This window comes from Thamnophis elegans, chromosome 9, assembly GCF_009769535.1.
Source record: "Thamnophis elegans isolate rThaEle1 chromosome 9, rThaEle1.pri, whole genome shotgun sequence".
Classification (NCBI taxonomy): domain Eukaryota; kingdom Metazoa; phylum Chordata; class Lepidosauria; order Squamata; family Colubridae; genus Thamnophis; species Thamnophis elegans.
This window is the reverse complement of record NC_045549.1, coordinates 42,767,967-42,912,145: the sequence shown is the minus strand read 5'-3', so window position 1 is coordinate 42,912,145 and position 144,179 is coordinate 42,767,967. Positions and strand designations below refer to the sequence as shown.

Below are 144,179 nucleotides of genomic sequence, written 5' to 3'. Positions count from 1 at the left end.
TGAGTTGTACATATTTGAGATTGTACCAAAAGATTTTATAAAAAGCAAAAATATTTCTCCAAGTATTCGAATACTTTCTTGCTATTTGAAATATTTATATGCTTTATTTTATGTAAACATATTCAGCCAAGAACAACAGCAAGCTGTAACATAAGCTGTAATATTTTAAAATATTGTTTAAATTAGAAAATAATTTAATTTAACACCTAATAATGCATTGTAATATATGACTGTAATGCCAATATATATCTTTATGATCATAATTATAAAATATCAAAACATATTTTCAACATGTACATAAATTTCAACAGTAACTATGTTTGTTTACTTTCTTGGGTAAAACCCCATTCAAGGGATTTTCTTTGTTTACACTAATAATAGTGTATCCATCGATTGATACATGACAAAGAGTATCCATGGTAATTACAACATTGGGAAAGTCATAGATTAATCAACCTGTCTTAGTTACAAACTGTAGTCAATGCAACTATTTTAATATTGAAGTTAAAAAAACCTTAAGAGGCAAAGTTATATATGTTACTATTAGGTGCAAAGAATTATGTTTATTCCTAAAGTTGCACAACAGAAGATTTATTCAAGCCTATACACATCTAGTCAACTAAAGGTCAACACTAAATCGGTGCTAGATAGGGGTCAATGGAATTCTAGGGGAGGGAGTGAACTTGAATGTCTTGTGGGCTCTAAAGTGATGTTTAAATCCACCCCACAGCTCTGCCTGCTCTTCTCCTATAGTTACCAAGGCCAATACAGATGCAATAGTTGTGTTGCATTCCATTTCTCAATGTGTTATTCCTTAATAAGTTTTATACAAAACTTTTGGACCACAGAGGTTACTGTATATACTCGAGTATAAGCCTAGTTTTTCAGCCCACTTTTTGGGCTGAAAAAAGCCGCCTCGGCTTATACTCGAGTCAGTGAAAAATTTGCCCGAAATGGAGGAGAAAAAGGGGCGGGGCCATGCCGCTGGGTGACACTCGTGAATGGCCCAGTGCCCCTGTGAGTTTCCCCTCCCTCTGTGTCAGTTTGCCGCGCAGCGCGCACCGCACCATCCCCCCTCCTCACGTTCTAATGTAATGCAGGGCTGTCTTACGATTCCCCTTCCTCCCCCTCCTGCCGCTCTGCAACGATGTCCCACCTCCTCCTTGTTATGGCAAGCAGCCACATAGCGATGTCCCACCTCCTCTGGTACAGTGATCCAATGATAGGAATCACTGTGCCGTGTGTCATAGGAGGCGGGACATCGCTCCCGCGGCTGCACGGGACATCATCATCACAGCGGGACATCAGCATCATGAGGTGAGTGAAGTATTTCATTGAATACACCGCTAGTTTACTGTTTTTCTTTGAAATAAATATTCAAAAACATTATTGGTATCTATTTTATTTTTGAAATTTACCGGTAGCTGCTGCATTTCCCACCCTAGGCTTATACTCGAGTCAATAACTTTTCCAGTTTTTTTGTGGTAAAATTAGGTGCCTCGGCTTATATTCGGGTCGGCCTATACTCGAGTATATACGGTATATGATTTATTTTTCCGTTTATCACTGGTTACATTCAGGGCTCAAGCTACTCTAAGATTTTTCCATAGGTAAAGAAAGTTCCTCTCTTCAGAGTTTGCTCAACAATTCAGGGAAAGGTATAAAAGTAAAAAGAAGAACTTTCTGGAATTGTTTCCCAGTATTCTACTCCAATCAAGCACAGCAGAAGTAATTAAAGAGAAAAGTTTGTGGAGCACCACTGGTTAAAAATTTTTTTTGTTTCCTCACCGTACATCATCCTTGCATTGGCAGACACAGAGATCTATTCTGTTTTCCTGAAAGTGAATCTTAAAAGGAATTGAAATAGAATTAATATAATATAATTTAACTGATTATTATACATAGCATACATACATAGCATTTTTGCTGATAAATAAATGAAGGGAGACTAGTATAGATCTATTTCAATCTATTGAGCTCTCATCAGCTAGCCATACACTTGCTGGGATTCGAATTTGGGCTGTTTTTACATATTAGGCAGTTATATTAACCTCTAAGTCACAAGCTCTCCTCCCTTATCAGCTGAGCTAGGGGTATGATTAAGTGTTTTTCTTTTGCCAATTTATCAGCAAAAATGCGACACAAAATGGTTTGTCTGCCTTGAAGGAGTCGGGCTGAAAGGCAAAAGGGAAGCAGTATGCTCCCTCCCATATTGGACATACCAGCTGCTTTGATAAAAGAAATGTGTGTGTGTGTGTGTGTGTGTGTGTGTGTGTAAGGACTTGACCTTATTTTCGGGGAGGTCTTATTATTTTTGAGGTGCAGGAGGCTGCAGTATGGTCATCTCATGGCTGCTGCTGCTGGGAGGGCTTATATTGGGGGAGGGCTTATTTTGGGGGGAGGGATTATTTTAGCGCATATGCTGAAAAGCCCAATTGGGCTTATTATCAGGGGAGGTCTTATTTTGGGGGGAAAAGGGTACACACACAGACACACAAACAAACAAATTAGTTCTATTTTTTTAAAATAAAATCTATGCGGATATACATGTTTCAGAAAGCTCCTTGCCTGCTTGCTAATTTTTATCTGCATGCATGCATACAAAGCATGTGTGAAAATAAGATACTCTAATATAGTGAGGAGAACCAGCTGAACTATATAACAACTTGGCACTGGAAATAATTAAGCCTGTTGCTCAGTTGCAAGATCTGCAATCAGTTTAGAAATAATCACTGAGAAAACATACTATCTCTTTATATAATTTTCCCCACCATAAAGCTGAAGCTTACTCAGATGCAATAGCTGGCACCTCCAAAATCTTGGGGTTTTCCAGCCTCCAACTGTCTTGCAAAATTTACCCTTCCTTTGTTTAATGCACATCACATTAGTGCCTGTGGTTAAACTGAACTTCTACAATATGGCAAATTGTATTATAGCTTTAAATACTATAACAACAGGAGAATGGATTTTGCCTGCATGTTGTCACTGTAGTGTTCTTTGAAGTATTCTTCAAAGTGTGTATTTAAATGAAAGACAAATATCTTACTTCAAATAATAAATAGACAATAAAGTTAAGGTAATAAATTCCATATTAATCTTAATCTCATAAATGACTCAGAAGATTCCTTATTGCAAAATCCTGTCTCCCATCAGATTTCCGGTTCCTATTATTTGAAAAAAAAGTTTCCAGCATTTCCAAACTTTTCCAGTTTCATTGGAAAAACCCAGAAGTTCTTTTCAAATTATGCATTCTCAGTGCTTAAAACTGACCTAATTTAACCTCTGATGCAGAAATGATCTGAATGTCTTGACCAAAGATAACCTCTTACATGAGAAATATATAATTTCAGTCTTGTATGTTGATCTACTGCTGAATCCTTGCCCTAGTGTTCTCATGCAGCAGTGCAGAAGAAGAGTATCATATGTTTCCTTCTCTGATCTATTGCTTTGTAATTATTTCCAGAAAAGGAAAAGTTACAGAGGTGGATTCCTATGAGTAAAAGATCCATAAAAATCATATGGACTTGTGGTGTTTTGGCAGCTTCTGTCAAGAAAAGCTTCAGGAGGCCAGTTCTCTAAAAGGCTACTCAAGGTAAGCTTCAGAGAAGAAGTCTTTCAGGTCACTAGCATACAATCCAAACTGCAGTCATGATCTGGCATAAAGCAGAAGTAAAATATTTTTTTTACAACTTTCAAAAGGCTGGTCTCTGAAAAGGAAAGCTTGGTTACTTTTTATGTCTTGATTTATGTATGACACTTTAGATAAGAAATAATGTATTGATTATGATTTAATTGTGGAAGAAAGGAGCTATATCACTGGTGAAATTCATTTTTTTTTACTACTGGTTCTGTGGGGGTGGTTGGTGGGCATGGTGTGGCTTGGTGGGCATGGCTTGGTGGGCATGGCAGGGGAAGAATACTGCAAAATCTCCATTCCCACCCCACTCTGGGGCCAGTCAGAGATGGCAGAGATGTTAATGCTTTATTTTACTAAAACTATGTTATTCTAGTAGGGTACCCCAAGGCTCTGTCTTAGGCCTAGTACTTCTTTGATATCTTCATCAATGATTTAGACGAGGGATAGAAGGGGAACTCATCATGTTTTCAGACAACACCAAGCCAATGCTCCAGAAGACAGTCTCAAGTTACAGAAGGATCTTGACAGACTTGAACACTGGGCCCTATCTAAGAAAATGAAATTCAATGGCGAGAAAAGTAAGGTTCTACATTTAGGCATGAAAAACTAAATGCACAGGTATAGAATGGGTGTACCTGACTCAATAATAGTGACTGTGATAGGGATCTTGGGGTCCTAATGGACAATTACTTAAATGTGAGCCAGTGGTGTGCTGCAGCTGCCAAAAAAGCAAAAACACTCCCAGGCTGCATTAACAGAGGGATAGAATTCATATCATGTGAAGTGTTAATACCATTTTATAATGCTTTGGTAAGAACACACTTGACACACTGCATCAAGATTTTGTCATTACGATATAAAAAAGATGTTGAGTCTCTAATTGAGTGCAGAGAAGAGTAACAAAGATGATTAGGGGACTGAAAGCTAAAACATACGAAGAACAGTTGCAGGAATTGGATATATCTAGTTTAATGAAAAGAAGGACTAGGGGTGACATGATAGCAGTGTTCTAATATCAAAGGATCACAAACAAGAGAGGATCAACCTATTTTCCAAAGCACCTGAAGGCAAAACAAGAAGCAATGGATGATAACTATTTAAGGAGAGAACCAACCTAGAACTAAGGAGAAACTTCCTAAAGTTAGAACAATTAACCAGTGGAACTGCTTGCTTTCAGAAGTTGTGGCGGTTCCATCACTGGAGACTTTTAAGGAGAAATTAAACAATCATTTGTCTGAAATTGTACAGGGGTTCCTGCTTGAGCAGGGTGTTGAATTACAAGACCTCCAAGGTTCTTTTCAACTCTGTTATTCTATAATACTGTTATCATTATCTGCCACATAACTATTTGTTCTTGTTCATGCAAATTTCTTATTTCAGAAACCAACAAAAACCTTCATAAATTCAACTGATTCTAAATGTAACATGTAGTTTTCTTATTATTTGGTTCCGATTTCTTTCAACAATTTTGGGGGCTATATCAATATTTGTTGAAGCCTATGGGGCTGATAGGTATGTCCCAGGAAATTTTGGAAAAGCTCAAAAATCCCATAGTAATGCTGTAGCATTCTAAGCTTTCTGCTACAACTTCTGGGTTAGCCTTATAACATCTAGTGCCATATAAATCTATCAGGTCAAGCTGTGAAGTATGAAACTGTGTATCCATGCCACATGCAAGTTAGATTCCTATTAGTAGTATAAAAGCATATTGTTAGACGTGTAATTGTTACAAGCACGCTAAGATGGATCTACTGCACTTGTCTTACACAGGATATTTAGCTCTTGCTATATCTCCTACACAGAGAAGGGGGTGGTTTGAATGGGTATAATGATTATACCCATGAATATTCTATGTCTTAATTATTTTTGGTGAAAGCAGACTAGTATGGCTATTATCCCTTGAAACTATTATTTAAAGGAACAAGGATAAGCTACTCAATCTGCAAAATGTAAGATGTAATTTTAATTTAGATGTTAAGATATCACATTTTTAATTTATTAAATCTTTTTGCCACCCACTTCGCTTAGGGTCAACTGCATGTTAAACTGTAAGGACCTGTTTTAATAAATGGACTAAACAGCTGAATCAGATTCAGAAACCCTCCTAAAGAGACAGAATCTCTGGGTTATTCCATAAAATTAAGCATTCTTTGTAGAAAAGCGATATGGCACGCTCCCATTTCATGGACACGCTTGCTTATAAAAATCACTTGTTAAATAGCGTGCAAGAACACACCATATACATATGTACTGCCACGACAGAGAGAAGTTTCATACTTAAGTTCTGGCACCATATAAAAGTGTACAAGTTTTCTATTTATAGATAATATATTGTAATCGTTATAAAGCCAGTGGGTTCCTGTGTGTCATTGTTATAGCTTGAACAACATAGCTTGCAAGGTGGTATTTAACATCAGCAATTTCTCTTCAGGGCAAGTCCTTTGTCAGTTTTTATGTGTAGATTGACATGAAACTATTTAACACAGATGTTCTGCAATCTGCATGCATTAGCCTAGCAATCTACATTTTCAGTATTAATGTAAAACATACAGGAGAGAAGCCAGATGTCAAAATTATTAGAAAGTCTTTCTTGCATTTTCTTAAATGCCTACATTTCTGCAAGAGCTGCATTTATGGTTATATTGTTAATTCAGCCAATGTTACGAATGCAAAAGTGTTATTAGATATTTTTGGACATTTAGGATTTATGTCTAAAAGACTTAACATCACTGTCCTTGAACATTGAGACCAGCATAAAATGAGAGAGATATTTAGTATCTACAGATGGGTACCACATGCACAGGTGAAAAACGTGTCTGTGAAAATTTGCTGACACTTTTGTGTGGTTAATACTGTTCTTGAAGCTAGGTTACTCAGGGCAGCTGGTCTGCATCTGACTATTTTAAAATAGTGGTTATAAGGAAATTTTAGTGGGTGCAAGATGTTACATTTTACATTAAGGTCTCAAACACCTTTAATTTGTTTCTCAAATCTTTTATTTCAAGCTTTGGGTTTGACTGGCTCAACTTTCTCTCCCTTCAATCATTCCCTTTCTAGTTTTTGGTGCCATTTACGGATTGATTGGTAATGGAGGTGCTTATGATACTAATAGCTATCATTAAAAAAATCTTCCAAATGTTTTTCATGTTACAGTTTGAAACGTGTCTTACTAGATATTGACTGTAGCAGTTTGAAGTTTGGTCTAATGGTTAATGCACCATACTAGAATGCCAGAGACCATGAGCTCCGAAATGTGTTTGAATATTAGTAATTTGGGTTGCTAGTTAAACTGTTGGTTTAAGCTCCGAGCTTGGCAATTTGGTTGCAAACGTTTCATCATCGAGGAGACATTATCAGTGTGTTTTGAACTGTGCTCGTCTGTCAGGATACAGGTCTTTAAATACCTTTTTATGAGATGCAAATTAGAATGAATGTTGTTTGTTCAGATATTTCTGAGTCATGGCCTGATTTCGGATTGTTTGATTGGCAGGCTGTTGTTGCTGGGCTGTAGTTAAGTACCATCTATGTGGTGCAGATTATGATTAGAGTTGTTATCTGGGTATTTCTGAGTCATGACCTGATTTTGACTTGTTTGATAGTTTGAGTGGCTGACTGTTGTTATGAGATGTAGTCCGATTTCCTGTGAGCCGATGGGTTATAATTTTGTTACTGCATAGTGGGGTGCCTGTTTCTTTGTTTTAAATCATACCTTTGGGATCGTGGTTGATGCAGTTCTTTTATTCTCAGCAATTGGTAGACTGAATGTCAATGTGTCAATTTATTGACTTATTGGTGGAAAACCAGGCTTCAAGGAATTCTTTCTCCCCTTAATTTCACCTGGGTTACAACTGTGGTTCTGGTTAGATCACATTTGTGACCTTCTGAATCTTCATGTACTGACATGAAGGATAGTGGGTTACATCTTTTCATAGCCAGGAAGTGTCTATGCAGTCCGGTTGATAGTGTTCTTTCTGTTTGTCCAATATAGATCTTTTCACAGTTGCTGCCTGGATTCGGTATATGATGCCTGATCTTTGGTTTGTTTCTGTCTGCCCTTTCGGTTTTGACAGAGTCCGCCTGAGAGTTGAAGTTGGTTTGTGGGCTACTATGAGACCATGTTGGCATAGTAATCTTGCTGTCATTTCTGAGACATTCTGTACATAGTGGATTGTGATTCGTCTGGTCATTGCTGTTCCTGTTGTAGTTGTGGTATTACTTTGAGTGTTTTTATTGTTTGTATGTAAGCATCTCTGGATGATGTTTCATGGCTATCCGTTTCTCTCGAACACTTTATATAAGTGTTTTTGTTCTGCTGATCTGGCACAGGCTGAGGGATTTCAACTTACTGTCCTCAGAGTAGTCAATCAGATGTTTGTAGAAACACAAGCAGAACAATGAGTAGAAGTGCTACTATTGTACCCCAGTTTCTAACCTTTATAGGTATGACATCTCATCTAGTTCTGTTTTTCATGTCAAATCTTTCTCAGATGGGGGAAAATTTGAGGGGGAGTCAGAAATACATACACACACAAAAACTTATGAATGCCAGTGTATATTTCAATATTCATATAGGTGCATGACATGTGTGATGCAGATTTAGCAGAGGGATCTTAAAACGCATTTTGTTGTTTATGTGGAACCAATTTACAAAGCTGTGTTGGCACTAGTAGATTTCATTGTTGTTTGCCTGTTATGAATTGAATGTCATGGTATATGTTACCCTGTTATTAGTAATAATTACTTTAATGACTAGATATTTTCCTTTATGAATTGACTCCAAATTCTATCAGTATTGTGTGGAAGTATCTATTTATTTATTTATTTTATTAATCTCCTCTCATCTCAATTAGTTATGCATCTATTTTATTCCTGTTATATCGATATCCCATTTATTTATTTACATTTTTCCTCCCATTTTCCCCATCATAACCTATATTTCTTCTGTTATATTAGCTCCACTTTTTTTGGAAAAGAAATTAACTATTATTCATCTTGGAGAATGAAGGAAGTGGCTAGCCATCAGAAAATATAGTCTGCTGAGCAATGACTCTCGAACTCACCTTATTTTGTAAGTTCAGTCTTCTAATTTAATTGAATTCCTGTTTTTGAATATCAAAGAGAAGAATATTTAAACATAACAAAAAGTGTTGCTTAAAGACAAAGACTTACAATCTATCTCAAACAACCACAAATATGTGAGCTTTAGTGCTCCTCCAGTAAGATGTGAAAGAAATGGATGAAAATATCCAAAATGAGGTAGTGAAGATAAATTATTGTGATAAAAATATATAAGCTCTGACTTCAGAAATAACTTGATAAGAAAATTCGGATAAGAACTTATGGGAGAAGTCCATAACAGTGGTAACAAATAGCAATTACGTTTGAGTACATAAATAATGTTTGCCTTTTAAGGAAAAGCAAAGTGAATGTCTGTTATAGCTGAAACAGCCAGGAATAGAATTCTACCTTGTATCTAAGATAAGAAAAAAGTTCCAAAGATATTATAAAAATCAAGATGAACTTGATAGATTTCTAAGACTGAGATAGAGAACATGTTAGAGTTTTAGAAAAAATGTTGAGAACATTGATATAACTATTTATATGGTGGTTATGTGTGTTATTACTGATATAAAACTACTGGATAAAAATATTGAACATGCCCATACAGTGGTTATAGGTGGGCTCATAAAGATATAAAGATCAAGACACATAATAAACTTTAGGAAGGAGCTGATGTCGCGACGGTACGATGTGTGACCTCCGGGCGGCTTACAAAAGACAAGGGAAAGGAGGGAACAAGACAAAGACAACATATTAAAAACAAAACCAACATTCACAATTTCTATGGAGGTAGATGCTTCTCAGCTCCCCCCAGCCTGCTGGAACAGCCAGGACTTGGTGGCTTTGCGGAAGGCCGGGAGGGTAGTAAGGATCCGGATCTCAACAGGGAGCTCGTTCCAGAGGGCCGGAGCTGCAACAGAGAAGGCTCTCCCCCGGGGAGTCACCAGCCGACATTGGCTGGCAGATGGAATCCGGAGGAGACCCAACCTGTGCGATGTAATTGGTCTGAGAGAGGTAATCGGCAGGGGACGGTCTCTCAGGTACCCAGGTCCAATGCCATGTAGGGCTTTATAGGTAGCGACCAGCACCTTGAAGCGGATTCGGAGACTAATAGGTAGCCAGTGCAGCTCGTGGAGGATAGGTGTAATGTGGGTGTACCTTGGTGCACCCACAATCGCTCGGCGGCTGCATTCTGGACTAATTGGAGTCTTCGAACACTCTTCAAGGGCAGCCCATGTAGAGCGCATTACAATAATCCAGTCTTGAGGTCACAAGGGCGTGAGTGACTGTCTGAAGGGCCTCCCGATCCAGGTAGGGTCGCAATTGGTGCACCAGGCGAACCTGGGCAAAGGTCCCCCTGGTCACAGCCGACAGATGGTGTTCTAGAGAGCTGTGGGTCCAGGAAGACTCCCAAATTGCGAAGCCTCTCTGAGGGGCGTATAATTTCACCCCCCAGCCTGAGAGATGGAACAGTTGGACAATCTTTGGGAGGGAACATCAGAAGCCACTCGGTCTTGTCTGGATTGAGTGCAAGCTTGTTCATCCCCATCCAGACTCTAACAGCCTCCAGGCACTGGCACATCACTTCTACTGCTTTGCTGAGTTGGCACGGGGCAGACAGATACAGCTGCGTATCATCTGCATATTGGTGATACTTAATCCCATGCCTGTGTATGATCTCACCCAGCGGCTTCATGTAGATGTTAAATAGGAGGGGGGACAGGACCGAACCCTGCGGCACCCCATACTTGAGGGGCCTTGGGGTCGATCTCTGCCCTCCGACCAACACCGACTGTGACCTGTCCGAGAGGTAGGAGGAGAACCACCGCAAAATGGTGCCTCCCACCCCCACCTCTCGCAACTGTCGCAGAAGGATACCATGGTCGATGGTATCAAAGGCTGCTGAGAGGTCAAGAAGCACAAGGATAGAGGGGTGACCGCTATCCCTGGCCGGCCAGAGATCATCGATCAGCGCGACCAAAGCAGTTTCCGTGCTGTAATCAGGCCTGAAACCCGACTGAAAAGAGTCTAGATAATCGGCTTCATCCAAGGACCGTCAGAGTTGCGAGGCCACCACTTTCTCAGAGACTGGAGACTGGACGATAATTGCTCAAAATGGCTGGGTCCAAAGACGATTTCTTCAGGAGGGGTCTCACCACCGCATCCTTTAGGAGGGGTGGGAATATTCCCTCCCGGAGAGAGGTGTTCACAATCGTCTGGATCCAGCCGCGTGTCACCTCCCTGCTGGTCGAGACCAGCCAGGAGGGACACGGGTCCAGTATACAAGTGGAGGCACTCACCGCTCCCATGGCCTTGTCCACTTCATCAGGAGAAGCCCGTTGAAACTCAATCCATAAAGCATGCTCAAGACCCGCCCCCGGTACCTCGGCTGGTATCGTGCAATTGGAGTCCAGCTCTGTCCGAATCCGAGCGACTTTATCCATCAAATACTGAACAAATTCCTCAGCTCTACCCTGTAGAGGGTCATCCGCATCCCTCCCTTTCAAGAGGGAGCGGGTTATTCTAAACAAGGCAGCTGGGCGCGATTTGGCGGATGCAATAAGGGCGGCAAAATGCGAACATTTCGCCGCCCGTATTGCCACGAGATAGGCTCTAATAAAGGCTCTCATCAGTGCTCGGCCTGACTCAGATTTACTGGCCCTCCAGCGGCGCTCTAGGCGTCTCTTTTGGCGTTTCATCTCCCGGAGTTCCTCGGTGAACCAAGGAGCCCTCCTGGATCCGCCGCCTCAGAGAGGTCGCAAAGGCGCAATCCGGTTTAGAGCCCCCGCCGCCGCTGTATTCCAAGCAGCGACTAAGGACTCCACCGAATTGTAGACGATAGTGTCAGGTATTTCTCCAAGCGCCATCTGAAACCCCATTGGGTTCATCAGGCGCCTGGGGCGGAACCACCTAATCGGTTCCTCCTCCCTACAGTGGGGGATTGGCCTCCGAAAGTCAAGCCTCAGCAGGAAGTGATCAGACCATGACAAGGGCAAGGTTTTAATGCCCTTCAACTCTAGATCACATCTCCACTGCTCCAACAGAAATACGAGGTCAAATGTGTGACCCGCTGAATGAGTCGAACCTCATGTGGTTTTGTTTTAAATTTTGGAATGTTTCTTATAAAGGGACGTTAAAACACCTATATGAAGGATGAGGTATGATGATACCAATATATATAAATATATGTGATGTAAAATATATAACTTGATATGAATCATAGGTGATGACTGTGGAAGGGATACACAAAAGTTCTTTGTAAACAATTGACACACTTTCTACAATTTGTAATGGAGGATGGTTTTAAGGTGTTTGTTTGTGTTTATTCAAAAAATAAAAAAAATATAAAAAAGACACATAATACACTTTTGTAATATTTTTATGACAGTCAAAATTATTTTAAAAAAAAATAAACTCAAAAGAATAAATTGGGAAAGAGATAAAATGGTGGTGTAGTGGTTAGAATGCAGTACTGCAGACTAACTCTACCAACAGCCAGGAGTTCGATCCTGACTGGCTCAGGGTTGATTCAGCATTCCATCCTTTTGAGGATTTCAGTAAAATGAGGACCCAGATTGTTGGGGGCAATATGCTGACGTTGTAAACCACTCAGAGAGTGCTGTAAAGCACTATGTATATAAATCTAGGTCAGTGATGGCTAACCTTTTTGCCATCACATGTCAAAAGTGGGGGCAACAGGGGGGGTCCTGCGCATGCATGCCCACACTCATAATTCTATGCACCCTCCCCGCATATATGTGCACATGCCCCCCCTGCTCTCCCCCCACTTTTGACACGTGATGTCACAGTGGACCTGTTTTTCACTCATCCCAGGCTCCAGAGGCTTTCTAGGAGCCTGGGGAGGGCGAAAACAGCCTTTCCCACTCCTCTGGAAGCCTTCCAGAGGCCGCAAAGGGCCCGTTTTTCAACTTCCGGGTTGCCCATTGGGCTGTTTTTCTCCCTCCGGAAGCTTCAGGAGGCTTCCCTGAAGCCTCCGGAGAGCGAAAAATGGCCCAATGTACAAACCAGAAGTTTGGGATGGACTTTCGGTTTGCAGATTCAGGGAAGCCTCAGAAGGGCGAAAAACAGCTGAAAATCAGCTGGCCAGTGCACGCATGCATGCTGGAGCTGACAGGGCAATGCTCGTGTGACCTCAGAAATGGCTCCGCTTGACACCTGTGGCACACGTGGCATAGGTCCGCCATCATGGGTCTAGGTGCTACTGTTATTGCTCTTTTAGAATAACAGCCAGCCTACTTTAGTGAACATGAAAACATTCAAACCTGTCACTAAACAACTGATTAAATAAAAAATAAAATAATTGAAAATTTCCTATCAAATTAATTGTTTAAAATACAACAAAAAGAAATCATATCTATTATTCAAGAAATAGACAGAGTTTAGAATGACCTTAAGTAAACTATCTCTAACTTTAATGGAAAAGATGAGCTTCAAAAGGACAACTGTAGCTACAAGAAGATGAACAGAAGAGGTAGCAAAAAGAAGATTATGAACTGTATGAATTATATCATGATGCAATAACAACTTTAAGAGAAAAAGAACAAAGTTGCTGAATAATGAACTGGGAGGTTGGAGGAAAGTGCAGCAACACAAAATATGGTCATAGGAAACCTGGAGGATTTTTTTTAAAAAAGAAATTGACATATGCAGTACAAGATTCAAATAAATGCTTAGACTACAGTTTTTCTTCAAAAAGTTTATATAAAGTAAATAAAATAAAAATGATTTTTACAAGTTTATGGTCTAATGGTGGGATTCAATTTTTTTTATTACCAGTTCTGTTGAGCATGGCTTGGTGGGCGTGGCATGGCTTGGTTGGTGTGGCTTAGTGAGCGTGGTATGGCAAGAATACTGTAAAATCTCCATTCCCTCCCCACTCCAGGGGAAGGTTACTGCAAAATCCACATTTCCTCCCAATCAGATTTCTGCTACTAGTTCTCCAGAACTGGTCAGAACCTACTGAATACCAACTCTGTTATGGTCCAAGTGTGGGACAAGAGGTGTGCAACAATTTTACAGAATAGATCATCTTGGTATTTGGGATAAATATAAAACTGGCCAAATAAAAATGTGGAAAGACAATAGATGATACAAAAACAGTTTTTCTAAATAAAAACAACTTACAGCATAATAAAGAAGAGGTAGAATATAAATTTGGATTAAAAGTACAATGAATTTCATGGATTTAAAAACACTTATTTTTATATACTAGCAATGCAATGACATTTACAAATTACCCATCAACCAATTTTGAGAAATTAATATTAAATTCACATTTCAACTTACAGGCATAATGTTCTTTATGTTACTACTGGAAAAAGGTACAAGAAATATTTCCATAGACCTGAAAGAAACTTGGGAAACTGATCTGGAAAAACAAAAATTATACTTAAAAAACTATATCAGTAATGCTTAAATCCCCATATTAGCTGCAAAAATATCCTATATTTATCCAGCAAACTGTTGGAAGGATTGTAAGCAGAAAGGAACAGTGTTCTGTCTTCGATGGACATGCAAAAGGTTAACTAATAAAAGGTTAATTTTGGAAAAAATGTGAAAAAAATAACTAAAGAAATAATTAAATCAGTACTACTACATATATTTGATAAAGAAAATTAGTGCTACTATTACAGGAAATATATCCCATATTTAACAGCATCTGAAGGAACTATATGTGTTTTATAAAGCAAATAATAATAAATTCTGTCAATTTATAGGAAAGTGGAAATTAAATTATGACCTGTAATGTGAGTAGAAAATTGTGATATTAAACTGGTCAAATATCAAGCATTGTTATTGCTTAAAATAACTGGGAACTTAAAGAACTTAAAGAAAAGACGCTGAATGTGTATGAGATTATAAAATAATTGATTTAAAAATAGGAAAATTGAGGAAAGTGAAACCCATCATAAATACTGTTATCAAAGTTGGGAACTGAACCCTGTCAGGGATAATTTGCATTTGTAAAATGTTCCATGTAAGATTTGGCAAAACAACTAGGATATACTTTATGCAAATTACATTTTAAAATGCTAATAGATAAGCAAACTCAATTTCAGTAACTAAATTTAAAGATTCCTGTGAAATCAAATGAATGTAGACAGGAGGCCAGTTGATTAAATTAGTGATACATAATCTCCATGCTTCACTTATTTAAATGAACATTCATTATTTAATATAGATAACAGCCATAGAGCCAAACACATGCTCCTTTTGTCATCGTCATCATCATCATCAACATCATCACAACAACTATTATATATAATATATTTATATTATATTATAATAATATATAATAATACCGTGTTTTTCTGAAAATAAAACAGAGACTTATTTTCTTTTGACCACCAAAATAAGCACCTGGCCTTATTTGGGGGGAGGTCTTATTATTTTTGAGGTCCAGGAGGCGGCGAGTGTAGTCACCTCATGGCCGCTGCTGTGTTGCAATATTTTCGAGGAGGGCTTACTTTTAGGGGAGGGCTTATTTTAGCACATGCGCTCAAAAGCCCGAGGTCTTATTTTCGGGGAAACAGGGTAATATCACATTTTTATAATATAATACTAAATATATTATAATTATTATATTATATATTATATAATGACAAATAACAACAACAACAACAACAATAATAATAATAATAATAATAATAATAATAATAATAATAATAATAATAATAATAATAATAAACAAAAGAAGGAGCAGGGGCACAAAAGATCAGCTCCTAATTGATAAAATGATATTAGAAAATTGTAAGAACAGAAAAACGAACTTGAATATAGTCTGGATTGATTACAAAAAGGCATTTGACTCACTGCCACATAGTTGGATCATAAAATGCTTAGAAACAACTGGCATTAGCAAAAATATTACATCCTTTACTGAAAAGGCGATGAAACAATGGAGAACTGAGTTGGCAGTAGGGAATGAGATCTACGGAATGGTTAATATCAAGCGAGGAATTTTCCAGGGTGATTCACTTTCACCTCTTCTCTTCATCATCGCAATGATCCCACTATCAGTAATCTTAAAAAAAATGAAATTAGGCTACCAAACAGCCAAAGAAGCTGAAAAAATTTCGCATTTACTATATATGGATGATTTGAAACTCTATGGAAAGTCAGAAATAGAAATCCAATCATTGACAAACACAGTCCGAGTATTCAGCACCGATATTTCAATGCAGTTTGGCATGGAAAAATGCGCCACTGTATCCATAAAAAGGGGCAAAATCACTGCATGTGAGGGAATTGAAATGCCCAATGGCCAATTAATTAAATGCAACAAAAATGAAGCTTACAAATACTTAGGCATTCTGCAGTCGGATAACATCAAGCATGGAGAAGTAAAAACTGTTGTCAGGCGAGAGCACACCAACAGAGTTAAGAAAATTTTGAAATCTAAATTGAATGGTGGAAATACAATCAAGGCCATAAATACCTGGGCAATACCAGTTATAAGATACACAGCTGGTATAGTTAACTGGACACAAGCTGATTTGGACCTTTTGGACCGAAAAACCAGGAAACTAATGACAATGCACTACAGTTTACATCCACGTGGTGATACTGATAGACTATATCTGCCCCGAAAATCAGGTGGCAGAGGATTATTACAAGTGAAGCAAACAGTTGAATAAGAAAAACATGCACTGGCTGATTATTTAAAAGAAAGTCAAGAACATCTATTAATCGAAGTAAAGGACAAAAATCTACTGAAGGCCCAACAGACGAAACAAGAATACAGAAAAGATGTGATAAAATCAAGAATGGAGAGTTGGCAGAACAAAGCACTGCATGGCCAATTTCTGGAAAAAATAAAAGATAAAGTGGACAGTGAACAAACTTGGTTATGGTTAACAACAGGTACATTAAAGAAAGAAACAGAGTCACTAATCCTGGCTGCGCAAGAACAAGCTATCCACACAAATGCCATTAAGGCCAAAATCGAAAAATCCTCTGATGATGCCAAATGCAGACTTTGCAAAGAAGCTGATGAAACTGTTGATCACATACTCAGCTGCTGTAAAAAAATCACACAGACTGATTATAAATTGCGGCACAATTCAGTAGCACAAATGATCCATTGGAATTTGTGCAAAAATTTTAATATTAAAACAGCAACAAACTGGTGGGAACATCAGCCTGAAAAAGTCACCGAAAATCAGATGGTCAAGATCTTGTGGGATTTCCATATACAAACGGACAAAATACTGGCGCATAATACACCAGACATCACACTGGTTGAGAAAAACAAGGTTACAATCATAGATATTGCAATACCAGGTGATAGCAGGGTCGCCGAGAAGGAACATGAAAAAATCGCAAAATACCAGGACTTAAAAATCGAAATTCAACGACTATGGCACAAACCAGCAGTGGTAATTCCAGTGGTAATTGGCACACTGGGTGCTATTCCAAAAGCACTGGAATTACATTTAAAACAGTTAAAAATTGACAAAATCACCATCAAATGCAAAAAGCCGCACTGCTTGGATCTGCACGCATATTATGAAAATACGTTATGACGTCCTAGGCCCCTGGGTGGGGCCCGACTAGTAACCAATGCCAAATCCGGCGAAACAACTGGCCGCTGTGATACAATTGTATAATAAATTATAATAACTACTCAGAACATCATATATTTTAAGATGATACTTGGTTGATGCTTAGGACACTGCAGCAACCCATATCAGCCATCAGTATCAGTCAATGGTATTTGTGATGCATTTTTAAATGTTCAGTTGATGTAATTTCATGTTTAATGAATAAAAAAGATGATAACAACAGCAACAACAACAACAATAATAGTAATAATTTTCACTATGTAAAAAATATGCCCTATCTGTATCCGAAAAGCCATGGGAACATAAAGTGGAAAAAGTTACCGAAAATGAGATGGTGAAGATCCTGTGGGACTTTTGAATACAGACGGATCGTCATTTGGAACACAACACACCAGATATCACGGTTGTTGAGGGCCGAGCATACAGTTTATTGATATCACTGTAGCAGGAGATGCCAGAGTTGAAGAAAAAGAACTGGAAAAAAAATCATGAAATATCTAGACCTAGCCATCAAAACTACACGGCTATGGATGAAACATGGAACAGTGATACCCACTTGGTACCATGTCCAAGAATTTTACAAACTACATCAATAAATTGCAGCTTCCTGCAATAACACCAGTGGAACTGCAAAAAACTGTGTTACTTGGAACATCATATATTTTAAGAAGATAATTGGTTGATACCTAGGATGCTGGCAACAATCTGTATCAACCATTAGCACCAGTCAATGGTATTTGTGACACATCTTTAAATGTTCAGTTGACTGAGTTTCATGCTTAATGAATAAAAGAAATAATTACATTCTCAGTTATATGAGTACTTTGCATAAGCAAAGTAAGCAATGACATGTTTTAGCCTAAGGACCTTTCTTCACTGATAGTTATACTTTTTAACCTTGACTATATTTTATAGATTGAATTCCAATTCTTTTCAGTACAGGAAAAAATAATGTGTGTTTGGTGTATAATTCATTACAATCAATCTCATTATACATTCAATCAGCTACAATGGTTTATTGTTAGATATTTATGGAGTTTAAAAATGTCACAATCATTCTATGACCTTTAAAGAGAATTTGTTCTAGCATAATTATGCTTGCTAAAATGTATTACTTTGGAGACAAGCAATTTTCCATGTCTGATGGTAACCTATCTAGTGATATTCTGGCTAATGAACTTCTGCTGTATTTCTGGATCCCAAAACCCATACAAACGGCTGTTTATAACTATGGTTGAGAGTGATCACTGTATATTTTATAATTATATGTTGGGGATAGCAGTCCAATGTAGAGTGGATAGAGGGGTAGTGTGTAGGTGGGTAATTTCTACTTCATTTTTTAAATAAACAAATTAAAAGAAAAGATAGATCATATATTTAATACTTAGTCATATTAAAAATGACCCTGGTCTCTAAACTTTTCATGGCTTGCATATGGCCTGAAGTCTCTACTGGTACATCTATTACCCAATGCTAAACATTATTTAGAAGAGGAAGGTAGAAAGGTAGATAGGATAGGATAGGATAGGATAGGAAACATAGGATAGGATGGGATAATGATTTCCAAATTCATGCTTCTTTTGTTACTTCTTTATATATTATATATTTCTAGTTAATTCCTTGACTATGTATTTATATCCACCAACTGGAAAAGACCTAGAGAGTGGTTGGAGGCCAGCCGGTCCGAATCTGATCGAACACTAGTAAGAATTCACATTAAATCCTACTTAGTGGCGATAAAAACTGCAACATTTTTCCACTCTTATCGCGTCCACAGATAACTGCCCAGCCACCCTGTTTAGGGTGGCTTGCTCCTTACTTAACCAAGGAACTGGGAAAGACCCCTTGCAGGGTAGGGCTGAAGAATTTGTTCAGGATAAAATCACTCAGATCCGGACAGGCTTGGACTCTGGGTAGATTCAGGCGAGTCAACAGGGATGAATCTGGTGGAGACCATCTGGGATGAGTTTGACCCTGTGACCACCGAGGGCATGGCCAGGATTATGGGGAGACTCAGTGCTGCCACTTGTGTGCTGGACCCGTGTCCCTCTTGGTTAGTCTCGGCTTCCCGGGAGGTGACACGAGGCTGGCTCCAGGCGATTACCAACGCTTCGTTGAGAGAGGGGTTCTTTCCCACCGCCTTGAAGGAGGCGGTGGTGAGGCCCCTCCTTAAGAAGCCTTCCCTGGACCCAGCTTTTTTAGCCAACTATCGTCCGGTCTCCAACCTTCGCTTTGTAGTGAAGATTGTTGAGAGTGCGGTAGCACGTCAGCTTCCCCAGTTCCTGGATGAAGCTGTCTACCTGGATCTGTTTCAGTCGTGTTTCAGGCCTGGATACAGCATGGAGACGGCATTGGTCGCGTTGGTCAATGATCTCTGGCGGGCCCAGGACAGGGGCTGCTCCTCTGCCCTGGTCCTATTAGACCTCTCAGTGGCTTTCGATACCATTGACCATGGTATCCTACTGTGACGACTCGGGGGGTTGGGAGTGGGGGGCACCATTTTACATTTTCTCCTACCTATCGGACTGATCGCAGTTTGTGTTGACTGGAGGGCAGGGATCGACCCCGAGGCCCATCACTTGTGGGGTGCCCCAGGGGTCAGTTCTCTCACCCCTCCTGTTCAACATATATATGAAACTACTGGGTGAGATCATCCGTGGTTTTGGAGTACGGTATCATCAATATGCTGATGATACCCAACTTTTCATCTCTACCTCAAACCACCCAAACAATGCCCTCGATGTAATGTCCCGATGCCTGGAGGCTGTGCGGATCTGGATGGGGAGGAACAGGCTCAATCCCTCCAAGACTGAATGGCTGTGGTTTCTGTCATCCCGATTTGTGCATCTTGTTCCATCTTTGATGATAGGGGGAGAAATTCTAGCCCTCTCAGAGAGGGCCTGCAATCTGGGTGTCCTCCTGGATACATGGCTTAGTTTAGAAGAACACCTGACGGCCATGACCAGGGGGGCCTTTTACTAGGTTCACCTGGTACGTCAGTTGCGCCCTTCCTGGATCGGATGCTCTGTGCACAGTCACTCATGCCCTCTTCCTTTCTCGCCTGGACTACTGTAATGCTCTCTACATGGGGCTGCCCTTGAAGAGAACCTGGAGGCTTCAGCTGGTCCAGAATGTGGCTGCGCGGGTTATCATGGGGGCACCTAGATGCTTCCATGTTGCACCCCTTTTAGGCGGCCTGCACTGGTTGCCGGTTGTCTTCCGGGTGCAATTCAAGGTACTAATTATGACCTTTAAAGTGCTCCATGGCTTAGGCCCAGGATACCTGCCACCGGTAGCCTCGCACCGTCCAGTGTGATCCCACAGAGTAAGACAGTGTGGGCTAGCAACCCCCAGGGGGAGAGCCTTCTCTGTGGGAGCACCTTCCCTCTGGAATGAGCTGCCCCCGGAGGTTCGTATAATCCCCGACCTCCGGTCCTTCTGAAGCGCCCTAAAAAGTTGGCTTTTCCAGCAAGCCAGCCTGGCCTGAACAAAACAAAATAAATTATTGATCATTGTTAATTTTAATTTGATTTTTTTTAAAAAAAAGAGATTGTCAATTCTAATTGGGTTTGTTTGGGATATTCTATTTAATTTTTTAAAAACTTTTGTATTATGTGTTTCTTTTAATGTTGTAGGCCGCCCAGAGTCCTTGGGAGAAGGGCGGCATATAAATCTAATAAACCAAATCTAATAATAAACCAAACCAAGCCATTAATACAGTACATATTGAAGTACTTGCTGTGGTTTTACATTTTTTAAAATAATTGATTGCTGCATTGTTGACTGCTGTACTGACACTCATAATAATTCCACAATAAAGCAGAATATAAATGGTTAACCAGGAGACTGTTTCTCATCCTGCCTTTTATTAATGTGATTGCCTTGCAGATTCTCTCTTGACAAATGTATTCCCATTATGACTTTTCCACTAAGTTTGCTGTTCTGATATATAAAGTAACTAAATAATATAACTAACATTCTGAAGATTTTGGCAAAACATTAAAAACCTGAGACTGAATCAAAAGAAATTCTTGCATAGGAATTCTATTTCCTATGAAAGTCAAATCTGATATAAGAAACATATCTTTGTATCTGCACCAAAATTATTGTATTTCATATTATCTAATTACGTATTGAAAACATAGCTGCTTTTATATTGTGCTAAGGAGATGCCATAAATGTGTCTGTACATGCATGGATGTATATCTTGCATTTGGTGGGTCTCAGGAGACATGTATTTCTTGCCATGGCATTTACCTAATGGAGCTTTCTTTTTCCCCAAATTGGATTAACTCCATCTCTTTTGGCAATCAGAAAGGCCCTCAAGACCTGGTTTTAAAAAGTTAGAAAAAGAAAATTATCTCTGTCTTTATTCCAACTTGTTGGGCACTTAATACCTACCAACCAGTTTGTTTTATATCAGATTCCATTCCCTAGTTTGTTTATTTGTTTATTAAATTTGTTTGCCATCTATCTCACTATAAGGCAATTGATAATTCTTAGGACCTATCAGTGTTCAACCTGAGGCAATCCTGTCTCTACTTATAGGTAAAGGTAAAGGTTCTCTTCACACGTATGTGATAATTGTTCCCAACTCCAGGGGGCGGTCCTCAGCTCCATTTCAAAGCCAAAGAATCAGCGCTGTCCAAAGATATCTCCGTGGTCATGTGGCTGGCATGACTAAATGCCGAAGGTGCACAGAACGCTGTTACCTTCTCACCAAAGGTGGTTTCTATTTTTCTACTTGCATTTTTACTTGCTTTCGAACTGCTAGATTGGCAGAAGCTGGGACAAGTAACGGGAGCTCACTCCATTATGCGGCGCTAGGGATTCAAACCGCCGAACTGCCAAATTTTCTAATCGACAAGCTCAGCGTCTTAGCCACTGCATCCCTCCACTCATAAGTAAATGCCAATTAGAGCTGCGGAGAACAGAGATATTGGCAATAGACAATTGAAGAAATCAGGAGATTTACAACTATGACCATTTGTAAGATCATTCTTAATGATGTATTTGTTTTTTCTAATATGTATATTCATTATCATTTGTATATCCTTAGCTGTTAATTATCTTTATTTTCATCATGTATTTTGGCTATTACAGTTTGAAATAAGAAAATGGAAGTGAAAGGATGACTTTTTCAATCTATGTTCTAAGCAGAGAGAACTATAGGCAATCTTTCTTTTTCCATATATGAGCTATTATGACTTACCTTGCTTCAAAACACAGAGCCTGGTGCCATCAGTCAAAAGACCTTATGTAAATAGTTAAACTGTCATCTTTCCATTGGTGTGTGTATATGTTGTCTGTAAATGTGTTAAGAATGAAAAATGGGAGAAAATTGGATTCACGTGGGAAGCTTGCAAATTAACATGTCTGGAAATGCCTACAATTCTCAGCAGAAGGAAAACAACTGTATCGTGAAACTGAACACCCCACCCCTCTTAATCTCTTATGAAAAGAATTATCCCAGAGCTTTCTCATGCATACATATTATTAATTTAAAAGAGATAATTTAAAGTTAGGGTTTAATACTATTAAATTTATTCTACAAATCTAAATAACACTACTTTCTTTTGCTTATTAAATCCTGATCATGTAATCTACAAGAATTCACTCCTGAATATATTCAGTGGCAATTCCATATTAATTCCATGTTAGCCTTACAATGTTCTCAAATTAACAAGAGAAGTAGTAATGAAAAACTTGTCAGGAGGGAGGCTAGATACAATAAGGTCACATGCTAAGAGTTTCCTAAAACAGTGCAAAAATATCTGGGCTCATATGTCATACCAAATGAGAAAAATAAAGCTGTGAATCTAGAACAGGATTGCTCCATTCTGTGGTAGTTATGGAGCTAAAAATCAGCTTCCAACTATGTGAAGTTCTATAATTTCATAAATTTTGGGAACCTGAATCTTTCTGGCTCAGCAGGTTGTTATACAATTTAATAAAGACAGCAGCTTCATTTTTGTTCAACATTTCTATCCATTTTTCTACTCTTTTACTCTATTATGCTATCCATAATCTACTTGCCAGTTTTTTTTTTCAGGTGGAGAAAATTTGAACCTATAAAAGTCAACCATTACACTATTAAACAAAAAAGAAGAATGTATATTACCTAAGGCTGGCCATAACGTTTGCATAAATGTTATTTATACCAACTGTTTCCAGTTAATGGAAATCCAGACCTTATATATAAAAACGGTGCTTCAATTTTGCTGGAAGTAGGGGAAGGGTAATTGATGCCGCATGTTCTTTTATTGTTTCCCACATGGTAGAATCAAGCTGTTCACTGGATCATTGAAGTGTGCTCAGGCTTTGTGCCAGATCATCAGGAACCAAGGTCATATGTGATGAACATGCATTGCTTGAAATAGGAAGAGCATGGATCATGTCTTTGAAAAGGGCTTTCATTCCACTTCCCTCAGATTAAATCCAGAAATGGGATTTTTTCAGAGTGAGAAGAAGGAGGTTATCCCAAGCTTTAAAATGTGTACAAATCTCTCTAAGTTTGAAAATGGAGTGAAACAAGATTTATGAATATACATCATTAGATTACATGCTTGCTGCCTGGTATGGTTTCAAAGAGCTTTCACACCAGCATAAACCAAAAATTACTTCAACGACTATTTGAATTATTTCAAGCATTATTATACATGTGTACATTTTCACTGAATTAGTTAAAGACTATAGGAGAGATAATATCTTTTGCCCCTTAACTCCAATTTCTGTGGTATCATTTTTGTGGTCTTCATTTATTTTTCAGCTTTCAGAGACATCTCCTTTCCAAATCTAATGTTGAAAGATTTTGAAAAGGAGAAAAAAATGCAGTACACTAGACAAAAGAAAAAAAATGCCTTCATGGTTTTCTCCCCAACTCTCTTTTAATATATGTATAAATTGGATCAAACATCTGAAAACATTTGGTTTTAACATTTGAGATTTACTGTTATTTTTCTATGACTGCATGATATTTTAGAGGATATATAAGTTGTTGAATATCCACAGATATTAATTCTGCTCCTGATATCTAATACATTACAAAAATGGCCACCTATAGGTTAATAAACTATAATTGTTACCATAAGACTTTAATGAAATTGATTCTGAAAATAATTTAGGAATGCAGGTTTTTTTACTTGACCCCAATCTGTAAGAATTGCAGGCACATAGTTCAATTTAGGAAATTGAAGTTTCCTAAACATATAGAAATATAGTGAGATAAGAATTCTTTACTATTAAGTTGTGTGTATATCTCTACTCCACATATACATATATGTTCATGCCAATTAAACAAGTCCTCCACCCTGGAATCCAAACTTGTAAAAGTAAGAAACAACCTACCAACCCATCAATCTACGAAATGTTCGGAAGGGACAGTTCAGAAAACTAGTAGAAACTGAGTTGATTGTCATCCAGTAAAAGAAAGGATCATCCAGTATACATTTTATATCAAATGATAGGGAAAAGCTTTAAAACTTTTAAAAATATATTACATCATCTAAATTAATCTAGGTGTTCCTTCTAATTCAATAAATATTATAACTTACTCATATTTATTCTTATATTATTTAGATAATTACAGTTCATATAATCAAAAAATATAAAGTTCATATAAACAATAAAGCACCATTGTGGCACAGTGGTTAGAATGCAGTATTGCAGGCTAATTCTGCCAACTGCCAAGAGTTCGATTCTGACAGTAAATTGAGGACCTAGATTGTTGGGGGCAATATGATGAAGACACTGTAAACCGCTTAGAGAGGGCTGTAAAGCATTATGAAGTGGTATATAACTCTAACTGCAATTCCTCTTCAATATGGCCCAAAATTTAGGGTATTTAGAGAATTTGTACTCTTTTGACATTTAGAGGGTAACAGTTATGGCGGACAGCTATAACTCATAAAACACTAGAACAGTTTTCAAACTTGGAAGCTTTGAGATGAATGGAATTCAACTTTCCAAATTCCCAGATTTCTGACAACCCAGAAATGGAAGGATTCTATTTCAAAATGCATTATAATTATAATGAATCCAGTGAAGCTATCCATCCAAGTTAATACACTTAATATTTATTAGTGATGTTTTTTCATCCCATTCTGCAAAGGAGAAGGAGAAGAGAAAGGAGTAGGAGGAGAAGGAGGAGAATATCCATCATTGCAAATGCTTGAATCTTTTACTGAAGTCAGTTTTAAAATCAAATCATTCTGACCTAAATTGAATTGCTTTTAAATTATATTTTCTAATCCCACAAAATTACTTTCAAATCTAGAATTCAAAGGAATTCTTTTTTTAATATAATTTTTTATTTTTATTACATAGACAACACATTAGAATTCAAAGGAATTCTTAGTATATACACCCCTTCTTGCAAATATAGCACCAAATATTCCTACACATTCTGAATCTATTCCGCTTTGACTGTTGAAAAGTTCTGACACAGGGAGATAGGATATTTATACAGGTGCAAATTTTACAAATATGTGGCTTCTTCACTACAGAAGGAAGGAAGTCATTAGTATGTAGAAAGAAGAAAAGAATCCAGTTTTCCAAGCTAACTTCCAAATAAATTAGTATTTATATTTTTCAAAACTGCACTGGCAGAGTCCAGAAAATGTTAAACAAATCTATATTGTCAGTTCTATGAGAAAGTAAAGAAAGCTAGGCTCTCTTCTAGTGGAATAAATGGTAATACCTTCTGTAGTTTATATTTTAAGACTAAAAAAGAGAAATATGATTATATAATTCCTGGTAGAATTTTAAACTACTGTTTAAACCATTGTTTTACTTTTTTAACAATTCAAATTTATTCTTCACTTTGTATAGTGCTGACTTAGCAGATAATAAAGAACAGTGATGCTATCTCAATCATATTGCCAATTGACAAATATAGGTTAAAATGCACTATTAATACAAATAGTATATATTTGTTGTTGTTCAATAATGGAAAGAAAAGTAAATTGTCCACATTATGGAACACTATTAAGCAATTTGTTGTATTGTTCCACATCTCTGAATAGACCCACATTAATTAAAAAAATACCATGAATTACTACACCAGTTCTGAAAGCCTTGACATTAATCTGTACTTCATTGTAAATCTGGATAAAATTACCATATTCTCATGCAACCCTTTTTCATAAGCTTTTGACATCTTGACTTGTGGTTTCTTCACAGATGAAATCAAGTTCCTGAAACCTTCATCATCACTACCAAACAATAACATAAGTTGCTTTGGGTAATTTTATAGATGTTGAAACTGTCATGTGAAAAAGCTCTGGGAGCTTCCGGTTTGGGCGTTGTCTGTGGGAGCTGTTTCGTTTTTAGCAGCTCCGGACCCGAGGCTGCATTAAGCTGTCTAAACAGCATCCATCAGCTGTTTGACAGATAGATTACTAGAACAGTTTTCAAACTTGGAAGCTTTGAGATGAATGGAATTCAACTTTCCAAATTCCCAGATTTCTGACAGGCAAAGAAGGAGAGGTGAGAAGCTGAGTTTGGGAAGTGCTCCATTCAACCTCCCCCAGGAGATAAATCTGGGGCATGGAAGATGTGAGCCGCCCTATAACCCAGTGAATTCTCCATGCCAGGGATTTTTTTCTGCCTTTTTGCAGAACGAAGACATACGTCCACCCCCAGCTCAATGATTGATTTATACCTGACTCCAACATGGGCAGACAAATACCGGAGAACTTCTAATTGTATGTATTACAGACTTTAACTCCATTTTTCTAAAAATTCCTTCTGATAAACTACGTGGCAGAAAGACAAAGATGGCGCCGAAGAGTTTTGTAGGTGTGTGGTTGTGCTGTGATGTTACAGACTTTCACAGAGCTTAAGATCATTTAAAGATCATTAAATCAGTAGTGATTTATTAGTAAACTACGCAAGGTTGATGATGCAGAAAATGAAATTATAATGTTGCAGTATAGACAGATGGAATTTGCTTTAAGGATAAGGGGCCTTAAAGAGAAAAACCAAGAAAATCTGAAGGAGATCTTCTCAGAAGCTTTTGATCAACTGATGGGATGGCCAGGAGGGGACTATGACTGGCAAATTGACAAGATATATCATGTTAATTCATGGCTTGCCAGACAAAAACAACTCCCAAGGGACATTGTTGTATATTTTGCCACAAGGGATATGAGGAATTTGATATTACAAGAGTCTTATAAAACCAAGTTGCAAATTGGGGGTCAGGAGGTGACTGTTTTGAAGGAAATACCACCCAAAATGTTGAGATCAAGAAAAGACTATGCCTTTTTAGTGGATGAGCTCAAAAATCATCAGTTACAGTTCAGATCGGAAGCTCCAGCTGGTTTAACAGTTAACTACCAAGGACAAAGATATCGTCTTAACTCAGTATGGAAGGCTAAAGATTTTTATAGCAATATACTGAAGGCTGGACATCCCCCCCTCCAGGACCCAGAGAAAGAGAGCAAGAAGGACAGAACAGACAGCAAGATACCCAAGGATCACTACTGATGGACCAACTTCCTCTGCTGGAATTAGAAGGAGCAAAGGAGCAAAGGCAAACCTGTGTGGTCACTAGGCATATGGAACAAGAGTTTAAAAAGCAACAAGCTTTGCAACAAACATACGCAACGCTTAAAGAAGTCACAGATTTTAGTTCAGAAGCGGTGGGAGGAGCCAGGCCGAAAGTCAAACTACAGGATTTCCAGATGGCTCTTAAAAAGCTTCAGGGCGCTAAAGATGACAACTAAGTTCCTAACTTGGAACATTAATGTCTTAAATTCACCACAGAAAAGGAAGAAAATAAATCATTATTTGAAACAATTTAAAAATAATTTGCCTGCAAGAGACACATATTAGATTAATTGACCAGAAATATCTGATTAATGCAAGACTTTGAGAACATTTTGTTGCCTCTGCCTTGGAGAAGAAAAATGGTATAGTTATATACCTAAGAAAGGACATGAAAGCTGAATTAATTGAAGCAGATTCCCAAGGAAGATATATTGCAATAACTGGTATTAGAAGGGAAAAAGATGTTCTTAATGGGAATATATGCTCCCAATCAACAAGAAGACAAATTTTATAAAATGCTCCATAATAAGTTAATACAATGGGACTATTGACCCTGCATATTAATGGGTGACTGGAACTGAGTTCTGGATACCAAGAAAGACAAGAAGGGTCTCCTGCAAAACATCCAAACACGAGCGAAACTACCTAAGTATTTTTTCGATATGATGGATGATATGGAGCTAAGAGATATCTGGCGTGAAAGAAATGCAAGAGAACAGGACTTTACATTCTTTTCTGATAGACATCAATCTTTTTTCAGGATTGACTTCATATTACCAACAAATGATTTGCTTTCTAGAGTAAAGAAGACGAAGATATGTTCCAGAGCCTTCACAGATCATAACCCGGTTTGGATGGAATTGGAATTTGAGAAGGAATCTAGAAGGTCTTGGAGATTAAATGAAAATGTATTTAGATATGAGAAAAATGTTAATGAATGTAAAAAACTGTTGAGAGAATATTTTGTCTTTAATATGAATAAGGGTACATTTATGGAAATGGTTTGGGATGCAAGTAAAGCGTACATGTGAGGAGTCCTAATAAATTTAAATAGGTTACATAGACGTAGACAGGGGGAAAAAGAAACGAACTAGAGGAAGAGATTAGGAAGAGAGAACAGGAGTTAATACTAAACCCAGGAGATAAGAAGATTAAAGAAGCAATTACACTATTACGAGCGCAATTTAATATGCTGATGTCAGATCTGGTGGCTACTAATTTGTTATATGCAAAACATAATCCTTTCTGTAATGCAAATAAACCAGGACACAGATGGTCTGACAGCGCCTTATTACAAAAATTTACAATTAGAAATGGTAGAACCCCTTAAGGAATTATTTAATAAAATCCAAGTGGAAGGGAAGGTACCTCCATCTTGGAAGACAACTTTCATATCCCTGATACCTAAAGAAGATCAAGATCTTAGTCAACCAAAAAATTATAGACCTATATTGTTACTTAAAATAGATTATAAAATTTTTACAAAAATATTAGCGAATAGGTTAATGTTGGTTATTCAGCAACTGATTCATAATGATCAAACCGGTTTTATACAAGGGAGACAAATGAGAAGTAATGTAAGACAAATTGTTAATATACTGGAATATTTGGGAAAGAATAACCAAATCCCCACAGCGCTTATATTTTTAGATGCTGAGAAAGCCTTTGATCGAGTGAATTGGTAATTTTTAATGAAAACAATGCAAAAGATGCAAATAGGAGAGTATTTTCTACAATCAATTAAAGCAATATATCAGGAGCAAACAGCACAAATTATAGTCAATGGAAGCTTAACAGAACCATTTAAAATCGAGAAAGGTACAAGACAGGGTTGCCCCCTATCGCCATTATTGTTTATTATAACTCTGGAATTATTGTTGAATAAAATACGGGGATCAGATGATTTACAGGGAATCAAGATTAGGCAGCAAGAATATAGATTATGTGCATTTGGGGACAATTTGGTTATAACTTTAACTCAACCAGAGAAATCTATCAAGGTTTTAATGAATATGATTAATCAGTATGGACAAGTATCTGGGTTTAAAATAAACCTAGGGAAAACAAAGATGCTAGTTAAAAACATGAATACCAATCAAAGGGAAGACTTAGAAAAAAAATGACAGGATCTGAAATAGTTAAAAAGGTTAGATATCTAGGAGTTTACATCTCAACCTCAAACAGGAAACTATATAAGTATAATTACGAGTTACTATGGCATAGCATACAGGCAGAGATGAAAAATTGGGAAAAACTACAATTATCTTTGTTGGGAAGAATAGCAGCAGTGAAAATGAATGTCTTGCCTAAATTCCTATTTCTTTTTCAAATGATACCAATACTTAAGCAAATTTGCTTGAATGGCAGAAGGGTATTAACAAATTTGTTTGGGCAGGGAAGAAGCTGAGAATAAAACTTAAAATAATGCAAGATGTATGTGAGAGAGGAGGCTTGAAATTGCCAAATTTAAAATTATATTATGAAGCAATAGTTTTATCACTAATCAGTGATTGGATCAATTCAACAGACGATAGAACACTTAATATCGAAGGGCATGATTTGGTATATGGTTGTCATGCTTATCTGTTATATGACAAGAAGGTGGATAAGAATTTTAAAAGTCATATTTTAAGGAATGCTCTACTGCATGTCTGGAAAAAATATCAACATAAACTAAACAACAAGATACCTATATGGGCAATTCCCAGACATGCAATAGAGAACATAAGTATAGCACAAAAACAGGATGTAACTACATATGGACAGCTTCTTACTATAGAAAGAGGTGTATTACAGCTAAAACCCTTGAATGTACTAAAAGAGGAAAAGGTAATCCAAATATGGTTTCAGTATGGACAGTTACAGGCCAGATGGAAAAAAGATCAGAAAATTGGTATTATGCAAAATGAGGACAATTTACTAAAACAAATTAGGGATCAAAGCCAAATGCATATAAAAAGGTTATATAATGTATTAATAGAAATGAATTTGGAAACAGAACTAGTTAAAGATTGTATGATAAAGTGGGCACAAAATTTTGAAGAACCAATAATGTTGGATACATGGGAAAAGATATGGGTAAGGAATGTAAAATTCACGCAAGCCCAAAATCTGAGAGAGAATTTTTATAAGATGTTTTATAGATGGCATTTAGAGCCTAAAAAAACTGGCTTGTATGTATCCGAATTTACAACCTAAATGCTGGAGATGTGATTGTGTTGATGCTACATATTACCATATATGGTGGACTTGTAAGAAGGTTAAAGCATTCTGGATAAAAATATGGTGGATCACGCAAAATATTTTTAAAAAGAGGATAAAATTTACCCCGCAGTTATTCTTGTTAGGTATAACTACTGATTGTATCGCTATAGAGACTAATTTGATTTTGTACTTAATAATGGCAGCAAGACTGTTGGTGGCGCAATACTGGAAGAAGGAAGATTTGCCTACTATTCAAGAATGGACATTAAAAGTAACAAACTTAGCAGAGATGGCTAAAATATCAGCATATCTTAAGGATCATTCAGATGTGAAATATAAACTGGAATGGAGAAGATGGATTGACTATATTCAAAATAAATACGGGACTAAGAAATTCCAGATAGTTTATGACTGAAAAGGCGAGGAATGATATAATCTGTTTAGAGTTAGCCCAAAAAAGAGGAGTTAAAGCACAAATGAAAGAGGATACTAACTTTTTTTTAGTTTATTTTAAAATATGTTTTGTTAAAGATTTATACCCTGTATTTGCTCTGGGAAGTCGGGGGGGGGATATTGGGAGGGGGTTGGGTTTGGGTGGGGAGGGTGGGGGGTGGGAGGTAAATATTTGTAAAAGCTTTTTTAAAAATTCTCAATAAAAAAAGCTCTGAAATTTTAAAATTCATTTTACATTAATCAGGTACATGTAGAATCGGTCCGGGAGACGATAAATTATTTCAAGTCATTCATGCTAAAAAAATTGCGACAAACCAGGTTTCCTCAAATAAAAACTTTTCTCTAGCATCTGGCTTTTTCCTTCTGCTACATTTATTGATATTTTATTTTCTTATATTAAATACATTTATATGTCAATATAAAAAGATCATTTACATGTATAAATGTAATTCTTAAACTACAAGAAAACCTTTGATTGTGTTGATCATGGGAAGCTATGGATCATAGGAAGCTATCGATTGTGTTGATCATAGGAAGCCTTACAAGACCTGATATACTAGCACACCTGGTCAAGTAGTTGAAATCACTGTACAAAAATGAAGAAATCACTGTGCTAACAGTATATGGTGACATTGAATGGTTTAATACAGGGGTGGGTTTCTCGCCCCGTTCCAACCGTTTTGGTTGGAACGGGACCGGCGGCGTCCTCGTGCACGCGCACAGCGCACGCATGTGTACTAGCGTCTGTGCGATGCTCCAGCTGCTCCTGGAGGATCGCGCAGGCGCTGTATGCGTCCTGCGCATGCGTGGATGTGCAGAACTCGTCAAAACCGGGTAAGGAGCGTGGGCGGGCGGGTGGGACAGTTGCCGTTCCCGGAAGTTACTTACTTCCGGGTTCGCCGACCAACCGGTTCGCAGGGACCGCCGCGAACCGGTTGAAACCCACCCCTGGTTTAATATAAAGAAAGGAGTGTGACAAGGTTGCATTCGCTCCCATTTCTTATTCAACCTGCATGCCAAAATGATCATGAGGAAGCTACTATAGATCTTGAAGCATCAAAAATTGCGGTAAAGATTGGTGGAAGAAACATCAAGGTCTTTTATATGCTGATATAACTCTCCTCTCAGAAATGAAAGAAGATCTGGAAGATCTGATCAAGAAAATCAAGGAAGAACGTGAAAATTTTGGTCTCTTTCTGAACATCAAAAAGACCAAGTTCATGATCCTGCAAGGAACGGAAACATCAAAATAGAAATTAACAGTAAAGATAAGGTGACCCGATTTTCAGATTGGTAAAGAGGGACAGTTTTGACCGGAGGGGGGGGTTGATTAAAAATTTTATACGGAGCAACAAAAGTTTTCATACAACGCAAAAATAGTATTGTAATTTTTTTTTATTTCAACATAACTACAATTTACAAATATAAATTGTAACTGTTGCCAAACATCAAAATTTTGATCACATGACCATGAGGATGCTGCAATGGTCGCTAAGTGTGAAAATGGTAGCTAAGTGTGAAAAATGGTCATCAGTCACTTTTTTCAATGCCATTGTAACTTTGGTCACTATACCACCTTTCTGGCCACAGTTCTTAAGTGAATAACTGCAGCTGATAAGTTAGTAACATAAGTGAATCTGGTCTCCCCATTTGACTTTGTCAAAAGGTGATTATATGACCCCAGGACACTGAAACCATCATAAATACGAATTTGTTGCTAAACATCAAAATTTTGATAATGTGACCATGAGGATGCTCTAAGTGTGAAAATGGTCGCTAAGTGTGAAAAATGGTCATAAGTCACTTTTTTCAATGCCATTGTAACTTTGATCATTAAGCCCATTATACCATCTTTCTTGCCACAGTTCTTAAGTGAATAACTGCAGCTGGTATTTTGTATTTTGGATAGAATCTTTTTTTAAATAGCCTAAGACAATTTAAAAAAAGAATCCACACAGAATAAATTGAAGTAAAACATTTCAAACTATTCTTTCTATGCACAATATATTTCAAAGTATTGTGCATAGAATTTTTAAACATGGTTTCACTTCAATTTATTTTGGATAGAATCTTTTTTAAAATAGTCTAAGACAATTTAAAAAAAGAATCCACACAGAATTTTAAAAAATCCTATGCACAATAAATAAAATATTATTTTAAAATACATTAAAAAAAATAAAAGAAAAAACCCAGCTCACTTACCAACAGGCTTGCACTCCAAGTAAACCCAGAATGATGTAGATGTTAATACAAAGAACTGAGCAAATTGAAATGGTGAAATTAGTCAGGGAAATATTTTTCAAAGAAACTTTGCCACCATTTTGGAGCAGACCTCCAACCTCCGTGCCCCTCCCCTCTGGAAAATCCAGGAAGTAACAGTCGCTTCCCTCTCTAGCCACGTGTTTCCTGGAGCTCTATGGTACTTGGTCATTTTTTCTTATAAAAGTGAGTAAAAGGGGCGGGGGGTCCGTTTTGTTGCTTTAACGTTTTACTATTTTCAATGAAAGTACTGAGACAGAGACAGAGAGGGATTAGACAGGGTGTCTTTTGTCTTGCCCCGGTTAGGATTTCTTAAGCAAATCCACTGGGCTTTCAACATGAAGCCAGAAAATCGGGACTTTTTTAAAACGGGCCGGGACACGGGACAAATTGTTATAAAGCATGATTTTCGGGATGTCTGGTCACCTTACGTAAAGAGATAGAATGTATGGAAAAATTCACTTTCCTAAGATTGCAAATAGCTCAAAGCAGTGAATGCAGCACAGAAATAAAATGTTGGATTTCACTAGTTTGCACAACATTGATTAACATGAGCTGAATATGGAAAAGCAAGAACATCATCCTGGCAACCAAATGTAGGTTAGTTTGCTCTATTCCTTCCTGTCTTGCTTTTTTAAGGTTCAACTTTCACAACCATAGGTTGGACCTTAAAAAAGCAAGACAGGAAGAAAATTGACTCTTTTGAGCTGTAATGAAGGAGAAGGCTCCTATGAATTTTTTGAGCAACAAAAGTGGCTAACGAGCATTTACTAGAGTGTGTAACATGTCACTAGACATGTAACTAGAAGGCAAAATCACAAAACTGCATCTCAGTTACTTTGGCCATTTCATGGATAGAATAGAATAACAGAGCTGGAAGGTACCTGGGAGGTCTTCTAGTCCAATCCCCTGCTTAGGTAGGAAAGCCCTATGTCATTTCAGACAAATTGTTATCCAATCTGTTCTTAAAAACCTCCAGTGTTGGAGCATTTATAACTTCTGGAGGCAAGTTGTTCTACTGATTAATTGTCAGGAAATTTCTCCTTAGTTCTAAGTTGCTTCTCTCCTTGATTAGTTTCCACCCATTGCTTCTTGGCCTGGTCTCAGGTGCTTTGGAGAATAGTTTGACTCCTCTTCTTTGTGGCAGCCCCTGAGATATTGGAACCCTGCTATCATGTCACCCCAAGTCCTTCTTTTCTGTGAGGGGAATTCACTGAAGAAAGCAATTAGGTTTTGAAGAATTAGTGTTAAAGAAAACTAGACTACATTAGCCAGAACATAGAAAAGCACAAAGAAACAGGGTTTATCAAATGCTTACTGAAGTCCAAGTAAATTATATCAACGCATTCCTCTGGTCCACTAATTTTGTCACTTGGTATTGGTATTGGTATTGAGTTTATTTATATGCCGCTCTTTTCCCTGGGGGGACTCAGGGCGGCTCACAACTTAAAAAGGGAAGGGGGGAGAAAGACAAACTTTTAACATATAAGACAATACATAATTAAAAAACACAACATTCATACCATTCGGGCGGGTTACAATCTTAGTCCCAGGCCTGACGGGATAGCCAGATTCTGAGGGCTGTGCGGAAGGTCTGGAGGGTGGTGAGGGTCCAAATCTCCACGGGGAGATCGTTCCATAGGGTCGGAGCTGCTACCGAGAAGGCTCTCCTCCGCGTGGTTGCCAGTCGGCACTGACCGGCAGATGGAACTCGGAGGAGGCCTAATCGGTGAGATCTAATAGGTCGCGTGGAGGTAATTGGCAGTAGGCGGTCTCTCAAGTACCCAGATCCACTACCATGAAGGGCTTTATGGGTGACAAGTAGCACCTTGAAGCGTACCCGGAGATCGACAGGTAGCCAGTGCAGCTCGCGGAGGATAGGTGTTATGTGGGTGAAACGAGGTGCACCCACAATCGCTCGCGCGGCCGCATTCTGGACTAGCTGAAGTCGCCGAATACTCTTCAAGGGCAGCCCCATGTAGAGCACATTGCAGTATTCCAGCCTAGAGGTCACAAGGGCTCGAGTGACTGTTGTGAGAGCTTCCCGATTCAGGTAGGGCGCAACTGGTGTACCAGGTGAACCTGGGCAAATGCCCCCCTGGTCACAGCTGACAAATGATGTTCGAAAGTCAGCTGTGGGTCCAGGAGGACTCCCAAGTTGCGGACCCTATCTGAGGGGTGTAAAATTTGACCCCCCCAGCCTGAGAGATGGAATACTTGCCAAATTGGTGGGAGGGAAACACAACAGCCACTCGGTCTTATCTGGGTTGAGCACGAGTTTGTTAGCCCTCATCCAGTCCCTAACAGCTTCAAGTCCCTGGTTCATCACGTCCACCGCTTCATTGAGTTGGCACGGGGCGGACAGATACAACTGGGTATCGTCCGCATACTGGTGGTATTTTATCCCGTGCCGCCGAATGATCTCGCCCAGCGGTTTCATGTAGATGTTGAAAAGCAGGGGGGACAGGACCGAACCCTGCGGCACCCCATATGTTAGGGGCCTAGGGGTCGATCTCTGCCCTCCAACTAACACCGACTGCGACCTGTCCGAGAGGTAAGAGGAGAACCACTGCAAAACAGTGCCTCCCACCCCCACCTCCCGCAGTCGTCGCAGAAGGATACCATGGTCGATGGTATCGAAAGCCGCCGAGAGGTCAAGGAGAACCAGGATAGAGGTGTAGCCTCTGTCCCTGGCTCTCCAGAGGTCATCAGTCAATGCGACCAAAGCGGTTTCTGTGCTGTAGCCAGGCCTGAAGCCGGACTGGAATGGGTCAAGATAGCTGGCTTCCTCCAAGGAACTTTGTCAAAGAATGCAATAAGATTGGTGTGGCATGATCTGTTTTTGACAAACCCATGTTGGCTTTTGGCTATTACTTTGTTTGCTTCTAGGTGTTCGCTAATTCGTTGCTTGATTATCTTTTTCAGAATCTTTCCTGGTATTTAGGTCAGGCTAACAGGTCTTTTTATGCTTTATTAAAGGCCAGAAAGAGAACCCCTTTTCCACAAGAATCCTCTGAAGCAGGTAAGATGAACACTGTGCTAAATCAGATGATCCAGCACCATGTTACTACAACTGTTTCTGGAAAGCGGGTAATAGTCAAATACATATAATTAATTCAGATACAGATCTGTCTCTATCATTTCTTAACACAGCTTAGTTGGGAATTAATTAAACAAGGACGCGACACTACACTACACTAATAACTCAGCAATGTATATATCTCTCCTGGATTCAACACTTCCAGATTGCATCTCAAGAGGACCATCAATTACTGTCATTTCTTTGTCAGCTGTTTCACATGATAAATTGATAAGATCCACATTTCTATACCTCTTATATCATGCCCAGTCTTCTCCCATCTGTTTTTATTGGTGCTAGAGAACAAACTGTTCCACTTCAAGTATTTTGACAAGAGGGCTATATTAATATCTCATAAGAAACCTCTGTTCAATAATAGCAAAATCCTTTGGATTATCTCAATGTGATGAAAATGAAGACATAAAAAGAAGTTGCTGAAGGAATGATTTAGTGGAAATGCAAAGACAAAGGCAAACACGCCACATGTGAAGTATGTTGCAATTATGGAAGTCTTTTGGCATTAATACTGCTTGTACTGAAAGTTTGCCATCCTGTCTTCATACATAGGGATCATAAATTTCCACCTCCATGGACTATGGTGCATAGGGTGTGAAATGAGTCTAGAGAACTATTGGGAAAAGCTGGTATTTTGATCTTTTACAAAGTAGTTTGAAGTAAATTGAATTTTCCTATAATTCAGTAGTTGAGAAATGTGCTGCCTGAAAAATATTCTTATCCAATTTAAAACGGTTGACTGTATACAAATGTTCTGCATTCACCAAGCCACTATGCGTTTGCTCTTCTCTCAGGTTACTTAAAATTAACTGCTTCTATCTAAGTGGCTACATCGCTTAGCTTTGTTAGAAAAGGAAGTTAACACATTGCAGAATTCAACAAATAATTCTGATGACTTTGGTTAGAGATGTGCCTCCCTTTTAAAAAAAATCAAAGATTTCTGTGAACCATGTTCTTCCATTCTTTTTGCTCACCTAATGTATTTTTTAAAATTAACTATACTTATGGTCTCTTTACTCTATGCACCAATTCAATATATCCTGTTGTTTTTACTTTCACAGCACTCAACTTCAGTTCCACAAGTTATTTCTGTATCATATAGGTTCTTTTTTCTTATCTCATTCCCTTCTCAGTTGCTAGACATATCCATCTTTCATGTTTTTCTCTTTTTTCCTCCTAACAAACTGATTGTAACCACATTTTCATTGGGAATAAGTCCCTTTGAACTCAGTAGAAGTTACTTAAGTCTTCCAGCAGTCATGCACCCTTTGACTGATATAAATGAATTAAACTATATGGCTAACTGACTATAATAGTCAGGAATGAATAAACTTTATAATAAGTTCAAAATGCACCAATAGATCTGAAGACAAAAGCCAATGGAAATATAGCAGTGACGTGCGGTGAAGCTTCTGGCTGGTGAGGCAAAAAGAAAGAAAGGCCCCCCCCCCCGCAGCAGGCTGGAGCGAGAGCCGCGGAGGTGAAAGGCGAAGAGGGGTGGGGGGGATGTTTGCAGCCCTGGTTCCGTCTCCCAGCAGCCCCAGGAGGAAACGGCGAAGAGGGGTGGGGGTGTTCCAAGAGGCCCCCCTCCCCTTTTGGCACTCCGCAAGGCCTGCCGGAGCTCTGGAAAAAAGCGGCGGGAGCAGAATGCTGTCCGGGGAGGGAAGCGGGGCTCGTGGAGACTCGCTCACAGCCAGCTTCTCTGGAGCGGAGGGGGGGGCAATAGAAGCGGAGCGGATCCTCTTGCCACTTTTGGCACTCCGCAAGCCAGGCCCGTAGCTGCAAGAGGATCTGCTCCACTTCTATCGCCCCCCCCCTCTGCTCCAGAGAAGCCGGCTGCGAGCGAGTCTCCACGAGCCCCGCTTCCCTCTCCGGACTTTCCGGCAATAGAGGACAGCATTCCGCTCCCGCCGCTTTCTCCCAGAGCTCCGTCCATTTGCAAACCACTTAACTGCAAAAGAACTTGCTGGAGAACTTCTTAAAATGATTATAAGAAGCAGAAGAGAAAATGTAATCTCCCATTATATTCCAAAAATTATTGTCAGTGTAATTCTCAGAATCTCTATTGCCCCTCTCTTCTCAAAACCAACAAGGCTCCCCTTCCTGCGTCTGCTCCTTCCCTCTCTTCTCAAGCAAACTCTCTCTCAAATTGAGAGAGAGTTTGTTTGAGTGAAATTAAGAAACACACACACACACACACACACACAGAGAGAGAGAGAGAGAGAAAATAAAAACAAATGACAATTACTTAAATTACAAATAATTTGAATTCCTCCCCCTGCCCCCTCCCTCTGACCAACATACCTTCCAGCTACACCAAAATTCCAAATTCGGTCTAGCCAGGCTCCAGGGCCAGGCAGGCGAGGATAGTGGCTCCTAGAGCCACCACGTGTCCTCTGCAGGAGGAAGCCCTAGAACTATGGGCCTCATTTGCATACTAATTTGCTTTTTAACCCTTGGTTAACCCTTAAAAGGCAAAAAAATCCTTATGCAAAAGAGGCCCCGAGTTCTCTGGCCTCCTCCTATACTTAAACACTATGTACACTCCAAATCACTGTGAGTTGAAGTCTGGTAGCAACTAGCTTGGCCTTAATTATTTTAGAAAAAATCTTTAAAATTCCTTCCTTTTCCTGAGGAGACTGGTGAGGCCCCTGCCTCTAGTGAGTGCACGTCCCTGAAATATAGTGATTTACAGATTTCTCTTTCTTCCATCCTTACTTTAATTGGCCTTTTTAAAGTTTTTGATAGTCTTACAGATTTGGTAATATGTTCAAGAATAGAAACTGGAATTTGTCTAGAAGACAAATTATCTAGAAGCACATATTTTGTTTTGTTTTGTTTTAAAGGCATATCTTGGTGATGGGCACTATCAGCAAGTCTGAAGAGTACCAAAATAAAGTTTAATAGCACAAGAATCTTGATAGACAAAAAGAGATTAAAATATATTTTGCAAAGTGCAATGGTAATTAATTTTCAGACCAATTTTTATACTATTGATAAAATGCCTACAGTGTTGTCCTAAATAGTTGGGAAATGCAAGAATATATTTCTAATAAAATTAGAACAGGTTTGATGTCCTGGTTAAGGCACTGGATTAAAAGCCAGCAAGCTGTGAATTCTAGTTGTGCTTTAAGCACAATGATCTTGGGCCAGTCACTCTCTGTCATGCCTAGGAAGGAAACAATGGCAAATAATTATGAAAATCTTACCAAGAAAACTGAAGACAGTCCATTAAGTTACTATCAGTCAACAATGAGTCAAGGCACATAACAGAAAAGACAGTGAAAACAGCAAACCAGGGCAAAAAGAGTTTGCATATGTTTAGCAAAAAAGATTTGAATTGGAGAATATTCATGTTTTTATTTTCCACCTTTGAAGATAAATATTAGTTGCCTAAGATTATATAGAAACTTAGTTGATGGACACAAAATAGAATGAAACAATTCCCTTCACAAATGGATTTACTGGAAGTTCAGTATTAGGTGTTAACACACACACACACACACACACACACACACACACACACATATATAATGTATATATTTACAGTGTGCTGTCTTAATAGCACTGAAGATGTGCTTATCAATTTAGTTCCAAAATCAAGAGCAGCTGTGGATTTACCTATAACAAATCAGAAAGAGAATACACAAATCCTAAGAGCCATCTGCAATCAATTTTTATTTGGCTTTAAGGGGGAAAATGTGTATTTTTGTGACTCTGTTTCTCTTCAAATTGATGAAGGAGGGATTATGGGTGGAGAAAGAGTAGCCAAGGCCAGTTGCACTAGCTAGCTAGAACTGTTCAGTTTTTGGCAGCAAACAAAGTCTGTGTTTGTAGGCCATTTGGCGCAAGCAAAGAGCTGTCAGGGCCTGTTCTGAATTTTTCAGGAAAGCATGCCTAGCTGAAGAGCTGTTTACCCCTTTTCAATTATTTAGCAGAAAGCTTTTGAAGCACTGACATTCTGATGACAATATGAATGACAGCCTTGAAGTCCTGATTGTTGCCCTCATCTTGTCTGGCTAGAATAAATGTCTAATTCAAAACAACAAAAAGGGTGAAAAAACACAGCAGGTCTTGGCCTTGTTGTTATTGAAAAGGACTCTTTTTCATACATATCTGGATCTTATTGCTGAAGGTATCACTGGGGATTGTGAGGAAAACAAAAATGTGAATGTTCCTTTTTTTTGACCTGCAATCCAGATGAGATACTCATTCAAGTATGAATTGTATTAACCTTTCAGCTAGCTTTCACACACTTCAAATCATCACAGAGTAGTTTGTCTTGAACCTTTATTCTTGTTTCACTCTAATATGCTGAACTGTTCTCTGTCCCTGGCAGCAACTCAAGTGAAGAAATAATAGGCAATTTCCATCTTGTTCTCTGTTACTTTAATCTTAGCAAAAAACCTGATGTGTTCACGACAAAACTATATAATAAAATATTACTTTAATGATAAATGTTTTATTTCTGAAATCATGTGGGTCTATCATTGTGACTCGATGGTTTAAAATCTGTGAACTTTACCATTAAAATCCTATTATAAAGAGTTAGCATTTTGCATTAGTTTTATAGGTATGACTGTTTTGTGGGGAATAAAAGACAGATCTGAGTAATAGAACTACATATTGAACTACAATACTAACATCTTCCAGTGTTTTACTTTTTTCCTGTCACTAAAAGAATGGGCTCAAATTCAGGAATCACTCAGTTCAACTTTGACTCCATTCCCTACTCAGCCTGGACTGGTTTAAAGCCTTTAATCAGAAACCTTCCTGATTAGAAGATGTAAACTGTAACTTGATCCCTTAAAAGTACTTCATGTATATATTTACATATATTCGTTGTATTTGTGCTGATAAATAAATAAAGGGAGACTAGTATAGATCTATTTCAAGCTATTTAGCTAGCTGATGAGAGCTAAATAGCTTGAAATAGATCTATACTAGTCTCCCTTTATTTATTTATCAGCACAAATACAACAAATGTAACAAAAAGGCAACAGTAAAAATATTGGGTTTCTGTCTGAATGGTCTCTTGTGACGAGCCGAAGGACAGAGAATGGAAGTAGTGATCTTCCTCCCATATCTGGGCATACCGGGGATTGTAAAATCTAAATAGTTACATATATTCATATATACATATGAAGTACCTCTTCGCTTCTGTTCCTTCCTCCTCGCCACTTTGGAAGGTTCCTCCAGTGGATTGTCTTCCCCGCGCCGCCCTCACTCTGGGAAAGGAGCAGCGTTCCGGCGAGCCCCGAGAGATTCCCCCGTTCCCTCTCTCTCTCGCTCTCCCGGCCCTTCCAAGCTGAGGTGGCGGGGGCAGGAAGAGGAGTCCGAGGGGGAGGGAGGGAGGAAGGGGAGGCGGCAGCGGCGGCTGGGCGATGGCCAGCAGTGCTCCAGACCCGGCAAGGCTGCCCGACCAGCCTGGCGGAGCCACTGCAGGGAAGAGACGCGGCAGGGTTGGGTGTGGCGCACGCTGCTCTTTCCCTCCGCGCCTGGGTCCTCTCCGTTCCCAAGCAGCCCCGGCTGGGCGATGGCCAGCAGCGGCCGAAGCAGGTGGAGGGAGAGCGAGTGCAGGTTTTGGCGAAGCGGCCGTGGGAAGGACTGAGGGAGGAGGAGAGAGGTAACGTGGTGCCCAGCTCAGGTGCTCCGAGCAGAGGGGGAGCCGTCCCCTCTGCCAGCACTGGGCATCAAAGCTGAGATGTTAAGCTTTGCTGCCCAGCGCTGGCAGAGGGGGCGGCTCCCCTTCTGCTCAGAGCACCTGAGCTGGGCACCGCGTTACCCCTGCCCTGCCTACTCAGACCAGCTAAGCCTCCCTGGACGTCGCAGCAGCAGCAGCCTCAAGTGCGCCGATTTCGGCGTTTTTCGCATTGGGGCGTGCTGCAAGAAGAGGGAGTGAGTGAAGACCTTTTCTAGCCGGCGAAAATGGGACGAGCTGCAAGAGGGAGGGAGGGAGTCTGGATTGCTGCAAAGCAAGTTTTGGGAAGTCCTTTACGCCGGCTAGAAAAGGTCTTCACTCACTCCCTCTTCTTGCAGCACGCCCCGATGCGAAAAACGCCGAGATCGGCGCACTTGGGGCTGCTGCTGCTGCGATGTCCAGGGAGGCTCAGCTGGTCTGAGTAGGCAGGGCAGGGGTAACACGGTGCCCAGCTCAGGTGCTCCGAGCAGAGGGGGAGCCGCCCCCTCTGCCAGCGCTGGGCAGCAAAACTTAACATCTCAGCGCTGAGATGTTAAGCTTTGCTGCCCAGTGCTGGCAGAGGGGGCGGCTCCCCCTCTGCTCAGAGAACCTGAGCTGGGCACCGCGCTACCCTTGCCCTGCCCCCTCCTCCTCCGCCATGCTTTTGAGGAGCCATCGGGCCTTTTTTCCTGCTCCCGCCCCTCCGCTGCCTTCCTACTGGCTCCCGTGGCCTCAAGGCTCCTCAAAAGCACGGCGGGAGCTTTGCTGGATTCACCTCAGCCGCAGCGCCGGGCAGCAAATCCAGCGGTGCTGTTAGAGGAGGAGGAGGCAGCAGCAGTTAGTCCGGTGGTGGCGGGGGCTTACCGTCAGTCCAGTCGCCCTGTGCTCATCAAAACAAATCACTGCGGCTGCACGGGAGTTGAAAAGTGCTACGCGATGTTTTCTTGCCTTAGAGGGAAAAGTGGTCCTGCGGGGGAGTCTCCGGCCACTGCGCTCGCCTCGCTCGCCAGCCCCCAAAGATGCGGAGGCTTTCCCATGGCTTGTCCGGGTGGAAGTGGGGTTGGAAAGGCGAGCCGCTCCCCCGCCCATCCGCCCGCTCACTCGCTACACTACCCCGCCCATGCGAGCAGCAGCGGATGGGTGGGGGAGCGAGCGATCTAAGAAGGCGCCAAAATTAAAGCGGGATCTTTTGACAACCGCCTGGGACGCGGGAAAAATTATGAAGAAGAGTGCCTGTCCTGCCAAATGCGGGACATCTGGTCACCTTAATTATGAGACATGACTAGTGCAGCTCAACTCAAAATGTATTCATTCACTTTTGTGAATTGAGCTTTTAATATTTCCAAGATCATAAGTCTATGGGAAAATCAACTTTTTTAAAAAAGGGCAAAATTCATTTTTCAAGCTGCATTAAAACATCACCTATTCTTTGGTGTTCTTTACAAATTATAATCAAGCCTGGAGAACAAAAACACACCTTTAAAGACTATCTTCCTACTTCTAAAACTATCTTGTGCTATAGAATTGTTAATCTTATTTATTTACTTAATTTATAAGTGCGTCCATTTTATTAAGTTACTCTGGGCTGCAAATTTTTTGAAATGGAAACAATCATATTAATATAAACAAGCTTTTGTATCTGCACAAGGTTACCATAACACTTCACACAGAAAGTCTTTTTATGAGGCAAGCACAGTCCTTCCTACAATTTAACACTGAGCCAAACCGTTAACTTCATCTGATATCCAAGTATGTTATCAGTAGAGTCAAAGGTGGAAAACTCTTGTGTCCTGCGAATCATGTGTAGCTTGCCTTCAAAATGTTATGAGCACTTCACCACTGACTTCAGAATGGTTTAATCCCTGGAGAATTCATTGAGGATCAAAGCCATAAACTATAGCTGGCAAAAAAAATTCATTCCAGAGTTTTAAAATGTTTTTAATAGTATAAACATGATTGAGAAAATTAATAGTTCGGAATAGAAAAGTAAATGTTAAGGTGGTTGTGGGGCTTAAAAACACAAAGTTTTGGTTTATGTTTTCTTTTTTATTCTCTGAACAATGTTCTTTGGAAATAGCATGACTTCATTGTCTATTACTGCTCCACAGAATTCTTGGGAGTATCTTTTCATTGGGCTGTTTTAAAATATTTGATGATGCTCGCTCAAAACAACATGGACTCACAGTCTTCTTTAGGGGTATTTTTTTTAAATGTTACAGACCATAATTCCTTCCTTTCTGTTGCCTTATAATTGAACAATGCAGTTGGCTTTATTTGTTTCAAAGCACAAAGCCAAGTAATTGACTTATTATTGACACAATAACAGGTGATATCTACTAAATTCAAATGAAATTATTCAATCAAGTTGGTTGCTATCAGTTCTTCAAAGGAGTAATCCTATGTGTGCTAGTAAAAGCAACTACCAGTTGAATATTCATTCCTGAAGATCTAAAAGCTGAGCTGAAAAAGCAGGGAATCTCAAATTATTTCTATGTATAAATAGTAGCTTTAATATATATTTGGTCCATTTTATATTGGTGTACTTCACTTACAGAAAAAACTTGTTGTAGGCCACTTCAGCATGAGGTAACAACTCAACCCAATTATCTTGCTGATAATTAATAAAACACGGTAGGTACTGTTCCAAAACAGAATTAGTCCTTTCACAAGCTTGTTAGTCTGCAGATGGTGGGGGGAGCTTAGCCCCTGGGCAGAGCCAATCAACTTCAAAAACTCCTTCCAAAATAAGGAGGTGAATTGGACCCCCCTATCGGATATAATGCGGTCTGGTACACCATGCAGGCGATATACATGTGTAACAAACAATTTTGCCAAGGATTTAGCCAACGGGATTTTGGAACATGGAACAAAATGAACTTGTTTGGAAAACAAGTCAGTAACGACCCAAATCACAGTATTTCCTTGACTATCGGGTAATTCCACAATGAAATCCATAGATATTTCTTTCCACGGTGCCTCCGGATGGGCGATGCCCTGAAAGAGGCCCTGGGGTTTCCCTGGTGGGTGCTTCACAGCAGCACATGTGGGGCAACTGGCCACATAGGACTCAATGTCCTTCTTCAATGACCGCCACCAAAATTGCCTTTTAATGAGATGCAGAGTTTTCACAAATCCAAAATGGCCTGCCATGCATGAATCATGGGCCCGTTGTAGAACCAAAGTTCTAATGGCAGCAGGAACATACAATTTAGCCCCTATCCAAGGTAGACCGTCTTTCATGGTACACTCATTTGAATGATGTTTAAACCACTCATCGGACTCAAGGTTTTCCTTGAGTTTGGAGACGAGGTCCTTTGTGACCTCAAAATTAGAGCTGCTCTGGCTTCTGGTGACTACTGGAGCAGCGAGATTCTTCGCTGGGATGACTGGGTGAACCACGCTAAGCTTTGAGCTAAGTATTGAGGTAGTCTAGATAGAGCATCTGCTATAAAGTTCTTCCCCCCTGGGATATACTTTAAAGTGAAATCAAACCTGTTAAAGTGCTGTGCCCATCTCATCTGTTTGGGGGATAATTTCCGGGGATTTTTTAACGCCTTCAAGTTCTTATGGTCAGTCCACACCTCAAAAGGGTGTTTTGCTCCCTCTAAGAAATGTTGCCAGGTCATTAAAGCCCACCTGACTGCAAAAGCCTCTTTTTCCCCTATAGCCCATTGTCTCTCTGTCTCAGTCAGCTTTCGAGAGGTATAAGCACAAGGTTGTAGCTTTCCATCAGCATTGGCTTGTAGCAATACTGCCCCCACTGCAACATCACTTGCATCCGCCTGGACCACAAATGGTGAATCCATGTCTGGGTGTTTCAAAACAGGTTCAGCTGCAAATAGTCATTTAAGTTTTTCAAATGCGGCTTGACACTCCATAGTCCAATTTAAGGGCTTTCCTGGTCTAGGTTTAGCCTCCCCTTTTGATTTCAGCAGGTTCGTAATAGGAAGGGCGATGCTGGCGAATGAGGGAATAAATTGATGATAAAAATTCGCAAATCCCAAAAAACTTTACAACTGTTTGCGGGTGCAGTGGGGGTGCCCATTCAGTTACAGCTTGGACCTTTTCTGGGTCCATCTCGATACCATCACGGGAGATGCGATACCCAAGGTAGTCAATTTTCTCCTGATGAAATTCACACTTAGACAATTTCGCATATAGCTCTGCTGTCCGGAGTTTTTTTTAGCACTGAGCGGACCAGTTTCAGGTGTCCTTCACATGTTTCCGTGTAAATAAGGATATCATCAAGATAGACCATCACGCCTTTGTAAAGGTGGTCATGCAAAACCTCATTTATTAATTGCATGAAAACGGCTGGTGCCCCCTGTAGTCCAAATGGCATTACGCGGAATTGAAAACAACCAAGAGGGCAGTTGAACGCAGTTTTCCACTCATCCCTTCTTTAATTCTGACTTGGAAATAGGCCTCTCGTAGATCTAACTTTGTGAAAAAATTTTCCTTACCCAGCTGGGCCAACATGTCTTTCATTAACGGTAATGGGTAAAGTTCTTAAAATTAACACACAAACGAAAGGAGCCATCTTTCTTTTCTCTGAACAAGACCAGAACAGCAACTCAGGGCCTAGCGGGTTCAATGAATCCCCTTTCCAAATTTTTGTCAATAAATTTCCTTAATTGGTCCATTTCTCTAGGGGTCATTGAATAAATCTGAGGTTTAGGGAGTTTCACCCTGGGGAGAATATCAATGCTGCAGTCAGTGGCCCTGTGTGAGGATAATTTATCAGAAGACTTCTCACTGAAAATATCTTCTCTCTCCCAATATCCTCACTATAATCATCATGGTTAAATCACTTCCCATATCCACAGCCAGTCCATAGCAGAGCTGCAATTTGGGGGGGGGTGTCCCCCTGTTTACACAGTTCTTGTTCCCCTGGGTACAGGGGAATACAGGGATGTAAATTTAGCTTTTGTTCGTAGCTCCATGAGCGAATCATCAAAGTATTTATTCAAAGCAGCCATAAATCTTTTATAGACTCTCGGTAGGGGGGGGTCAGCATCATGCGGGGCCTCCATCCCAATGGCTGCCTTACTTCCTCAAGGCGTAGCAAGTTTTCTTACCTTGCCTTCTTCAATGAAAAATACATTTCCAAACTGTTGCACGAAATTCCACAGCTGCCTGAGGAAGGACCATAAATCTTTTGACTGTCCCCCGGCCTCTCTCAAGCAGAGAAATCTGTTTACAGAAACCTCCTCTGTTCCATGGAGGTCCGCTTCTTTTCCAGGGTCACAACTGGAATGTTTCTTTTTCCAAGCTTCTGCAAATTGTTTCACAAGGCTCTCCTCATTCTCCCCCTGGTCGCTGCCTTGCTGGTTCCGTGTCTGTGTGTAGGAATTGGGTGCACTCCCCTCGGAAGTTATCAGCTCCGGGATGAGTGCTTGTCTGAGACCTCGCTTAATGTCAAGGCTGCTTCACTCAGTAACCAAGAAAGAAACCACTCAACTCCATTTTGCAGAATTAAGAGTACTTTTACTGGTCATGAGTAGATAGTAGCTAAGCAAAGCGAGATCTGAGGCAAAAGCACGCGTAATCATAGATATCAATATGTGACCCAACCCCCTCCCTCTGGTAACCTTAGTCCATAGTCCAATCAGTACACCCCACAGGTGTCATGTGGGAGACATCTTCAAAATGCATCATCAGGCTGGTATGCTGGACAGTTGGTCTGGGCGGCAAATCTTTTATCTGCAGCATGCACAGTAGATGGTGAGAACACCTCCCTTTATTCAGTCTCTCCAGTGCTGACACTTCCCCACCCACAAACAATGCCCCCCCTCCCCATTTCAATGGCAGCCGAAAGCAAGCAGAAAAACAGAGGCTGACACTTCAGTTCACCTTATTGTCTTGGGTTCGCCTCATAATTAAGGTAATCTTGTAACTCTTGAAAATTCTGAGAAATTTAGAATATATGCATTATATAAAGTTAAATATATATCTATAAACAAGTCTATGTGAATTACTCATCTTAAAATAGACTCATTTTCTTTTCTTTCTCCTTCCAAAAATCCAAATTCCAGTTCATTTTCCAGATCAAATATTTTACTCAGACAGCCTAGATGACACATCAATGCCCATTTATGGAAAGCAAATTACCAATTACAACAATAACAACAGCAAAATGAGACTTAATGCTACAACCAATGCATCTAATGATTATTATGGAGATTAAATAGAGAATTGTTCAGTTTTCATTATAGTCCAGTTCTGGAAACGTTTATAGGAATTAGAAGATATGCATCAGAATTTGTGGGCAAATTGCTGTATTTCACTACTTTGGGGTATTTCAGATTAGGTTTTGAAGTAAGCCTTTAAGAAATGATTTAATATCTGTGTTGCAGGAGGCAGTTTGGAGTAGCAGCTCCATTCTGAAATAATTATTCAGAGTCAGAGAGAGCGAAATGTTTCAGAACAAGTATGGGGGGAAATGTTTATCCTGCATCAGATTAAATGTGGATGTTAACACAGATTTTTTTTGGTATGGAATTAAATCTAAGATTTGCTATAGCCAGACACAGGGGCTGTTAAGACATAAAATATACATACGGAAGAAAGCACATGGGTTATATTGTGTATTACTTAAAGAATTTAATTTTCCAAAAATAGGTTTTCTTTAGAGCAGGGGTGTCAAACTCACGTCATCACAGAATTGCCATGTGACATATCATGACTTCCACCCCCCTAAAAAAAACAACAGACATTGGCATGGCCAGCATATGACGCATCCAGCCCACGGGCCATGATTTTGACACTCCTGCTTTAGAGAATATAGTTGGTACCTTTTATTTTCAGTCATGAATCAGCTTTTCATGCAAACTCTACATTCTTATCCACAGATGAGTATTCAAGGAATTACTCTAATAATTAAGAGAAGCTGCTTGCTGAAAAAGTAATAAAGTTAACAAATTATTCTTAACTCACTTTTAATCTTCTTAATAGTAGGTGGTTTTTTTTACAGGTATGAGAGATTTATTTCAAAAGCCTTATTTAAAACTGCACAAATTCCTTTAGGCTAAAAAAAATCCTAGCAATATAATTCTATATTATTCTGAGATTAACTTTTCGTTTTGTTTAACATTTACAAATATTGTTAGTACTAATGCTATATTTTAACACCTTTAAACACTTTAGCAACAGATCATTCTTAGGACTGCTTCTGATTTGCCTTTTCCAGGAACAACCAATGCTGTAATTCCAATCACATTCAAACAGTGAAGATTGTAAGACTCCCTAGGAATGCTATGATGAGAGATGTTTGAAATAGATTCTAATTTTGATATAAATTCTGAGTTCATTAACATATTTTAAGTAATAGCAAGTGTTGCTTGAAAAATCATGCTGACTAGTTGAATAAAATCCTAGTCACAATTTTAATTTATTAAGCTTAAGAATTTCCTGCATTGTGAAACCAGTTCAACAAATGCACAGAATACAATATGTTCTCTATCAGAGCTACGCAATGCTTCAGCAACAGTACCAAAAAAAGTGCTTCACAGTGTTTGGTGGCACAAATGTTGTCTTCAACTATTTAAAGCAGCTGCATCTTTTTCCAGGATTGTATATCTATCCCTTTCCTGAAATATATGTGTCTGCTCTAAAGAATTTCACACAAATAGTACATTTGCACCGAATGCCCAAAGTAAACTTTTGAAAATTTGAAAATTTCAAATTTTATATAACAGCTCTAGTTTTTTATACTTCTGAAATGTCTGCAGAGTCAATCAGTCCAGGACATTTAAAAAGCCTTGCTGAACAGGAATAATTCTAATGAGGAAATGTTTTAGAAAAATCATTCTTAATCTGAATTTTCTGATGTATTAGGCTATAATTCCCAGCATTCATAGCCAAGAACATTACCTACTTTAATCATACAAGTTTGAGTGCCAAATTGAGAAAAACTAGTTTAGGGTTTTCCAGTGATTTTATACCAGAATCAGGACAAATAACTGAAATCTGTGTCCTGTGTCCTGGTTCCCTTAAACACACTAAAGCATGAACAAAAAAACCAGCAGCCAACCCTGGAGATACTGTATCTCAGTCTGGTTGATCATGATCAATCTTGTAATTTTAATCTTTGGCATGAATACTAAGTGGCCAAAGAGATAATAGTTTACAGGTGCTTCAAATGGGGCATCTATAAACACAGTTTCTGATTTTTGTTTATCACAATCTTCCCCTTCTAGGAAAGTAGCTGAGCAAACAGAGCAGTGCTAACAAATTTTCTAACAGGTATGAATTTGACCAGATCTGTCCTAACCTCAAGTTGTCTGTCTTCTTTTCAAAACCATGTCATGCTAAAAACTACAACTGAATTAAAGTTTTATTATATGGAAATAGAGAAAAAAATAGTAATTATGACAGGATTATAACATATTTTAGTAATAAACTTCCCAATTAAAAATAATGTTTTGATTCACCATGACATGAATTATTTTCATTCCCACATCACTGATCACATAACACTTTTACTTTGAATAGAAAACCCCAAAAAAGATTTGTCTATATAATTTTTTAAAAAAATATACATTCTATATTGTGTATTTACTCATCTGACTGAACTCTGGAGTTAGAAGCATTCAATGGAAACACTACACACTTTCTCCTTTAAGCCAAAATTAGCTGTCAGTTTCCCCATGGACATTTTCCATGTGTACTTTGAGGTAGTCATTTCTTGTAAACTTTTTGTGGCATAGCTGGCATTCAGCCATGGGCCGATTGGGATTGTGAGTCAGCTTGTGCCGGATCAGCATTTTCTTGAGGCTGAATGACAAATCGCAAACCTAAAATGCAGGGGCAAAAAAAAAAAAAAAAAAGCAAAGTCATTAATTGCCTAATTGCCTAAAACAACTCATATAAAGGTCTCTTAGCACCGAATATTATGAATAATCTTGAATAAACCAAACAACCATCTTCTATGTCATTTGTGAAATTGATATATTTTAAATTGTTTTCTTTCCCATAATAATCTAAGGATTGCTAGCTAAACTGATACAAACTGCAACTTTTACAAATACATTTGATTTAATTAATTACATTATACAAGACAATCAAACAAATATACATAAAATAAAAATGAACAATTCACCATTCAAAAAAAACCAAAACCACTGAAACACAACACAGAAAAAACAAAGAGTCTGTAATTACAAACATATTCTAAATTAATTTGGTTTTATAAATTTCTGGAAAAGGAAACCTGTTTTACTGAAGCCTTGCAGCTAGTAATTCACATGTTCATTTATGTTAACCAAGAATTTCATGGAAGGAACTGAAGATAGATGTCTGTTCCCATAAGGAAGGAAACATTTTTCTGACATGAAAATATAGACTATAAACATAACTTGATTTTGAAGTGGCCATCAAGATGTTGCCTTTCCATCTGAAGGTTTTCAGAGGCTGGATGAGAAAAAAAACAAGCTGTGGTTTAACCCCAGGAAGACCATATTCCTGTGGACTTGGGACGGGTAAGGTGACCAGATTTTCAGATTGGTAAAGAGGGACACCATTGACAGGGGGGGGGGGGGGCGTGATTAAAATTTTTATATTTTGTCAAAAGGTCACCCCAGGACACTGAAACCAGCATAAATACGAATCTGTTGCCAAACAAAATTTTGATCACGTGACCATGAGGATGCTGCAACGGTCGCTAAGTGTGAAAAATGGTCGCAATGGTCGCTGTGTGAAAAATGGTCATCAGTCACTTTTTTCAATGCCATTGTAATTTTGGTCACTAAATGTTTTCCCCCTCCTCGAGACACCTCACTTCTTCCTTCATTCCTCTTGCTTATCTACCTTCACCTTATCCATCTTCTGCTCTTTCCCTCTCTTCCTTCCTTTCTCCTTCCATCCTCTTCTTTCCTCACTCACTCCCTTCCTCCTTTTCTCTTCCTTCCTCCTTCCATTCTTTCAGCTTCATTTCTTTTGCCTATCTACCTTCTCTGTCTTTCTGCTCTTTCCATTTCTCTCTTCCTCTTCGCTTCTGTTCCTTCCTCCTTCTATCCTTTCACCTTCCCTCCTTTCTATTTCTTCCTTCTTCATTCCTTCTGCCTATCTACCTTCACCTTCTCTGTCTTTCTGCTCTTTCCCTGTCTTCCCCTTTCCTCCCTCCCTTCTTTCCTTTCCTGTGTTGTTTCTTTGTGCAACACTTAACACCACGTATGATTGAAGTGTATTCTTTTTTAATAAATGAATTTGAAAAAGGAATGTTTCTCTTTGGTCAAGGATGTCTGTATGTGTGCAACACACACACACACACACACACACACACACACACCAGGAGAGTGAAATGTTTGAGCCCAAAAGATTTCCCCGTCACTGCTGTAACAAGTGAAGCCAGCTTTCCCTATGAATGCCGTTCTCACAACCACCTTGGCAAAACTGACCCGCAATCAGCAACACGGCTGGGACTCAGCTTGGACTGGCAAGCCTGCAAGTTGGAGGCTGGTGTGGTTGCTACCTTAGACCCACAATAGCACACACAGAGAACCCCGCTGGCCCATGCCGGGGCTGGCAAGATAGGTGTGCCCGCACCCCCCCACCTGCCACCTGACGGGGGAGGTGGGAGGTTTTGTTGCACGGTGCCCGCCAGCCCAAAGTCCCACGTGCCTTCTCCGCTGGGGTGGGCACTGTGCAGCGGGTGTCCCTTTCTCTCTCTGAAGTGGGGAAGGCTGGGTTGGCACCAGCAGAGCTAGAGACGGCTCCTCCACCCCCCGCCTTCCCTTGCCTGGCGTCCCCCCCCAATCAGCACTTGGCTGCTCTGTGTCACCGCTTTGACAGGCAGGCACCAAGACGGGCGCGGGGCTGCGACGGGCGCAGCAACCTGGGCGCCTCCTCTTGCTCGCCTTCCTCCACTCCTCCCGCCTGCCCAGGCAGGGGAGGGGGCTGGATCCGATGTCTCCCTGCCTCGCCGCTCCGATGGTAAGTGGGGAGACCCCCCGAAGGGGAAGAGGGTGGGGGTCTTTTTTCCTCAGCTGGCTCCCTTCCCTCCTCTGACGTCGGCACTGCCTCGGCTGCGGGTCTCAAGCGCAGGCAAGGGAGACGCATTTGCAACCAGGCGCCCACGCTCCACTGCTGGGACGGGGGAAGCGGAGGACTCCTCGCCCCAAACCTTCCCCTTGCCAGGTGAGGAGGCTGCAGGGAGGTCGCCTAGTGGCCAGACTGGACGCGCGGCCAGAGAAGGGCCGGAGCAGCCGCCAGTGCCAGCGGGGCGACGCGCATGGTGGTAAGGCGGCCGTCCAGCCTGCTCTTTCCGGCGGCTACTCCTGCTCCTCCCTCCCTTCACGCGGCCTCCTGCCTCTCTCCTGGCCAGGGCAGCACTGTGCCCTGCCAAGAGCCACCGCCGGGCAGCTTCACGTGAGTGAGTAACTCCGGCGGTGGGAATCGGGAGGCTTCGGGTGGGCGGCGGCGCTTCTTGGATGGCCTTTGCACAGGCACCGCCATGGGCGGCAGAAGCTCCAGGACCGAGTAGAAGTTCTCTGCATGAGGTGAAACAGCCGCCGCCACAGGGGAGGGCGGCGGGAAGTGACCATGCCTCGCGGACTTGTGGCGTGGTCGCTTCCCACCGCAGCACAGGGGCCGGCAGAAGCTCCGGGACCGAGTGAAAGTTCTCTGCGTGAGGTGAAACAGCCACCACCGCAGGGGAGGGTGGCAGGAAGCGACCACGCCTCATGGACTCATGGCGTGGTCGCTTCCCACTGCAGCACAGGGGCTGGCAGAAGCTCCGGGACCGAGTGGAAGTTCTCTGTGCGAGGTGAAACTCTGCAAAGGGGGAGAAGGAGGAGAGGAGGGCAGTCTCCTCACCCCAGCGCCTCCCGATTCCCACCGGTACCATGACTCACCAGTTAAGCTAAGCAGCAAGCAAAACAAGACAAAATGAAATGGAGACTCACGCGGCGTGCTAAGCTAAGCGGAGTCCAGCCAATCAGTGAGCTGGCTGGGATGGAAAATTTTAAGCACGCCGCGTGCTTAAAATTTTCCATCCCAGCCAGCTCACTGATTGGCTGGAGTCCAGGCCAATCAGTGAGCGGCAGGCTGGGCTGGCTTATATTTTTAGTTTAGATAGAATGGAACGAGCCAGCGAGCTAGCAGCTGATGGGCGGGGGAGCGAGCGAGCTTCGAGCGCCAAAATAAAGCGGGTTTTTTAAGAACGGCCCGGGACGCGGGAAAAATTATGGGAAGGCGTGCCTGTCCCGCCAAATGCGGGACGTCTGGTCACCCTAGGGATGGGGCTCCTGGATAAAGCATTTTCTACTTTTTAGTTCTGGTTGGGAGAACACTTCTTTGGGAATGCATTTGGGGGATCTTCTTGGACTTTCAGTACCTGCTTAAATGAGCAGGCAGCAACCATGCTGAAGGACCTTCCCACAAATCCATCTTGTGTGTCAGTTGTGATCATTCTGGATAGTGAAGCCCCCATTCATGATCAAGCACTGATCTGGGAAACTTTCAAGCATGAAAATAATTAGTTCAATTAATCATGGCGATTCTATGGCTTAATGAGTTTAATTCCATACTTTATCCTACTATCTTTTGAGATTAAAAAGATTTTCACATGATATAGAAGTAGTGAGGTAGGAGCACTATTAACATATTGACTGAACCTAAAATTAAAAAAAAAACTTGTGCATAACTCTATATGCCAAGATATAGATTCTAGAAAATTATGCCCCCAAAGCTGTAAAAGAGAGGCATTTGTTCTAGCGCACAGGTAGTCCTCAATTTATAACTATTCATTCAGCGACTATTCAAAATTATAATGGTACTGAATGAAAGAAAACCTACATGTGTTTATGGTTATTGCAATGCCTCCACAATCACATGTTCACAATTCAAATGCCTGGCTGACCAGAGACACTGTAACTGGCCCCACTTGCCCCTCCAATCTACCCCTCTGGGTCTCTAGGGTTAGGGTTAGGCAATTCACGCCTGGATGGATCCTCACACGACTTAGGCCTTCTTCAATCCAGCTAAGATACATACCCTTGGACCTCTTCTCTCCCCTGTCATGCCTTGCTTCACTTACTTCTTTCAAAGATTGTTTTTATGAAAGAGAATCAGCCAATGGTGCTGCACAGTCTCCCTATACAAAATGGTGCCCACTTCCAGGATAGAAAGAAACAGCTTCTGTATAGAAAGGCCTCATGGTGCATTACCTGATATTTTTTTCAAAAAGGCAATTTTTGGAAGTCACCTTTCCAAAAGAAAATCAACCATTATGATGCATGGCCTTTTATAGAGGCTGCCTTGGGCCGTCGTGGAGGTGTATATCATTCTCACAATCTCTCTCTAAGAGATTGTGAGAATGGTGCCCACTTCCAGAATGGCTCAAGATGGCTTCTGTAGGAAGGCTGCGCGTTGCATTTTCTGGGTCCTCTTTTGAAAAAACAATTGTTGGAGTAGGCCAGTAGAACAAGGCATGAGTTTGGGGAGGAGACCCCAAAATGTGGGAACCAGTGAAAAACAAGCTATGCATAGGATGCCTCGGACATGTTGCAGTGAGCGCCTGAGCCTGTACCAGACTTCCCAGGACCTCCGGCATCCTCTGAGGCACCCCATGCTCAGCTTAATGATCCACATGATCACTTAATACTCAAACAAATAGAACCTGTGGTCATTGAGCAAGGCAATCATGTGGATGCCTTGCTTAATGACCACAATCACTTACAACCATAATTACGGGCCTAATTGTGGTTGTAAATGAAGGACTGCCTGTATAAAATAAATGTATAAATATTAAGGCCGTTCTGCAATGCATAATTAGCAATTTTGCATAATGTAATTTGCTGTTCTATGTCTGAAACATAAATACAAATACAGATGTGATTTCATTAGCCAAAAGCAATTATTGTATTCTTTAGTTCAATGGGATTTTTTGCTGATTCTGTAGCTCAGGGGTCCCCAACCCCAGGCCACAACCCACTACTTGGCCTTGAGCCTTTCGGAACTGGGCCATAGAAGTGCTCCAGAGGTCCATTTGTGTGAGCGGCAAGTGGGCATGCCTGCTGCTTGCACAAATGAAGCTCCATGCACATGCGTGCTTATCTGCCACACATACAGAACCATCCCCTCTCCCCAGCCGGTCCAAAAAGCCAAAATGTTTGAGGAAGTACAGGGACAGATTGATAGCCATGAATAAAATCTTATCCTCATCATCTACATCACTGAAACCTAGACTCCCATTTTCTTGCTTCTATAGTGATCCCAAAAGCCATTTAAACAGGGTCCCTGCAACGGAGCGAGATCCTGGGGAGCTGAATAAACAACCTTTCGGAGGGTCGACGCTCCCAAACGTCCTCTGTCCTACGCAGCAGCCCGGAGTGTGCTTTGCAGCGTTCGTTTAGGCTGGCGGAATGGCGGCGCTGCGCTAAAGGCTTTGCTTCGGCGTTTTAAGCCTTAGGCGTTTTAGTCACCCACAAGCAGCTTAGACCAGCGTTTTACGATCTTTTATGGTCCTAGCTTTAGCCCTATTTCCTTTGCTGATTGGGAGGACCCTGGTGCTTAGTTGTCTCCGGAGGACTATTGTTATTCAAAGGAGGTGGGTGATTCGAACGATGCTGGAGGAGGCAAGGCAGCTGGTTTTCTCCCGGCTGCTGTAGTCTCTTTAGGCACCCCCCCCCTCCCTTTCTACCCTGGTGGATTATATTACTGGATGTCTTTGGCGTTTTTCGACATCTTTGGCCCTGTTTTCTCTTGGAATCTCTTTAGACTCTGTTGCTGACTTTATAGAGGGGTAGTTGGTTTGATATGGGGCGGTATAAGACCTGGCAGCTGGCCTTGCGGCCATTACCACAACCCCTTAATCTACCCCCTAGGCCTTTTTTACAGCACGGCCTCTCCTTTTCTCCCTGGCCTTCAGTTCGCTCTTACTTATACGGGACTTTACCATATGGTTCCTTACTCACGGCTACTGGATATTGGACATTGGACTCACGATCTAGTCCTGGTTGGTACGATCATTGCCGCCCGTTGTTGTTAAGAGACTCCATCTTAGCCCCTTTGGAGCTTCTATCCCAATACCATCAACACCATCTTTACCATCTCCTCCAACGCTGCCTTTTCCATCAACATTGGTTTCAACGCTACTTTTTTTACCAACATTGGTTTCCTGCCATTCTGGACTTTGACTGTCTGACCTCCCTCACCCATATAGTTAGGGCCTGTGATCCTGTTTTTCTTAGCCCTGACTGTTACCATCACTATTATACTGGTTTTACCCCCAGAAGGAAATTTTGGACCTGGCTGCGAACATTAACTCCGAACATTAAGAGCCAACTTTGCCATCTGAACTCGCACCTTAAATTTTAATCAACTGCGCTGCTATTTTAGTTTCTTTCTTTTCTTTCATCTTTCTCTTCTCTCTTTGTATGGGATATGCATGAGATACGTATGAGATGAATGAATGTCCCACTTTTTATTATCATATTGTTGTAAATTTTTGTGTTTTTAATTTTTACGTGGGGACTGTTTGGGGGAGTGCATGGGTATGTATGATTCGGAGGACCTGCCGGGAGATGCGGGGGCCATGGGGGTGGTTGAGGGGACCAGAGACACGGGAGAGGGTCGGGGTATTACGGTCGTAACAGGGAGGGGCAGATACGGCGGGGACTTTAGGGCAGGCCATTACCGGGGAAGGAGGGTTCGCTACATCACAGAGATCCCTCCTTCCGGCCCTATGAGTCCCACTCCGAGACCAGATGGCGCAAGTGATCAGGACCCTGGACTCAGGCTGCTGTCGCTAAATGCCAGGTCTGTGGTACATAAAGCTCCTCTCGTCCGGGACTTAATTTTAGACGAGAGGGCTGACCTGGCATGTATTACTGAAACCTGGCTGGGCCCAGAGGGAGGAGTCCCCCTTGTAGAGCTGTGCCCAGAAGGATTTCAGGTGCTACACCAGCCGAGAGCCCAGGGAAGGGGTGGGGGTGTGGCCGTTGTTATCCGGGAGTCGTTAGTTCCTCGTAGGGTCCCTGCTCCGGAGCTTGTCGGGTGTGAGTCTCTGCTGATAAAGTTGGACCTCAAGGGTCAAGTGGGTCTGCTGTTAACGTACCTGCCTCCCAACAGCGTTGCAGCAGCCCTCCCCTCGCTCCTCGAGTCGGTAGCCGAGCTGGCAATTGAGTTCCCTAGGTTGATGGTCCTGGGGGACTTTAATTTGCCGTCGCTCGGTGAAAACTCTGACGGGGCGCAGGAGTTCATGGCTTCCATGACAGCCATGGGCTTGACCCAAGTAATTCGGGGCCCAACCCATTCGGCGGGGCACATGCTCGACCTCGTATTTCTTTCGGAGCAGTGGATTTGTGATCTTGGTCTGAGGGGTAACGACATCATACCCCTGTCGTGGTCAGACCACTGCCTACTGAGGCTCGACTTCCGGAGACCAAACCCCCACTGTAGGGAGGAGGAACCGACCAGGTGGTTCCGCCCCAGGCGACTTATGGAACCGTTAAGGTTCCAGACGGAGCTTGGGGTTATTCCTGATACTTTCGCCCACAGTCCGGTAGAGACTCTGGTTGCTGCTTGGCACTCGGCAGCATCGGAGGCCCTCGACCGGATTGCGCCACTACGGCCCCTCCGAGGCGGCGGATCCCGGAGACCTCCTTGGTTCACCGAGGAACTCCGGGAGATGAAGCGCCGGAGGAGATGCCTAGAGCACCGATGGAGGTCCGATAAGTCCGAATCGAGCCGAGCAATGGTAACCACCTGCACCAAGGAATACACCAGGGCACTTAGGGCAGCAAAAAGATCTCACATAGCCACCTTGGTTGCGTCCGCTGAGTCCCGCCCAGCCGCCCTGTTTAGGATAACCCGCTCCCTATTGAATAAAAGGGAAGCGGGGGAACCCTTGCAGGGCAGAGCTGAGGACTATGCCCAATTCTTAGCGGACAAAATTGCTCGGTTTCGGTCGGACTTGGACTCCATCCCCGCAGTTCCAGCCGAGGCACAGGAGGATCAAGTAGAACATCTCTGGGTTGAGTTTCAGGATGTTACCCCCGGGGATGTGGACAAGGCCATGAGGGCTGTAAGTGCCTCCACCTGTGTACTGGACCCGTGTCCCTCATGGCTGGTTACTAACAGCAGTGAGGTGACACGAGGCTGGATCCAGGCGGTTGTTACCGCCTCTCTTCGGGAGGGGAACTTCCCCGCCGCACTGAAAGCGGCGGTGGTGAGACCCCTCCTAAAGAAACCATCTCTGGATCCAGCTGTTCTTAATAACTATCGCCCAGTCTCCAACCTTCCCTTCCTTGGGAAGGTTGTTGAGAAGGTGGTGGCCTTCCAGCTCCAACGGTCCTTGGAGGAAGCAAACTATCTCGACCCCTTCCAGTCAGGCTTCAGACCCGGTTACAGCACAGAAACCGCTTTGGTCGCATTGACTGATGATCTTTGGAGAGCCAGAGATGGAGGACATTCCTCCATCCTGGTCCTCCTTGACCTCTCAGCGGCTTTCGATACCATCGACCATGGTATCCTTCTGCGACGACTGCGGGAGGTGGGAGTGGGAGGCACCGTGTTGCGGTGGTTCTCCTCCTACCTCTCGGACAGGTCGCAGTCGGTGTTAGTGGGGGGGCAGAGATCGTCCCCTAGGCCCCTAACATATGGGGTGCCTCAGGGCTCGGTCTTATCCCCCCTACTATTCAACATCTACATGAAACCGCTGGGAGAGATCATCCGCAGGCACGGGATCAGATACCATCAATATGCGGACGATACCCAGCTGTATCTGTCCGCCCCGTGCCAACTCAATGAAGCGGCAGACGTGATGAACCGAGGCCTTGAGGCCGTTATGGACTGGATGAGGGTTAACAAGCTTGTGCTCAACCCAGAAAAGACCGAGTGGCTGTTGTGCTTCCCTCCCAAAGATTCGATCAATATTCCATCACTCAGGCTGGGGGGTCAAATTCTATACCCCTCAGAGAGGGTTCGCAACTTGGGAGTCCTCCTGGATCCACAGCTATCGTTTGACCACCACTTGACGGCTGTGACCAGGGGGGCATTCGCCCAGGTTCGCCTGGTGCGCCAGTTGCGACCCTACCTGAATCGGGAGGCTCTCACAACAGTCACTCGGGCCCTTGTGACCTCTAGGCTGGAATACTGCAATGTGCTCTACATGGGGCTGCCCTTGAAGAGCATCTGGCGACTTCAGCTAGTACAGAACGCGGCCGCGCGAGTGATCGTGGGTGCACCTCGGTTCACCCACATAACACCTATCCTCCGCGAGCTGCGCTGGCTACCTGTCGATCTCCGGATGCGCTTCAAGGTGTTATTAGTCACCCATAAAGCCCTGCATGGTAGTGGATCTGGATACTTGAGAGACCGCCTTCTGCCAATTACCTCCCTGCGACCAATAAGATCTTATAGATTAGGCCTCCTCCGTATTCCATCGGCCAGCCAGTGCCGGCTGGCAACTACAAGGAGGAGGGCCTTCTCAGTAGTAGCCCCGACCCTTTGGAACGAGCTCCCCGTGGAGATTCGTACCCTCTCCACCGTCCAGGCCTTCCGCATAGCCCTTAAGAACTGGCTAGCCCGTCAGGCCTGGGGACAAGGATAGGCGCCCCTCCCGAATGATGAATGTATGTTGCTTGCTATTTTATTATATGTCTCTATGTCAATGTTTGTATTCCCCCTCCCTGATTTTATGTGAGCCGCCCCGAGTCCCCTCAGGGAAAAGGGCGGCCTACAAATATTAATAAAATCTAATAAAAAAATCTATAAAAATCTATACCAGTGAGACTTGGAAGAGACTTGATGTCTTCCAACGAAGATACCTTCACCAAATCCTAAAGTTCACTATTTTGTCCAAATTTCTAAGGAATAAGTTCTCCAAGAGTTTCTCCTGCAGATTACATAACATTGTCACATGCAGAAGACTCCAACTCACACATCATAATCTCTGCATGGAGAACAATCGAATCCCCAAGATGGCAATGACATGGAACCCCCAGATGCCAAAGGACCAAAAGGATGCCCTTAAAATACATGGTGAAGAACATTCATAGAAGACTTAAAAGACTCCAAACATCACATGGGAAGAGGCTGAAGTATCCGCTCAAAACCAAAAAGGTTGGAGATCCCTTAATGTAGAGATATGCTATATGGCATGGGAAAAATCTAAAGCTTAAAAAAATTAATTCAATAATAGATGACAGACCAATATATATTGCCTTCAGCTATGTATAGATTCAGGAACAAGGCATATATTAATCTGTCAAATATTAAGAATGTGTCATCTTCCCACTGTTGATATTCTTAATATAATCAAACGTACCATGTGAACCATACTGATTAAACACCTAAATGGAAACTCTTAAATTTCTCTTTCATTAAAATCATGAAATGTTAACTCCTACAATATACAATAAATATACATAAATATACAAACTTCAGTAAATATTACAGACAATCATTTTTGCATACACATGTATGCATGAACATCACAGATGCCTCATTTATTTTACTGGAAATCAGTTATAAGAGTGCAATTCAACAGATGGGCTATGTGGCAAATTCTGCTACAAGTAAGCAGTTTTTAATACTTTCAATCACTCAGTGATGACAGTTTAACAATAATGCATTATCTTTTCAAAACACAAAGAATAAACTCTTTGCAGGGGCACCTATTCCTTATTGAGTGATAAATTCTTCTTAATATATTATGATTGTAACATTTCAAAAGCTTGCAAATAAATAAACTTTGCCAAGGTTAAAACAAAACAAAAAAGCAGTATAAAGATTCCGTAAAATCTTTTTACTACTAAAACTCATGTTTTTAACCTTACATTGGGTGAAACAATGCATCACAGGCCAACAGTTTTGATGATACTGCTTCTTGCTCTAACAGCTCTCTGAAATGCTTTGTTATATTCATTCCTGAGATCTTTGTCATTTTGTCTTTTCTTTTCTTCTTTATAATTTCCACAGTTTCCACTCAATCAAGGAACTACCAATAAAGACAAACAAGCTAATCATTAAAAAAAGCCATCAAGGAACCACCAAGGACATTCCCACTCACACTGACAGGGCAAGACACTGGTATATAAAAATAAGAGCAAAACTTACCCCCTTCTAGCACTGATCATGTTACCTGGTTTGGTAATGAAATGTCTGCAAGAAAACCACCAAACTCCAAGAATACCAGGCATCTCTCAGAAAGTGATTCCTGATATTCTCATTGAAAACAGTGCATATATCCTCAAGATCATATTGCAAAAAATGGTTTGCTTTCTATTTTTGCTTTAGCTTAACTTGAAACCTTAACATGATCAGTCCCTGATCTGTTCCACAGCCAGTCTGTACGGAACCATAGAGAGAGGTCAGAGAAAACCTCAGAGAAGACATCTTGAAGCCAGTAGGGGGAAAAAACACAGATGCGGAAAATATATTAAATATAAACTGAAAAAATATGAGAAATGGACTGGCTTCCCCTGATTCCATGGGATATAAGAGGTGGGGAAGAGAACCAGGGATAAGTTTGCAAGATTCTACTACTATAGCCTCTCAATAAAATATAGTTCTGATCTTCTTGTGAAGCTAGTTTCCTGTTTTGGTCTATTTTGCAGGGCTGACATAGCCTTTGGCCATGTCTTTATTGTTATGACTGAAATCTTTCACTAATTCTACTGATAATTTAGTTAATTTGCTATCTGTGTACTCTTATCGGATTGTGTATCTGTATGGATATATTGTTTTGGTCAATGAATGATTGTTTAGAAATGAAGCAATCATTGGATTAGCAAAAAATAAGGGATTATTCTGCTTCATTTTGGTTCCCTAGACCATCCACTCCAACTATGTTTTCTTCTTTAATGTTTCCAACTTCAGCATTCTAATCTCCAAAAATAAGTAGCTCGTCTTCTTTACACGTAGACTTTATTTGAACTTCATCATAAAACTCATTAACCTTGTCTTTTCCTGCATCATTTTCAGTATATTTCAACTCATGAATAACTAAAATGTTGATTCCTTTACTCATTCATTGTATTGAGTTTGCCCACACTCACACTTTCTATGTTCCATGTATCCATTATAATTCTGTCTTTGCATCTTTGTATTTTATTTTCATGCAAGATAAAAACCAGCAAATAGATGTCCCTAAGGGTTTAATCTATTAATGTCATTAGTATTCCAAAAATTCCTCTGCTATTCCTGAGTAGCATGTTGAGTGTCAGCCAATATGAAGGACTCATAATTGAGCACCATATTATCAAGCTTCTTGTGTTGTCTATTCATGTGGTTTTCTTAATAAAATTCAGGTGCCTTTTCCTGGACAAAATAAAATGGCCAATGTCAATAAAATGGTCATACACTTCCAGTTTTTTCTTATATTGCTACAGATGTAACAAAGAATAGAAGTCACTTCTTTATATCTTATTTCTTTCTTTCCTATTTTCCTATTTTTATTCTACTTTTTGTTTTTCTTTCTATGTTATTTTAGTTTGTATTGACTTTTACTCTTCTTTTAAAAATGCTCAATAACATTATATATTTTTGAAAAGCTATTTGTAAGCATTGACTCTTGTATATGCATAACAAGCCTACCCCCCTTTAAAAAAACACTAGTTTGCTTCACTTTGGGTTTGTGTATGATACAATATTTACTTTGTCACTATTATTATTACTTCCACAAAATATCAAGCACATCATGGGCCTAAAAGATTGAGTAATCTAGTTAAATCCAATCCGTAATTGGATTGAAGAAATAATAGAATTACATTATCCTTAGACTATTCAAAGAAAGGGGGGGGGATGAATAACACAGTATGTTCAAATATCTTCTAAAATTCTGCTTTCTAGTAAAGGCCTTTTTACAAGGATTTTTCATGGACACAGCTTGACAGTAATTTCCTGCTCAACTAGAAGAAAACAAGGTTTTAAAAAACCAATACATGATGTAAACATTTTTCAAAATATATATCCTTGGCATGTTTACAGACTTCATACATGTAATTATGGACACTAACCTTTACAAAAATTGCTTAGGGGAAAAGACATAGGTTTTACAAATAATCCGAAAATGAAGGTTTATAAACCAGCTCATTTCAAAAGAGCAAACCAAATGCCTATTATATTTTATGGACTGGTATTTTATTGTCATTAAATAAGGTAACAGTGCAGTTGATAAATATTTCAATTGTAGTTTTCTTGCTGGGTGTCGGCTTCAATGAGAATGAAGTCTGGAAGGCACAAATTGTGACTGGTTGCTCTCTGAATTATTATTTATATTTGAAAGATTAAGTTCTGTGAAATATATTGATTCTTGGCCATTACCTTAAGGCGGGGGTGTCAAGCTCTATTTCACTGAAGGCCACATCAGGGTTGTGTTTGACCTCAGGGGGGCAGGGGGGTTGGGGTGAGCGTGGCCAGCTCGACATAATTAGTGTTGGGGGTGCCTGAGGTGGCGTTCTTCTAGTGAAAATGGGTTCCTGCAGCGTTTTTGACTGTGACGGCCTCTGCAACCCTCTGCCAGCGAAAACAGAGCTCGGGAGGGCTGCACAAAGTTCTCCTGAGCTCCATTTTCACTGGCAGAGGCACCACCAGCCAATCCTTTGCTGTTTCCAGAGCGGCCATGGGGGCCATATCTAAGCACCCCACAGTTCGGATCTGGGCCCCGGGCCTAGAGTTTGACACTCCTACATTAAGAATATCCTTCTGATCAGATAGACCATTTGCACTGATTTGGTCAGAAGCATCTCCTGGAGGGAGGGGGTTTAAGAGAATGTTGAACTTGAACCAAGAGATGGAGAGTATAAATTCCACTACTTCACATATGCATTGTGATGTCCTATGCAGATATAATGTAAAAGTAATAGATCATAATACTATTTCATTGTTTTGATAAAAGCAGGAGACTCTGCAGATGCCTCTTATTTGGAAAAAGGTTTATAAACCCCAGTCAGCCACTCCCTGAATGAAGTTAATTTAACTCTCTATGGGATTAGCCTCTTTAGATTAAAGCTAGTATTCTCAAAGTACCCAACTGAGCCCAATACCTCCTTGAAGTTTCTCTAAGATGCTTACCATCCCTTTCTTGACCCCCTTAAATATGTTATGGAATAAAGGTTCAAAATATTTTCTTTGATAGAGTATTTCATGGAGATTTATTTATAATGAATAACAATATTAGTAAAAGCATGTGTGCTACAGTGCTTTGCAGTGACTTTCTTTAACCCGTGTGCAAGATTCTGATAGACTTGAGACCCAGTTTTTCAGCTCTAATATAAAAAAGCAGAAAAGATAATAAGCCAAATTAATGCTATAAAATGTACGTACCTTTATGTACATTAAATTTCTGAGGACTCTGTCATGCTCTGAATAGTGCTTTTGAGGAAGGAAAAATGGTTTCCACAGGAAGTAAGAACTGAACAGGATGTATAAGGAAACCACCCAGAAGAAAATGTTGAAAATTGATTTATTTTTATAAATGCATACATATGTATTGGTGCTGGCTTGTACTCATTTTGTATTTTAAATAACACTAAGATTAAGAACTGTCTATTATCTATCTATCTATCTATCTATCTATCTATCTATCTATCTATCTATCTATCTATCTATCTATCTATCTATCACCTAGCTATTATCCTAATAAAGTGGTCGATCATAATAGCTGTAAAACATCAAAGAATACTGTTATTTTTTGTTACAAAAGATTAAAAATGCTCCAAGATAATAAAACAGTGCACGCATGCACATGCGCACACACACACAAAATATGGTAATATGAATTTTTATTTGAAAATGAAATAATTTTTATTCAAGTTTTAAAATATTTAAAAATCTCTGATAAAACAGCTGATAAGAGTAGAGTTAGATATAGCTGTTCAAGTTCTTTGAAATAAGTTATACAAGTCCAGCCCTGTGCACACTTACCTGGGAGCAAGATCAACAAGAACCAGTAAATGTTCTGAATGGGCAAACACAAGAATACTACTATATATTTCATATCTATTGCAAAATAATAACTTTCTGTTCAGATTCACCCAACTCTTATGCTGCAACTTATATTCAATACAAAGTGAGATCTGTTTCAAATAAACTAAACTATCCACTTTCCATTTACTATGGTGCAAACAATATTTTAGGGAAGATTGCCATAAAGTAAGTATACTGTATGTACAGACTGTCCACAGCATAACAAAAACAAACCTTGAGCTAACATAATTAACCTCTTAATGATCAAAAAAGGACTGCAAAATCAGTTTATGGAACAATAGCAAATGCTGCAGTTGCAGTGAAGTAATTAGCAGAAGAAAATCCTAATGCTTTACAACAGGGGTATGCAACCTTGGCAACTTTAAACCTGGAGGACTTCAACTCCCAGAATTATAGAAGTTGAAGTCCACCAGGCTTAAAGTTGCCAAGGTTGAAGACTCCTGCTTTACAACTAAGAAGTCAGTATGTTTAGGATCCCCAACTTAAAGGGAAATCTTTTTGGGTTTCAATTGTAAATTAAACATAAGTATGTCAAAAGGAAACTTAACCCACATCACATTGGAATGGCTTCTCTCCTGTGTGGGTCCTCATGTGTTCATCCAGGCCACGTTTCTGACTGAAAGCCTTGTTGCACTCAGAGCATTGATACGGCTTTTCCTGTAACACAGGAACAAGAGATGGAGTGGGAGTGAGCCAATGAAGAACACAAGCTGTTAACAGAGCAGGATTTCACACAGGATCATGCATCTTTATATCTCAGCTCCAAGAGACATATGTCAGAACAAAGCTAGTTAAAGTAATTCTTGAAAGATGAACTGAAATTGGGTGGGAAAATTGTGGGTTGGTATCTTCCGTTTTAACATAGAGGTATTATTTTTCCCAGCCTTTTAGAAGCAGTGTTTTTGAGGGGAAGGATCTTTGTAGGTTTTTCATAACCCCTGCTACAAAACAACTAAATAACATGATATCTTAGGAAGCTTGATTTACAACATATTACAGATACATTTTGATCAAAGCCATTTTTAATCTTCTTAGCCATAAGACTAAGAATCATAAATACCTTCCTCAAATACATATTAAAAAAGGAAATATCAGTGCTTGTACATAGTGAAAAAGAATTGTGGAAAGTCTTTCAGACTGCAGATAGCCTTATGCAAATAATAACATATAATATCAATAATATCATGGAGAAAAATCACTCCATGATGTCTAATGCTGGTTTAAATTCATCAAGTACATAATAAAAAGAATGATTCATACACAGAGCATGAAAATTACCCCCTGTGATCTCCAATGAGTCTTGTGAGTGGAACTCCTTTGCATGGTCAGCCTTCCTGTGAAATGTTTATCCACGTTTGTGTGTTTAAAGTATTTATTTCATTTTAATGAACAAACAAAATAGGGCTCTTAGTCAGGAAACTTGTGGCTCCTGCCTTTTAAATCTTTATGACAGTGAGTTCTTTTGTGTGTGACTATGAATTGAAAAAATATTCCATGTCAGCCTCCTGTAATTTTTACAGAAGTACTGTATATGTCTCAGCATATGAAAAACAGGAATTCACAACACACCCTTAATTTGTTTTACATTGTATTTTATGAAAACCACATTCTTTATAAGCTCTCCAAAAATCCATTTTACCATATGCATGTGATGTTCAGTGGAAAGTTGAAAATAAACCAAAATAATTCCATATCGGAAAATGAACAAATATAAATAATTGTATAAAAAATCATAACTATGCAATTGCTGATCATCACAAATACTTAACTTAAGGTTCTTGTGCTGTCATTCAAAGATGGTGTTAGGTTTATTCTCAATAATGATTTACCAGGTCAAAATAAATAACATTTGTAGGAGAAAGTCCTTGAATAAAATAATGACTGCAGAATGCATTATCAATAGCTTACTCTTGTAAATACAGGCTTGATGGCTTAGCAGTTAAAGACGCTGAGCTTGTCAGTTGGAAAAATGACAGCCTGGGTTCGACATCCAAGCCTTCTACCAAAAGTGTTCCTTTCCAACCCCTGCCCATTTGGCAGTCCCAAGGTAAAGGGATCTAAGAGTGATAAGCAATCTGGGATGGTTGATTGCTTGAGAACACTTCCTGCACCTCTTTAACTTCTCAACCTTTACATTTCTTTAAATTTCTTCTCTCTAATTTTAACTTTATTCTAACTCTGTTTTTAACTCTGTTTTTAATTTTTTTACATTGCCATATTTTTTTTTAATTTGTAAACCTCCCAGGGTCACTAAGGTGAGATGGGCAGTGTATAAATTTGATAAATATATTGACACGGACAGCTACCATAATCTAATATATTTTTATGTCTTTGCATTCAATAAATGTAGTTATTATTTTCTTTGGAAGATGAAAATTACTTCTCTATTTTGATAGATATATACCATAAACAAATTGTAATTTACAAGCCCAGGAGCCCTTCAATGCCTGTAAAATCTTTTTCCTTAATTTTCCAAATGACTGTTGATAATTAAATCATTTCCTCCCTTACATTAGTTTTTTATTTATTTTAATTCCTTCAGTATTTTGCCTATCAAAGTGGCAGTAACTGTATTTTCTCAAGCTGTTCCTATAGCTTTTATTTAAGTTTTGTGCATATTTACTATAGCAGAGAACATATAACAACCTTTTTATACTATGAATGTACATTTTCCTGACAGTATCCCCTAACTAATCATAGAAATAGCACTATTATTTTTATTTCCCTGCTTTTTTTCTTCTGTGGAATGGTTTAGGAAAAGTCAAGCCTAAAAGTAAAACTTATTCCTCTGTTCTTACTTTGAGAAAGTTACAATTTTTATTTTGCATAGTATATAAGCTTCTCAAGGAATCATTACAAATTTAAATCTTCCTGGGTTTACATGTACGTATCCCACATCAAAAGTGTCCTGTATGGAGAAAATATAGTTGAGATGCTTATGACAAATGAACTGTTCCTGAAGGAAGAGGGAAAGCTGGTTAAAGCAACAGGCAGATCTGACTTTGAAGAATCACACTCTAGAATCAGAACATGATAGGATCATACCTAACTGCTCCTATTTATTCACTTGTAGATTTTTTCCTGAGCTAGATCTTGACTGCGCATCCTCATAGAACATTTGGATTTGGATTTTTGGATTTTATTATATTTATATGCCACCGTTTTCCCCCGAAGGGGACTCAGGGCGGCTCAACAACATTGATGCTGTTGGATTGAAAGCAGAAGGCAGAGAAATAGACAAGCACCAAGTTATGTGGTAAGGTATTTTGCATAGCCATCAGCTTAGGTAGTATTGGTTTGAAACAGGTTAGCATCTGCAATCGGTGCTAAGAGCTTTCAGCTATGAAGGTCCACGTGAGTACTCTTAGCACTGAAACAATTACCCTGATGCCCAACATACAGCTTCTATGATCTGATACCACATTATGCTAGTCTGGGGATAAACTCCTTACAACATACTTTGCAGATTTCCAGGTTTAATCCCTAGAATATTTGGATTGAAACAATTTTATTTTTTGAAACCTAAAAAAACCACTGGCAGTCAGTATATATACTTAGCTAGATTAATAATATATGATTTGCTGTAAGGACTGCATTCTATTTCTATTTACCATCACATGGAAAATAGAAACTATATCAAATATGACTCTCTTTACACAATATGAAGATTATATTTATGAGATCACTGTTTTACCCCCCTTGTCAGTTAAAAAGTGAGCTACCAAAATGTTCAAAATATCCCTAAATTGTTCCTTCCTTGAACTTTAACATCTAATGGGAATGAAAGATGCAGAAAAAATCCTGGTGAGAGTTTCATTTTTAATGGGGAAGATGGGAAAGTCTAACGATTACTTTAGTAGATGTGGAAAAAAAGATTATAACCAACAGAATTTTTAATCTGTAAAATTAGACCTCAAAATATGTATCTGACTTAAACCCACAGCATTACTAAAAGCAGTGACCATAATCTATATTTCAGTCAGAAGATATTGTAAAATGTTATTTCTTGTAAAGGGATTGTTATTTAGCTATTAAACTAATGCACTCTGGATGACATATTTAATCTAATATCATTTGTCCGCTGGTGGTGGATGGACTGATCATTTTGATTTCTTCTGTCCAGCAGGCAAAGCATGCTGTAAACGCAAAGTTATGCTCTACATAACTTTGGCAATGGCCATTATGTGATAAATCAGTTTGTGCAGGGCTGCTTCTTGACTCAATATTGGAATAGCATCATGTAGAAGCTTAATTGCATACTGTGTTTTATCTTGGTTTGTAGAAAAACAAGTTTTCTGGAGGTTTTGACCATAATTCCTTTTCAAGTTGCTGCCCCAATTTTCAGTCAAGATTCAAATTTGATGTAGAAATGTAACCCATGGCAAATGGTACTAACAGGTATCATCCACCATCAAATTTCCTAGTATTATTGGCATTACACATAGTAAAAAACGCTGCATCTTGTGTGTAATGGCAAAGTAAGTATATTGCATGGTATATGAGACAGGGGAGTATGTGCACTTGTGAACGGGTGTATGAATATTTGAATATGTACATGTAGTAGATTGTGTAGGATACCAGGACAAATTGTTATTCATTTACAGTTTGCATATTGAGATGAATTTGATTTCCTAAATTTATACTTGTTCATTTACCACCAGAGTCTTCCAACAGCCAGCCCACAACCATACAGTGTAGTCCCAGAGTGGCCGCTGCTGGAAGACTCGGCAGCAGATCTCCAGAGCTTGGAAGCTGGTTATGCTTAGAGTATGGTGGTAGCGGTAGCACGGCGGAGGCAGCGCCCTGGCCCTGCAGGGAGAGCTGGGCCAGGGCATGGTGAGGCTGGGAGGCACGTGAGCTGGGGGCAGAAAGGTGCTCGCGCAACCTCTCTTTCCAGCCGTGCAGGGCGCCACGCGGCTTAGCACCTTTGGGATATTACTGGGTCGGTGAGTGGCTCTCTGCCTGGCTGGAAAGGGAGGTTGCCAGGCAGCTGCTCGTGAGAGCAGCTGCCCGGCAACCCTCTGCTCCATCTGGGCACAGCACCACTCACCAACCTAGCACTATCCCAAAAGAGGCAAACAATGTAAGCGCCTTTGCCCCCCTCCCCCCCAGTTCCTGCCGTTTGGCGTCTTCAGGATATCGCTAGGTTGGTGAATGGTGCTCTGCCTGGCTGGAGGGGAGGGTTGTCCAGGGGGCTTATTATCAGGGAAGGGTGTATATTTTTGCCCAGAGGAAAAATATGGCATGGCCTTATTATCAGGACATGTCGTAGTTTCGGGCAACACAGTAGATTTGAAAGGTTGACAACTGTTCAAAGGATTTATAAACAAATTATCCTGCTATCAGGAATTGAATTTATAACTCTATGGGTTTTTTTAATTGTTCATTTTTAAAAGGACTCCCACAAATCAACTGATTTGACATTCCACAGGAAATTTCCCATCACCTATCAATGCTACCACTACGAGCAGCACATTCAAATGTGGTGCAGACTACAGTACCGCAAGGCAACCTGCCTTTATGAATTATTGCATTGAGGAAGCCTTGTAGAGGCACATGGTGAAACATCTGCATAAAACATAGGTATTAGTGCTAAGTATTAAGCTCTCAAAACCTAAAGAACTCAACAGTAAGTTATTATGACTGTCTCTATTCCAAGAAATCCATAAAAACTATCTGCTTGTTCCTGCTTGGCCAAAGTAAAAAAAAAAAATCCTTTCATTTTTCCCAATGATTGGGAAATAGAAACAATGAACCAGTGAAAATATTGGGGAAAATAGATCACTTGTTCAGATGAAACACCAAATTATATGTATTCATTAACAAAATGACACACCTAATTGGTACATTTCATTTACAATTCAAGCACAACAGTACAATATTATAGTTATTCTACATTCAGGATAATAAAACTGAATTTTTAAAAAAATACATGCTGATATCTCAACAGTGTCGTATTTATATAAAACAAGGATCTCACATTTGCTCAATTAGAGCAGTTTTATGAATTCATCCTCAGTTTAAATGTTTGAGTTCTCTCACATCATTTTTTTTTCTTTCCCCCAGTTTTCTTTTAATGTGACAGATCAGGCAAAATAATTAAATGCTCCTACTTACTCTTGTATGGGTGCGGATGTGCATTTTTAATCCATCATTCTTGCTGAAAGCTTTGTCACAATAGGGACACTGATAAGGGCGTTCCCCTGAAAACAGTACAATCAGTCTGTTAATACCTTATGGCATACATAGGACTTTTCAGATGATTGCCCAAATAGGCAGTGATGAAGCCCTAAATTGCTTAGCTACAGCGTTATTGTTATGTTTTCAAACTGTTACTTGGGACTTACGTTGCCTAAAGAAAAAGAACATCAAAGTAGAACAGCATGTGCATTTTCCAAGAGACAGATCTTTCTGTGGGCCACTGTTCACACAAAGAAGGTCTTGTTAACAGTGGACTGCCAAATGCATGGGAAAGATCCAGCTGACTGCCACTATTTACATATGCATCTTGTGTTGCATAACTGCACCGTATTGAAATGGTTTTCATGGGACAGCTTTTGTATTGTGGGAGACCAGAGATGGAAGAATCCCAAGCTTTGAAGAAACTATCCAGGTAATCATGAGCAGCACTAAATATGTTCAGTTGCCCACAATTGTGTTTGTTGCAATAGCCCAATGCAGCTACTTCCCTGGAAAAATAAAACAAAAGGACAACAATTCTGTCTTAACAAATAATTACTCCCTATTCTAGCAACAAGTTTAAATGTCTTTTATTGTTCTAAATTTGTAGGGTTTTTTACACATGCTTTTGCTTTTTGATATGCAGTGTTTGCTGGGATGGTATATGGACACCCATTAAAAATATATAGATCTATATATAGATCTTAAGTAAACCTAAATGTTTTTGGTGAACTTACAGTGCATTACTAATGATCCGCTTAATGAAAATGCATATTATATGCAAGAAACATAACTAATGAAAAAGTCATGAAACAATGAATAAGATGATATTCCATCTCGGGCTAGCAGTATTGTGTCAAAGATTGGACAAATAAGACAAAGGTTACAATAACTAAACTACTTATTTGGGGGATGAAAGTATTATGGGAAGGCCAGTATCTGAAGATAATGTATCTTGAAAACAGTAAAAAAACTATTAGCCCCACTATTCATTTTCCCCAAAGGGTGTACTATTTTAATAATGCTGATTTTAACTGACTTCTGGTATAAATATATTGCTCTGCTTAATATTATAAATCATAATAATTAATTCAACCATAAGCCAGACGTTTCTCCAGAATTGTACCCTATCTCCTAACATCCTCACAGCTGCTTTTATTCTGAGAATGCTGCTGGCCATCTACATCTTACTCATTCACTAAAGGAGGTAAACCGGTAAAGCATTTTATAAACTCTATTTTAATTATTTTTATTAGAAATAATTAGGCAGGTTATAAATTTGATTTTTTCTTTATGTGTTGAACAATTGTTAAGTAATTGAAAGTAACTATTATAAATTTAGTCCTATGGTTCTGTGTGGTGAATGAGATTAGTAAATCAGAGATTGGGATAAGAGAGAGTGAATTACAGCCTACAAAGATGAATGAATACATGCAAACAAACAAACAAGCAAACACACCTCTAGACGGTGTGATCTAATGAGTAATTGGTCTTAATAAATTAAGTTGGGCTGATGTGAAGATGTGTTTCATGCCAGAAGATCTATCGCAACTTCTGCTCAGGTTCTGCAGCGTAATGATGCAAAGATAGGAACAGGTATTTGGGCCATTTATCCAGTGGAAAATTAAGTCAACTCAAATATTATGCGAGTAGCAACATCTGTGAAGAATTTTTAGCCACTATGCCACAAGCACAAGGGTGTTTATGTCAGTGTTTCTTAAAGTGTAGTTTTAGGAGCCCTGGAATCTCCCAAGGATCTCTTAGTGATCTCCAAATCAAAACAATTTACTAGCTTAGGTTGAAAAACAATATAGTAATTAAAACCCATCAAACAATCATGAGGAGCAGTATTGGTAGTGAATGTGTCAATTTGAATTTTTAATGTGGTAAATATCTGTAAATAGCCAATACAAGCAAAGGTCTTTTGGTGCAAGTTAGTATATTCTAGTATACTCTTGTCCAGCCCACAGACCAAATGTGACATTCAAAAGCTAGTAATGCAGTTCCATAATACAATAAAAATATAAATAAACAAAAGGATGTTTGCTATTAACTATATATAACAATTATATATGTGCCCCAACATAATTCCTCTTCATTCAAACCTCCTCAGAAAAGCCAACTCTAGAAAACCATTGTCTAGAGTCTAACATGATAGCTAACATTCTATTTTCCTCTTTCAAACCAGTTCAGAACTACATGTATTTAAGATATGCCAAGATACATACTGTATACTTCTGGCTGCTCAGTTTAATATCATTGCAATGATCTTGGTGTCCCTACATAATTTAATTACTTCAACAAATTGTATCCATGTGTCTCATTCAACTTAAAAAAATAAAATCAACTGAATTCTACTACTACTGAATAACATCTAATTTTTTTCTTTATAAATAAATGGAGTTAGTCTTACTATATCAAAGCTACAGAAATGTAGATGACCACAAGATGGGAACAAAAAAACTTGTGATGAAATGATGGAATATTTGCTTTGTACTAAAATAAGGGATTATATAAAGAGATGTGAGTTAAGAAGAGACAGGTTGAAGAGGAAGTCCATAAAAAGAAGGAAAGCCTATCTTTCTAAACAATATATTGTCACTTATAAATAAGTATAGACCTTTTTTGATGTATTTGTAACAGAAACAACTTTTCATATTGTTCACCAGATGTGATTGTTAATAAATGTTCCAACTGATTAAAAACAACTGGTTCTCTAAGTAAATACATTAGAATTTAATACTCCTTCTCCTGCCAGCCATCTAAAATGCTATGCTGTAAAGGAAAGAACTAATCAAGAGAGAAAACAATTACAAAACAGAAGCAATAAGATTTTAAATTCTATCTGTTTCTCTCCAAAATAAATTTACAGTAGAAGAAATTATTCTATCTCTGGTCAAATAAAGCTGGGTTTGCTGCAGTTTCTACGATAAAAAAAAAAACTAAAAAAAATAACACTGGAAAAAGACTGTTACTTTGAAAAGAACTATCAGACTTCTCCACAATTCACATTACAGCATATAGAGGTGAAGAAGGTCTCCGCCTGACATTCTTTGACCTCTAGAATTCCTCTGTAAGTTCTTACCCAAGAAACATTATTAAATAAATGAGAGAACAACCAGGCTAATTTAAAAAAAATACTTTAAATAAGAACAAATTTAGGGTTTTTTCCTGGTGCTATTGAGTTGAAGGTATATAACTCCTAACACATACTCCATTCAGATTTTGAACTAAAAAACAAGTTGTTCTCCTGATTTAATGTTATAAAGCATTTAATTCACACAGCAGTGACAGATGGGGCATACAGAAAATGGGGGGGGGGGGGGCGTGGTACTACAGTACTGCATGCTAACCAGTATTGAGTTACTGCCAGTAGTTCTATCCTGACCAGCTGAAGGCTGACTCAGCCTTAAATGCTTCCAAGGTCGGTAAAGAGGACCCAGTTTGTTGGGAGCAATATGCTGACTTTGTAAATCGTTCAGAGAAGGCTATAAAGCACTATGAAGTAGCTTATAAGTTTAAGTGCTATTGCCAATGCTATTGCTATTGCTATTTTGTAAAAGAAGAAGACAAAAAAGAAGAACTCTACCCTAATCCCATTCTTTCTTCTTGGACGTTTTGCTTTGTTTTACTTCAAGATAGCTTTGCACAAGTACAATCAAATCAAGAATAATATGGCCACACATAGAATAAGACAAAGCAATATAAAATAAAATTAGCCGATACAGTTAAGAGCTTAGGCCAAGGTTAGCAAAAAGAAGATTTTCTACTGTCCCTAAATGAATTAAATTTTAGAACTTTAGTTTTGATTGAGTTATTCTGGAGTATACACTATCTATTGGTATCCCTCAACCAGTGGTGGGTTCCGGATGCCGGTGCAATGGGGCTGGGCATCCACCACATCAACATGCACAGCACACATGCACACATGCGGAGCACGCACATGCGTACTTACTGCCCATGATGCTCCAACTGCTCGGTGGAGCATCACACAGGCGCCATATGCTCCTTGCATGTGCGCAGAAGCCCCGAACAGCTCAAATAAATGTAAGGAGCATGGGTGGGCCCTCTGGAGCACCGTACCGGTACGCACGTACTGGGACATACCGGTTGTATCCCACCACTACCCTCACCAAGGGGTCCTCTATCCAGAAATCTGCTGCAACAGAAAGTTCCAGCACAATTCTGAAAAAAGATACAGCTGCTTTACAGAGTTACCGACATTGCTATGTGAGCATGCTTTCCTTCGTTTCTTCACATTCAAAGTGCTAGAGGGGCCTGTTCTATCTCTCACTTGGAAAAAAATAGGGGGGGGGTCTTGTTATCTTGTTAAATCTTTTACAGTGGTATTCTTCTGGAATATTCGACAAATGTTTCAACGGTTTATCAAATTTCCCACTTATGTGTCCATTCCTCCTTCTCCTTTTCCTCCTCCTTTTCTGTCAATAGACTTTGACCTATCATCTTGCGCTTTATTATCTATAGACTGAAATACCAAAAAGTGACAAGGCTTCAAGTTGGCATGTTTTGTTTTAAGTATTTTTTTCCATATTCACTTTCTTTACTACTTTCCTTCTCTAGGAGTAGTTCTTAAAACTCAAATGTTCAGGTTTTATGTTAAACATCTTTCTGAAGAAGATGGCATTAAATTATTTTACTATATACCGTGTTTCCCTGAAAATAAGACAGGGTCTTATTTTATTTTGAGCCCTGAAATAAGCGGACTTATTTTTGGGAAGGTCTTATTATTTTTGAGGTGCAGGAGGCGGCAAGCATGGTCACATCATGGCTGCTGCTATGTTGCAATATTTTTGTGGAGGTCTTATTTTCGTGGAAACAGGGTAATTTACATACGGTGTATTTGTTACATCAGTTACTTATTTCAACCTAGACATAAATATACTGTAAACATGAAACAATTGCCAAATGGAGCTTCTCGGAAACATTTTAATACTTTGGGAATAGGGCCACTTGAAAAGACAAACATAATGGGGGAGGGAGAGCAAATAGCAATATGAATTGTTTCTTTCTTTCCTCCCACTGACTTAGCCCATTAGCTCTAAATGTAAAGGTTTAGCCAAGCATTTTAACAAGGTCTGCAAGTTGTTCCAAATGCTCTGATTTATTAATTCCACATCTGTTTGAAACATGACACTATCTCTCATGACCCCCAGTGTCACTAAACCATGCTGTCATCCTTTGGACACTGCAGGAGCTATTTGGACTCAAATATTTAATTAATCCAGTTGACATTTTTATGTTGTTTGGTTTTTGCACTTCAAGAAAAATGTTTATTTAGAAAGGTTTGGAAACAACGGAGTGCTGACAGCCTAATTCTGAGACCTTCCCCATTCTTTTATACTTTGTTGATAGATAAGAGCCTTGTTTTAAACAACTGACTTAGTCTATTTTTAGCTATTAAAGAATATAGACTGGATCACAAGGTATTTTTCTGTTTATTAAAGGAAGGACACTTCATACCATCACAAACTCTGCTTTTATCTCTCTGAATCAGTCTTATACAATTGAAAATAGCTTTACGTTTCCCAGAAGCAAATTTCCATAGGCTGCTTTGAAGAAAAGCAAGAAAGTCCCATCCCACTGATTTTATTTTACTCACAGAAGGGAAGTTTGTACCTACTGCAATATAGTTGTAGAGTTAAGAGACAGTGCTGGTAGCTAATTATAATAAATCTAAAGACTTGCTTTAGATTGTAAAACAGAAAGCTTCAACTATCAAAGTAGGTGGTTTTAATTAAATTTAAGTTCATTTGTCTGAGCAAAATAACTTAATCTTAATTGATGCATAGTTTGCATTTCAAGATTGCTATCTCATATTCTTGTATATTTTCCAGAATTGTAAGATTTGGACAATTCAGAAATTATATTTTAGAGTTAATTAATTAATTAATTAATCATATAGTGAGTGTATATATGTTTGTTTGTGTGTTTTTATATATTTCTTGAGTCATAATTATGTTTATTTTTAATCAACTTTGTTATTTTTTAAAAGTATGAAATATAAAAAGGGGAAATTTGGTGGGTAATGAATCAAAAGGGAGGGACATATGCATAAAAATATGATATACATGTTGTAGTATTTATGCACTATGTTTACAGGCCCCAGAAAATAGGGCCCAGATCAGAGGTGGTATTCAGCAGGTTCTGACTAGTTCTGGAGAACAGGCAGCGGAAATTTTGAGTAGTTTGGAGAACCGGTAAATACCATCTCTGACTGGCCCCACCCCCATCTATTCTCTGCCTCCTGAGTCCCAACTGATTGGGAGGAAATGGGAATTTTGCAGTAACCTTCCCCTGGAGTGGGGAGGGAATGGAGATTTTACAGTGTCCTCCTGCTGCCATGCCCACTAAGTCACATCACGCCCACCAAGCCAAACTCACAGAACCAGTAGTAAAAAATTTATTTAAGTTTATTTTAGTTTTAACAACTTTTAAAGTTAATTCTGAGCTGTTAAACATTTCGGCATCTTAGATTATGGCTTTACAACCAGATTGTGGATTTGAATATTTGTCTACTCTTTGAAAAACAGAAGAGTACGAAGACATTAATTTCAATAGATTATCTTTCCAAGTCAACATTTTGGATAATAACTTTAAGCTCATTTCCAATATTAACACCAAGATGGACCAAAGTGCTTTGCAAGCCTTCTAATCTTTTAAAGTTAAAATGTGTTCGATTGTTTCATTTCCTCTGAGATGATCCATGTTATAATTTTGATATATAATTAAATAATAGAGACAGTTAAATATATTTTCTATAGGGGACTGTTCCGATATTGCTTAATTTCATCATGCCCAATTAATATTATTGCTGAAAGAAAAGAGCTGTATAATAAAAATCCTCAAATATCCTAAATCAGATTAAGGCAAAAAGAAAATCTTTGGTACTTTGGTACTCTAGCAAAAAGTCAACAATTCCAATTCCAATTGTAAAATTCGCCTTATTTGCAAAATCAAGATAATTTTATTGGGCATGAGGTCATGAGAGGTGAGACTGACAAGAAGCCATCTGGATTGCACATTCAAAGCTTCCTGCCAGATGACCAATGCAGCAGTTCACAAAAGAAGTTGTAAGAGGGTTTTTCTAAGCAGAGATAGTGTGATCGATGACAACAGTGACTGGCAATCACAACAGGCAGCATGATTAAAGGAAAAGCAAATAACATTGTAAACTATGAAGATACATTCAAAGAGATTAGAAAAGTCAATTACGCTAATGGAGCTTCTGTGACAATCATGAAGAAATTTGCTAAATAACATATGGTATATTTTTTAAGAAAAAGAGAGAAAGAAAAATAAGAAACGAACAATATCCTCTTCAATTTAGAAGATTGAGCATTCGTCAAACTTAGTTATTTTCATAGTTAAGTTTTTAAAAAGCATAAAATTGTAAACAAATAATTACAACCTACTACTGTACTATATGTTGTGTGCATTTTAATTATACTATTGCTTAGCCCAGCTATCTAATAATTTCTTACATTTATTGTTTATCCTAGAAATAGCAAGATTATAGGTGATGTGGAATACAAAAAAAAAATGAGACATAACATTTGCTATTATAAAACAGGTCAGTGGAATAACATTCAAGTAAGGAATTTGTGATTATAAAATGACCAGTGCAAATTATAATAATGTTCAATTAATACAATATTTACATGCCCAATATCTGTATAAATAAAAATGTAAATGTTCGTTTGTTCAAAATCTTAAATCTCCGAAAGTTCTTCACCGATTGCTTTGAAATTTCGACACAACATTGCATTCAAATATGAACATGTTGTTATATACCTATATTATATAGATGTCACATCTGTGACAGGTAAAAACATGCTTTTTTGAAAACCAGCACCATCTGTTGGATGTAAAAGCAACACACGCTATACTAAATATTTCACAATTCCATTTCAATGTTTCCGATTGCATTGTTATATTGAATTTTCATAGATTTTGATTTAGTTTCATTTTGATTTAATTATTTCGTGTGACATTGCATTGGAATTAAGCTGTGTCGTTTACCATAGCGTTCATTTTGTGAGTATAGTATATTCGGAACAGTTTGGCCTCTCTCCAGCTTCGTCCCAACGGTCCCTTTATATGTGTGGCTGGGCTGCAGCCACACCCTTTCCCCTTTCCACCCCTCCTCCGATGAGTTTTGACCTTCCCCTCCCCTCTCTCCCCTCCCCTCCTGCCCGGCCTCTGCTATCTGCAGTGGGGCGGTGCCTACGCCATCCCTTAGCCACCGCCCCATGCCCTTAAGCCAGCCTCCCCCACCCAGCCCAGCGGAGCTCTAGAAGAGGCTGGCCGCATGCTCTCCACCACCCTCAAGTGAGCCAGCTACGGCCCCGCCAAGGGGGGCAGCGGTGGTGTCAGCCTAAGGCGCAGCAGGGCTGGGGCGGCCGCTGGGTGCCCCATGAGGAAGCTGCTACAGCAGCTGCTGCAGCAGTGGCAGCGTCTCTGGTTGGGACTGTGGCCCTGCAGGGACTGCCTCATGTCCGTGTCGCCAGGGGTGACTCCTTCCTCCTCCTCCTCCTTCTGCTCTTCAGGGGACTCCGGCCGCCTCCTCTCACCGCTGCCGCTGAGGGAAACTGGGTTGGGGGCAGCAGCCTCGTCCTCCTCCTCCTCAGCCCGGCCAGGCCGGCACCTGAGGGAGGCGTTGTCGTTGGTATCAGGCCTTCCTCCCACCAGCCCCAATGCAGCAGCAGCAGCCTGACTCAGCGGCGGAGGCGCAGGAGAGGAAGAAGATGGTGCAGCCCGTTATGCTGCCTCGGTGGGCCAGCAGCAGCAGCAGCAACAGCACTGGCTTGGAGGATTTCCTGCCTGGCCTGCTGACCCAGCCGGCTTCTGCCACCGCCTCCGTCTTGGTCTCCTCCTGCCCTCCTGGGGCACCTCCACCACAGAGCCTGCCGCTGCTCCCACAGGGAGGAGGAGGCGTTGGGGGCCGGCGGGCACCCAGTTGAAGAAGAAGAGTCTTCCAGATCACCAGCGTGACCCCGGCGCAGATCTCAGCCAGCCTCAGCTCCAACAACAGCATCGCCGAAGACACGGAGAGCTACGACGACCTGGATGAGTCGCACACCGAGGACTTCTCCTCCTCCAAGATCCTGGGCGTCTCGCTCTCCCGGGCCACTGACTTGGGGGAGCCTGAGCGCAGCTCCTCTGAGGAGATGCTCCTCTGAGGAGATGCTCAACAACTTCCTCCAACCAGCCTCACCCCGCCCAGCAGCCCCGAGGCCTGATAAACAGCAGTACCCACCGCCGCCCCACTACACCCACGGGGAACACCCCCAGCCTCCCTCCCACACTGGGGTTCCTCGCCCATGTCCGGAGGGCCCCCATCCAGCCCATCGTTCCAGAGGCTGTGCATCGCAGGGAGCTTGGAAGGCGCCAGGCCAGGGCCTGCGGGAGCGTTCTCCATGGCAGCTCTTGCAGTGGCCACCGTGGCTCACTTCCATTCGAGGGCCACCTCTGCCGGGAGAGCCGTGGCCGGGACAGTGAGTGGCAGGGCCCACCAGGTGGGCAAGACCCTCACGAACCTTGCCACTGCTGGAAACAGCATGACCCTGCCCGGAGGGAACCACCTTGGGAATGTTTCTTTCTTTGCATGCTTTTGGTAAATGTGCCTGGTCCAATGTATTTCCAGTAATTGAAAATTGTTTCTCACATGGACAATTATATGTTGCATGTTCTAGAGTCGGCAAACCAGACAATCTCTATATCTGCACAGGCAATGGAACAACAAAAAATATTGTATACCCACAAACATTGTGAAATTAAACATATTAGAAACTTGTGCTTTCTCTTTTCTTTCTTTTCCATTTAACCAGACTGGGCCACAGCAATGCGTGGCCGGGTACAACTAGTAAATAATATAAATCAATTCTAGCTAACTAATGAGTCTTAAATGATTTTTTTGGCTTAGAACACAGGTTTAGAAAGTGCAGGTATTAGAGCTCAAGAATTTGCAGAGTACTGGTGTTTAGATGCATTAAAAAGAGGCATCAAGCGTGGGGTGTAACACTGAAACCTGGGAGTACAGCAATAACGATATACTAAAATCAACTGTAAGGCAAACATGGTCCAGTGCAAGACTCACTAGTTACTATGGTATAAATCATATCGCTTGTTGAGAAAGACTTTAAAGAAATAAAGAGCAACGAAACTTGATGGGGCTAGGAATACACTTGAGACCCCAATCAAATGCATATTTATTTAAAAATCAAATATTTATTTTCATACTACCTGTTTAGATTAAGAAACAAAGTTGTATTTGAGATATAATCTAAAACAGTGTATGGTTACTCAAAACTATTAACAAAAGCATATTTCTATGTATATTTGAAAGAAAGAAATCAGTTGCACACATAAAGCATTAGAATATTTGATCCATATGAAGTGCAAGTTCTTTTTATAGTTTCTCCCAATCATCAACCTATTAGGTGTTGTTATTCATTTATCTAAAGAAGACACTGGTGATAAAGCAAGATTTTTTTTTGACAGTATGAATCTCTCCCATCACTAGTTGCAAACTAACAGGAAGCTGACAGTTTCCTGAAACTTTACAGACACTTTTGAAGATTTAACTGTCATGGAGTGATAAATTAGACAATGATAAATAACCTGAATAGGTTAGGAATGCAGAAGTCATAAAGTTCTCTGGTTTGTTACAATGACAGCATTTTTATAGATGACATACATTACTAAAAAAAATTGAGGTAATATTACCTTTGGGTTTTTACTAAAGTAATAAGATCAGAAAAATATTTTATAGTATATAAAATTGTACTGTGACTAACTGAACTCAGTAATTCAACATTTTAATATCTACTGATTTTTACAGTTTTATAATATTGACATAGATTAGCTTTATGTAGAACATATGACAATTGACAAAGTTTAGTTCAGATTAAATGAAATATTAACTTTTACTTATTTTAGTTTTATTTGTTGAAGCTCATTATCTTTCTGACAATATAACTGTTTTTATGTATATTAGATTAGATCATCATCTTCTTTTAACAACTCCATAATCCCTTGTGGAAAGGAATCTGGGCAACTGAATGGAGTTTTAATGGCTAGATGCCCTTCCTGTTGCCAATGTAGAGTTTTGATCACCAGATATATTCTCAGTGTGCCCAGAGACAGAAATATCTGCTTCTACCTAGGATCAAACTCACAGCCTCCTGATTGTGAGGCAAGAGCTTCACCTTTAGGCCACCACGCCACTCCAATTATTAGATTAGACCATTCCACCTTTATAAGTAATTCAAGGCAGCAAATATACATAATACTTCCCCCTCCTACATTCCCGTGAGGTGGGTTGGGCTAAAAGAGTGACTGCCCCCAGTCACACAGCCTTATTTCATGCCTAAACCTGACTAGAACTCATAATCTTCTGGTTTCTAAACCAGCACCTTAACCAGCACCAAACTGAATGAATGAGTGAGTGAGTGAGTGAGTGAGTGAGTGAGTGAGTGAGTGAGTGAATATATTCTTTTGTATATCCAATGAAACATCCTTTTCTAATTCATTCTTTTGGCCTGTTAATTGTAAATCCACTTTTGATACCATCTCTAGCTTTTGTTCTACTCTCCAACTATTTCATCTGTCATTGCTTCAATAACATCTTTTGGGCATGGTCTCTTTATTGAAGCATTATTATAGTTGATAATGTAGCTAATATTTTCACGTGTTTAGACAATAGAAGTCATTACTCAGGTTCTTTCTAGTGGAGATATTGCAGGAAATCCTAACCAATCATCTAGGATGCTTTAATTTTGAGTCATGCTCTAAGCAAGAGTTTGAATTCAATGGCTCCTCCCAAATATATGATTCTATAATTCTTTGAGTTTATGAAACTTCAAAGAGGGGAAAGAATGCTGACAAAGTTTGAAGCAGTAGGGCAGTTTTTGACTGACTGGAAAAGAATTGCTTTTACTTGAAGTAGAAGATCAGTTTACTTACAATGAGCTGTGGTGACACAATGGTTAAAATGCTGTTGCTATGTTAACATAGTGAATTATCTATTTGAAATGGATAGTAGCAAAATAAAGGCTACTACTAGTGCAATAGAGTGTTGTAAGCATGACAGATTGTACCAGCATAGTGTATGCAAATATTTCACATTTACTTCTCAGTAATGTGGATCTAGACAGAATTAAAAAAGGATCAAACAAATGAACAGCTTTAATCTTAACAAGTGGTCATGTGAGTTGAAACTGATTAAGACTTATCAAACATGTTATATCATTTTCCTGCAAGGCCCTGTGTGAAGTAGCCCCTGCTATTTCTCCAAAAATTGCTATTTTTCCTTCATTATTTTTGCGCACACCAAACTGGTAGTAATGCCTTGGACAAATATTTGTGCATGAAAGACAAATGTGAAAGACATGAATTAATAACACAAAAGTACAAACCTCAAGTATAGTCTGATACAAAATAAGGAATTGGCTCAGTTCATGCTAGAAGAAGGGTAGTAATTATGGAGCATGCTGTACCTGTGTGACTTCGAATATGGACTCTCAGAGTTCCATTACTTGCAAACTTCTGCCCACAATATGGACAAATTTTCTCTTTTTCACCTGTGTGAGTCTATAAAGGAGAAATATAAATATTTAATTTGTTTACAAAAAGAAGCAAAATTAATTCTTCATTTTTAAATTTTATTCTTCCCAAAAATTTTAATCGTTCATCTACATCACATGGTATGATATTAAAATTTGCTTTTAAAAGCTTTAAAAATTTAATAAGTTTCATCTTGCAACAACAATATAAAAATTCCTAAACCAATTTGACTTTTCCTTGAAAAATAAATTGTATCTATAATCCAACAAGTCTTTTATTGCATTTTGTTTCATAAAAATTAAATTAATGCTTACTGGGATATTAAAATATTTGCAGTATTTAAACATAAACCTTTACTTTAATAACTACTTCCTTGACATTTTTTCCAATTTCTAAAATACTCTTTATTACTATATGATAACCATAGATTCTATAAACTAGCAGCACTAGGGCTTCTATTAGGGTGTATTCTTAAATCAATTTGAATTGGAAAACATATTTGTTCTCATATTTTTCACATGGTTTCTATAATCTCTTTCTTATATCCTTTTTAAACACATAATAACAAAATTAAAAAGGGGTACCTTTGAAAAATAAGTTAGAACCAAGCTTAAGCAAAATATAAAGAAGGATCAATTCATAGTTCCATTTGAAGCATTCTATAACTGAACTGTGTATTAAATCCCATTCTGATCAAGAGCTTTAAGCAACTTTTATACAAAAGAAAACATTCAAAGCTTTTGCTAGATCTCTAGTGCAGCTGCTGCAACTCCATGTCAAACATCCAGTGGATGCTGATCTAGGGGTGGTGCTCATCTCTGTTTCAAAGCCGAAGAGCCAGCACTGTCCGAAGGCGTCTCCATGGTCATGTGGCCGGCATGACTAAATGCCAAACTTGCACGGAACGCTGTTACCTTCCCATCAAAGGTGGTTCCTATTTTTCTACTTGCATTTTTACATGCTGTCGAACTGCTAAATTGGCAGAAGCTGGATCAAGTAACGGGAGCTCACTCTGTTACACGGCACTAGGGATTCGAACTGCTGAACTGCCGACATTTCTGATCGATAAACTCAGTGTCTTAGCCACTACCACATTCCTTATGCTGACACACATATACATAGATTATTTCCACATGACTGGCCCCTATTAAAAGGGAAATATGCCAATTCACATGATCAGCAAAAGGAGTTGGTGTGTGACCATTTGGTAATATACAAATCAAGTTGTTTGAGCAAATAATAAAGGTTGCAAAAAGGTCCAAATTCAAGTAACTGGAGTTAAATCAGATTCAGTAAAGGAATTTGATTTGAAAGTGATAGATTCAAGAAGACAAAAAGAGATGTTGCTGTTACAGACTTAGAATTGACTGAGTAGATTACGATACCTTCCTGAAGTTCAGGCTTGGATTCCTTTACAACCACAGAAAACTGACTGAATGATAAGTAATGAATTGGTTTTCCCTAAGAAGATTGAGAGAGATTGGGGAATGGATTTATCATCCTCAACTCAAAAACAACTTAAATGGATCTTTTGGGGAAGACAGATCAGCTTTGGAGAATGGATCTATTATATTTAATCAGACAATAATTGATAACACATGATATTAAGGAACACTTGTGGCTATTTGATCCAGGATGAATCAGAATGAACAGTTGGGATAGATAACTTTCTACAAGTTGACCATAATAATAGTTTGTTAACAGAGGGCTTTGATACTCTACTCTTGCCTTTTTGTTTGTTTGTAGTTCTATATGTTAACTATTTTGCCATTAATATAGTAGACAGATGACAGGTTAATAATTTGTAAACAGAACTAGAAGTTTGAAATTTTTTCAGGCCTGTTTTGCAAGGGATGAGAAAGTAATATTTTGTAATATATTTATCAGTACTCATCTAGGGAGGATAATATATGTTATGTGTTTGTGTCTTTTTATGCATTTTTAAAAGTTTTGTTTTGTTTTGTTTCTAGTTTGTTTGTTTCTATGATTTTTTTCTTGCAGGATCCAATTTGGTTGGTCACTGGGACTAGAGGTTTTCTCCTCCGAGCTTTTAGACTTGTGCTGGAGCCTATCTTCAGGGAACTTCTCTTTAGCAGAGTGTGTGCTGTTCGTGCATGGTATTCATAATGCCTATTGTATGTGGAATTGCAAGTGGGAATACAAGGACAAATTATGAATTGTAAAGATTGCTTGGAGTTTGGAGATACTTTCAATGTAATCTACCGAATACCCTTCATTAATTGCCCCTATGACTATGTAGGACAGACCAGGAGGAAGCTAACCACCAGATTGCAAGAACACAAACAAGCGATCAGGAGAGGAGACCAGAACTCACCCTGAAATGAACAAGGACTCACATTCAATTTTGCAGCTACTAAGATTGTGGGATAAACTGGAACAAAAACAGCCAGGGAAATGATTGAAGCCTGGGAGTCAACAGTTACCACCAGCCCATCAAGTATTTAAAAGGTGAGGGCTGAGCAGCACCAGCAAATGACAATCAACAACTTAAAAGCCAGCCATCAACACACCCCAATCAACATCTAAAAAGCCACATACAACAGGCACTATAAAAACCACACAAAGAATAGTGCAAACCACACATTCTTCTAAAGAGAAGTTCCCTGAAGACGTGCTCCAGATTGAGTCTGAAAGCCTCTAGGCAGACAAAATCTCTGGTCCTAATGACCATCCCAGATCCTACAACATTATCCTAGGACACGTATGCCTTTATTTGTATTTTTTTTTCTTTTTCAGAGTTTTGTATTTTAACCTTTTGTGTGTGGGGGGAATCATTAGAAAAAAAGAAGTTGGTGTGTGGCCAACATACAGGTGCTTCTGGAAAATATTTCCAATTTTATGGAAAACTTTTTAGAGATGAAGCTGTAGTTCATGGGAAAGAGAACATCAATTAACATCAATTAACAATTTTCAATTTCTACCATCTTTAATTAGTAGCCAGTCAAAGTGAAGTGTATGTTATAGAAATGTTATGAACCTTTTTATTCATTTGAATGAATATACTCTTTATATTTATTTATTATTTATTTACTCTTTATAGTTCTTCCTAATTCTTTTTATTTATAATTACTGAAATAAAAAGTGAAAGCATTGTCTTCTTTGTACATTAATGTACATTTGTACATTAAATGTGAATCAGAGGTGGGTTCCCAATTTTTTTACTACCGGTTCGGGCGCACTCCCACATGTGCGCAACGCTTCTACGCATGTGCAGAAGGGTCCAGGTGGGTGGGTGGAGCCTTCCGACGCCACTACTACAAGTTTGGATAATCTGGACCGAACCTGGAGCACCCTACCTCTAATATAAATTATTAAAATAAACTTTGTGCAATAAATCCATTGTCATGTTTTTTATTACTTTTATGAAGTTATTTTTTCATTATACTTACTTTTTTATGGCTCTTTAAAACAGATGGTGTTACGAAGGCTTTGTCGCACAGATCACATTTATATTTCTTATGGCCATCATGAACAACTTGTATGTGAACATTCAAAGTATCCTTCCGTTTGAATGTAGCATCACAGTGATCACATTTAAATGTTCTTTCACCTAAGAGAAAGAAATATATGCTAATATTATCTATTGAATATTATAAATAAATCAATAAATTATTCTCACTCAATTCTTTGGCTGAAAGAAGCCAATCTCTTATTTCTTGGTTAAATAGCAGTTTGAATGTATTTACTGAAAGATTCGCCTCCCCCAATCTCACTAGGCTATAGAGTAATGGTAAACCTAAGAAACAGAAGTCCTGGTGATTGTCATGCAACATGGTTTCTTGTCTTCCATTGCAGCTACAATACTGCTAAAACTTATCACTGCAAGCTTCTTGTTCTACAAAGCAACTTGAGTGCCTTGTGTTGTTGAGGGAATATTTTTAATTGCTACAAGGTGATTTTTGAATTTTAATTCCAGGCTCAGTTACAGTTGTAGATTAATGATTATCTGTATAATATCTTGGAACTAGAGAAGCGATTACCAAGTAACTATCAATAGAAACTTACTGCAAGTAATGAATTTTATAGCAGAGAAATATAATCAGATATTTGCCAATAAAAAGTTATACTTTATATAAAATCAAAACTGAATGTGATGATAAAATATTTTACCATATTATGCAGTATTTTCATCATAAACATTTTCTTGGCAACAAAATTTTCTAGTATGTGTGTGCGCACATCACTATTCATTATATGAATCCCAGTTGTTTACAAACCTATGTGAGCAACTACCAATAATTTATAGTAAAGAAAAACCGCAATTCATTTCTTGAAAAGTTCTACATAATTGGTCAAAACAGGTATTTTTTACCTGGACTTCTTATTTTCAAGTCAACAACCTACCAATATGTTTATTGAGAGAAATTATAAAGGAACAAACTTCATCTTTCTAGGTTAAATAGCAATCCAAAGAGCTTACTATTCAAGCTAGATAATTTTGATCCCTAAAAAAATCATTAATAATTTCTGAAACTCACCTTATTTTATTTGTTTAATTAAATGTATGACACCCATCTCACTGTTGACTGACTGGGAAGCTTATAGCATCATTTAAAAAGCAATATAAAACAATCAGAACATTAAATATTAAAAACCTTGAATATTATATTTGTTGCAAAGCATCTTGAAAATACTTATATCTATTGTCTACATTATCTTCATCTATTAAAGACCATTTTCTACTTAACCAAATAGATGCAATGAATCCTTAACTTACAAGCTAAATGCAGATTTCATATTAATTGAATTTTACTATTTATATTTTATTTAGCATGTCCATAGATGCAATTCTGTGTGGATGTGTGTATATAAAGTCAGTATACATTTTATATAAAATTCTAATAAAGCTGTTTTGTTAGATCAGAAAGTTAAGAATGTATTATTCTCGCAAGTACTAAGACTTTGATGATCTATGAACCACTTTATCATCTATATTTCTACTCACTATTATGAATCAGAAGATGTCTTTGTAGAGAGAATGGTGTTCGGAATAGAGCTTTGCATTCCTCACACTGAAATGGTCTTTCTTCAGAATGTGTCTGTAGATAAAAAACATACTGTATATAACTATGACTATGTTTGCTTACTGCAGTCCAAATAGATAGTATTTTATTTTATCAAACAAAAACAGAAAGTTTTATTCTGCATGCTTAAAAAATGAAAAGTTAATGATTTGAGTAGATAAATCTAGTAAATAAATATAAGTAAATTATACATCGGACTGCATAAAAAGGCCATAAACTTCACCATAGGTTTTGTTTGGTGTTTCATAAGATGCCAAATCTCAAAGGTTTAAATATTATAGGTATGCACATAAAACAATTCTTTACTAATTTTTAGTTAGTTTAACCTGCCTTCTAAAATGTTGAATAATTTAGGATGAATTTCTTATCTCACAAATTAAATGTTATTTGGCACTAAAATTGGAATGTTTGGAGGAATGGATTCCCATGTGTGATAAATGTGTATGTCACAAAATACTCGTTTTCTTATTTTTTTAAAAACATTCAATGTATTAACAGAATACTTTAACATTAAAGGATTTAAAAGTTAAGGGAATCATGTTATCACAAGGCTATGCGCCTTTAGTATTTACTAAATTTACTTATATTGAAAAGCAATGTTAAAGATGAAAATATAAATAAACAAATAAGAAGAAAAACAGTTATTAAATAGAAGTGAGAAAAGAACATATTTTTGAAGGTCCTATCTATGACGTCAGCTTGCACCTTTAAAGTCCGCCTTTGCATTCTCAAAATAGCTTTCTATTATCTTTAAATTATTATCTGAAGTTCCCAAGCTAAATAAAGTACAAGACTTTGAGGCAAAAGCCTTTCCCTATTTGAATCATTCTTACAGACGTATCTACGGACATATCTTATTTATGTCTAACTAAAATGAGGAAAAATAAGTTCTGCTGGTTCAGTCCAATTTTTTTAAAAAGTTTAATAATATCAAACTGCTAAATCTTAATTACATTAAAATATCAGTAGACAATAGCAATAGCACTTAGACTTATATACTGCTCCATAATGCTTTTTAGCACTCTTTGAGCAGTTTACAACTTCAGCATATTGCCCCCAACAATCAACCTTAGAATGTTGAAAGGCTGAGTCAACCTGGAGCCGATCAGGATTGAACTCCTGGATGTGGGCTGAATTGAAATAGTGCATTCTAACCACTGCACCACCACAACTTCTCCTCAAATTTATGGAATCATAAGACAAAGAAATTCTCTTTATGAAATGATTTTTATCTACCATTTTTCTACTGGATTCTTCAATTAACAGATCTCAAGAGACGTTGACTAAATGGAAACTGTGCAAATATGGTCTCTATTATTAGTGAATTAATTTATATAGGAAATACCCCTTCCCAAAAAAATCTTTAAAACCTGATGATGCAATAATGCTTACCATCTCAGCTGAAGCTTAAGAGAGATGGAATCAAATAAAGCTCTCTAGAGGCATATTTTTGTAACATAAAGACTGAAAATGCCATGTCTTGAATCTTAGTCAGTCCTATTCCTACAAGTATTGAGAAGATTGCAAGTCTCCAATTCTGATTGCAGGCTTTAGGATTCCTAATACATTACAACTTTGTACAGAAAGAACAACCCTTGAACAGCATCAAAAAATGAATCATAACTACTCTCTTCATACTTAAGTAAAAGTTTAATGTTGCTTTTGATGTTCCAAAATTGGAATTCTTAATGAATGCACTGAAAGCAATAGCAATAGCACTTAGACTTATATACTGCTTCATAGTGGTTTTACAGACTTCTCTAGGCGGTTTACAGAGTCAGCCTATTGCCCCCAACAATCTGGGTCCCCATTTTACCCACCTCAGAAGGATGAAAGGCTGAGTCAACCTTGAGCCTGGTGGGATTTGAACTGCAGCTAGCAGTCAGCTGAAGTAGCCTGCAGTACTGCACTCTAACCACTGTGCCATCTTGGTTCTTTGCGCCACCTTGGCTCTTTTAAGGTCTTTTAAAAGGCAGCTCTGGCAGATCATTCCACCCCTCATATCTATCTGCCCATGGATTATACAATACATATCTTCCTATTATCAATTAATATTTATACAGATTAGTTTCAGGAAAACAGACTGTAAATATACACTGAACAAACATTTATATTTGAGTGAATCTAGAAGCCCTCCTCAGACCATTCTTCACAGTTGGAAGAGCAGGCTACTGAGAAAATTGCAGGCTCTTGTGCTGCCTTTCTGCCCTTCTATTTGACGCTTCTCCCCCTGTGCTAACACAACACAATTTCCTATAAAAGATGCAACCTCGAAACACACAGGGAGATGATGTGTGGATATTGGAAGATCTGCAACAATAGCAAGAGACAAAAAAGCTGCCAAATAAAAGGAGTTTTTTCTTCATAGAGACTGAGAGTGAGGATAAAAAAGAAGCAAAGCAAAGCCAAGTGTAATGTTGGGAAGGTGACAGTGAATATTAGAACATTTGTGAATTCTTCATAGGCTAGTAGGAATTTTTAGAGAATAAAAAAGGGTGGAATCCAGGCATTGTAAATCACCAGCACCAGAAAAGAAAAAGATCCACCAATAGCACTAAGATAGGGGTTGATTTGGTTATTATAAGAGGACTGGCAGTGTAGCAGGAAAACACTCTATTTATCTTTGGATTATATAAATTTCAATAATAAGCAAATAAAAGGCAGTATTTTGTTGCTGGCTTCATCCTTCATAATCATTTTGAGAATGAACACCCTCCCTCCAATAATTAATGTGCCATTAAAATGTCAGTTGTGCTCCTTATCTAAAACAGATTGAGGTCCCTGTTTTAAAAGAAGACAAGACCTTGCCACCTGCCCTCAACTGCAAATAATACTCTCTGTTCAGGCTGAAAAAACTCTAGACAAGATACACATGGATATACTTTCTCAAATTTCTTATTACTGCATTTTTATTCTATATGCGCAACTCCACTTCTATATTCATGTCTTATCAGAAAACTCTTTCTTTCTTCTCTTATTCCCCAATAAGCATGCATGATAAAGCCTCTGAGCATTGTATTAATATATCTGGAGAGTGCTCAGACCAAAAGATTAGTTTTAGTTTTTTAAAGGTTCCATGTTTCTCCAGAAGGGAGGGGGGAAAAGGGGGGGGGAACAGTACAGGTTTTCTGCTCAATTTTTTTTAAAAGAAAGCATGTCATTCTTAATTTACAGCCAGTCAGGAATCAGCCATGATCCTGATAGCCCATCTGCAATGAGAAGAATTGTGAGATTTATAGTTTTCTCAGCCTTCTGGATTGAATCAGGAGACCAGAGAAAACAGATATCCCATTTTTCTCGCTGATATTTTCTGTTAGTGCTTGGAAAATGACTTCTGATGCATTGTGATGTGTTTCCAAGTTGTCCCTCAATTACATAGGCAAACATTATGTCAACAGTGATGTTAGAGCTTTTTCTGGAAACAGTTTGTAAAAAAGCCCGGGATGCTTTTATGCAAAGTCTGCATCAATAATAGGGTTGCTGCTAAGAAAAGCCAAATAATGTCTCAGTAGAAAGAGACTGAGCTACCTTCTCACCTCAACTGATGTATCCTCCAGAACGGGGCTGAGACATTTGGATGAGACTTTGCTGTGGGGAAGCTTGCACTGCTGCTGATTGTGCTGTACCTGTTCTGTGGATAAATATAAGGGTTCAGTCTGTAGGGCTGTACATCTGGCACATGCATGAGTGAAAAATCCCCCCCCACTTAATAAAACACTTAGGATTTTACTTAGGTGAATAGCTATCCTGAGTTTGGAACTCTTTAACAACTTCTGGATTATTATTTTTTTAAAAAATGCTTATTTAATATAATGGTAAGTATGCTAAGTACAGAACATTCATTTAGTTAATTAAGAATCTCTGGTTTGACTCTTATGTCAAGAAATGATTGAAATAGCAACACAAACATTACCTAAGATGTAGTTTGCTGAAATATGTACAAGAAAACATAGATTTCAAAATGGAATATATAGGTTCGGCTATCTTTTTTGCATTCAAAACTTTTAATTTAGCATATCAACTTTAAAAAAAACCAGCTTTAGTTTACTCTGTTTATTTATGTATTTATTTATTCTACTTAGTTGCTAATATTCCCTTTGCTTTACCATTTAGCAAATGTTGCTAGCCTTTTTAATTCTAAACTACTGACCTAAGCATTGTAAAAATAACAGAAGGAATTGCCAGAGGCAATTTAAATTTAACAACCTTTATACTGCAAGCCACTAAAAAATTGGAATAATGTTTAATAAGATGCTCATTCTATGTATTTGCCAAAATACATTTAGCTCTTTCACAGAAGAAAGAAGAAAGAACACAACCTTGATAATTACTATTCTCAGCAAAGCTGAGTTATTATGTAAGTTTCAAATCAATAAAATAAGAGCTATAATTCCTTGGTAATAATGGTGAGGTCTGCATATCTATGTTGGGACTAGATTCAAAAGTTTGTGGGACAACCATTCTTTGTCTTTCTAACTAACATTCTGTGCTTTTTAAAAAATTTCCTAATGCTCCCTTCTCTTTGTGTCACTGCGTATTTCTGTACCAAAATAGCAGACAGAACATACTGTTTCACAATTCCTTGAACAGAACATATTGCAACAGACCAACTTAGGTATAAGTTGTGCAAGAAAATTACTTTGAGAAGCTTATAAACTGCACATCATCTAGAGAGCTACATTTAGTGGCCCCTAATCAAGCAACCTTTTCTGTAAGTTGTGGAATCATCTGTCCTCCAAAGGTGAGATCATTCTCATTGCTCCTGAACTTTTGAACATCCTTCAAAACCTAGTTATGTCAGCCTGGGGATTGAGAGGCTAGTTGAACTCCAGAGGTGGGTCCATTATTATTTACATACCTTCGTCCATACTTTTCCTGGTTTTGTTCTACTTTTATAATTTTAGATGCCCTTAATAGCAAGAGCAAGAGCACTTAGACTTACAGTCCTCTCTAAGTGATTTATACAGTCAGGATACTGCCACCAACAATCTGGGTCCTCATTTTATCCCCCTTGGAAGGATGGAAGGATGGGTCAACCTTGAGCCGGTGAGAATTGAACTGCCAAACTGCAGTCAGCAGAAGTGGCTTGTAATGCTGCATTCTAACCACTCACCACCACCAAGAATAATTATATATGGGCTTTTTTTTTTATTGTTTTATTGGATTGTTGTATGCCACCCAGAATCACATTCCATGAACTGGACATCTATATATATATATTTAAATAAATAAACCAAAAAACCAAAACAAAACAAACAAATAAATAACTAAATAAATAAGCAATAAACATTTTTCCAGAATTCTAAGTGATTGTTGTTTTCTCAACTTACCAGTCTTTCAAGTATAACAAGGATCAATCATCTTTAGTGTTTATGAAATCATTTTAGTCTAGACTGGGTCTGGGTTTCAGGCCACCAAAACAGCCTTGATTTCTCAGACAGAGAATTTTTGTTTCAAAAATCAAATAGAACATAACTCTATCAATTCCCTATTAGATTCTAGGTTCCTTATTTACCGTTGAACCTTAAATATTTTGAGTTAAATAATGTATGAGTTTTTTTAATAGAATCATGCTGAGGTATTGAAAAAGTAAGCAGAGAATGATCCATAGCCTTATCTAGTAAAAAGGTATTTTCCTTATTATGTAACATGATATACACCTCAATTCACAGCTAGACTTTTCACACCGGAAATAAACTGAGTTTGCTTGTCAAAGCTTTCACTACAAGAATAGGCAATCTAAGATATCGGGAACACATGTAGTGTTTGTGTGGCCTCTCTTTGTATTAACTAAGTGCAGCGACATGATTACTACAAATCAGTGGTGCTCTTTCCCACTGTTATGAGGCAGGAGACACACTAAATGTAGTGTTAACCTCAAAATAGTATTAAAGCAACACAAGACAAGACAGAAGTAGACAGGAATTTCATACCTCCACCGCTCAAAAGAACTGGGAACCCTCTCCTAAACATTCCTATGTGCTACAGTCTATCCATTTTTCATCACCAAAGTGGTTTTCATTACTCATGACAAAACAGAAAAACAAATGTTAAGACTACCCATCCCTGCTTTAATTGAAACTTAAACCAGATTCATTTCAACCTGTGATGCCTGAAGAAGAAAGTTGAATAGAAGGTTCCACTGCTGAAATACTTTTTCAGCTCTGCTTGTAAATTCCATTACTTGGAACATCTAAGTAGGGTGCCTTAGTTAACATCTGCAACTGGCTCTCCTTTTGAATTTTCCTAGAGTATTGGGGTAGACTTCTTCAGGCCCATAATCCACATATTCACTGAGATTGTGTTCATTTGACTACATAGCATGCATAGCCATTCCTTGCATCTCAGAAGGACATTTTTCATGTCATCTGCCAAATATGTTGTATAGGTTGATCTGTCTAAGAAAGAAGAGATTTATCATGCTGCTTATGATAACCTTCTTTTCCCATTAATCCTATAACTGTGCTGAGTTAGATATCTTGTTCATGTGAAAACTATCTATGACAAAGTTTAAAGTTTAAATACCAAATAATGTTCCATTGTTTGTCCTTATGAGATGTATAAATCAAATCTGTCATCTGAGCAGGTGAGAACTAAACTGGTTTTTATACTAAGATGAAGAAATGGACCTACCTGATTATTTGAGCTGCTATATTGCTTCTAAAGATATCTAGATGCATCCATTCCTGATGGATACAATTATATATTGGTATCTCCATCCACCCAAACCATCATATATATGCAAAATGTTCTGGAATTTCCACATTTCTACTATCACTTCTCTCCTTAATTTATAGTACATACAGAGTCGCTTGCTTACTTTCTGAAAAAGAGATCCCATACAAGTGGGATTTCAATGCTAAGCATGTTTTTATATGTTTATATGTTTTTTATGTTTCCTTAACCTTTTCCTTTACCTATTCCGCCACCAAGATTCCATATATGCATCATATCACTAACCCTTTATTGTCTAATGTTTCATTGTACTTCCCAATTCGGAGACCTTCCATTTTATCAATAAACACCAAATTGCATTTGGAGTTTGTGATTGTTTAAGAAGCTAAATGCAAGATTATTGACTCAATTCAAAGGAGATCAGTCCTGTCACCTTTGGCCTGCAGATTCAATGTATAATGAAGATGCATGGGATTTTCTCCCATTTCCTACTTTTTTTTTACACACCTGCTTCTGAGATATAAATGGAAAACTGTCCATCTATAGTCTATTAGATATAATAATGTCACAACATCAATCTCGGGTGATCAGAATCTCAACAGGGGATTTATCACAGCTGACAATTCAAACCTGAAAATACATTTCCATAAACTATTGCAAATCTCTCAAGACTATCTGTAAACCTTTTCAACAGCAATGTTTACATTCAATTCTGTTCCTATTCTGAGTCATTTATATTTATTTTTTTATCCATGCCCTCCATTTAAGATATAAGAGTTGAATTTCTTGAAAATAAAAATAAAAATGACTGTTCAGAGTATATTTCAGTTTCTTTCCCTACAAACAAATCCCTTTTAAGTTCTTTTTTAAAAAAAGGTTTTATATATTTAAGTTAGGTTGTGATATGCATGTAAGCTAATCATCTTTCAACCGACTCGTGTATCTTGTTTGTCTTAAAAAGAACAGTTATAATTGTTTCACCATGCAAGAATTATTTTGGTTATTATTACTTTCATGTGATTTATAGATGAAAACACAAAAGATGGTGCAAGGATTCAGTGCCAAATTCCCAGATGACATATAACATGAGCCAAACTGTGAAAAGTATGTCAAAGTTTTGGTGTATCTGTTTCATCAAAGTGTTGGTGGCATGGGGCGGTGGGGGGGGGGGGAGAGCAAAGGATTCCAAATGCTAAGCAGGAAATTTTCTCTCTCTGTCTCTCTCTTTTTCCACAATCCTACCATTCTGAAGAAGCAGCAGCAGTCAAGGGTGCAGCCATGCCACTGAAACTATGTCCCGGGGGTCAAAAGTAAAGACAGGCATTATCTAAATTAGGGTAGGCAGATTGTCACTTAAATCACACAGCTGGGGGTCTCAGTGTAGACTAAAAAGTGAAGTTACTCTATATTTTTAGGGCAGAGTTCCTTCTTCTAACTGGAACAGAGTACAAATTGTAATGTTTCTCCCAGTAGTCATAATTATATAAAATGACTACAATTTTACTAGAGTTTATTTTTATTTTATACAGTTTTTTAAAAAAAAATAGAGAATATAATTTCTTAGAGGAAGAAAACCCAACTGAACTAGCTTGGGTCAATTAAAGAAACACCAAACAATAACCAGGAATCTGCTAGTTCTATAAGTTAACGTACTTAACATTAATATTTTGCAAGATTTAAAGCTCATGTTTATAAGCATGCCAAAGCATATTGATCTATCAGTGAGCAACAGCTGCAAATCTAAGCAGAGCTGTAAACAACAACAGCAGAATGTTTTGGGTTTTTTTTTTTACCTTCTTGTGATTCTTGTAAACATTTCTGTGGGCAAATCCCTTTCCACAAAGCTTGCATTTATAGGGTTTATCTTCATTGTGTATTATTTTGTGTGCAGTCACTTGATCAAGTCGTTTGAAGGACTTATTGCAAACCTCACAGGTGTAGGGGCGTTTTTCTGTAGAAAATGAGTGGGGGGCACATTTAAGCTCTTGTTTATATTGGGCTAGATGATGAAAGGCTGAAACATTCATCTCCTCAGAGATTTCTGCAATGAAGTCAACCCAATTAAGATTAAACCAATTAGAAAGACATCTTATGCCCTTTATGTTATACAGTTAAGTCACTTCCCAAAATATAAGCCATGGCGCATCTTGAGAAATTGGCACATTCTTTGCAACAATCACAGCAAAAACTAGACTCTGGTTAATTAGCTTAAATCAAAAGAGAATGACTTCAAAGAGGCAAAGCTTGTTGCAGACTAACAACAAGAAAGAGGGCATGACAATTTAAACATTTTAAAACTTAATTAGAAATACACATAGCATATTCATTTCTATTAAAATTCAGTTGATATGTTTACGTTTTCAGTTTTCAGTTGTTAGCTGAACTCTTACTGCTATACTCAATAAACATCTAAAAGTCTCCGAAATTCATTTTGCTTCTTTGTTTAAACCAGTGCACCTGGAATGTGCTGTGAGATGAGGACAGCAGATAACAATAAAACTATTTTGCAATGCTGGAAATTGTTTTAAATGCATTGCGAGTAAAGGAAACAGAACATAATTGAATTTCTACTGCCTATGCAAAATATGGTTTGATTTAAGGATAACAAAAGCATTTTGCTTTCTGTGCCCTGTTAGTCCACAAAAATAGCTATCATTAAAGTATTTGCATTACTTGCATGCAATGATATTAGTAAGGTAACAATCAAATGGTTAAATGGTTTGTTGTTTAATAAAATTTCAAGAAAAGTGATCATGTTGGCAAAAACATCCAAATTATAGGTGGGATAGAATTGCTTTCTAGGAGATACAACCAATTAATGGTAAAGCGTTTAGAATTATATATGTAGCCTTAAACTCATAAAGCCACTAAAACCTGTCCCTGGATCTAAATCATTTTAGGCAGCTACCCACTCAAAGTATACTCATTCCAAAAGAGGTGTGAACATGTACTGTTTAGAAATACAAGGCATTCATATCAAAATAATTGCACCCTAAAAATGTTATCTAGGCTATGTATTCATTATCTGATAGTTCTACTTTTCCATTCTCCACATTAGAGATGAATTTGATAACCTTCAAGAATTGTTAAATTAATTATGAAGTAGTATGGCCAAAGGAATTCTGAAAGTTTAGTGTATATGTTGTAGTGCATTATATTTGAAATCTGTTATGCCAGGAAAGGCTGTAATGACACTATGATGTATTTGTTTATTAGCATTTAACACTATTCAATTTTTGAAAACTCTAATATAAAAACAATTTCAAATAATCTGAGCAGTTTTATTTGACAGGGAAGAAAGTCTGTCTTTACCTGAGTGAGTTATCATATGGCGTTTTAGCTGATTAAATGAAATAAATTTCTTGTCACATTCTTGACATTCAACTATTTCATGAACCTGCAATATGAATATTTAATATTAATTTAGTACATTGCACATATACAGTTATCTTCATCACTTATATTATAAATAACCCGCTTTTCAAAATTATAAAAACAAATCTCAACGTAAGCTACAAATAAATGCAATTTACAATAAATTAATTAGAGCACCTGATCAACTGGTACAAATATTGCAGGGCTTTAGCAAAAGATAAATCTTTTCTCCTCTCATCAATTAGTTGAATCTGAGAGGCATTCATTTTAACACATAATGAAAACTTCTGAGTTTCTCTGCCATGCTTGAACATCTTACCAAATCACTATTCAAGCTCCTGTCACGAAGCTGAACCCAATCCTGATATCCTGTATGATAAATGATTATTTAGAAGGAGCAAAACAGACAGGCCTATAGTTCCTATGTACACTCAATTTGCTTATTCTATACTGTAGCGATAATGATTTTACTTTTACAGGAAGCTTAACTAGGTAAGTGGCTTTTCTTTTTTGCTATACCTGATTTTTCCCTAATTTTAGTCTTGCAAATTAGTCTAGAATGAAGTAAGCTGACTGAAATAATCAGACCCAAAAGAGGATCATATGCCTCTTCCCTTATGCTTTTTCAATAAGATCACTTGTTTTCAATTTGCCATAAGCTTATATTTGTCACATCTGGTTTTGTCCTATCCAACTCATTTGATGAACACAAAGGGATTCTTATCTGTAGAAAGTCAAGAAGTGAACTTGAGTCCTGCTGTCCACATGTATGTGTGTGTATATATGCCTGCTACCATTTGGGATTTTTCTCTCCACCACATCTAAGTACTACCCAGTATAACCCTGCTCAGATTTAGTCAAGGCTACTGCCAACTGTTGAGGCGCATATATGTACTTAGCAAATACACAAGCTTGATAAAGCCGCATGTGTGAGACTTAACCAAAAAACATTTCCTGGTCTGGAAATAAAACAATAGAAAATAATATTTTAAAGGGAAAGAAAGAAGTAAATGAACCATAAAATGTTATTTCTTAGTCAGGCTCCTTCCTGGTGAATTCTGATGTATAGGACTCCGGGCGGCTTACAGTACAGAAATAAATCAAAAAATAAAATACAGGGGGGAAAAAAAGATAGATTTAAAAACAGCACACCATGCACTCCGTTCTAAATGGGGCTGGACCATATTGTGGGGTCAACAGCCCCAGGCCTGCCGGAACAGCCAGGTTTTAATGGCTTTCCGGAAGGCCGGGAGAGTGGGAAGGGTCCTGATCTCTGCGGGTAGATCATTCCACAGGGCCGGGGCAGCTACAGAGAAAGACCTCCCCTGAGTAGTCGCCAACCGGCATTGCCCGGTTGACTGTACCTGAAGGAGGCCCAGCCTGTGAGATCTTATGGGTCATTGGGAGGTATGTAGCAGGAGGTGGTCCTGCAGATATCCAGGTCCCAAGCCATGTAGGGCTTTAAAGGTAACAACCAGCACCTTGAAGTGCATTCGGAGACCGATGGGAAGCCAGTGCAGCTCGCGGAGGATAGGTGTAACATGGGTGTACCTAGGTACACCCGATATCGCTCGCGCGGCTGCATTCTGGACCAATTGTAGTCTCCGGACACTCTTCAGGGGCAGCCCCAAGTAAAGCGCATTACAGTAATCAAGCCTAGAGGTGACGAGAACATGAGTGACCATTTGAAGTGCCTCCCGGTCCAGGTAGGGCCACAACTGGTGCACCAGGCGAACCTGGGCAAAAGCCCCCCTGGTCACAGCTGACAGGTGGTATTCTAATGTCAGCTGAGAATCTAGGAGGACACCCAAGTTGCAGACCCTCTCTGAGGGGTGAAGAGTTTCGCCCCCCAGGCTGAGAGATGGAATATCTGGTTCATCCTTGGGGGGCAACATCAATAGCCACTCGGTCTTGTCTGGATTGAGTGCCAGCTTGTTTACTCCCATCCAGACCCTGACAGCCTCCAGGCACTGGCACATCACTTCCACCACTTTGCTGAGTTGGCACGGGGCGGACAGATACAACTGGGTATCGTCCGCGTATTGGTGGTATTTGATCCCGTGCCGACGAATGATCTCACCCAGCGGCTTCATGTAGATGTTAAATAGGAGGGGGGACAGGACCGAGCCCTGAGGCACCCCATACTTTAGGGGCCTAGGGGTCGACCTCTGTCCTCCAACCAACACCGACTGCGACCTATCCGAGAGGTAAGAGGAGAACCACCGTAAAACGGTGCCTCCCACTCCCACCTCTCCCAGTCGTCGCAGAAGGATACCATGGTTGATGGTATCGAAGGCCACTGAGAGGTCAAGAAGCACCAGGATAGAGGAATCTCCTCTATCCCTGGCCCGCCAGAGATCATCAGTCAGCGCGACCAAAACAGTTTCGGTGGAGTAACCAGGCCTGAAACCCGACTGAAAGGGATCAAGATAATCTGCTTCATCAAGGTCCGTCGGAGCTGAAAGGCCACCACCTTCTCAACAACCTTCCCCACAAAAGGGAGGTTGGAGACTGGACAGTAATTTTTAAGGATAGCTGGATCCAGAGAAGGCTTCTTAAGGAGGGGTCTTACCACTGCGTCCTTTAAGGGCAGTGGGAAAGATCTCTCCTGTAGAGAGGTATTAACAATCCTCTGGAGCCAGCCTCGTGTAACCTCCCTGCTGGTCGAGACCAGCCAGTAGGGACATGGGTCCAGTAAACAGGTGGAGGCACTCACAGCTCCCATGGCCTTGTCCACTTCCTCAGGAGTGACAGGCTGGAACTCGCTCCAAGAAATCCGATCAAGGCCCACTCTCGGCATCTCTGCAGATACTATCCAAGTGGAGTCCAGGTCCGTCTGAATCTGAGCGACTTTGTCCGACAGAAACTGAACAAATTCCTCGTCTCTTCCCTGCAGGGATTCACCCGCATCCCTCCCTTTCAGGAGGGAGGGGGTTATCCTAAACAGGGCGACCGGGCGGGATTCTGAGGACGCGGAGAGCGGAGAAATGCGTACATTTTGCCACCCGAATCACCACTAGATAAGTCCTAATAAAGGCTCTTAATTGTGTTCGGTCAGATTCAGATTTACTGGCCCTCCAGCGTCGCTCTAGGCATCTCTTTTGGCGCTATTAAACCAAGGGGCCCTCCTGGATCCACTGCTGCGGAGAGGCTGCAAAGGCGTGATCCGATCAAGAGCCCCAGCCGCCGCTCTGTTCCAAGCAGCGACCAAGGACTCTGTCAGATTGTGGGCAAGAGAGTCGGGTATCTCCCCAAGCTCTGTCTGAAATCTCAAAGGATCCATCAGGCGCCTAGGGTGGAACCATTTAATTGGTTCCACCTCCCTGCAGTGGGGGAGTAGTTTCTGAAAATCAAGCCTCAGTAGGAAGTGATCTGACCATGACAAGGGCAATGTCTCTATGCCCTTCAGTTCCAGATCACATCTCCACTGTCCCGAGAGAAACACAAGGTCAAGAGTGTGTATGAGTCGGACCCTGAATTACCTGGGTCAAGTCCATGGCTGTCATGGAAGCCATGAACTCCTGCACCCCATCAGAGCGTTCGCTGAGAGATGGCAGGTTGAAGTCCCCCAGTACTATAAGTCTGGGGAACTCAACCGCCAGTCTGGCTACTGACTCCAGGAGCGAAGGGAGGGCTATTGTAACGCAGCTGGGAGGTAGGTACGTTAACAACAGGGCCACTTGACCCCCAAGGTCCAGCTTCACCAGAAGGGACTCACACCCGACAGTCTCCGGAGTAGGGATCCCACGAGGTGCTAATGATTTCCGGATGACAATTGCCACTCCCCCACCCCTTTACTGGTGTCATTGTTGGTGCAGCACCTGTAATCCTTCTGGGCACATTTCTGAGAGGGGGACTCCTCCCTCATGACCCAGACAGGTTTCAGTAATACATGCCAGGTCTGCCCCCTCGTCTAGTATTAAGTCCCGGACGAGGGGAGCTTTCTGAATCATAGACCTGGCATTTAGGCGCAGCAACCTGAGACCAGGGCCCTGACATCTCTTTGCCACCTGGTCCTTGGGTTGAGTTTTCAGGGCCGGAACGAGGGTTCGCTGTAACATAGCGAGCCCTCCTTCCCCGGTAATGGCCAGCCCTGAAACTCCCATCGTACCTGCCTCTCCCAAATGTAACCGGGATGCTCCGGCCCATCCCCATTTCCATAGACTCCTCCTCCCGTTCTATGGCCCCCGTTCTCCTCGGCAGGCCATTTACCCCATGCACTCCGGGCCGAGAGGCGGGTCCGGGCCCCCACCACTTCTGTTTCTGCACTCAGTGGAGGGGTCTCCAGGCCGCACTCTCGGTCCCCTCATATATACAAACAGTCATTCCCAACATGCATTCCCCACTAAACCCTAAAACATAAATTACAATAAAACAGAGGATAAAGTTAAAAAACAGTTTAAAAAGTGGGATCATTCACTGACATACATACGACATGCATTCCACATACAAGAGCAGTCCGCACAGGTCTTAGTGGTTGTGCAAATAGTTCTTAGAGTTGTGCAAATAGTTCTTAGAGTTTGAAATGGTTAAATGGTTGAAAACCAGCAATAGTCCACAGGTGGCATAAGGAGGGTGTCTCGTCTTCCCCCTCTCCTGCAGGCCTGGAAAGGTCCAGAAGTCCGGGGAAGTTTAGGGGTGGCAGAGGGCCTCCCTACTCACTGTGAGTACCCCCACTCGTCCAAAGTCCAAGGCACTGTAATAAGCTGGGTGAAACAAGTGCTGTCCGAGCTGGTATTCAAGGGGCAGTGGCGGATGACGATGATCAAAGCAAGTGGGGCTGAAACAGCAAGTCCAGGGGCCCTGGAGTTATGGTTGAAGAAGGCTAGATATTCGAAAGCCCAGATAGAAGAGAGACAGATGTCAGGCAGAGGGAGCAGGAGAGGGCTCCACAGCAGTGATGGTGGGCTGAGGAAGAAACTCACCAAGAAGAAAAGTCCAGTCACGCAAAAAACGGAGAAAGGAGGAGGCAGCGCTGATGAAAGGACCGAGCCAAAGAAGGAGTGGGGGAGGGGGCGTCCGAAAGGGCCATGGCGGTGGCAAATATAGCCAGCCACCCAATTCGCCCAGCCTTGATGGGCGCACAGGTCGTTCACCACCACCCCTTCGGGGTGATGGTAGTCCAAAAAGGTCCACAGAAGCTCACCAGATCGGGCTGGCAAAGTCAGGAGATATCACAGGCGCCACGAGTCGATAAGAAACGCCGCCATCGCCAGTGCGTCGCCGCCATCAACCAGCATAGATCGTTCAAAAGCCGCTGAGCGTTGCGAGGTCTGGGATTGTCCAGGAGTGACAACCTCCCCAGCTATCTGGTCTCTTCGGGTCCCCCAGATCTCAGTCATCCCCGGGGACCTTTCCAAAGGATTATGCTGTCAGTTGGTAAGATTTCCCAGCGCTTTTTCATCGGATTGAAACGGAGCAAAAAAGCGGAGCGGCCATTCCAAAACTCGCACATGCTGATAGTTTTTCCTTAATACTATAAACCTCTAAAAAGATTATCTAATCCAAGCACTGTGATCTGATCTTTAAAGACAATTCTAAATACTTGGCTAGATTGGAGTTTATGAAAGAATTGGCTTTGTACTCAACATCGGTGAAAAAAAATATTTTGCTTCTTACTGTTATAGAACATGGGCCAAAACCTTGAAATAAAGTTGCTTAGATTTCATGAAGTACAAAGCCTTTTATAAAAGATTATACCTTCATGCCTAAGGACACTCTGGGCATAGATAAACTAGTCTACAATAAAGTTCCATTTGCACTGGAAATAAACATATTTTTATATAAGAATATAAATCTTGTCCATCACTCACTTTAAGAGTACAGAAAGCCAAATATCTTACACATTTAAAAAAAACCTTCAGAAATGAGTGCCTTGTAATAAACATTGAAAATTTGCTTGAGATTAGCTGCATATATACTGTAGCTGTTATGATATCATAAGTATGATATGACAACCTGCAATGACTTATCTTTATATATTTAAAAAAATAGCACATAAAGGAATAGTACATAAAACTCATAATTAAAATGAGAAAATGAATTTCATGCAGTTGACAAATGTTAATTTAATATATTAATTATATTAATATAATTATGTTATCAGACAAAATGTTAACATAAGCAATAACTCCAGTTTATTCCATATATAGGCCAATTTCCAAAATGTCTCTGTAGCTGCATCAATCAAAACATAATTGGGAGTACATCAACTGCAGAATTTGGAAGTAGACTCTACTCTACTTAGAAAGTTAAATGCTATACTTCATTCTGAAAATAAACATGCTTCCAATTCTTAAGAGCTGTCGTTTGGTGTGGATAACATCTAATGATATGTCAGCCACAATAACATATTTTATCCTGCATGCTCCCTATCATTGACAGAGGTGAAACAGATACTTCTTTTCCTTAAGATCTATAATTTATCTTCTTCTTTCAAACAATGTCCATAGACAAAAATATTTAATTATCAGGGACATAAGGGCTTAGCAGTTAAAGACGCTGACAGCCCAGGTTCAAAACCCAAATGCTGCGCAATGAGGTGCCTGCCCCAGCTCCTGCCCATCTAGAAGTTTGAAAGCATGAAAATGCAAGTAGATACATAGGTACCATTTCAGTGGGAAGGTAACATCATTCTGTGCACCTCAGCATCTAGTCATGCTGGTCACATGACCACAGAAATGCCTTCAGACAATGCTGTCTCTCTCAACTAAGAAATGGAGATGAACACTGCCCCCTAGAGTGGGACACAAGTGAATAGGGGAAACCTTTACCTTTACTTTGCTTTATCTTCCTCTTTCACTGACAGGCTGAAACAGATATTTCTTTTCTTTAAGATCTGTAATTTGGCTTCTTCTTTCAAATAATGTTCATGGTCAATTAAATATAAATATTTTAGTGCAGGATAAACGCACTAAATTGCATGACTAACAGTGCTAATAATATTTAGTAAAACAAATAATGCAAGAGAGACATTTGTTAAAAGAAGAATCATTTGATTTAAATGGCTATTAAATTATTCCTATTTATTTACCATCTTTTCACAATTTTAAGCATTCTGACTATACAGTAAAATGTAATGTATATCTAACTCTAAATTGCTATCTCTAGGACAGGAAAGAAATACAAAATAGTGTTTTGCTTTAACTTTGATTTAACATGGCAATGAAAATAAATACTTAGGTTTCAGACTACTGTGTTCATCAGCTGGAAAAAAACCCTGGATAATTTGTGTTTTAGCAGCTCTCAAGGGACTGATCTCTCTGGCCTCTACCCTAGAAAAGTTGAAACCTACTGGGGGTCAACCCTCACTCAACTGACCTTTCGATGCTCTTGAAGATTTGCTGCTGAAGAGCACCTCTTATTGCATACTGAGCACATCAGTCTCTTCCTAGAGTTTCCTAAAAGAGAAAAAAAAATACCACCGACAGCTTTAATAAAGAAGTACAAAGGACAGGGCCAAATGTTTTCACTGCCTATGCCATTTTTCACAGGTCATTTAATGGATACAAGAATTTTACACTCTTACTCCATCTCTAACATATTAAGTTACAAGACAGACTCTGTAGGTGTCCTCCAAAGATTTCGCCTATGAAATGTAGACCAAGAAAAGTTTCATTTCCCTTAAACAAAGCAATCTAATATAGTATCTGTGTAGAACTATTTCCATGTAGGCTAGAGGATGCCTACATAAGATTACATATAGTAATTACTGTTTTCAAGGAATATCATAAATATTTGCATAAAAGAAAGAATTAACTGGAAGTTCAAAAGTTACTCTGATTTTTAGTCTTATGGATTTCAGTATTCAAGTCACTGTAGTTTTCTTGGAAAGTTTTTCAGAAGTGGTTTGCCATTTCCTCTTTCCTTGGGCTGAAAGAAAGTGACTGTCACCAACTTTGTGCCTAACTCAGAACTAAAACTCACAATCTCCTGGTTCCCTAACCACTACACCAAAACTACACTAAACTGATTCTCAAGACAGCATTATAACTATATAAAACCTGAATCAGCACTGGCAGAAGAAACCTTAATATCTGTAACCAATTCCAGATAATATCTGACTCAGAAAGTATGTTTAGCTTTATTATAAACACAATTTCACTGAATAAAGACATGGACAACTTGAATATTATTTAGGTCTTTAATAATCTAAATAATTTGTGTGGCATAAAGCAACTTGCATCACAGGTAAAGATGGTAAAAATGCTAAAAGCAAGCGTTAGCATGAACAAAACATCTCTTCTCAAAGTGTTAAAGCAGCTGTGTCCCTTGAAAAGCTTATGTGGTCACTTCAGAGGCTATCCCCAGCTGCCTTCATATCTCTGATCATCAACAGAAGCTTGAGTTCATTGGTGGTCCCTGCACAAGTATTATCTGTGGAGCCACAAAGCATGAACATAAAATCCAGGCAAGCCTTCAAAGCAAATATTTGACTCTTCAAAGGTTGCAGCTACTTTAATGGTAGAGTGAAGGATGCTTCCTTCATATTAACATATGTTATGAAGTACTTCTCCGCTCTAATTAGCATTTTTTTAACATATTACAGCCTTTATTTGTAATGAAAAGATTCTAGAGACATATTCTCCCCCTCCCCACCCCCGCATCCCTGCATGCCAGGTTTCTGTCCAATAGAAAAATAAAGAGGTAGAGACCTGCCTACATGAACAAATCGCTTTACAAAATGTATAATTTACAAATATAGGTTTACAAATATAGTAAACCTATATTTACTAAAAAAAAAAAAAAAAAAAGTTTGAAGAAAAGATTTTAAAAGGAAACAGCTTCTTACAACTTCCAAAATTAAGGAAGGAAGGGCGATCCAAAATTAGACAAGGCATACTAACAGAATAAAACAAGAGTATTTTTTTGTTAAGAAAAAGCACCAGACTCTAAATATTGCTGTGAAAACAGTATAGTTATAGGAATTCACTCAAATGGTTCATGGGCAGGACTGCAAGCTTTCCCTTTTCTTTAATTTTGTACCTAGGTATATTTATAGAGATTCAACTTGTGTTTTTTCTGCACTAATCCCTTCTTGGAAGGTAACCATTAAGCAAAGTTATGTCTGATGAGCTTTAGGTGCTGCCACAATGGAAGGGGAAGCAGTTACTAGTTGTCATAGGACTCAAGCCTTAATCAAAAGTTCACATTCAGAGCTATCACCTCACTCTTGTACATTCACTTCTCAAGATGGGCTTGTATTCTCATTGTAGCAAAAGAGAGCCAATCTACCAAAAAAATTACAATATCCTCCCTGCAGCATGAAATAAGCTTTTAACATGGCACACTTAAAAGGCTATAGAAATGCCATGCGTCGTGTAAAATGCAAGTAGTGGTGAAGAGCACTTCTCTAGTGGACTTGTTTTACAACAGCTTCCAGCAGTGTGTAGTGAAAGAACAGTCAGGTAAGTTTAGGTTTGCTGGGGAAAAGCCAATTTTTGTCTGCCCCATGCCCCATTCATCTGGTTTTAGAGGCAAAAGCTCAGTGAAGGAGGACTCTTGAACAGCAGAAAATTACTTTCAGCAATACGAACGGAGGCTGGAATTCCCAGACAAACACCATTGCACAGAGTAAGAGCTCAAACTGAACCCTCCCTTTTGGCTAAACTCAAAGCACACATGCACTGAACAGTTTTTCCAGATCACAATCCGTAAGATGACTCCTCTGTATCAAAGCAACAAGGGCTGAGTTTGGCTCAGGTGACCCCGACGAGTATTGGTGGCCAATCTTTGCTGGGCCAAGAAGAACTGGACTGTTTGAGGATTGGACGATCGCTTTTCTGTAGCTCGTTGGTGCAGTGTTAGGCCCATATTATACCAGACAGTGATGGTAAGTTTTTCTTCTTGCTCCTGCTGAGATTTTGTCTTCTCAAAATCAGACCTGTCCTTAACAAAGGAAGAGGGCCTCACCTCTAGGTGGCTTATTTTCTTATCTTTTTCTTGCAGCTGGTTCTTCAAAGCCTGAATCTCCAAAGGAATTATGTGAGGCTGTTGCTTGGGGTCTAGCTTCTTGATGACTGTGCAGGCGTTTATACCGCTCCTCCATAGCTCTCATATCTTCATCTTTTTTCTTTAATGTCTGCTGAAGTTCATCAATTTTCCTGGCAGTGCTGCTGTCTACTTTGGGTTCCAGCTCATCAAGGCATTCTTTCTTCTTCTGAAGCTCTGCATGAGCCTCATGCAATTTCTCTAGGTGCTCTTCCAGTTTCTTCTTCAATAGGGGAGAATCTTCTGCTTTGCTTCCTTGCTCTTGGAGCTGGAGCTTGTCCACTTGAGCCTTAAGCTCAGAGGTCTGTTGTTGGCTCAGCCTTTGCTGTGCCTCTAACTGGTTTTTACTGCAGTTTGATTCTTCCAGGAGTCCTTGCAATTCAGCCTGTTCCTGTTGGTATGATACCTCCTGAGCACACAACATTTTATTCTTGTGATGTAGCCGTACGATGGTCTCCTTTAATTCTGCTGGCATGATTTCAGCTGCTAAATTATCCATTGGAGAAGAAATGTCTTCCAATATAGCATCTGCTTGGTTTAGGAATTTCTGCTGCACCTGAGCACATTGCAGTTCCTCATTAGCCTCCCGAAGGGCCTCCCACTCTTTGATCAGTCTCTCCTTTTCTTTTACCAGTGCCTCAAACTTCTCCTTCAAATTTTTATATTCAAATTGCCACTTCTCTGCCTTCAAGGCTTCCTCTCCATGTTTGCTGTGGTGCTCTTGCACCTGTCTTTTATGGGCTTTTAGTTGGGCACGCACAACATTGGCCCGCTGCAGCTCTTCCTCCAGCTCATAGGTGCGCTGCATATAAACTGTGTTTCGCTCTTCTAGCAGGCGGACCTGTCAACGCAGGTCCCCCAAGTTTTCCAATTTCTTTTTGTAAGAATCTACCATGGCCTCCAGGCGCCCCACTCTATCTGACGAATGGCGAAGTATATCCATTTCATCTTTGAGGGATTGTGCTTCCTCTACCAGGCTCATCAGCTCCTCATTAGGGTGTTGCAGGTTCTGTACCTCCTTCTCCAGATCTTCACAGCGAATTCGAAAATCATCTGTACCATTTTCCAGCCGGAAATTCTCCTCTTGCAGCTGTTCTATCTGTGACTGAAGTAAAAGCAACTTCTTGCCAGTGAGTCCAGCAGCATCTGACTCCAGAGAGCATTTTTGCTCCCAAAGGGTCTTGTTCTCCAGCACCAGTAAGGTTTTTTTCCTCCATTAAAATGGAGATCGGATGCTCCAAGTCATGAAAATGTTGGCACATGTCATCTGTCTACTCTAGGTCATCACTGAGGAAGTAATACTTTCGAGACTGACTGTCGAAGTTCCCATATGTCTCTGAACTTAATGTGTCCGATGAATATTTGGTCAACAGCTCCTGAATAGCTGCCATAACAACATGCTGAATGGATTCTTCCAAGGTCATGATTTGCTGGATGTAATCTTGCTTCTTCTCACAGCTGATGGCACAGCCTAGTATCAACTGTAATAATTTCCCAAGCTCGGCCAGATCAGACAGCTCTCCAACCAAGGCTACATCAGGCAACAGCTGCTCTGGGACTTGGTGGCCCAGCACATCTTGGGAGTACTCAACCACACTTTGCAGGGCCTTCTTCAGGTTGCTCACCTTCAGTCTCCAATTGTCATCAGTGTCATCCTTAATCCGTAGGAGCCATGTTTCATTGAACCAAGATGGATCTATCTTGTGTAGCATAGCACCTGGGCAATTGTTACCCCACTGGTCAAATCTTCCATCTTGATACATGGTGATGGAACATGGAAAGTTTGCATCCAAGTGAGAAGCACCCCGCATCGCTCGCCGAGTCCCATCTCGCCCATGGCTCCGCCGCTCGCAGGAGCAGCAGTAGTCTTCCAAGCGCCATGCCTCCTAGAGTGGCCCTCGAGCCCCGTCCTGACATCACCGGCGTCTCTAATTAGCATTTTAAGAGAACTAACTACTATTACTAATTAAACAAAGAATCATATTCTTGCCTTCTGGAAGAAACACAACAGGTCATCTTCTTTGTGACAACCTTTTGCTGCTAGTTGAAGCACTCATGTAACTGGATGTGATTTTACAATATTTTTGTGGCAGTTATTAAGAAAACACGGTAGTCATAAATGGAAATCCATTCATTCAAGTGGACGTTTTTTTTCCAGAAACCAGGAAAAAAAATGATTGAAACTGACAACAACATTGCAAATTTTGGTCATGCGATTACAGAACATTTCGACCAATTGTAAAGATCATTTGCCAAGCATCCAATGTGTCCCATGACCACCGAGGGAGTATAGCGTGACCATTTGCAACAGCCAGGGCGTGCTTTAAAAACCATAAAGTACCTGTTCCATGGCCATTATAAATGCAAACGATCTTTAAGCAACTGGGTTGTAAATTGAGGATTATCTGTAATTTTTCTCAAGGCTTAATATATCCAATTCTTTAAGCTCTTTTCATACATTCTAATCTTCCAATTGTCTTTATTATCCTTTTTTTGGAACTGAGGTAATTTTGCTGAACTAGTCTTAAAATCTTTAAAATTTGGGGTTGGGTCTGACCAAAGTAGAATGGATGAAACTACTATAGCAGAAACATGTTTTTTTTTTAAAAAAAAAGAGTGATACAAATACCTTTAGTGCATAATTTTAATTCAATTTAAAGTTGTATATACCCTATTTTAACTTTGGCACCAACTTGTCTCACTCCAATTTAATGAACTACAGTACTATTTGAGTGTAGTACTCCAAATTTAGTTTTAGTTTAGTTTTGTTTAGTTTAGATTAAGTTCAGTTCAGTATTAGAGTATAACATAGCATTGCATAGCATTAGTATTAGTATAGTAATTGTATTAGTATAGTACAGTGCTATTAGAACTGCAATGTTTTAAGTGAACTTAGAGATCAATCCCTTTTTTATTAACACTAGAATATTCCTAAGTATCAATATCATGACGAGTTTGTAAATTGTTCAATCATCCCTTTACCCATTTTTGGATATAGGAAGAATATTTTCTCTCTTCTAGCTAACTGGCATTTATCAAACCCTTTAGTCCTTGAGGATTTCTCAAACATCAGAGATAAGGGATTGATCAGTCCAGTGTTTCTCAATCACAACATTGTGTGCCAACCTCATCAATTTTATATGTGGATTTCTACTCTGCTGCCTAGGGAATTGAAGTAGTCCTGAATATTTAGATTCATTTTGACCATATTTCTGTCAGTCTGATGGAACAGATTTATGTGTTAGAGAAGCTTTTTTCACCTCATCTTTGCTATCCTGAACAAATTCTAAACTTTCACTTTCTGGACATGAGTTTTTTAGTTCCAGACTACATGGACATAAACCTCCTTTTTGACATGATCTTCTTTCCATTTTGCTTATATGTTCCTTTTTGTTTTCAGATCTTTCCCACTATGCTTTCTAAATAAAGACTTCTCTTGTGGGAGTCCATTTTTGCTCCCTACTAGAATTGTTGCAATTTGTATTTTAAGATCTATTTCTCTGAAACCTTCCATCAAATTGAAGCTCTTTTTCCTATTAGCTTTTCATGTCATTTATTGAATTTATTTTACTACATTTATATATTACGAGACTGAAACCAACAGGAGGTGACATTATAAATGAGTGGAGTACATCACAGGATTGGCCCAGATCACTTAAGATATTGTGGGGAAGAGCTGGTGGGTGCTTCTGCTCTTCTGAGAGACAAAAATTCTAATTTGTATCAGTCACAGATTAGACGCATCATTGGAAAGCAGTTCAAACATCTCCCTAATTCACTACTGCATAAGAAAGCGATAGTGTAGCAAAATCAGACTTGCAAGATTCTTTTTAAAATAATAATTTATTAAAAATGACAGTGATAAAAATACAAACTTAAAAAAATGTGCAGAAAAATAGAAAAAAGAAAAAATATATAAAGAAAAATATAAATTACTTCCCCCTTATTCACAATGTAAACAATATTAATAAGTTATCATCTTTTCTTAAAATACAACTAGCAACTCTTCTTCTGTAGGGAGGCAGAGGATCTTAAAATTATCTTGTGTTTAAAAATATCTTTTAATATATACATCGTTAAAAAGCATTTTGCTACTTTCTGTATTTTTAAATAGAGTTTGAGTATTCTTCTCTTTTAATTTTAATTTTTAGTTCCTTGCAGTTTCCTCTAGTGTACAATCTTCAAAGTCCCGTCCTGTTTTTTTAAAGAACTCAAACTAAAAGCATTTTCTCATGGGAAGAATTCTTTACAATTAATTCCAAAATGATATTTCAAATCCATATAGATCCTTAGTTGATTTGCCACTTTATAAAATCAAAGTTCTGACTACCCTTTTGTCATTTATTTTTAAAAAACCTTATTAACTTCTTCCTAAGGAAGCTCACCCAATATTTTCAGACTTGTTGATCCAAAGCTCCTCATAATTGAAAAGCAGCTAAAAAGCAATTTGCAAAAGTGATTACAAAAAGAAGTATGTGAACCAAGTGTCCTTTTGAAGGTGCTAACTCTTCTCCCACAGTTCTAAACCCATCAGAGACTGTCTTGTGGTCTCCTTGCAAATTGCAACTGTCTGGAACACTTTGGGGCAATCTCCTATCCTATCCTATCCTTTTCCAGAGATGACTTGTGAGTAGCCAGTTCTTCATTCCGCCATTGTCTAAAGGTGGAGCCATCTTCAGTTTATCATTTTTTTCTCAAAGACTGTATTACAGCCAATCTCCATAAAAGCAAGTTTATCCTTCTTGTGGAATTGATTCCCTGGTCTGTTCTACTTAGTAGACTGACATATTTTGCACCAGCAGACCATCATTTAGATATATCCGATCTAACAAATTTGTCAGTTTTCTAGAGTATGGAAAAAAAATAATAGAGGTTTGAAAAATATTACAAGAACAACATTTGCATATTTTTTTCATCCAGAAAATGGGAGGCAACCCTCCACTCCACCAACAGGTACCTAACAGGAGGATTGGGAAATCTCCATTTTAACAAAATTAATATAATATATAAAATATAAATAAATGTAGTTGTCAAGATTGCTGCATCCAAAATGACTTGTTTTCCCTTTTTTAAAAAATGTTTAAAAAGGCTCCAAGAATCTAGTTTTCTTGGTTGTATTTGTTGACAGAGACTATGGTACCTGAAACCAAATATCTCCAAATATCAACACCTTTTGTATAGCTAATTACTGACTTCCAATGCTACATTCTGGCCCTCTTCTTTTGATTGTAGGAACAGGTAATGCTACTATCTTGTTCCTATACACAGAAAAAGTCATTTTTCATTGGATAAATTATGGACGTTCTTCTGTCATGTTCTTGATCCTTGCTTTCACAGATAGCACATTTCACATGCAGTTTTTAATTCAATTTCTCATAGTAGAAAACTAAAAACTACAATGACTTGTCTGTCTTCTGCATCCTTTAGAGATCTTCAATCATGGAATCTTTTCTTCTCCTAAGTACACAGACCCTATTTCACCCATGTAATCAACTTCTAGCTGTTTATTCACTAGGCTTGCTCCAGTATTTCTGTATCTTCTTGAATGTGCCTAGATGATTTCACTATTCAATTTGTTGCTGACCCCTTTCTCAGGAACTGAAATATTGCCACTTGTTGATATTTGTTCAAGGATTGCTACACATTTATATAAATTCTGGACTGTTTTGTATCAAGAAAACATGCTTATTACAGGCAAACTCCTGTTAGCTCTGTCTATTCATTCCACAAGCTTTTTCCCTGAAGCCAAGCTGCCTTACACCCCGCCTTATGATTTCTATTTAATCAGCAAGAGGCTATCACCCGATCACTTCTAATGGATAAGAAGATCTTAGCATCCGTATGTTTTTGCTACTTTAATCAGCCTAATGAATGCAGTTTCATGTTGCAAGCTTTGTTCCTTTGCCTGCAATGTTACAACACACATAGAAAAGAAGTGGATTTTGTGCCGTAACACTACAGTTACAAAAGAAACATATGAATTGGGGAAAATATTCCCATTTGAAACTTGCACATGACTAATGCACTATGTTTTGTCAGGTTCTTTAAAATCAATTTCAAAATGTGAACACAAACACTAAAATCAGTTGATTTGTATATTCAGGAATCAGTTAGCTATATACTTTTTTTTTGGGGGGGGGGGTCTAAAAACAACATAGGGTAATCATAAAGAGACCCATATTTAAGTGGGGCAGTGAGAGCAACAACACACCTATTATTCTGAGCAGAAATTACCTTCCCAGAAACTGATCCTGGGAAATCACCCTCCATTTTTCATTTTCTGTCTAGACCATGCTGTTCATTTGGCCACATGTAGCAGGATGAAAAGGCCTTGATATAAATGCTTGTGAGTCTGCGATGCTACTTCAGTATCAGCAACTGCTCAACCATCACAAGTGAAGATGATGACAACGACAACAGACTCTTATGGCTTTTTACAAAAACTAGTTTTCCGAATTATCTTCCTCTGAATTTGAACCTTCACTTGTAGCTCCCACAATTTGTAAAAAAAAAAAAAGCATAATCTTTCCTTAACTGTGCATTAATACATTCTAAAACTGGTGAAATTTCTCCTTAGTAATGACAATTCCAATATGTTATTTACCAGTGTGAACATTTTCTTTGTGCTTTTTCAAGGCATCCTTACTCTTGAACCTCTTCCCACAGCTGATCGCCTTGCATACGAACCTAGCATCTCCTCGGCATGCTTCTTTGTGTTGTTCAAAACTGATGTCAGGTGATTGAAGAAGAGAAAAATAAGGCATCAAATAATCTACTCCTGGAAATGTAATCTTGAAAGGCATTTGAATGCACATGCTGGGCAGCAGACTTTTAGCCCACTTCATGCATAACTTACTGCATGTTGGGACAAAAGTAGTTTCCTTCTCACATAATTAAGTGTTCACAAGGCAACTATGAAATCTGAAAGCAAGCAAACATGCAAAGAGGAGTCAGCAGCAAGATGAGAGTAGTCCAGTAATTAAGACAGGGAACCTCAATTCTGAGCTGAAGGATATGTTGCAAATAGAACACTGAGAACTTCTTGAACAATTTCCTGGATTCACATTTTCTGTGCACTGAAGGACACTGTAAGGAAAGAGAAAATTAGGAAAGAGAAAAAAAGAGGATATTATTATTATTATTGTTATTATTTATTCATTAAACATGAAATTCAGTCAACTGAACATTCAAAAATGCATCACAAGTACCATTGACTGGTGCTAATGGTTAATACGGGTTGTTGTTGTTGTTGTTGTTCTATGTATGATGTACACTGAAGATGGCATTTAATGTCATGGTACATTAATGTCATGGTACATTGTGCAATGACAATAAAGTAAACTAAAAAATCTTAGGTCAAACGATCAGTCTTCAACAGTTTTTGCGATGTGACTGATTTTGTGCATACATAAAGAAACACGTATCTATTCTGCATTTTACTTATACAAAAATGCTTACACTAATTATATATATACAAAATTGAGTCAGTCATGTGGGATGACTGATTCAGTTTACAACCATGATGGAAAGGCCATCCTAATATTAGGGCTACCTCACTACATTCAAAAATGGGCATGGCCTTGATTTATTTGCTTACTTATGCAAAATATAAGTGGTTTTTCATAATTAACAGAAAAACCAGATCACAAGTTTAAAACAATATAGAAATAATTTTTAAAAAGTAGTTCAAGTAAAATAAAGTAGTTCAAGTAAAAATTGTTAAAAATAAAATGCTAAAACTATAAACACTTTAACTCCTATCATATATATAATAACTTATATTTTATAAAGATACCATCCCAGACTGCAAATAAAAAATATTTTTTCCAAAAAAATAATGTAAATGACTTGCATAATTTTCTTGAATTAATGTACAACACTTATTTCAGATTATTCATTTAAGATTTTTTTTTTAAAGAAAACAAACATTTTCAATATATTTCCAAATCCAAATTTTAAAATAACTTGAATGTTTATAAAATGTCACTATCAATTTTTAATGCTTATTGTTTTTAATATATACACTTATGAAAGTATCTTGCTCACTCTGTTTATGACTGTGTGCATCTAACATCCCAGCATCCACACTGGGATAATATTACATTGGCTTAGATAAGTTTGATAAAGGAGCCATAACAGAATGAAGTGGTGCTGATTAAGCATGTCTTCATGATGTTCTGTTTATACATAGTTTTTGTCCCATTCATATTACATGTTTATTATATATGTCCATGAAACACCTAGCAAAGTTCAAAACTAAATTTGCTGTAGTTCGTAAAACATTCACTGGCAAAAAATATTTCCGTATGGTATTATTGACTTTATAGTTTCAAATGCCACAGACTTACTGCCTTTGTAAAGCTTGCTTTACTGGGAATTTCTTTCCACAATTCCTGCATTTGAATTCTTTTTCTTCACTGGGTTTTTGATGCAATGTCTGAAGGTGTTCAGCTAATATTTCCTGGCTTGCAAAACTAGATTCACAGTTTGGACAAGCATGGTCCTCTTTGCAGGGAAAACAATCTACATGGTAGAGAAAAGACACAAATTCAAGAAAGAAATTAGTTCTTTGTAAAAACATTGCAATAGGTTTTGTTCTAAGAGAAAGCTGTCCAACTTTTATCATGCAGAGATCAACACAGTGATAGAGGCCAGACTGCAAACAAATTTGAAAACAAGAATAAGCTAAATGTCATTACGATTGCTTCCTATATATTTCATAATTTCTTATTATGTTTTATTAAGAATTACAACTGAATCACAATGTTGAGAATGCAAATAGCTTAAGATTCTAGAAGTATCACTTTTAGATGGAGGATTATAATATTTATAATAGCCTTTTCTGTATAGAAACATATACATTCATTCTATCTTATGCAAAGAACAATAAAGAAGAAACATTTATCGAAAGTAAAGTCACTATACCTATCTACATCTTTCTGACCTTACAAATCATTCACAGGTGAAGCTAGGCAAAATCACATCAGATACCTGTACAATTTGCACAGGAGCCCCCCAGGCTGTGTGCTCTCTCCACTTCTCTTCTCTCTATAAACCAATGACTGCATCTCCAAAGATCCCTATGTTAAAGTACTGACGTTTGCAGATGATACAACAGTGATTGTTCTTATTCGAGACAACGACAAATCTGCATACAGACGGGAGGTTGAACAACTAGCCTTGTCGTGCAAACGGAAATATCTTGAATTAAAAACACACTCAAAACTGTAGAAATGGTGGTAGATTTTAAGAGAAACCATCTTACACTACCACCTCTTACAATACTAGACAACACAGTATCAACAGTAGAGTCCTTCAAGTTTCTAGGTTCTATCATATCTCAAGATTTAAAATGGACCCCTAACATCAAAAACATCATCAAAAAAGCACAACAAAGAATATTCTTTCTGTATCAATTCAGAAAGCTCAAACTGCCCAAAAAGCTGCTGATGCAGTTCTACAGAGGAATTATTGAGTCTGTCATCTGCACCTCTATAACTGTCTGGTTTGGCTCTGCAACCAAACCAGACAGACACAGACTTCAACAGATAATTAGAACTGCAGAAAAAAACAATTGCTACCAACCTGCCTATATACTGCACAAGTCAAAAAGAGGGCTGAGAATATATCTACAGATCCCTCACATCCTGTACATAAATTGTTTCAACTTCTACCCTCAAAACGACACTATAGGACACTGCACACCAGAACAACTACACACAATGATAGTTTCCTCCCCGAATGCCATCACTCTGCTAAACAACTAAGTCCCACCACACTGTCAAACTATTGACTAAGACTTTATTATTATTATTCCTCTTCCTTCCTATTACCTATCTCCTCCCACTTATGACGATAACCATGTTGCTTGTAGTTTTACTATTTATATTGTTCTGTTGGTTTCTTGTTGCTGTTAATTGCAAAGTCATGTCTGACCCATCGTGACCCCATGGACGTTACTCCAGCCCCTCCTATCCTCTGGAGTCCATTTAAGGTCATGCCTACTGCTTTCAGTTTGTTTCCTAGTTTGATTTGATTGCTTATTAATAACCTATGAATATCACTAAGTGTTGTATCTTATGATTACCAAGCTCTTGTTACTCATGACTATAACCACGTTGATTGTATTTTTACAATTTATATTGTTCTGTTTCCTAATGTAATTTAATTGCTTATTAGTAACCTATGTCTATCACTAAATATTGTAACTTATGCTTCTTGATGAATGTATTTTTTCCTTTCTTCCCTTTATGTACACTGAGAGCATATGCACCAAAGACCAAAGACACTTGGCCAACAAAGAATTCTATTCTATTTCATTCTTGATTCCACCATATTCATATATAAAGTCATATATTAAGGTTTGTTCTTTAAACTTCTCAACTCTTTCTTTTTTAGATTATATCATCTCCATTCTAACATAATTATTTTCCCTTTTCTTTTGACTCATTCATTCTTCTTTGAAATTTTTGCTTTGTGATTTGAATCTCACTCATTCTGCTTGTAGCCTAACTAATTCAACATATATCTTTTGTACTGGTCACTCATTTTTGCATTCAATTCACATTCATTCAGTATCCATTCATTCTTCTCACTATCAAGAGATGTTTTAAATTAGAAGTTAAAATTATTTTAAAATTATTCATCATACCTTTTTCATTATTTTGTTGCAATTCCTTATGAGTGCCATTACTGTTGTTGTTGCTATCCTCTTCTTCCTGGTTAATAATGCCTTCCTCTTCATTTTCTTCCTCTACTTCTTCCATATCACTATCAAGGTAACCAATCAAGAGTTCAGTATCTGTTTCAATATCCTCAATAGCTAGATAGAAAATGTTTTCTCCTTCCTGTTGGGAGAAAAATTATTTTAGAAATTCACTATTATTAAATCTATTTCTAAAACAAGAAGTTATTTGAGTCATCAAGAAACAATTAGAACTTACTGAAATTAATCACAGTAGATCACAGGTAGTCCTCAACTTACAACCACAATGGAGCCCAAAATTTCAGTTGTTAAGTGAGACATTTGTTAAGTGAGTTTTGCTTAATTTTACAACCTTTCTTGCCATAATTGTTGTGAATGACTGCGGCTATTAAGTTAATAACTCAGTTGTTAAGTGAATTTGGCTTTGCTCATTAGAAAGTCACAAAAACACATGACCATGGGGCACAGCAACGGTCATAAATATGAACCAATTGCCAAGCATCTGAATTCTAAATTCTGATCACGTAATTATGGGGATGCTGCAAAGGTTGTGTAACTATGAAAAATAGTCATGCCACTTTTTTCAGTGCCATTATAACTTAGAACAGTTATTAAACAAACTGATGTAAGTTGAGGACTACCCATACTAGATATGATAGAAAAATGTGGGTTAAACAGCATCACCACCAGATGGATTTGTAACTGGTTGACCAACCATACTCAGCATGTAGTTCTTAATGGAACTAATACTACACTGAGGGAAGTACTGTAAGGAGTGTAGTACCCCAAGGTAGTATCTTAGACTCTTTAGTACTCTTTAGTATTTTCATACTTAATTTAGATGAGGGAATAAAAGAATAACTCATCAAATCTGCATACAATACTAAGCTGACAGGAATATTCAACACTCCAGAAGAAAGGCTCAAGATCCAATAGGAACACTGGGCCTTATCTAACAAAATGAAATTCAGTGGTGAGAAAAGAGTTTACACTTAGGCAAGAGAAACCAAATCTACTTGTATAGAATAAGTGGAATCTTGCTCAATAGCAGCAACTGCGAGAGGGATCTAGGAGTCCTAGCAGACAACCATTTAAATATGAGCCAGCATGCTGCAGCTGCCAAAAAAGCCAATGCAATCCTAGGCTGCATTAACCAAAGGATAGAATCAAGATCACATGAAGTGTTAATACTGCTTTATAATGCCTTGGTAAGACCTCACTTGGAATACTGCATCCAGTTTTGGTCACCACAATATAAAACAGATGCCGAGATTCTGGAAAGACTGCATAGAAGAGCAACAACAATAATTAGAGGACTGAAAACTAAAACAAATGAAAAACAGTTGTACATCTAGTGTAATGAAAAGAAGGACATGATAGCAGGTGACATGACAGCAGTGTGAGGCTGTCACAAAGAAGATGGGGTCAACCCATTACCCAAAGTACCTGAAGACAAAAAAAGAAGCAATGGATGGAAACCAACCATTGAGAAAGACAACCTACAACTAAGGAGAAATTTCCTGACAGTTAGAACAATTAATCAGTGGAACAACTTGCCTCCAGAAATTGTGGGTGTCAACACTGGAGGTTTTCAAGAACAGATTGGACAACATTTGTCTGAAATGTTATAGGGTTTCCTGCTTGAGCTGAGGGTTGGACTACAAGACTTGCAAGGAGTCTTCCAACTCTGTTATAACTTCATGGTTATGTCCATGGTTTGAAACTGGCACAATCACAGTCATTTTAAATAACCACATTTCTACCTTGGAGGCAATACATTTATCATGAATATCTCAAAGATGAAACATGACAACAAAATTGTGAACTCCAATATGTTTATTATATAATAATATAATTACAAAACTTAATATTCACAAAGTGTACTTAAAATTACAGTTTTATAATTCTGTTTTATAATGACATAGGATAGAATCTGTTTCTATTTAGGTTAATTTTTAATTACTGCATTTTCATATATCACTAAAAATGATAAAAAGTCACCAACTAAATGAGTTTTATTTTATAAAGAGATTTCAATTTAAAACCTGTCACAATTTTGCCTATATCAACTGTAAACAAATTATCTTTAAACTGAAAAAATAAATTGCTTATGTGGTCTTTGTGGCAACTTACACCACTGCCCATCATCCCCCAACATCCAATCCATTTTTTCAATCTAAAAAAAGGAATGTTTATATTTCTAAAATTAGAAATAAAGTTGTTATTCTTAGAAAAGTATAGCCAAAATATTGTTTAAAATTTAGTCAAGTTCCAGAAAAAAAGTAAGGTAAGCTGCAGGAATTGTTTCATAAATTATTGTTTTGTAAGTGGACACTCTTTGTGATTATCATTTTGTAAATGTACAGCCAGGATAGCATCTTCATTAGCTTATGACATGTTTTCAAATCTAAACTTGCTCATGAAACAACATACTTACAAATGTACTTTAAACATTACAAAAACAGTTTAGAATAACACTTCCCTCTGCTCCTAATACAGCATAATTGACTCTTGTTTGCAAAATATTTTTTCACATTGTTTATTTTGATGTCTTTTGTCTCTGTTCCAGTGATTCTATTTTATACTTGGAATAACAAAATAGCATTTACAGTAACAAAAAGAAATCAAAAGGAAACCACAATGAGAGATACAAGGAACGCCCCTCTTTTGGTTTTGGAAGGAAGGGAAACACAAATTAAAATGTTTTGCATATCATGCATATTGAATATATGTGACATGTACTTGCTCAAAAATATTGTCCTGTCATGGCTTCTGGTTTGTTTGTTTGTTTTTGCTGCTACCAAGGAAATTTGCTTGTATGAAACTGAATCCTATGTTAATAGGACAGAAACATATAACACAAGCAATGTTACTGGACTCCAAGTCACAAAATCTGTGAATTCCCTAAGGATATTATTCAATTCCACGTACTATTATTCTCAGCCAGCATTCAAGATCACCAGGAATGATCTGAGCTGTGGTCCAAAATAATCAATACAATTGCCACTAGTTACCTAGCACTTTGCTAAGACTTCAGCAGTTTATGGCTGCCATCCTATACCATAAACTATACCATATAATGAGTAGACACGGAAGACTGAACTGGAAATCTAATAAGAACTGGATACATTTACCTGGATAGCTGCCAGATTCTTTTGTTCTTGAGATGGAGCTTCATGTACAAATCGCAACCAGTTAGAATGCCTTGGATTGCTAGCATCCAGAACATAAAGCACTTCACCTTTATTTCCACGAACCTGAAAGGGTAATAAAATGTGAGCGAAGTTAAATCTTTGAAAAAACTGAGAAAGATATAAAGCTAACACTACAAAAATGAAAAAAAACAAGTTCTCATTTTATTATTTTCTAATAAAAATAAATCTCTGGTTGTGTTCATGTATCATGTGAAAATTTGATTTATTAAATAAGTCAAAATAATTGAGTTCAAATATCATGCTAAACCATAAACAATGTTTAACAAACCACAAAGCTGAATTTACACAACAGGCTGGTCCAAAATTCAAAGTAGGGATTAGAGACTGTCAGAGATAGATTTACTACAAGAATGACAGTGGGGTGCTCTGTTCATATGAAAATGAGCAAAATTTGCAGGAATGGCAATTTGCCCAACGTCAAATATAAGTTGAGAAAAGGTAAACACATCTGGGCTTCTATTAGCACTTACAATTCCTCATATTCCCCTTCATTTGCCTTTCAAAACCAACATCTTATTGTTCTTCACAGCATGTAGCTACCTCATTTTTCCAGCTGCTGCTTGAAAACATATACCTTTTATGATTTTATATTACAAAGTAAAAAATTGAGCTTCTTTTTAAGGCCCTCTAAAGAGGAAAATTTATGTTTTAATAATATTAAATGGCATGGTATATTGATACATATATTTTATGCATTTTCATTTGGATCTTCTACCTTACATTTTTCTTGGGAAAGTTAGGAATCAGGAATGATATGGCAATGAAATATATTGCATATGATCTTATATTCTAATATATCATTCCTCCTTAGCATGAATATTCAAATTATTCAGAAAAAAGAGAATATAATCCATTAAAGCTACATTTTCAAATTTATGGCATTTTCTTACAAATGGGAATGAACAAATAGAATAGAAAATGTTAGTATTTTTTATCTTTCCAAGATTTAATACATGCTATGAACTCATGTGCAAAGGGTTCTGTGAACAATATAATGCTCAAGAAATAGTGGTGTAAGATGGGAACATTCAGGAAAGCATTGACTGATAGACATAACTTGCTAAATCATGATTTGCTTAATATTTAACTTCTATTTTATTAATGAGATTTTTTAAAATTGAAACGCTTAAAAGTCTAGTGCAGGGGTGTCCAAACTTTTTGCAAGGAGGGCTAGATTTGGTGAGGTGAAAATGTGTGGGGTCGACTATTCAGCCTGACATTCTTTGAACCATTAACATTAATGTGCAGTGAAGGAAAAAACATTGGCTGGCAGGGATTAATGATAGGCTGAATCGGTGGGGAGAAGAGGCTGCTGGCCGCTCGAAATTTGAAAATGGGCCGCAATTGGCCCAGGGGCCAGACTTTGGACATGCCTGGTTTCGTGGGATGAAAATTACTAGTAATTGTCACAGTGGGTAAATATTTAATTCTCAGGTGATCAGTAAATACATTAACTTTCTGAATCCCATCTTTAGGTAACTAGATCGGTGTTCAAAAAATCCAGATGACTTCTAAATGGCAGCAAAGTTGTAGATCATAGGCTAACTCCTTCCTGCCATTCTAGTTGCCATGCATTTTTGCACCCCAGATCCATCTGCCCTACCCAACTTGGAATTTTAGTACACTTCAATTGTTTTCAATTTTAACACTGTCGGCTGGAATGGTCTCAATGTTGGGATTATGGATTGGGATTGTGGAATAGTAAACACAATAGATTTGAATGATGATGATGTCCAAAATAAACAGGCTGAAATGATCATTTTTTAGGGCTGGGGGAAGACAAAGAGCCAATTCTTGAAGTTTAGCAGGCATTAATCTCCACAACCTACTAATCTTTTTAAAAAAAGAAGAATTTGTTCCCTAAAGAGGTAACTATAGAAATGCAATTTATGGGACCAATATAGAACTGGGGGAGGGAGGAAAGGCTTGGGCAGACAAGCAAAGCCAGTGTTAATTCCGATATGAATATGGATGAAATTAAAACTATCACATTTCAAAAAGAATGACATTTCCACAACCAGAATAGGTTACGCTGTGTTTTCAACATGAAAGATTTAAAAGCCTGAAGGGACTGCTTGAGTACACAAAATTGAACATTATACTAAGCAGACAAGTAATGAAATTGTTGAAATTGGAACCTTCTTTTGGAAAATGCTATGACCACAGTCCAGTATAAAGCAAGGTTGCTTGAAACATAAGGAACTTATCAGAAAATAGGATATCTCACGATTTCTTAGTTTTCTTGATAGCTCATTAATATTCCATTTATGCAGATGTACTATGAAGCAAAAGCTATACAAAATCATTACCATTTTTATTTACAACCTCACAAAAGTAGGACTCATATGCATTTTATCTTATTACTATCATATATAAATTGCATGACAATGGTTTTTAAAAATGCAAATCAATCTGATTTATTCTTTGACATATAAGTTTTCCTATATATAGATTTGTCTTTTCATTTCTCAAATGTAAGCAGCCTCTATACTAAATGTACTATTATTGTTGTTTGCATAATATTCTCACCAGCATACTTTTTCCACACGTTTGTTATACAGAGATAAAAACAAAAGAAAAATCTTGTGGTTGCTATAGAATTAAAGTCACTCTCAATAGAATAAGTACTGAAAACTCAGTTAATAAGAAATTAGAAGAACATAATACAAAAATAACTTTCAAAGTATTAAATTAGACTGATACTACTTTGTTCCACATGTAACTTCAATCTCTGCTTTGCAACCAGACTATCTTTTTTTTAAAGCTTTTCTGGTTGACTTGTTGCACTTTCTAACTTCATATATTTGGGTTGTTTTCCTCCAGGTTGTTAAATTTTTAAAGCCTGCTGGCATACTATGATATTAATGGCCAGGTTCAAAATTCTTCTGAAGCAGTTACATTTATCAAACAATATAAACATGATCTTTGAAGTTAGTTGTTTCAAAATGGATCACCCCTCAACTCAAATTTTGAGTATCGAAAATAATAATTGTAGTGGTAGAAAAGGTGTGAAGATCTTTAAGAGCATGCTTCTCAACATGGTTCAGGTAACTTGCTTGATAATTCTCCTCCTTCTTATGGCTGTAAAATGAAATCACATTTTAATTTGACTAAAGATATTACACAGTGGAATTTATTTTGTTGTACAGGGATATGAATTGAAGTCAAATACTTTGCAGCCAGTCAAGAAAAATGTCAGCACAACAATGAGGATAAACAGATGGCTTTCTCTGCACTTAATAAACACACTGCTTGCAATTCTGAAAAGCATTTGCTAGATTGTTGTTATATAAAAACTGCAAGAAACAGTATAAAAAGTAGGGAAAAAATATTCCATGACTAGACTGTAATTTAATTTTGAAACATAACATACGAAGCCTTGTACTGCTCAACATTAGCCTTGCATAGATCTTGAAACCGATGGGATAGAAAATTGCATTCACTTACTTCAACAAACTTTACGCAGAAGTGATTTAAGGATAAGAAACTCACATGAAAATAAACTATTAAAAGGTTTTTATTTTTCTGACATCCTAGTAAAGGCTAAAATTCACTGAAGGTTCCATACATTTATGAAGGAGCTATTCCATGAACCATGACCAAACTTAACACTATAAAAGGGATGTAATTAACTTAACTTACTTAACTTACTGTGACATACAATCAACATTAAATACTCTTATCTTGGATTAACCTATCTGGAAGTAAATTTTTCCATAAGAACATAATTCTTATGTATTATACAGTATAGAACTTCAGATTGGATCACTTAAAGGTAGTTGGCAGTAGGGAGTATGAACATAGCACCTATCTAAGAAAAGTTGCATCTGAAACTAGTTGTCACGCTAAAGAATCCTAAATAGACATGTTTAAATTCAGCATAAAAAGTCTATCCTAGTTGTATAAAGTAAAAGGAAGCTAACCTGAATCTTCTGCTAGAATAAAAAAACTTGTCTTAAAGGTTACATATTGATATCAAATAAATATTTCAAAAGAATTTTTCCAGTAAACAGTTTCCATTTGTATGGTCAAACCCCCATATTAATGTTTCTTTCCATCAGATGAATCTCACTGTTGTACCCCTGCTATTACTGGATGCTTTGAGTCTCCCTGGCATTTAATCAAAAAATGCAAATTAGGTCATACGAATCTGTTAAAAACAATAATTGGAATGTCAAAGAAACCAAAGCGATCGTGGGTGCACCTCGGTTCACCCACGTAACACCTATCCTCCGCGAGCTGCACTGGCTGCCTATTGGTCTTCGGATACGCTTCAAGGCGCTAGTCGTCACTTATAAAGGCCTTCATGGTATTGAACCTGGGTACTTGAGAGACCGCCTGCTGCCAATTACCTCCAATAGACCGATTAGATCCCACAGATTAGGCCTCCTCCGAATTCCATCTGCCGGCCAATGCCGACTGGCGACTACCCGGAGGAGAGCCTTCTCTGTGGCTGCTCCGACCCTCTGGAACGAGCTCCCCATGGGGATTCGAACCCTCACCACCCTCCAGGCCTTCCGCAAAGCCCTTAAAACCTGGCTGTTCCGACAGGCCTGGGGCTAAAGTGCTTTTGCCCCCCCCCCGAATGGTATGGTTGTTGTGTGCTTTTAAATTGTGTATTGTTCTGTTCGTCTTTTTTATCCCTTATCTGTACCCCCTTCCCTGATTTGGATTGTGAGCCGCCCTGAGTCCCCTTCGGGGAAAAGGGCAGCATATAAATGCAATAAATTCAATTCAATTCAATTCAAAGTACACAAATGGTAAACATGATTAAATATGACTATTACAAAATAATATGAGTACAAGAAATTCATGTATTTGAATACCAACATTTTTAAAAGAATCTGAAAAATTAGGATGTTGAATTTGAAAAGATTTTTATTTTAACCACAGACACAATCCACATATAAAAGTTCTTTTTTATTAAAAGTTTTTTTATTTTAAATTTTCAAAACAAACACAACACAAAGAATCCTCCTTCTTTACATACTGTTGAAAGTGTATCAGTTGGTTACAAAAAGCTTTCGTGTGTCTCTTCCACTGTCATCACACAATTCGTATTAACTCAAATATTTTAAATCAGATATTTTTATACATATTACCATCATCATACCTCCATTTCCATTTGACTATAATTGTTTAAACGTCCTTCATCATAAAATGTACCACGATTTAAAACTGACCACATACTGGCATTTCATTTGTTATTTCTAATATCCTCTAATAACACTATATCTTTATGGCCCATTCTGACTAAACATCAATAATATTTAGTAACAAAAATTTCTAATCCTCCTTTCCAAATCACTGTTTACAATTTATATCCAATTTCCTTATGTTGTACCCATACATATAAAAGTTCTTGATGGGAAATAACAAACATAAAAATATTAAAGATAGCTATTAAAGTAAAATCTATTGCCAGGAGACTAATCCAAGGACTTGAAGAAATATCCATTACTATGCTGTGAATGAATACCTTTACTGATATTACAAGAACATTTTCCATGGCTTTTCAGAGATTACAACCATCATCTCTTTGTCACAGGAAAAGTAACAAAAAAAGCCAAATGTAACTCTATTTTTTAAAAGAGGCAAGGATAGAAGAATAGAATATATCTTTATTATGGTCAAAGACCAGCAATAGACATTACTTTTTACAATATATTAAAAAAGTACTGACATTAAAAGTGGATAATATCCCTGTTAAGAAAATGCATGCTCTCAAACTGTTTGGGTCACTCAAGTGGGTGAAAAGCCGATAAGTATGTGAGTAAATATAATGATCAAGAAATTGTTAGAGATATCTCCAAATATCACAGCTATAATTCTGTAATCATTTTTTTTCTTGTGAACATTGAAGCAACGCACAATTTTGCCACTGCATGCGTGGTAGACGGGTTCGAGTCCTGGAAGAGAAAGCCTACCTAAAAATTGCCTGCCCTTCTTGGCACTCTCTAGTAAAGGGAGAATATATGCTGACCTATGAACTCTGTATAGCTCAAAGTACAACATGTGAGATATCTTCAATTTCACCTTTATCACATATACATATCTGTTGTGACTCAGCAGTTCTGCTGTGAGTTTTTTCGGGATACAAGATTCAGTATGCAGCTGGGGCTTGTGGGAGGCAAGTTTGGAGATAAAAGGATGGATGCTGCCACGCCCCAGTCGCTGGAGTCAATGTTCCTTCGTGTGTTTCTTGTTTGGTACAACATTGCTTGATTATTAATCGTGATTTATGCCTGTTACACTTGGATAAGTGCTTTGGTGTTTCATGTAAACCTGATCCGTGGAGACTGTGGAAGAAGTGCAATACTTGTAAGAGTCTTTTGTCTTGCATTCTTGTCGGAGACTTGTATTTATGTTATTTTTTGGCTCGAAGCCAGTTTGAACTGAAAACTGATAAAGAAAGACTTCCTTTTAAGTTGCCTGCCTGCGTTTGTTAATGAGCCGTGAAGTGGGGGGACAGAACAGATTGACTCCATCCTGACAAGCCTTAATCTGTGTTATTATGGAGCAGCTCATGGCTGAAAATAGATTAATGGCGCAGCATTGTTGTCGGACCAAATTCAACAGTTGCAGAGAGCTGTAAGACCCCCCCCCCCAGCCAAGGAGGAAGTGCCCAGTAGCCATGCCAGATAAATATGATGGGAGTCTGGCTATGTTTGCCGCGTTTCTGGGACAATGTCAGTGTTCCTGAGCCTGAGAGAGGAGGACTTTCCCACTGACCGGACGAAGGTGGGATTCATTATCAGTTTGCTCTCAGGCACGGCTGCCCGTTGGGCCACTCCCTTGTTAGTGCAGCAGAACCCTCTGTTGGATGACTTCCAGGGCTTCTGCCAGCATTTCAAATGGATGTTTGAAGATCCAATAAAAGGGGAAACAGCTGCCAGAAGTTTGAAATCACTGCAGCATGGGACTGGGTCATTGCAGGACTATGTGTCTGAATTCAGGCTACATAGCCAGGATTCCACATGGAATGAACCAGCTCTAATGGACACATTCCAAGATGGATTGTCTGAGGCCTTGCAGGATGAACTGGTGAGGGTGGACAGGCCACCGACGTTCGACGCGTTGGTCCACCTGTGCCTCCGGATAGATGCTCGGCTGCAGAGGTGAAGGCCTTGCCGTGTATTCCAGGAGACCACCAGCATGCTAGTTCAGCAAGAGACTGCAGTGGACTGGGAGGAGCCCATGAAGTTGGGTGCTGTCCGACCTCGGGTGTCACAGACAAAGATGAACAGAAGACGTGTGGAGGGATTGTGTTTTTATTGTGGGGATCTTGGACACTTGGCAGGGAGCTGCCACAAGAACAGAAGGGTTGCGTGGACTGCAGCCGTCCCTCAGCAACGCACGATCAAATCGGACAACCAGCACATTGGTGCAGCCGTGTTACCCCATTCGCACAAGATAGCGTGTGTTCGGGGTGTGTGGAGTCCCAGGGCGGATGCCCTGCCGAGTAAAGTAAGGAACTCCGACCCTGCGAACTCGCTTCCACCTCGGACTGTTCTACCTGTTGCATCCTGCGCTGCCGTTTGTCATCCTGGGAGCATGCAGTCTCTGGTACGGGATGCACAGCAGGGTGACGACTGGGTGGAGCGACAAAAGGCGGAAGTGAGGCCAGTGTCCCCATGGACTTTGGAAGGGGATCTTTTAAAGTGTCGGGGCCGGCTCTATGTTCCCGCAGGGCACATCCGTCAACAGGTGCTTTCGCAGATTCACTGCACGTCTGCATCAAGACATTGGGGGTTTGTGCGGACGTTGCGCCTGGTCTCCCGTCAATTTTGGTGGCCCCATCTGAAAAATGACGTAAGGAGGTACATGAAGTCCTGTGCTCAGTGTCATTGGGCAACGTCTACAAAAAGAACTCCGCCGAGATTCCAGCCGTTGTCGACTCCTGTCCCTGCAGCACTGGATTTTGTCTTTAGGGTCCCAGAGGGGTACAAGGGTCTTAGACCGGGCTCCGGGGAGGCCATCACTAACTCTTCTGGGCCGCACCCCGATCATCGAAACCGGGGGAAGGGCTCTGCGGGAAGGGATTGCGTGGTGGCTCGGCAGGAGTCGGTAGAGCTGCCGTCAACCTCCAACGGAAAGGGGGTTGATGGGTCAGCCATGCAGAGGGTGGAGGACCCTGGACAGGGTGTTAAAGCTCGGCCAAAGTCGGTAGAGCTGCCGTCAACCTCCGACGGAAAGGGGGTTGGTGGTTCAGCCTTGCAGATGGTGGAGGACCCTAGACAGGGAGTTAAGGCTCGGCTAAAGCTGGCAGAGCTGCCGTCAACCTCCGACGGAAAAGGGGTTGGTGGGTCGGCCTTGCAGAGGGTGGAGGACCCTAAACAGGAAGTTAAGGCTCGGCCGAAGTCGGTAGAGCTGCCGTCAACCTCCAACGGAAAGGGGGTTGGCGGGTCGGCCTTGCAGAGGGTGGAGGACCCTGGACAGGGTGTTAACGCTCGGCCAAAGTCGGTAGAGCTGCCATCAACCTCCGATGGTAGGGGGGCTGGTGGGTTGGCCTTGTGGAGGGTGGATGACCCTGGACAGGGTGTCGACGCCGGGAAGGGCGGAAGGAAACATGGTGGCCACCGGATACCTAAAGAGTTCCGATTCAAGGGGGCTATGCCTCCAGAGGTTTGGGATTCATGAAAAAGGCACCAAGGGAAATGGGTGCTGGTCATCTTGGGGACACATCATCCCGACCATTGGACCCCGGGGAAAGGGCCCTGTGGTGGGGGATAGTGTTGTGACTCAGCAGTTCTGCTGTGAGTTTTTTGGGGATACAAGATTCAGTATGCAGCTGGGGCTTGTGGGAGGCAAGTTTGGAGATAAAAGGACGGATGCTGCCACGCCCCAGTCACTGGAGTCAACGTTCCTTCGTGTGTTCCTTGTTTGGTACAACATTGATTATTAATCGTGATTTATGCCTGTTACACTTGGATAAGTGCTTTGGTGTTTCATGTAAACCTGATCCGTGGAGACTGTGGAAGAAGTGCAATACTTGTAAGAGTCTTTTGTCTTGCATTCTTGTCGGAGACTTGTATTTATGTTATTTTTGGGCTCGAAGCCAGTTTGAACTGAAAACTGATAAAGAAAGACTTCCTTTTAAGTTGCCTGCCTGCATTTGTTAATGAGCCGTGAAGGGGGGGACAGAACACATATCCGTTCTAAAAGAGGCAATAATTGTTAGATTGGCACTTGAAAAAGAATTGTACTTTGTCTATATTTATTTAGTTATTTGACAAATATAAAAGACCATGCAAATGTGAACACCTCACAATACTTTCACAAAAGGGTCAACTTTTAAAAAATATGAACCTCACAGTTTTGTGGAAAATACCATGGAGGCAACTCATTCCCTGAGTGTCATTAAGGCCCAATTCATGCATCAGAGAGTGACAAAGTATTCTTATATTAAAGCTGGTTTCCATAAAATGTATTAAACATGGTAATAATAGTTAGTTGACTGTCTAATTCCAAATGGATCTTGCTGACATAAATCAAACCTTCAGTAGTTACAATCAAGTAACAACTTTAAAAAATATGGCAAATATTGGCAAATTATCATGATGTAATAGCTTTTCAGAAACTGGAAATTATAATTCAGCCAGTTTGGTTTACTGGTTAAGGCACTAGGCTACAAAGGAGGAGAGCCTGAGTTTAAATCCCACCTTAGCCATGAAAGCCAGCTGGGTTACTTTGAACCAGTCACTCTCTCTTAACCCAATTCACCTCATAGACTGGTTATTGTGAAGAAAATAGGAAAAGGAAAGTGTGTTGTATTTGTTCACTGTCTTCAGTTATTGGTAAAAATAATAAAGGTGGGATAAAAACAAAACATTGGCAATGTTCTGATTGGAATCTCCCTGGCAGGGAAGCATCTTTTACATCTAGAAGGTACAGGTCCAATATTCTTAAACTTGTCCCTCATGAAGCAATGCAGCAGATTTTCCTGCTTCAGCTTCTTGCATTAATTATTTGTGTCTTTTTGACAGTCATTCATTTTCAACAGCTTCCTAGCTAAAAAATGGAAGAAGGCAAGGACTGAAAATACGATTTCACCAGCAGATCCCAGCCTGATACGGAACCCATCAAGTGGTTTCTCTGAATGTTGTCACCAAGGAAGTAGGAACATAGTGAATTTTGTATTTGGAATCTTACTTTGTAAGCCACTCACCATACGTGAGATGGGCAACAATATAAATTTCTTAAATTTCATAAATAAATAAGTTGCCCATACTGGTCATAAGGAAGTAATCTTTCTTTTCAAGTGAATATGGTAAAATATTAAAAACTGTTACATCTATATAATGATAATACTATTTCTTCATTGCACAATGACAGAACTAGTGTGATGATCAGTCTTTAGAGCATCTGTGCTATTTATAGATCAACATTTTCCTAATATCAGATATACTATTCAAATCAATTTTGAAAAAAAAAAAATTAAATTTGCTTATCTAAATGCTTACCTAGTAAGGTTCAAAAACCTATACTTTTATTCCTCTATTTGAACATATCTAATCAAATATAGAAACATGTTTTCAATGTGGCTAAATTAATAATAAATATTGTAGAAACAAATGCCAACTCGGCAAACAGAAGTTGTCTTCATACTTTCTGGAGAGACTATATCAGGGATGTCAAATTTACATAATCACAGTGGCATCACGTGACATATCAGGACTCCCCTTCGTTAAATCAGGCATGGGCGTGGCCAGTGCGTAACACATCTGGCCCGTAGCCGGGAATTTGACAGCCCTGATCTAAATAAATTGGACAGCTGCTTTCTACTTTACATACTCCTAGCAATAAACTTGGCGCTCACAACATTACTGTATATCTTACGACTCTTCTATTCAGATCATCACATTTAAACATAAGCTGCTTAGCTTCAAGCATTCATAAAACCATCAAAGGTGGCATGCAGCAATCTCTGCATGATCCAAAATCTCTGCATGATCCAAAAACTAGGTCAGGGAAAAGAAAAGTTAAAATATTGTGCCAAAAGTCATAAAACCTGAGGTTATGGCTTCTTCAATAAATGCATTACACATCCTTATCAGTCAATAACCAAGTTCTCAAGACAAACCATGGTTTTAGCAAAATAAAAGTATTTAATTAACAAAGACCAGTGAAATATGAGAAGCAATATACTTATGAGAGTAAATAATCAAAATGATTAATTAACACAATTCCTATCAGCTTATGTGCTTGATTTTGTCTATTTCAAGAACATGTTACAACAAGGATCTAATGATGCTGTCACACACCACATCCTCTGAGTACTGAAAGACTCCATTATCCTTTTCCAGCTTTTGATATGTTACTAATATCAAAATGGGGTATTTCATGTTGTTCAAAAATAAGAGCTGAAGTTTTCAAGATGAACTTCTTGTATCCTCTAAAGCAATCTATGCTAATTAAAACAAATAATTTAGAATTTCAAAATTACAACAGCCCCATTTCATTAATTATATGGATGGACAGAATATAAAGGTAAAGGTTTTCCTTGTCCAATTCTAGGGGGTGGTTCTCATTTCCGTTTCTTAGCTGAGGGAACCAGCATTGTCCAAAGACATTTATGTGCTCATGTGGTCAGCATGATTACATGCCAAGGGGCACAGAACACTGCTACCTTCCCACCAAAGTGGTACCTATTTATCTGCTAGTGGACAGAAGCTAGGCTAAGTATTGGGAGCTTAACATTTTGAACCCAGCAGCTTTAACTGCTGTGCCATTGACCCGCTGGACAATATATAAATCTTTTCAATTATTTTTTAATGAATAAATTACAGCCAATGACAAAGAAATTGAGTTGTTACTAGATCAGCTACATAGCTATTATAAATTTTGGTAACCTGTTTTCAACATTCAAGAAATGTTCATACTGATTCATAATATACTGATTCATATATATTTCAAGGTTGTTTGGTAAATTGTCTATCTTTTCATAATCTCATATCTTCTTTACAACTAATGAAATTTTTCTATAGGTTTGTTGTCCTTTCTTTGTCCTCAACAGGACTAAGTTTTCTATGAATCTATTTCTACTAGTTCAAGAATATAATGCTATGAACATTTCTTCTTTCCAGTGATTGCCTTCATCCTTTATGGAACTGGTGGTTACATTTATGTAGGAAATTGGGAAGATATGTCAATTATACATTGAAATGAAATTTAAGTTTATTTCTTTTCAATTTTTTCAGGTAAAATTATGTTGAAAAGTATTGACACTAAGATCAACACTGGGACATGTGGATGGAATTTATAATTTATATGCTATAACTTTCTGAGAATTTCTGAAGCACTTTAGCAAATCACAGCCTTAATCTTAAAACAACTACTTGCACAAGCACCTCCTTATGCTTAATTATCATAGTGCTATATTTTTTTATGAAGTTCATCTCTTTCTATGAATGAATGAATGCTAAATAGATAAATACATAAACTGTATTGTATTTACAAATTGTTAGTCTTGGTGAACACACCAGTATCTTTATAGTTGCTTAGCTACCTTTTCAGCATAGACATTTGAGAATTAAACATCTGCTACAACTCTTAAGTTTTCATCTTCTACATCATAAAATATTTTAGCACCATAAACATTAAATGGATAAATCACTCATTCTATGGTTTAATTATAGCACAAACATGGTTTGTTAAACTATACATTACATTAAAATAAATCAAGTTTATGCATATTCCATATTCATCTGCCTTTACTGGTGTTGACAAAATGTACACCATCAACACTATATTAGGGGGGGGGAAATGAAGCATCAGAAATTCCATGCCTCCTAATTGCCCCAAAACAATTGCTGCTCTAGTCTTTAATAAATAATGCTTTAGAAAATTTCTTAGACAAAGTGCTGGAATTTTTACCTCCCACATTAGCCTGCAGTCTGTATTTTCATCCAGTTCCTGTGGCATTCGCTTTTCTCCTGCAAATGGTCCAAACTTTTCACCCTAGCAACAGTAACAAAATTGGCATCTTTTGTTTATGAAAAATTACTATTAATTGCTGACATCAAACTGTATGTTAAAATTTACAATTCAAGCAAAAAGAGCAAAAATATTTGTATGTCTGAGAAAACTGCTGCTCAATTATCAGCTATGAAAGTAAAGGTTCATAATTCATATAATTAATAAAGTCAGTTTAATATAATGATTAAGGTACTAGGCTAGAAACCAGAAAATTGGGAGATCTATTCACACCTTAGGTATGAAAGCTGGCTAGGTGGCTTTGGGCCAGTCACTCTCTCTCAGCCCAACTCACATTACAGGGTTGCTATAGAGGCAAACATAGAAGGAGGAAGGAGCATTATGAATGTCTACCACTTGAGTTACTTGTAATAAAGACTGGATTAAAAAAAAATCCAACAATGCCAAGACCTTGGGAAGGACTTGTTAGGTATTGGGCAGAAATTCTGGATTAAGTCTAAACATCTATGTTGCATGTTGAAAAAAAGCAGACATCAAGAGCTTACACCGGCCCAATGTCTGATTTTTTTCAATATAGATCAACCTGTCCTTGAATGGCTGGATGGGCTGGACATTAACATTTGAACCATTTTAAGTTCATATATTTTCCATATGGTAAATGAATAAATAAATCTAGTTGACTGCAACAAACCAGCTGAAGAAATATTGCACAGACCGATTACAAACAATGGCAGCATTGGTAAGTAGCGGCAATGATGCACTGGAAGTCTGCAAGAAAATTATTTGCCTGCAAGCAAGAATTGGTGGGACAATAAAATAAGGAAAGTAACAGAAAATGGAGAAGCTAAAGTGCTCTGCAATTTTAAAATGCAAACAGATAAGCACCTGCCACCTAATACTCTAAACTTAAAACTATTGATAAGAAAGATTTTAAAAATCTGGATAGTGGTCATGGCAGGCCATGGAAACAGCAGGATAGAAGAGAAAGAACTGGAGAAGATAACAAAATACAAAGACCTACAAATAAAAACAGAATGATTATGATAAAAAGAAAGCAATGATGGTACCAGCAGTAATAGGTGCCTTGAGTGCAATCCCAAAACAACTGGAGCACCACTTCAATACCATCTAAAATGACAAATTCACCATCAGTCAACTGCAAGGAAAGCATTGGATCAGCTTACATCATGTGACAATATCTATAACAACATCAAACATCCACATCTATCCCAGGTCCTTGGGTAGGACTTGATAGGCAGACAAAAATGCCATTTTTCTGATGGTACAAGAAACCATAACAATAAATGATTTCAGAAACACAATGCAAAGAAAGAGGGAATAACCCATCCTATAAATATCCATAGCAAATGAAATCATTCTCCACAAAACTTCCATTTGATATAATATTAAGAGATACGCTGCATAGTATCTGATGCTGTGTTTCAGGTTTGATGGACTTGTTAAAATTTTCTTTTTCCAATCAGGCTAAACGGCACATCTGAAATGTAGCAGAAGCCTAGAGAAGCAGAATTACTAAGGCTTCTCTGCCTTAGTAATGCCAACATTGTCCATCTCCGTTGGCAATGACTTTTTAACAATTACTGCATGACTATAATGATTAAGTGAATAGCTGAGACTCATATTGAACCATGATGGACTGCCCCCAACTGACTCTGGTTTTGGCATATGACAGTCTTCCACAGCTTCAAAGCCCCAAATATGCCACAGGTAATTTCCGAAATTCCCACCTGAAATGCCAACTAGGAATTCTAGAAACTAAAGTATCAATATTTCTGGACTGCCAGAAGGACCAGTATAGGTACTGGTACCACCAGTATATAGACTCTTGCATTATTCCCAATAAACTGTCAATGTATAATTAGATTAACCTAGTCTAATTAAAGTAATGTAATCTAATACAAATGTTTTTACAAACAAAAGGAATAGTAGATGCAGGAACAGTAGTTTTCTCTTAAACTGGCATCTACTATCCTTCATATATGCAAGTGTATCTTGATTTTAAGAAATGCAAATTGTGAATTAAGCATTACTTTGATCAAGGAATGCAAGATAGTGCAGTAAGGGAAACAGGAATCAAGTAGCAACATTCTGAATATTTTCCATGGAAAATATCATTTGGCTCCAAATTTCTATTGGTTCCAAGTACATAGAACAAGGATCACTTTTTGCAATGAAAGTGAACAACTGAACGTCCCGATCCATCTTTGAAATTTCTTCATAACATTCCTCTTCCAGACTAACTCTAAACTCCCTGGAAATTGGTTCAAAGCTATAAAAATATTCTGCTGCTATATTCTGCTATCTTGCTTCTCCTTGGCTTTCTTTACTTTTGGTCCATCTTTTTTTAAGTAAGAACAAGAAGAAGGCAGGAAACTTTTCCGTTTCAGAATGCAAAACATCAGCATCTTCTGCTGAGAAGCAGACGGAAGTGGGATGCGAAATGAAAAAAAGCGAAGGGGTTGGGACTTCAAGAACTTAAAGCTGCAGGCAGAAGCAGGGAGGCAGGCTGTAATACGTGGCAGGCGTTCCCATTAAACAGAGAACTAACCGGGGCTGGGCGGGGGTGAGGCGCTTGAAAAAGTTTTTAAAACTAAAGGTTGCCAGCCGCCCACCCCGTCACCTTCGCTTGCGCCTTACCTCCTCTGCGAGCCCCTCACCTGAATGGGGCAATAACAAAGATCACCCACCTTTTTCACTCTCCGGGCCGTAAAGAGCCCCATCCCGTCTTGAATTTTAGATGACTTCAGGGCGAACCTATCCGGCACGTACATGCCCAGCATTCTGCCCTACCTTGAAAGGAAAAAGGGATTGTAACCTCCTCCCGCTGTGGGCTAATCGAGAGGCATTGCAATGGCAAAGGCAAAAGGAAATAGAGGGGAAACCATTGAAGGAGCGCTTGCTGCTAAAATACCCCCCCCCCAGTTGCCCCCGCCTCCTGGAAAGTAAGGGCGGCGCCGTTCTTCTGCCACAGTTCGGGTAAAACTCCGCTGTGATTGGCCGAAAGTTGGTTGAGATCTAAGTTGGGGGGGGGGGGAGACACTAAGATTCCACTGATCAGCAAGGGAGAGGATTTCAGATCACTAGTGAGAAACCGAGTAGGCGAGTTGGGAACGGTTCTTTGTTTCTACCTAAAGACGACGGACTGTACGGTGCTGTCTAAATATTGCAAGACCCAAGTATAAAGGAAAGGATTAGATTTAATTCGGCTACTGATTGCCTTTCGCACCTACACTGCTGTTTTTAGAGACGTAGTTCAATTTTTTTTGATCCCAGAGACAGAAGTGAATTTACTAAAATTGTGAATTACAATTTAAGAACCTTTAAGTAAGGCTTATATAATAGAAATACCCTAAATATAGTGATTAAAAGAACTAAATATGCTTTCCAAACAATCCAATTAATGAATAGATATTCGGTATAAATGCCTAAATGAATCATTAGCTTAATAATCGACCTCTAATACTAAATCTAGACATTTCTATGCTACCATTTACATGAAGATTTCCATATTTTAGGAATACAAGTCAGCATCCCACTGTGATCCTTAAATCTAAATCCACAAATCATATGTATTCATATGAAACCAAAACAAAGCTGTAACAGAACAAAACCAAAGCACTTAAGTTTGGTCTTGCATTAAGAGCGTAAGAAAGTGAGGATAGCTCAATTTTTAAATATCCTTTTTGTAGTCGAATAGATCCTTTTTGTAGTCGAATAGATCCAAAATAATATTTTCTGATGACTTTTATTTTAAAAGGCTAGGAAAGACATTGCATATTTTCTAACACCTGGTCCTGATAATTTTCCAGAATTGGATATTTCAATTCTTTCTTCCACAGATCAAATATATATTTGATGCTAACCTACATTTCATCTTTTAATCATGCATAAAATTGAACAGATAGCTTCCATTCAAGCACAGCATTTCTTAAAGAGGCAACAATTGGAGATATCGCACAGGCTGCCAAAACTTCTAGGCCATAATACATGTTTCAGTTGTGTATGTTGCAACTTTTTCAATTGTATATTGGAGGTAAGGCAATTTGGAAAGGCAGTCTCCCAAAAGCTTTAAAACAGCAATATGACCTCAACATACACTTCATCTTATTACCAGGGACCCCAATATGCAATATAGACACAGGCTTGCCCCAAAAGCTCAGACACCTCACAGAAGAGATTGAATATTGTATCAATTCACCACTATAGTGTGTCCAGAAAATAAAAAATCTAAAAATAGAAGACAGTACTGTTAGGGTCTCAGTCAATGTCTCAGCACTTTTATGTCCATAAATCTGGAACTAGCAAAAGAATCCATAGCAGCAGTACTATGTAACACACCCAGCCTAGACAAATGCAGTAAGATTAAAATACCCAACTTTAAATTTATTCACCAGGGTCTGCCCCACTATTTTGATTGACAACAAGAAACACCAGGAAATCAGAACACTGATTGGATCACTGATCTCAGGATTCATAGCATCTGAAAACTATAGAACTCCCACAAGTACAATCTGGTATGTAGACAACACCTTTGTTATATTAAAAGGAAGAAAGAAGAAAACAATACACTATCTTTCCTGGGTCCTCATCCTAAACAACTTACACTAAGTGCTCCTTTACCAAAGCAGCTACCCAATCTTCTACAAGAGAAGTTGTGTAAGAACTTTATTCAGATGAGTGCAAATGTTCTGCAGACTGCCCATATATTTTTTCAAGAAAAGGATTGAGTTTTCAACCCATTGCCCAACCCAACTTTACCAGAAAGTGGCTGATCATCAACCTATTACAACACAACCAACACAAATTATGAAAAAGAATAACACTATATCAAAAACAACTCAGAAACAACCAACAGACTATTAATAACTACATGGCATCACTGTAGCACACAAATTCTCCAAAACACCTTAAATAACCCAAAAGACCCAGGATCCCAAGAAGAAGAAAAACAGAAGTCATCTATAACATATAGTATAAGAACAGTAACAGCTAATATGTAGGACAGACTGGCAGAAGAGCCCATCCATGAATACCAACTAGCAGTCAAAAGGCATAATGAAAAACTCCTTAATCTCACAACATGTGGATAAACTCAGCCATAGTTTCAATTTAGAAACTGTGAGCATCCTACACTAAGCTAAATCCAAAAATGCTATTGAATTCCAGGAATTTGGAATTCCATAGCATTTGGCAAACAGATAAATCTACAGGTGTCCTCCTTTTTTGAATCATGGAGAACTTCTTTGGTGTGCTGTACATAGAAAGAAAAAAAGTCCCCTGCTTTTGTGAAACTTTTAAACTCTGCACACAAAGACTTAGCTGCATTTTAGAGTCATTCTATCTGGTCAGGATCTCTATAGAAAATGTACTGTATCTGGCAGGCAAACAAAAGAAACGTTACCTTCAAGCTTTGGGAGAGAAATATAGAATCGAATAGGGCACCTTATCTTACCACACTTAACCAGGCAGTGATCTGTCCATAACAAAGGAAACTTGTAGTTTGGCAGTTCGAGTCTCACTGGCTCAAGCACCAATTGTTGGGGGCAATATGCTGACTCTGTAAACTGCTTAGAGAGGGCTGTAAAGCACTGTGAAGCGGTATATACTATAAGTCTAAATTCTATTGCTATACAATTGCATGCATGTGTGGGTGGGGTGTCTGGGTATATTTACACACACATGACTAATTATTCATTGCTTAAGATATTTTTAGCATTTCGGTTTTCACATTATTTTAGAATTCAGTAACTTCTAATAATCTGGAAAACCTTTTTGCTCAGTGCTTAGTTCTATATAATAACAGACAAAGTGAACCCAGTTGGAACATTTCATTTTAAATAATATTATATTTAGTACCACTCTGAACATCAAGCTTAATCACTTTTGATTATTTTGCTAATATTATGTATTATACATTAGCGTGTTTTTGAAAGTGAACTGTCCTCTATTAAACAGATCCATTTAGATGGGAATTCAATCCATGATACGATGGATTTAGACTACATACAGTCTATCAGAGTGCAGATTGGAGCTAGCCAAAATGCTTTTTTTTTACCTCCATGGAGACAGGCATTTGTTTAAATCTGATTATAATGCTGAAAGGGAAAAAAAAAAAACATATGTTTGAAAATGTTGAAAAGCTGGGGGAAGAGAAGTGAGAATAAAAAGCAAATGAGAATTTGACAAACCAACCAGCATTTAAAACTCTATATTTAAATCTGTATACTTAACTGCTTATAATTTTAATTACTATCTGCAGTGAATTTGGGGATTTGTGTGTTTAAAAATGCCTTTATTAATATTGGTCCCTTTTTGGAAAGCCAAAGAGCATAATTATGTTATTCTTCGCATTGTCATTTTGAAAAGCACTGTTTAAGTTACAGTCATTAGTAACTGGGATCCTTGTGAGGTCTCAAGTCGAAGGCAGAAATAGGAGTATATAATTCAAAAGACAAGCTTCTTGAGATTTAACCAACTATATAAACCATCCACGTATATGAAGTAGCAATCCAAGTAGCTGGGGAAAGAGTGCTGTATTGTTGCCATTATATTAAAATGAATTATGACATATTCATGCTGAAATACTTTCACTTTGTTGGTGACTGAAGTATTACATAAAAAGAAAGTACCTATTATCTGATTTGTTGTGCATTGTTGCTAGGCTTTTCAAATTTTCCTTTGTTGAAATATTTTTCAGCTAACTGAATGATTCATTTAAAAGCTGGAATGCTATTTAATGTGGAACACATAAAAACAATTGGTCTGTCTCCTGTAATTGACAGGGTCACTGTAATAGTTTAATTTAACAGTACAAAATAACATTTGGAAATCCCCAAGTCATTACTTCTGGGACTTAGAAGACAAGGATTAATGTAGTATGAATTTGTCATTAGAACACATTGCTAACTTCTTGTTGCTACAGATCAAAACTCTTTTACAGCCAGCCAGACTAAGATCACAGCTGTTAAAGCCTTGATTTGTTTCATGTTTTTAT

General features: G+C 38.8%; 1 protein-coding gene and 1 pseudogene across 1 annotated transcript; both read right to left on the bottom strand.

Moving 5' to 3' along the window:
• Window positions 1-50,709: 50,709 nt before the first annotated feature.
• PRDM5 (PR/SET domain 5) lies at window positions 50,710-140,091 on the bottom strand. Its single transcript, XM_032223547.1, has 16 exons — window positions 139,873-140,091; window positions 137,105-137,188; window positions 124,148-124,270; window positions 120,960-121,155; window positions 118,657-118,831; window positions 117,302-117,394; window positions 116,913-117,034; window positions 107,639-107,718; window positions 100,256-100,340; window positions 98,737-98,894; window positions 90,190-90,283; window positions 88,634-88,794; window positions 85,157-85,250; window positions 72,576-72,661; window positions 67,011-67,115; window positions 50,710-51,319 (listed from the first exon to the last, which is right to left on the bottom strand). The coding sequence occupies exons 1-16, from the start codon at window positions 139,963-139,965 to the stop codon at window positions 51,155-51,157; spliced, it is 1,914 nt and encodes a 637-aa protein (XP_032079438.1). The 5' UTR covers window positions 139,966-140,091; the 3' UTR covers window positions 50,710-51,154.
• LOC116512875 lies at window positions 109,991-112,182 on the bottom strand (annotated as a pseudogene).
• Window positions 140,092-144,179: the final 4,088 nt, after the last annotated feature.

Excerpts from the sequence above, each read along its gene's own strand:
- PRDM5 (XM_032223547.1), bottom strand. The coding sequence starts at position 139,965 with ATGCTGGGCATGTACGTGCCGGATAGGTTCGCCCTGAAGTCATCTAAA. Across the intron at positions 100,341-107,638 it reads ATCTTCAAGAGCATCGAAAG|GTTCATGAAATAGTTGAATG; the intron begins GTCAGTTGAGTG and ends TTCATATTGCAG. Across the intron at positions 90,284-98,736 it reads TTTACAAGAATCACAAGAAG|ACACATTCTGAAGAAAGACC; the intron begins GTAAAAAAAAAA and ends TTTTATCTACAG.